The following is a 135,682-nucleotide window of genomic DNA, read 5'->3' on the forward strand; positions in this document are numbered from 1 at the left end:
TATACATATATAGTATAGATATTTCCACATTGGTGCATTAACGACATCCCAAAAAGAAATGAAAAAGTCTTGAGAGAACAGTTCAAACTTCATGGCGAAACATGTAAACTATATATTTTTTTATAAACGTTGAACGATGATCTACACATTTATATATTATAGATGAGCATACTAAGAAATCCCATCCCACGAATAATCAAAATCGAAAATCAATCGCAGATAAGCAATGAGAATTTGCTCTTATTGCCGCTTCCTGTTTCCACCTAAAAAAAAGGGGTAAAGATATAAAACTGAGGTCGCTGAAATCAAACATAGATACAAAAACATACACACACACACACACGCATACTGCTGGCCAGGTTGAGGTTGTGGACATAGAAGATTGAACATTTTATATAACAAATGATAGAAAGAATGGAGGTTTTGCGAAAGGAGAGAGGAGAAACAAGCATACAAATATTTTTTATACGTGCAACAGTCGTCTTCACTTTGTGTTTCGATTTTCAACAACAAATTTTTAGCCAGCTAAGTCTACGGATATGATTTCGCTTATATATATATAGAGATATACACACAGCATATAGATACGCAAATTGGCAGACCATTTACTTAAAACCTATATCTAAATATATGAGTATATATATCTATGTTTATGTGGGCATCTTATCCCGATGTTCATTTCATGTCGTCGCATGTTTTTCCCCTTAGTTAATCGAAAATCAAGCAAACAACAAAAAAAACCTAAAAGCCTAAGAAAAAAATCACAAAAAAATCTATCTTTTTTAATTCATTTGTATAACCGAAAGTGTCATAGAATTCATTTGAGGAATTGATTCTAGAATTGATTCCACCATATAATATAATAAATGCATAAACTAAAAAACTCAACGAATTTCGTTTTTCTCTGCAAGGGTTTTAAGTATTACGAATACTACGATATTCACATATCTAATCTTATGTATGAACTGAAATCCAATATGTTTTTCAATTGATTTATTTGGTAAAAAAAAGGTATATTAAGAAGTGTATATATCAAAGTCGGTGGGTTGGTTTGGAGGCAAAGGACCTAAGCTTTTAACCACTGCGACGAGTGCGTCGCACTTTCTTGGTGTTCTTGTCCTTCTTGTCCTTTTTGTCCTTCTTGTCCTTCTTGTTTTTCTTGCTACTCTTGTTCTTGTTCTTCTTGTCCTTCCTGAGGCGCCGATTGACGTAGTGCCTCCTGTGCCGGACTTTCTTATCGCTGGACGATGATGAACTGGAAGCCTCCGTGGTGGTGGTGGTCGTGGGAGCAGCTGTCGTGGTAGTGGTAGTGGTGGTGGTCGTGGTGGTGGTGGTTGCAGTCGAATCCCCTGTAGGCGTAGCCGCCGGAGTGGGCGTAGCTGCCGGAGTGGGCGTAGCCGCCGGGGTGGGCGTAGCGGCCGAAGCGATCGCCAGGATGCAGGCGAGGATCAGAACGCAGAGGAATCGCATCGTGTGGCTTTGAGGCAATGGCACTTGGAACTGTGCCTTTCAATCGATTCTTACCAGACTTTTATAGCACCCCTACCATCCAGATCATCTAACTAGCATCCAACCGCCTGAAAATGAAAGTTATATTTGGCCAGGGCAAATAGAGCCCCCCATTTTTCATCTGTCTTGGATCTGCGGTCCTCCGATTCACGGCTTTGTTTCATTTGGCTCGCTATTTGCATGGAACACGCTTAGAATCCCAGTTTGTTTGCACCCGCGGCACATAATTGGCGATATTTGCAAAAATCGAGGGTAAAAGTTCTGTTCGCAATTAAAGCATTGTTGACGTTGTCAGGCAGTTTATTATTATCTTTTGCACATGTGAGTCTGTTTGATGCTTCTGTTTCACTTTAGGAAGTTCTGGCAAATTTTCGGTTCTAGTTTTATGATATAAATCAGTCTTAATCTGATATAAATCTGTTGTAATCTGATATAAATCTGTCTCAATCTGATATAAATCTGTCTTAATCTGATATAAATCTGTTGTAATCTGATATAAATCTGTCTTAATCTGATATAAATCTGTTGTAGTCTGATATAAGTCTGTTGTAATCTGATATGAAGATATCAAAAGGGATCTTCTCATACTTTGCAGAGCCAGCGGAATCATCAGCATCATCATCAAGCTGCCCAAGATCTCTTCACCTGACATTCGCTTTATTTTCGTAGTACCTATGATGAGCTGGAATCCATTAGATGCGGTTTTGTGCCGAGATTCGTCCGGCGAAAGAATGTCAATGCCACTGAGCAGTGGTGTTTTTAAGCCACCTAAATTATGAACAATTTTTAAGCGAATCTTTACGATCTCGACTTGAAAGTATCTGATATTAGCTTGACAGAATATTAGCAAACCTAAGAGGTCATCTTTAGGCATTACTTGTGTGTTTATCTCCCTGTTTTCTGGTATTAGAGCAATGCGTTTACATAATACCATCAATCATGGTACAATCTTCGGTGATTGATGAGGAGTGAGGAAGCGACCGCTGCACAAATCCCCCAATAGAGTCTCGATTTCCCAGTTGATTGATTAGAGCACCAAGCTCACAAACAACCAACCATGTCGAAGTGCATTCGTCACAGTTAAAGTGACACAAAAGATGGCGATTTGAGGGGATTTAACATGGCCAATTGTTTTGGCTAAAGTTTTCGAAAAAAGATGTGGTTTGCCTGAAATGTTTCTCATCCACGAGCCGGGGGTGAATAAATATTTGTGGCCAAATATAGGAATAGAGCAGCTCAACACTCGACAATGGCCTCTTTTGTTGAATTAAGTGTTTCGATCGTCTTGTGACTGTGCTTCGTTCAGGGTTGTCAGGTTGTTGGCAGTGTACTTTCACTACTTCGGCTCCCAACTTTTGTTGCAGTGTGCCAGCTAACGATTCGATTGGTAAGATACATCTATAATCTGAATTTCGGTGCAATTTCCGATTTCAAAAGTTCATTGGTCGACTGGCGAATGCAACTCCCCTTAGTTGTTCTGATATAAGAGCAGTTCGTGGGCTAATTCGATAATGGCAGCCCCCAAGTTCCAGCGACACGCAAGCCCACATAAGATCATTGCAAAATGGGAAAAACTATATTATATATGAAATGGAAGCACGCTAGGGAGGAGATGCCCCATCCCCATCCCCAGACCCAAGGTGCGCGTATCCAATTCAATTTCCTCCACTCAGTTTCGCCTACAACGTCGTCATGTTTGGATCGCTTCTACTGGGCATCGCCACCTTGCTGGGCATCATCTACGCCTTTCTGGTGTCCAACTTTGGCCACTGGCGGCGACGTGGAGTCACCGAACCCAGAGCCCTGCCGCTCTTCGGCTCCTTTCCCAGCATGGTGTGGCCACGCCAGCACTTCACCATGGACATGCGCGATATCTACATGTGGGTACTTGCTAGATCTTATTCAATACCCTAGGTATTTAATGGGTGCACTTGCTCCACTGCAGGCGCTACAGGAACACCCATAGCTATGTGGGCTGCTACCTGTTGCGTGCACCCAAGCTGCTCGTTCTGGAGCCCCGTCTGGTCTACGAGATCTATGTGAGTGCGTTCAGTCACTTTGAGAACAACGATGCCTCCAAGATGGTGGACATCGCCAAGGATCGCCTGGTCGCCCTCAATCCCTTCGTGCTCGAGGGCGAGGAGTGGCGCCACCAGCGGGCGGTCTTCTCCACCCTGCTGACCAACGGTCGCATCCGCACCACCCATGCCATCATGCAGCGCGTCTGTCTGGATCTCTGCGAGTTTATCGCCAAGAAGTCCGCGGGCGGCAAGGAGCTGGACTGCATTGATGTGAGTTAACTTATCACCTATGGTATCACTTCCAACTGAATGGCTTTTTGTGCAGCTGGGTCTGCGATTCACGGGTGAATCCCTGTTTGACTGCGTCCTGGGCATCCAGGCGCGCACCTTCACCGACAATCCCCTGCCGGTGGTGCGGCAGAACCACGAGATGTCCGCCGAGAATCGGGGATTGGCCATTGCCGGTGCCGTCAGCGGACTCTTCCCGAATCTGCCGCGCTGGCTGCGTCCCAAGGTGTTTCCCCGTTCCCACGATCAGTTCTACGGCGAGCTGATCAGCGAGGCACTGCGTCTGCGCCGTGCCAAGCACCAGGAGCGCAACGACTTCATCAACCACCTGCTCGAGATGCAGCGGGAACTGGATCTCAGCGAGGAGGACATGGCCTCGCATGCCATGACCTTCATGTTCGACGGCCTGGACACCACCTCCAATAGCATTGCCCATTGCCTACTCCTGGTAAGGTTCTTCCTCCTATCTGCATATTTATTCTAACCTATCACTTTAGCTTGCTCGTAATCCCGATAGCCGGCGACGTCTGGTCGAGGAACTGCAGCAGGTCAGTGCCGGTGGAGATCTGCCCGATCTGGACGCGCTGATAGACCTGCCCTACCTGAGTGCCTGCTTCAATGGTGGGTAATGCTATGTAGCATTGAAATCCAAAATATTTCACGGATATATACACATTCAGAGAGCTTACGGATATATCCGGCTGGCGGCTGGGCATCGAAGAGCTGCACAAAGGAGTACGAGCTGCGGGGTAGCCACCATGCGGAGCCACTCAAGCTGCGGCCCGGCGACAATGTGATGGTGCCCATTTACGCCCTGCACAACGATCCCGATCTCTATCCGGAACCGGATGTCTTCCGGCCCGAAAGATTCCTGGACGGCGGCCTGAAGACCAGCAAGCAGCAGGGCATCTTTCTGGGATTCGGAAATGGACCGCGCCAGTGTGTGGGCATGCGACTGGGTCTGGCCATGGCCAAAGCCGCCCTGGCGGCCATTGTCCAGCGATTCGAGGTGCTGGTCAGTCCACGGACACTGGGCGGCACGGAAATCGATCCCATGACCTTTGTGGGCGTCCACAAGGGCGGCATCTGGCTGCAGTTCGTCCCACGGCAAAACTGGACTAGCAACCCCATCTAGAAAGTAGTTTCAGCTGTGGAAATCCAAGAAACACAAAAAGGGTTTAGCTCATATACTATATACTAAATCGTTTAATATGTATAATAATATTCATTAAGTAAAATAATATTGTTATACTTCTAATTGTTTATTAGCAACTTGTAAGGTCTACGTTTCAGTCAAGTTTGATCTTCTGCCTTTCAGTTTTGATGGGCTTTCCCATCGAGTTTTCAATGATTTGTATTTTCTTTCTTTTCATCCATGTGTGGCCCATCAATGGAAATTAGAGTGGACCTTCACCTTTGTTGGGCTCAGGGTTTAGCTGCATTCAGCGGGGAATTATGTCATCGGGCGATGTCCAAACACTGGCATTATAATTCATCAAAAGGGCGGAGGAAATAAATGCATTCACACCAAATACACTGAAAGAAATAATGAAGGAATTATGTTGAATATTCATACAAAACCATGTTAATGACCCGAAACAAATCAGGAAAAATGTTAATAAATATCCATAATAATATTCACAATGGTGACCACATTTTCCCAATAACTTGAAATGAGTTATTTGCCAAATCATTTGTTTAGTTTTCAGGGGGAAGGCCTACGATATTGGGTATTGAGTAAGGTGCGAATAATTGTCATGGCATCACACAGAAACCGAAAAATGGAACGTGTAGGCCCCAAATCCGGTCTGGCCTTTCACTATTAGCCGCTTACTAAGAGCGGAAGCAAACAAATAAATAAAACCCGTCGAAAACCCACTGTCCGCAGTCCCAAATGAAAATGAAACCACCAAAACCACGAAGGTCACGCATTGGGGAGAGAGTTTTTGGGCCCCCAAACCAGCAGACACGCCTCTGGGATGAATAACTTGGGATCAGAGACATTGGCTAAATTATAGTGGCAATCATAGAGATGTCACAGCTATAGTCAACTAATTTGTTTATAGGGCTTTTTAAGAATTAATAGAGGATAATATGTAACCAAACTGAAGATTCAACTGAGTTGCTATTATAAGTTAGATCTTCAGCAAACATTCAAGTATTCAAGTGTAGCAATAACATGCGAAGCTCTATTTTGATTGCAATCGATGCCAATGCGAGTCGACTAAAACAGAGTACCCTGTACTGACTGATTCACCTTCTCGGCGACTACAACCCATTTGCTGGCCATTAAAATTCAAGGTCCGCCGTAAAATGCGCAGCCAACTCCGTCCGATTCCCGATTAGCCCCAATCAACGAAATTAAACAGTCAAATTATTTACATATTTTACGTAAGTATAAATTTATTAGGTAAGAAATTCGAATCGGGTGTTATTGCATGCAAATGATTTGATTTCGAATGCGATTGTGTATTGTGGCTTTTTGGGTTTTTGGGATTTTGGGTATTTGAATCCGTTGCTGAAATGCACAGAAATGCATGCGAAATGAGGTGGAAAATCGAAGGAGTTGGAATAAAAACTCAAAAAAAAACGTATGAGATTAAGAACTAATCAGTGCTGGGCATTGCGCTCGGGTGAGTGCCCCAATCCTCTACAGACTGGCCACGGGATGCAGACGCAGTGGCTTCGACGCCTGCCGCACGATACGCGCCCTGGGACGAGCTGGTGGCAAGTAGGCGTTGTGACTCTGTGGCTGCGCCAGTGGCAGCAATCGCAGTGGCTGCTGCACGTCGTCGTAGATCTTGACGGTCTGCACGTGACTCTCCGCACCGCTGTGCGCATTCTGGGTCACCACCCTGACCACCTGATGACGTCCCTGCGGCTGCTCATTGCTCGCGCCCAGGATCTTGATCGTCTTCACGCCAGCCTGATCGAGTTGCTCCAGCACCTTGAACGTGCGTGTGGCATGCGGCTTCACTATCTGCACGGTGCGCACCCGGGAGCTGCCGCGCAGGGCGACGGGTGCCACCACGGGGGCCGTGGCTGCCATGGCCACATTTACCGCCACCTGCACGTCCTTGGGCATGAACTTCTGCAGCGACTGCTGCGCCTTGAAGTTCAGGGTGGGCTGCAGCTTCTGCTGGCTCTGCACCACGCGGTGGTAGTGGTGGTGCAGGTGGTGCTGTGCCTGCTGCAGCTGCTGCGGCTGCTGGCGGGGCACAGCATTGCTCACGTAGGCAGGGGCATAGAAACGGGGACGCTTCGACTGCTCACGGTACATGGGAGCCACCTCGATGACCTGTTGCTGCTGTTGCTGCTGTTGCTGCTGGACATGATGATGCTGCTGCTGGCGTACGGTGACTGGCTGCGCATAGCGGGCGAAGGGCTGCACGGTGTTCATGTAGCTCCTCAGGGAGTGGATGTGCGTCACCTGGGTGGGCGCTGGAGCGGGCAGTGAAATGGCGATGGGAGCGGGGCCACTCACGTGGATGGGAGCGGGCGCGGGAGCGGGAGCGGGAGCGGGAGCTGCAACACGAACTGCAACAGGAGCTGGCGCAGGAGCTGCAACACGGATTGGAGCTGGAGCTGGTGCAGCAACTCGGACGGGAGCAGGAGCAGCCACTGCTGGTGGCAGATAGCCAGAAGCCCTGTATTGCTGCTGGTAGGAGTGACTGCTGGAAGTGGCGGTCGCCTGGACAACGGCCACAGGAGCTGGAGCGGGAACTGGAGCGGGAGCAGGAGCAGGAACTGGAGCAGGAGCAGCCAATGGAGCAGGAGCTGGAATGGAAACGGCAACTGGCGATGGAGCTGGAGCTGAAGCAGTGGCAGTGCCAGTGGGAGGCAGGTAGCCAGGAGCCGTAAACTGTTGCTGGTAGCTGCCGGCGGCAGTGGATGTGGCCAGTGTGCCTTGAGGAGCCAAAGGCTGCTGCTGCTGCGACTTGGGACGACCATAGACGATGTCTGCGCTTTGCTGTTGCTGGGCAACCTGCAACTGAGACTGCACCACGATCTGTTGCTGCTGCTGTTGCTGCTGCTGTTGCTGCTGCTGTTGCTGCTGCTGTTGCTGTTGCTGCTGCTGCTGCTGCTGTTGCTGCTGCTGCAAGAGCAACTGCTGCTCCTGCTGCTGCTTCAGCAACTTGGTTTGGGTTTGCAGGCTGTGCAGCTCGGCAATGGCGGCCTCGGCATTTTCGGGCTTAACGAAGTCATAGCCATCGGGCAGGGCACCAGGATTGCTAACGGTTGCTTCCGTGGGAGCAGCGTACACCTGTTGCTGCTGCTGCTGTGGTTGCTGCTGCAGCAGTTGCTGCTGTGGCTGCTGCAGCTGTTGTTGCTGTTGCTGCTGTGGCTGCGGCTGTGCCTGCTGGTAGGTGATCTGGGTTGGTGCCTGGGGACGTGGCTCATCGTAGCCAGGTGGCAGATAGCCAGGAGCACGATACTCGCCGGCCACCTGCTGCACGGACGCAACACTCTGTGTGGTGGCAACATTCTGCACCGACGACACACTCTGCGCGGTGGCGACACTCTGGCTGAGCGACACGGGCAACTGATCGGGAGACGCGAATTCGTAGCCAGGTGGAAGGTAGCCAGGAGCACGGTACTCCTGACCCTGAGTCTGCACAGAAACCTCCTGCTGTTGCTGAACGGACTGAATCTGCTGCACTTGCTGCTGCTGCAACTGCTGCTGTTGCTGTTGCTGTTGCACCTCTTGAACTTGCTGCACCTGCACCTGCTGCTGCTGCTGTTCCTGCTGCTGTGGTGGCAGATATGTTGGTCCTTGGAAGACCTTCTGTGGCTGCTGGTAGCTGATGGGCGTGGCCTGGTAGTTGGCCACTGGCTGGGCAACTGCCTCTCCGGCAGTGGGTGGCAGATATGCTGGTGCCTCGTAGTTGTTCTGTTGGCTGTACTGCTGTTGCTGCTGCTGCTGCTGCACCACTTGCTGTTGCTGCACCACTTGCTGTTGCTGCTGCGGAATCACTTGCTGTTGCTGCTGCTGCACCACTTGCTGTTGCTGCTGCTGAACATACTCCTGTTGCTGCTGAATCACTTGCTGCTGTTGTTGCTGCTGGACAATGGGTGCGGCAACCGTGGGTGGCAGATAGGCCTGACCGCTGTAACCCACCGGGGATGAAGCCGGAGCTGTGCGCTGGAATTCATGCTGGTAGCTCGAAGGGAAGGGCACGGGAATCGAGGCAGCAGCTGGCGCAGGAGCAGCTGCAGCTGGAGTGGCAACTGGAGTGGCAGCAGGAGCTGCAGCTGGAGCTGGGGCATCGGCAAAGTTGAGGAAGCTCAAGTCCAAGCTATCGTCGTGGGCATGAGCATTTGCACTCTGACCCGAGGGCGGCAGGTAGGCGGGGCCCTTGGCGGCGAAGTGATTGTGCACCTCGAAGATCTGATAGCCGGAGTTGGCGTAGTTACTCTCCTGGAAGCCACCGCCCGTCTTGTAGTACTGCTCCTTGGTGATCAGCTGCGGTTGCTGCTGCTGCAGTTGCTGTTGCTGCAGTTGCTGTTGCTGCTGCTGTTGCTGCTGCTGCTGCTGTTGCTGCTGCTGTCGCAACTTGAGCGATATATCCGCTTGGGTTAATCCGCATAGCGCACAGATGGCGAGCGCAATGAAGGCGCCAAAGAACTTCACCGAGAACGAATCGTAAGGAAACAAACACAAAACAAATACTTTGAGTCACAGAAAAAAAATAGTTATGATTATTATTATCACTGCTATGTGGATGGATGTGGGGGGTGGATGTGTAAATGAATCCTTGGCTGAATGGTAATCCTTAGCCATGGGCCAGTGCACCGCTTACATTCATCTTCACAGTGGTCGTGCTTGAGCCCTCGATGTCCAACCGATCAATGATGCCCCCATTGACCCAGCCACTCGTTTTATACAAGGGCCATCCGAAAACTAGTCGCTAGTCGGCGCATCTTCATCTTCATCTTCATATTCATCTACATCTACATCGATCGACATCGCATCTCCGCCATCGCGCCATCATTTTGCCCCCTTTTCGTTGAACCTTCGTCATCTGCAAACTCCGAGCTGCCCAGTGGTCAATGGTCGGTGGTCAGTGGACAGAAGGGGACCTTTCATTAGTTGGGGTTAGTTGCCATGGGATGCTGCGCAACATTTTCGGATAGTTGCGCTGTGGCGGCTCGTTCGCATTTCGCTCGGATATTCAGATTCCGCTTATTGAGTTATCGCCGCTCAGCTACACTCAAAAAACTCCCTAGTACCATAAATTAAATGGCCAAAAAAACAGGCTTGACTAACTTAATATGTATTATAATAGTTTCACTAACTTCTGATCTTTGTGCATATTTTTCAGATTTTTCCTTTTGAAGACTTGCTAAAGTTTTCTGGCAGTGCATGCCGTGTGCTTTTGGGCGGATGTAACTAATACGCCTGCTAGCTAAATGCCTCGGACATGGGACATCAGTCACCTCAGTCACCGGTGGTCAGTGCGTTCTCCGTCCGGATTGCGCAATCCTCCGGCTCGTTATCGGCTGGCTTGGATTTCCTGTTATTAGCTTTTTAGCGGCGCATTTGCATCGGTTTCGGTTTCGGATACAGATACGGACTCGGATTCGGATTCAGATACGAATTCGGGTACGGATACGGATACGGGTTTCGCAAAATGCTCGCTAAATATCTGGCTGGCATTGCCAAAAATGATTACATCTGTCATTAGCAATGCGTGTCGGCTGATTTCAGATTTCATTTGGTTTTTATTTGTATATTTATTTGTATATTTTGTCGAGGGCCTATGAATTAAACATTAAATATTGATAAGCATGACGCCTCACCTCTGCCTCCTCGTCTGGAGTTGCAAACCACACCACCTGCTAAACGGGAAATATTCGTGAATTCTTGTGCAACATCAGTTGAAGTTTTATGATGGCTTCAACTTTTAAAAGCCACCTTAATTGTTATAAAAGCTATTTTTAGGTAAGGAAAGCGATTCTTATCAGCATTTTTATATTTCACTATTTTTAGACAGTCTGCAATTTAGAAAGTACACATTTTATAATTCTGTAAATGAAATATTTCACTTCTGTGCTCCAAAAACCAAAACTAGGCCCCAGCCAAATGCCAGCCATTCATTCACACATCGCCTATCTATAAAAACGACATAAAACATGACTCTATTCATAGGCTTTTGATACAAATCACAACAAAACAGACGGAGTTGTATAACCATTATAGCGACATATGTATCTTTCATCTGGTTTTCCGCAGAAACGCGTGTAATTTTCCCATGGCGATCGGTGTTCGGGGGGATTTCCCCCTCTCGCCGATAATCGAGAAACCTTGACCCATCTCGACTCAAATATTTTATGCATACTTGGCCCACCGGCTCTGGCCAATGCATACAAAACTTGGCCAACAGACGAAAAAAAGAGGCTGAAAGGGGAAAATATTCGGAGATATAGGAGATGGTCAACAAAGGCGGGACATGCAAATAATTGAATCGAATTGAATTGAATCGAGATATTGGCCAAACAAAAAGCGAAAATATCAAAGGGCCTGGCCCAGAGACACTTATTAACTGATTAAATAAAACAATGTGCGAACGTTTATTTCGGTTCGCATTCAAAGGGCTTTTATGTGTTGGATTGCATAATTATATGGCATTTTAAAAATGTTTTATGACAATATTTTGACATGATATATAGTTTACAGAAAAAAGATAAAAACTTTGGTAGCCAAGGAACTTATTAGATACATATATTTTGTAATATATTCCATAACTTCATATTAAGTTTGATTTTATTGTAAATTTGTGTTTAATAGTTTAATGTACGACCATCTAATTTAAAAACCAAATAATGCGTGTTGCCACAGTAATTACAGCCAGTTAATCAAAACTACTATTCAAAATTGGTTATGAAATGCATTTTATTGTAACTCTATCCTCAATTCTTTCGGGCCATCAATTTGGGCTCAACGTGAATTAGCATTGGATATGCATTATTAATTATTTATGAGTGTTCCCCTGCAGTTTGTTGGCATAACTACAAAATTTGATATGCATATTGCCTGGCTTGTTAATTATTTAATTTCTCGCTTGATTTCCCTCTCCCTCTCTCTCTTTCTCTCTCTCTCTTTCCGGTTCCCTGTGGAAAATGTAAAAATGCCCAGAAATGTGCATATATTCACGTTAACAAACATCGCCACCCATTAGTGGGCCATTGGAGGTCGATTTACATACTTATTGGCTGGAATATCTATTGGTATTAAATTTGTGCCATATTCGAGCTGGAACAGCAACAGGTTGCACAGGAAGAAATTGGGTATTTCTACATACTTAACAGAAATAATTCCCTATATGTATAGTTTATATTTCCTATGTTTTTACAATATTAAGCAAAAGTATTACTTAGGCAGATAGATAGATAACTACCTAAAAATAATCATTTTCATCATATAAACTTTTTAATTTAATCGTTTACTTATTTTTACTACTGTTATTTCTGTCAGTGCATTGGAAATATTTGGCAAAGACGATAAAGATAAACAAACTTACTACTACAAAAAAAAAATCACAACACGAAAAATGAAAACGAAATGAAAAGGGAAACCGAATCGATTTTATAAATATGCGACTGCAAAGAGGGCAGATCAATGGCTTTTCCAATAACTTATTTGATAGATAGATTAATATATATATTCAGCTTGAGAAACAATATTCACTACTGATGTAGTTATTTTTCACATAAATATATTATATTATATAAAATGGATGTGGGGTCAGTGTTAAATATAGAACAACAAAGTATTAAAAATGCATTACCCATACTTTAAAGCAGTATAAGAGAAATCTAGAAAATACTTTGCTTACGTTTAATTATAAAGACTTATCTATTATTTATATTATTAATATTCCCTAGAAAGTATTAAGCAACCCTCGCAGCATCCGCTCCCAGGTCGCCAATTGACGGATGGACCGGTGTCGTCGGATTACTAATTGACACATAAAACCCGGAGAGTCTCCGGCAGTCACGGCGGCGACCTCTTGGCCCAAAAAGTGGGGCTATATTTCAGGGGGGAGTTGGGTATGGATTGAAGCCCGCATATAAAATGGGCGTGGCGCTTTAGGAAGCTCGGGGCGTGTTCGGCTCATTTGTTTTGGGGGCCTCAGCGGCGACGATGCATTGATTGACCATTATCTATTGAGCCACGCCATACAAAACTGATTGGGTTGTGAAATCGCAGTTTTTAATTACCCCTGCTGGCCAAAATAATTGCTGCGCATGAATAATTTATATCAATTAATATTTATATGTACAATAATATCTATAAGGCTGTAAGCTAAGAGTTATGTATACAAGTAGCCCATTATTTTATACCAGGAATTATAGAAAGCTTAGATTGAAAGACACTTGATGAAAGACTAAATTATAATGAAGAGTTCATGTTGGTAACTGGGTCTGCGATTTAACCTCTGACACGCGTGCCACCATAACTCCAGTTATTACTATCATTATATCTGGGTAATTGGCACCCGAGGTGTGATTAACCCCATTTTGGGGCCGATCAATCGATCCGCTGACAATTCATTTACAAAAGTCCTTCGGATTCGATTTCCCTTTCACTTTGGCCATCTGTTGTTGCCAAGTCGCGAATTCAGTTTGGGCCAATATCTTTTACGGCCAGCCAGGTAATTAATTAATGTGTCAAAAAATCAAATAAGAAACTCAAATGTCTTGTTTACTCTCTAGAAAGGAATGTTTATAGTTGGGTATTTAGAACATTAAAAATCTACGAAAGTTATACTTGCTTTTATCAGGCAGAATCAATAACAAACTGATACAAAAAAGGACATACAGGATATATTCGCACAACTTCAAGGTTAAAGTGTAAACCCATGAACAAGAAATATCTTAAAGCATTACAAAGATATGCCATACAAAATTTGTATGCAAGAAATAGAGATAACATTTTTGACAATTTTATGGTTTTTTGTTTTGCTTCAGCATTTTTTCACTGAATGATGTGTCACTGTCATTGTCTTGGACTGATTTAAATACTATTAATTGGCCGGCGGACAAACGGCGATATTTGCATATCATTTATCGTATTTGATATCTGGACATTTGTATATATTTGGCAATGCCATATGCGATTGACAAAAGATCTGCGAATTTCCAAGACTCACTCAATGAAGATCAACAAATAAAAGATGACAGACCGCGCAAAAGGCAGTTAAAAAGATTTATTGCATCTCAATGGCGCATCATCTCAGCGGTGGCAATAATTTGGTTTGCATAATTGTCGTTTAGTAACACGAATCCGTACGGATTTCCAAATATCATATATATCATGATATATCTGGGTGTGAATGCGCAGACAACGCTGTTATCTCTTATCAGTTCCCAAACCAATTTGGATCTCAAAAGTTGACCAAGTTCCCCAAATTATTATCAGACTGATATGGCTGGAAGTATGAACAAGATTAATGCATTCATAGAAATCAATGATAATTTCCCGTGGCTGATAAATGTATCCCTTTATTCCACTTGATAGGTACGTGCTATAAGTTATCATATTCGTGGCTGCTTTATTCATTTTGTATCTTTGTATCTATTCAATTTGATGTCATACCTATATTGATTTCTTTTACAAAGGGTAAAACTTAAAATATGCTTCACAGAGCACAATTAAAGTACATTTTCTAATACCACATACTTCCCCAAGCAGCTAAATTACTTTTCTATTGACTCAGCTGAATTTTGAAAGATATATACGTACAAATCTTAGCTATATCCGTGACGTTTTATACAGGCCACGCCATCTGAACTGGGATATCTTAATAAAACAGAGTCTTATGAAAATTCAGTCGATTTGGTGTTTAGATTAGAATAAATATAGATAGATACTTTTACTGCGCGAAATATTTTATCTTTCAATGTCCGATTTTCTTGCTTCTGGGCGAGATTCACGCCCCAATGACCCCTCCCCTATTGAAACGCTTTGTGAATACCTTTAGCTATCGATTTGTGGTTGCTTTTTTATGTATTTAAAAAAAAAAACATTCTCTGTTTTACCGGGTGGGGTCTTAACGAAAAAATATTACATGTCGTTAGGGGTTTTTTTCCCAAAAAAGAAACGCCCTTGAGGGGGGGAATGAATACGTTGTGGCTAAGACGAGATTGACAACATTTCGTGGGATTTGGACTGTTGGGGATTGTTGTTTGGGGGGACACCCTCTCCTTTCAAGGGCTCTGAACTAAGCTAGATCCCAACATGAAGCCCGATCCTCTAGAGCCGCCCGTAGTGCGCCTGGCTGGGCTTTCGGTCCGTAAAGAAGTTCCTCAGCACCATAATCTGGACGAGACCGATCAGGATGACGGCGGCCGTCTCCAGGGAAGACCAGACCATAACCCGCTGGTTGAGGTCTTCGGCCCGCTTGCGACCTTGCGCCTCCCTCAGACGATGATGCGTCTGGGCGTCCAGGATATCGTTGAGGCCCTTGTGAATCGCCTGCGACGATGTCTCCATTTGTGTGAGCACCGTGGCATGTTCATCCACACCAGGCAGAGCCGGCTCGTCGCCCACTTGGAAGTCCACGTAGACGATCTTGTGCGAGAAAGCCGAGAATTGATTGCCAAAGCAGGCGGTATACACGCCCGTTGTCTCGGCGACAAACTGATGACTGTCAAAGGTGGCCTTTTCCAGTTTGTAGATGACCTTGCCCTGCGGATCCTTCAGGGTGACGTCCACATCCAATTGGCCACCGGCCGACACTTGGAACTCGAAGTAGGCGCTTGAATTCTTCTTGATCTCCTCGTAGAAGCAATCCTCCGCGTTATCGGCCAAATCGAACGTGAATTCCACGGCAGAGATGCAGTGCATCATCAGAGCCACCACAAATACAACGATTTGTGTGTTCATGGTTCCTATTTGCTTTTTGGTATTGCCTGCTGGATTCGATTGATTCCCTGGTTCACCGCCTGCTATTTTTCCAGCTGCAAAAGAAATACGCTGGGTCACTGCCAAGATTCCGGCCAAATGCGATGCCACCTGTCATTTCATGTACTCACCAGCCTCCGTCCGGATTACGTGACGTGTTTTTGTTATTTGTGATATGGTATCGATATGCCCACCAGTCGGCGTTCTTTGTTATCGCCGCACGATAGGTCTGAGGTTCTGACGTGTCAACACTCTTTTTTGGCGCTCGCTGTGCAACACTACATGCCCACGTAGAGGCTATCGGTATTTGATGCGCTACCTATCGATATTGCAGTGTTGCCACCCTTATTGAAAATCTTCGCTTGGCGCCATTATTAAAAGTTGTTAACCATTTCTAATTAAACTTGGTCAAAATAACAAAAATTTTGTATATATACATTTTATTATTAAAAATTTTATTACGTCATCACGTTCTCAAGATTGTTGTAAAACTATTAATCTTCAAAACACGTTTCAATATTGGAATTGTGAGTGGCTAAGTGCATAAATCCAGTTATTGTCCACCGAACCAAAAATTTTTTAAAAGTAAATGGCGAAAAAAGGAAAGGCTTCTTGCCAAGAGCAGCCGATCAGGGTCTACACCTGCAGGCGTAGCAGTGCGTGCTTGGAGAGAACGGTGATCACATTGTTTGCCGTAGTTATGCCCAGAATCTCGTCAACATTGTCGCCCAGTGTGACGAGATTCTGTTTACCCAAGGAGACGGGAGGTCCGTTGCGCCTGCGCAGACCACCAGCGGATTCGTGACTTGGAAAGTAGACGAGCACGTGGCGTACAGGGTCACATATGACCACGTAATCCAAATCCGGACAGCAGGCGGTGAACTTTCGCTGAACCTTGGAGGCCTGCACGTAGCCAAAGGCGTGCAGCTGGCCCTCGTGGCGGACACTCCATTCATCTGGACGACTGGGCTGGTACATCTGCAGCCATATGGAGGCGTCGACGCCCTGGCGGGTAGCAAAGGCGGCCGGAAAGCCAGGACGCAGCGTGGTGGTGAGTACCAGTGGCGTGGAACCAAGAAAAATGGTGTGGGTGATGTTCCCGCTGGACAGATTGAAGCGCACTGAAAGACCGCACCGTTTTAATTAAGTATATACAGAACAATGAAATACTCACCCATCTTAATTTCCTCGTCAGCGGGTCCCAGGTCGCATTCCTCAAGAGGATTCTCCAGATCGGGAATGGGCAGTGGTGTAGCTTCCATGGGAGCTACTTCTTCCGCTACGCCCTCGTCCTCCTGCGCGAGCAGCCGTGGCCAGTTCTGTGTCTCCGCCTTGGTAAGATTTAATTCTAGGCCATTCTCCGCCAACTTAAGGACACCTAAATCTTCTCCCACACTGGCGTATAACTCTTCGGTGAATATAATTTGATCCCGGTGCTTTACAACGATATTGGTGTTAGAGCCGCTCACGTCAAACTCTTCCGCGGATGCAGTCGAAGGAACTTTGAAACGAATGAGCACATTATCAGCTGTCTGGGACCAGCCATAATTAGCTTGGCCACCATTTTGCAGCTGGACTTCCTGATCAACTGGGGGATTTAAGCGGGCAGCGACTGCCGCCGCAGCGGCAGCTTCATCAGCTGCCTGACGCTGCTCAGGTGTCTGAACTTCGCGGTTGCTGGCAATGACTAGGGACTCGGCGCGAGGCTCAAAGGCGCAGTATTGCAAGGAGCCAGTGGTCTCCAGCCGTTGGCAGATGCTATATGACCAATCGTCATTATTGGGCAATTGAGTCCACCGTGCCCAGGTCAAATCCATGTAATAGACGTGCGTCTGGTCCCGGGCAACTGCATCACGGCGTGCCACATGACCGGCCACCAGTGAGATTTGCTTACGTTCCTGCACCACATCCAGCCGGGCATCAAAGAGTTCAAAGCCGCGATGGCCACTGGCATTATTCACCGGCGAGCGTGTAATCCGTTGCCATTCCTGCGCACCGGATCGCGATCTGTCGCCAGTGTCCACCAGATGATATGAGGTCATCCCGTCGCAGATCACACAAAACCTTTCCGAAACGAAAATTATTGTGTAGTTGTAGTCCCCCGGCCTATGTAGCCTCTCATCGCCCTGATCGCTATAGTCCACCGTAAAGACAACGCGCTGGCCACGTGTATGCCCACTCTGTGGATCGGAGGTGCACTGCACCAGCTGGTGGCGCTCGTTGAAGAAGTAGCTGTGGTGACGCAGCCATGGATCGGCTACCAGATGATTGTGCCGGGCAAATAGCTCCACATGCAGCAGCGAGAACTGACTGGCGTGCGGCTCCAGCACGTAGGCATCACATCCAAGATCCTGCCGAAGCACTGGCACCGAATCGAAGGACAACTTGTAGCCATCGAAGTTCGGGCACACCAGATTGCGGTCCACTTTCAATTCCACCACCGGCATGTTGAGTTCCTAGGCCAATCTTGAGTTCGATTTTAGTAGAGATTTGGAAAAAATGGAAATAGAAATTCCAGTAAGTCAAGGCAAAAGGGGCCAAAACAAATCAAATCAAATCGTTTGTCAGCCGGATAGCGATGACAGTTCGGACCGAGTTTGTATCGAGAAGTGGGCGATATCGATAGTGGGGGAGCTTTTTGCTGAACGATATCTCGATATTCTAAAAATCTAATTTTTATTTGTTGGTGTCCATTGTTTTTGCTCGAAAATTATCTGAACAATAAAATAGCTTTAAGCGAAACATTAGTCAGCCACATTTTGTATCATCCCTTGTACGAAATTCTCGATAAATGTCTTATCTATCGAGCCGAAAGCTCCAGCGATATATCGAAACGCCCTACGTTGTATCGGCCATCTCGAGAGCGCCTGTCTATCGGCGTACCGCCATCGCTAGTTGCGTGCCGTGCGAAAAACATAACGGGAGCGGAGCAGCTGTTGCCTGTTAATTGAAAAATTAAACACAAAAACACAAAATTGTGAGTTTCGTGTGGAGTTTCGCCAAGTGAAAAGCGTTGGCGGGAGGCAACTACTCCAACACAACAAATCAGTAGCAGCTGCAATACGACACACTCGGCTCCAAAGTTAATTTAGTGACACAATTCGGTACGGGCAATAGGGCGAGGGGCAACTCAAAAGTTCAAAATCTCAAGTTATCAAATTCTCAAGTAATTCCGTAACGTCGTATTCCGCCCATCAAAATAATGCACATTGAGGATGCCAAGTGACGAGAAAGAAGCAGCGACAATGTCCACGGTGCGCCTGCCCATTGTGGGCATGACTTGCCAGTCGTGTGTGCGCAATATCACAGAGCACATTGGCCAGAAATCGGGAATCCTTGGCGTGCGCGTCATTCTCGAGGAGAATGCGGGCTATTTCGACTACGATCCCCGACAGACGGATCCCGCCCGGATAGCCAGCGATATCGACGACATGGGCTTCGAGTGCAGCTATCCAGGGGAAGCACCAAATCCTCCCACAATTCCCTCCAGCGCTTGGACCAACATCCGGGTGGTGGGCATGACCTGCCAGTCGTGCGTGCGCAACATTGAGGGCAACATCGGCACCAAGCCGGGCATCCATTCCATTGAGGTGCAACTGGCGGCCAAGAATGCCCGCGTGCAGTACGATCCCGCCAAGTATGATCCCGCCCAGATAGCCGAGCTCATCGATGACATGGGCTTTGAGGCTAGCGTGCAGGAACCGCGTTCCCCATCCCACTCGCCGTCACCCGCTCCCGCCTCATCACCCAAAAAGAGAGCTACTCCTACTCATCAAAATGGTGCAGCAGTGGCCATACCCGTCGAACAGGAGCTACTGACCAAGTGCTTCCTCCACATCCGGGGCATGACGTGCGCCAGCTGTGTGGCCGCCATCGAGAAGCACTGCAAGAAGATCTACGGACTGGACAGCATCCTGGTTGCCCTGCTGGCCGCCAAGGCGGAGGTCAAGTTCAATGCCAATGTTGTGACGGCCGAGAATATTGCGAAATCCATCACAGAGCTGGGCTTCCCCACAGAACTCATCGATGAGCCGGACAATGGCGAGGCCGAGGTGGAGCTGGAGATCATGGGCATGACTTGCGCCTCCTGTGTCAACAAGATCGAGAGTCATGTGCTCAAAATAAAGGGCGTGACCACCGCCTCCGTCACACTGCTAACAAAAAGGGGTGAGTGCTGCACCAAGTAATTTAAGTAAATGGCATTTTGGGAATCATTTAGTTTACCAGGAGGGCAATAGTCATTGTAGAATTTAAAATCACGTTCTGGGTCATGCACTCGAATCGCGAGTCTAGCATTCCACAAGTGGTGGTGCCAAGTGTTACACAATATTTATAACAAACACCTGGAGCCGGGCCATCAACCGAAATGCACCTGTTGCGGTTTACTCTGGCCCAACGCCCACAAGTGTGTTGGGATATTCAGCTTACGTTTGATCGGATATCTTGTTTATCTCCGAACTTAAGGGATCGAATAATGCCATGGTTCTGGAAATCGGAGTAATGAGGTTTAAGAGAAACAAACTATTTGTGAAACTTGCTGATGCCAATAAATGGGAATAACAAATGATTTATATCCCATTAAAGGGTATTTCGAAGTGTGCCCTTATGCGCTTTTATTCGGCGGAAAGCAACAGCTGTTCCTTTATTAACCTCCTAGCATGTGGAGACCGTCTGGAATCGGTGCAAATGTTTTTGTTCGCTTTTCACAATTGAAAACTGGCCCAGCAATTGTTTATTGCAACTGATATACTCGATTCACTCTATGCTCCAGGGCTGGGGGCCTATAATTTCGGGAGGGTGCGCGGCGGGTTGATAAGAAAGTGCGAGGAGCACTACTAGATGTACATTCATACGTATATACACATACTTTATAAGCCATACACTATGCTTTCAGCAAACAATGCCACTGGCAACTAGATTAAAGTGCTGAAATCCGCGCTCGTGTGCGTGGGCAAGTAAAGTTATCTGGAACACTCGGGGAATTCAATGGCGAACCGAGGGGCGGGAAAGCGATTAGGGATTCTGCTAAAATATTTGAAGTATTAGCACTGCCTTTGGGATATTCTCTAGAAAAGCAGATATATGTCACATGTAGGGAGTTTTATATGCTAAACTAGACTATGGAGTATTTTTTGCGAGTGTTCAGGAAGAAGCATATAAGATTAGCTGACAACAAGGGAGCACAATTAAAATGCGAAATGTGATTGTTCGAGCTGAGCTCTCTTTGTTTTCATAAACTTGGACTGCCAGGGCTTAAACAACTCGCATTTAAGCCTTGAAACGGAAAGTCCGCCTGCTCGAGAAACAAACTCAAAACAAAAGTGAAAGAGCTCCAACACGCCCCGAAATAAAAGTACATATGTACATAAATTTGTGTGTACGTATGTATAGTAATATACGAGTATATGTCCACGATCGGGTGGCAAACAACTGAGGAACTAATCTCGCTTTTGTCTGGAAAGAGGGAGACCTCTCTCTTTTCCAGCTTTGGACTCTTTGTGCTCCGCATGCGTGACCACGAACTCCAATCCACTCCACTTCCACGTTGTACACAGCGAACAATTGGGCTGGCTATGATATATCATATTGTATAAAGAAGTTGGCAAAATCTCTAGCTGGAACTAGTTATATGTAACAGACTTTGGTATATAAGCCCGATTCAATGAGTTAATAGTGTAGTAATATTAAAAGCACCCCCTTTTCCCCAGTGCATTTCCAGTTTCATTCACCTTCACTTTGATTTAGAGCTGCGCTCTTTTATTTTACCTTCACTCATTGGGGTTTGCTCTTGTCCCGCGTAACTTGATTTGAAATTAGTGGCGAATTATGCAATGACTTCGCTCTGATCACCATATTGGTATTGCTATTGGATTCTGGCTGATTCACGAATATCGCTTTGCATACCTGGATTCACCGGGCGTACGTGCGCCGTTTGAAAAGCTAAACTGCAAAGCTAAATTGCGAAAAAATTAAATAAAGAAAATGCATAAATGGGAGCTTCGTAATTATGATTGCAATGGAACTGGTTTTCGGTTTCAGTTCACTTGCCTTTCGCGATTTTCTGCGCTTTCGACATGGATATGCACACGGCGGAGAAAAGCGAAACTATTTCGATTATATGACACTGAAAATCATTTTAGACCTTCGAGAGTAGCATGAAAACGTTGTACTAACATGAATATCAATCGGTGGCAGCTGTATGAGACGATATATGGTGCTATATTGCATGCATTTTAATATATAATTTTGTATTTGAATATTTTGCATTTGACACAAGTATTCATTGGGATAAGGCTTATAGCTTATTTACATATTCAAGTGTATAGTCATCATTCCCAAGAACAAAAAAGTGCACTACTCGCTTCTAAAAAGTTTTGGGTTCTGAAGTTGGATGTCTGCCATATGGATTGGTGGTACTGCTTATCTTTCAATTAATTAGCACTTAAACTTAAACTTCGGAACGCATTAACTCCATCTGATTAGTTCAACTTGTAGTTACTTGTTACCAATTGTTACTTGGAAATTTGCTTGTTCGTTTGTTCGCTTGTTTCCATTTTGTTTGCCCCAAGTCGGTAGTCGAAATTGGGAGTGTAAACTGTTGAGCAAAACATATGTTTTCCTCCGATTCTTATCGTCCGGCGATAAGTGAACGACAGCGAACAAACGACAGCCAATCTCAATTCAAATTGAAAATGTTCTAAAATGGTAACAACGAAGCGCGAGCGATAAGATGCAACAGGCGAGCAAATAAAGACAAAATGAATGGTGACTCTATTAGAGAGTCCTAGGAAATATATTTCGACTGCAGTAGGACTTGCACAACTCAAAAACGGTCTAAACGATAGATAGACTAATGTACCTCTACTATAAATACATGCCATTTAGTAGAACTAAGAAGAACTAACTACTCTATAGAAAATGAAGTTGCAAAGCGAATTTCTGCTGGTATTTCGAGTGTACACACGACCCGCACTTATCAATTGAAAAGCGGGCGAAGATCGATCGGCGGCACTGATAATTAGCGGCAATTGTCACTTTTGGTGCGATCAACCTAATCCTTCCTCAATTTTGCACACGACCCGTGGCCTGGTGTCCACTTGATGACCCTCTAATTGAACGATAAATAATCATATCATGGGTTCTGTCGCTCTGTCCACTATTTCATTCTGTCTTATTCATTTTGGAGTATATTTACGGGTGACAAATTGCTCATAATGGTTTGTTTATATAAGAAGCGGGTGAAGATATTCACAGAAACTCACACTGACATCATTTAAGGGACTTTACATGGATAAAAGGTTTTTCTTTTGAATAATCATTGCATTTGGCGTTACAACACAGAAGCCTAGTAAATTGTTTAATAAACAAACCGTTGCTCTAATCTAAAAGTAAATTTGCCTAGTTACAGCTTGCGAGATTTCAAATGAAACAGAATGATCTTTTGTTATATTTTGATATGTATGTTTAATAGGGATTGCAATGAGTAGACAAAAGTGCAGGCACACAAATATTGATAGACTCAAATGTAATATATGTAAGTAATACTAAGCAGCTGATAAATGCTTCCAGTTTTCTTGGCCTCTATAAGCAAATGCCTATGTATCTTTAAAGATTATTCTGGGCTGGAGGAGTAAATGAGTAAGCACTGATTATTAAAAACTGTATGCGGAATCATATATGGTATAAAAATGTATAAAAATGCAAATCCCGAGAGTTGTGATGGTTATGCCATATGCACAACTTATAAGGCGATTACTCGCGTATCAATGAACCCAAATGAAGCTTGTAATGCTTGTGGCGGGGATGCCCTTTCAAATAAAGATCGGAAATGTGGAAAACTAATAACACGCTGAATGGGGGAACCTTCTGGGGGAATAACATGCTCAACAGATGGCAGTAATATCGAGACATTCCAGTTGCGGGCCAAATGGGCGACATGCTAATCATGTAGAACGGCAGCGATTCAGTTTACACATTCGACACACATAGTTAAAAAGTTATCTTATCTACTGGGACTGCTGGCAAGGCAATGAACCTCAGCTGCGATATTTTGTCCACAAGATTCCGGGAGCTTCTGAGCCCCACGGGATTTCCTCTAATTCGGCTGCATGCGATAGTTTTGGCCACATGCCTGATATATGGGCAACTAAGACGGCCTAATTAAGCGGTGATATGTGGCAAAAGTACGTTGTACCTCACATAGCCAAAACTATCAGCCACTGCAATCGAAGCCAGTCAAATCTGTCGCCATCGAACCGGTTGTACGCTCCAATTTCAATACCAGAACAACCGGCATTATTTCCAGTCACAAACAATTTCATTTGATGCCAACATAAAAAAGGCCTCTGTCTACCGATGTATACTTATGTATACTATATGGAAATGCTATATGTCTGCCCTTCTGCCACAGAGTTTGCACTGGGCTCTTGGCAAAACACAGGAGTGGCCATAAAAGTGATAGCAAGCTCCAGAAACTGTGATGAAATTGATATGGCATTCAGATATGCACAGTCAGATTCCAGTACACATGCCCACGGAAATGTGAATAGCATTGTGGTAGTAATTTTTAAATTCCTTAGATATATGCATCTCAGTTTGTATGGGTTCATTGGTTTAGATCTATTTGTGGCCATTTTCAGTCAGTTACTTACTATTATAGATCAGCAGTTTGTACATTGCTTTCTCGTCAATCAACTGGAATGAGCGCCAGTGCAGCCTGAATCTGTGATGAATATCCTATGTGAATATTCACTGGCCATTCAAAGCGGCTTTCTCTATTTTTACGACTGGTTCTGTAATCGTCGAACATGGAGCAAGTCCGGTTTTGCAGTGTACCAATTTAAATTAACTAGGCCGGAATGGGGGGGAATAATTAAGAAAACTTACAGAGCTACGTCACTGTAATTAACTTATTCCACTGATTAGGATAGATGATATTGAGTTAAGTCTTACTTAGTTTATCACAAAGGTTAACTCAATTTAGATGAATTCCTTAACCCATTTGTAAGAAAACAGCTCTTAATTGCGTCCATCTTCATTCGAACAGGGAAATTCCGGTACATCACGGAGGAGACGGGTCCGCGGAGCATCTGCGAGGCGATCGAGGGGCTGGGATTCGAGGCCAAGCTGATGACCGGCCGGGACAAGATGGCCCACAATTACCTGGAGCACAAGGAGGAGATCCGGAAGTGGCGCAACGCCTTCCTGGTCTCGCTAATCTTCGGCGGACCCTGCATGGTGGCCATGATCTATTTCATGCTGGAGATGAACCACCGGGGACACGCCAACATGTGCTGCCTCGTGCCCGGCCTGTCGATGGAGAACCTGGTGATGTTCCTGCTGTCAACGCCGGTGCAGTTCTTCGGTGGCTTCCACTTCTATGTGCAATCGTATCGTGCGATCAAACACGGCACCACGAACATGGATGTACTGATCTCGATGGTCACGACCATCTCGTATGTGTACTCCGTGGCCGTGGTGATCGCAGCCGTATTGCTGGAGCAGAACAGCTCGCCATTGACCTTCTTCGACACGCCGCCCATGCTGCTGATCTTCATATCGCTGGGTCGCTGGCTGGAGCACATAGCCAAGGGCAAGACATCGGAGGCGTTGTCCAAGCTGCTCTCCCTCAAGGCGGCAGATGCCATGCTGGTCGAGATATCACCGGACTTCGATATCATCAGCGAGAAGGTCATATCTGTGGATTATGTGCAGCGTGGCGATATCCTAAAGGTGATACCGGGCGCCAAAGTTCCTGTGGACGGCAAGGTCTTGTACGGTCACTCCAGTTGCGACGAGTCCCTGATCACCGGTGAGTCCATGCCAGTGGCCAAGCGAAAGGGATCCGTGGTGATCGGCGGTTCCATTAACCAGAACGGAGTGCTCCTGGTGGAGGCCACGCACACGGGTGAGAATACGACGCTCGCGCAGATTGTGCGATTAGTGGAGGAGGCGCAGACCAGCAAGGCGCCCATCCAGCAGCTGGCCGATCGGATCGCCGGCTACTTTGTGCCCTTCGTTGTTGTGGTGTCCAGCATCACGCTGGTGGCTTGGATCATCATTGGCTTCTCCAATCCGAACCTGGTGCCCGTGGCCATGGAGCATAAGGACCACATGGACCAAAACACCATTATTGTTAGCTATGCATTTAAATGTGCCTTGAGCGTGCTGGCCATTGCGTGTCCATGTGCACTGGGCTTGGCCACGCCCACCGCCGTAATGGTGGCCACTGGAACGGGTGCGATCAATGGCGTGCTGGTGAAAGGAGCCACTGCCCTAGAGAATGCCCACAAGGTGAGCGATCGATTTCTCATGCTAACATTCATCCCACTTATACACAATTCCTAAACATTCCAGGTAAAGACTGTGGTCTTTGACAAGACCGGCACCATAACCCATGGCACACCGATGACCAGCAAGGTTACCCTCTTCGTCACGGCCCAGGTCTGCAGCCTGGCTCGGGCTCTGACGATCGTGGGAGCCGCCGAGCAGAACAGCGAGCATCCGATCGCCTCCGCCATTGTGCACTTCGCCAAGGATATGCTGAACGTGGGCGCGACACCTCAGGTGGGCAACTTTGGCAAGAGCAGTCACTTCCAGGCCGTGCCCGGCTGCGGCATCCGCGTCACCGTGTCCAACTACGAGCAAACCCTGCGACAGGCGTGCAACGCCGAACGGATCATTAACTACGAGAACCTGCATCGCACTCATCCACAGGGATCGGTGCCGGTGGACAATGGAGCCAGTATCGAACACTTGCTGCCGCAGTGCAGCGTACACAAGTCCATGGAACTGAACAATCAGCAGTTGCTATCCGACTTGGTCTTGGATCAGGAGGAACAGCTCCCCGCCGACCAGAAAATCATCGATGGCCCCGAGATTCTGGTGCTGATCGGCAATCGGGAGTGGATGGAACGCAATGCCATCGAGGTGCCGCTGGAGATCAGCGATTGTATGACGCATGAAGAACGAAAGGGACACACCGCGGTGCTATGCGCCCTCAACGGGCAGCTGGTGTGCATGTTTGCGGTGTCCGATATGGTCAAGCCGGAGGCCCATCTCGCCGTGTATACACTGAAGCGAATGGGCATCGATGTGGTGCTGCTCACGGGGGATAACAAGAACACGGCTGCCAGCATAGCCCGAGAGGTGAGTGACCAGGATGCTAACAGCAATACTGTTCCTAGGCTTATAAACCTTATTTTCATTAGGTTGGCATCCGAACCGTGTACGCGGAAGTTCTGCCCTCGCACAAGGTGGCCAAGATCCAGCGTATACAGGCCAACGGTATCCGCGTGGCCATGGTGGGCGATGGAGTCAACGACAGTCCGGCGCTGGCGCAGGCGGACGTGGGAATTACGATTGCAGCGGGCACCGATGTGGCCGCCGAGGCATCGGACATTGTGCTGATGCGCAACGATCTGCTGGACGTGGTGGCCTGCCTGGACTTGTCCCGCTGTACGGTGCGTCGCATTCGCTACAACTTCTTCTTTGCCAGCATGTACAATCTGCTTGGCATCCCGCTGGCCAGTGGCTTGTTCGCACCCTACGGCTTCACTCTGCTGCCATGGATGGCGTCCGTGGCCATGGCCGCCAGTTCGGTGAGCGTTGTCTGCTCCTCGCTGCTGCTTAAGATGTATCGCAAGCCGACGGCAAAGACGCTGCGCACGGCAGAGTACGAGGCGCAGCTGGCGGCGGAACGAGCCGGTGGCTCCGAATACGAGCTGGACAAGCTATCCCTCCATCGTGGCCTTGACGATCTGCCCGAAAAGGGCAGAATGGCATTTAAGCGGTCCAGCACATCGCTAATTTCGCGCATTTTCATGCACGGAAACGGCGGCATCACGTCGCCGAATGCCAAGCACGAGGAGGGACTGCTGGATCCCGAGGAGCAGTATGATGGCCGCACCAAGATCGTGAGGAGTCGCTTTCATGCCAATGATAGCACCGAACTGCAGAAGCTGTAAGCTTAACGATGGCAACTATCCAGCAACCACAATCCAACCGAAGACCTCAAAACGACAAATTTTCAGTGAAATTGTTAGCGGACTTTAAATTGAACCAGTAAGAGAGCGAATTATAAAACCTATGTACATATTTGCAGATTGTTTTGACAAAGGATAAGCAGTAGGATCCTAGAGCTAGCCTTGTTCTACGTGCAGCTTAATATGAGTTTGTGTGCCTCACATAAGGAAAAGATATAGGTTTTTTTTGAAAGAGTATTCTTGGTATGTAAATATAGCTCAAACACAAAGTCGTTCACTTTTATTTTAAGTATACTTTTTTTGAACAACTGAGGTGCCTTCTTATCTTTTCGTACTTTGAGAACTACAAACATTATATTAAGGATTGAAGCAAACAAAGACGACATTTCGCTACCACTGATTCTGGAGATCTTTTGTTGTTTTCCATTTCTAAGACCCGCACCCACACCGTCCCTATTTTCTATACAATTGTTATTTCCCTATTTTTTATTAAGAAACCCTAAACAGCTATAAGTTTTTTGTTTGATACGACAGTCTTTTCTTTCCCGCTTGATTATGATTATGATTATTATTATTGTATACACATCTTTTTTTTTTTGTTATAATCGTAAGTAAAATATTATTATTAAGTTCAACTGAACAAAGGCAAAGGAGTCACAGACCAGGAGACGAGACCCAGACATCAATCATCATTGAACTATTGTTACTCATTGTTAATTCACATTATCATATATGCACATATACAAAGGTAAAATAAATCAAAAGACGAAAATCGAACAACTTTAAGACTATTTGACCCCATTTCGGCTTGAATCCTTATTTGAGCAATCCGAGGACGACGAACACTTGTAAAACAATTGGGCACAAGTATAAGACGAACATTCTTTCTATGTAAATTTAATGTTTATATACATATAAATAAAACGAGAGTTACGGAAAGGAGAATCCCCATACCAGCAAATTGCATCGGAAGTTTTATTACTTGTTACACTTCACAGGATGCCCATATATGCAACGCAACTTGATTACTTTAAATTTTGATTTTTATTCGTGTATTTGTATTAAATCAGTACGAAGGTCAGTGCGATCGAACATATACGGTGTTTCCATACTCCAAAATGCATTTGTCATTAGCTGCGTGTGTGCTGCGTTACTAATTTATAATGGATGAGCGTATTACAACATAAGAGCAAATTCCTGACTTGGTCAGAAGGTTATCGTAAAAAAAAAGCTTGCATTCTGTGTAACTAATCTTCTACCTTTGGCTAGTGAAACGAATTGAACTGGCGGAGATGGTTTGTTGGGTGGGTGGGTGTGTTGGCCGCAAATCTCACGCCTGGCCGAGTGCATCCTCAATGCGAGCGGTAAGCAGATCCTCGTCCTGCTGGCTCTTTTGCTTGGGATAAACGTCTAGGCCCTTTTTGAACTCGTTAATATCCATTATGGTGTTTTGATTGGGAGCACCGGGCAGGAAGACGACACTCAACTTGTTTTCTAGAGCAGCAAATAGATCCTCGTCGTCCTCCTCTTCCGAAGATTCCTCCTCATCCTCCTGATCGTCTTTTTCAGAGCCACTCTCATCATCCGTTTTGTTTGCGTCCTTGATGTCTTCCTCGTCGCGAACGATGTCGGTGCCACACAATGGTTCCGGCACACCTGGTGGCCGATGGCCAATCACCTGCACGGATAGTTTCCTCATGTTATCGGCGTCAATTCCCAGAAGAAAATCAATGATCTCATCTTTTTGCAGCGTGCGCAATATTTCAATCTGGCGTCGACGACGATCGAAGAGGTAGTCTTCGTTGAGGATCTCATCCCAGTTGCGACCCATTTCCGTGCTCAATGCCATGTCCGCCACGAGCTTCAGCTTGATCAGCGAGTCGCGAGTGTGTTCATATTCATCTGCAGGCAGGTGGCGCAGAATTTGCAGCATTTTAGCGCGGAACACCTCAATGCGGGTCTCCACATAGTTGGCCGTTGTCTTTGTCTCCTGTGAGTTAACCATAATGGAATACCCAGCAATGCCGTAGTTGATTCTAACAGCGGCGCCTACATGGTAGCCTAGCTGCTCTTTGGTCCTCAATTGGTCAAACAAGGGTTCGTCCACGAACATCATCATCAGATCGAGAATGCTTTCCACACGAACTGTATTTGGTCCGATTTGATAGAAGTTTGTTATCACCGTGTTTGTATCCTGCTCGTTGAGGGCATGGCATCGGATAATATTAGTTCCCAGCGGCAGCATTATGGTCCTATCCTCCACGTAGCGACGCTCCTTGATCGCCTTGCAATCGAGGCGACTCAGCACCGAGTTCAGTACATTGTGAGCGGACTCCTCCGTGTAGTTGCCCTGGATGAGGGACTGGATGTATAGCTCCTTCGGGAACTGGCGGGCAAACTCGCGCAGATCGTCCAAAGTAATATCGTTGAGGCACTTGTACTTATCGATCATCAGCCAGCGGATTTGCTCCAGCACACAAAGACGAACGTCCCTGAAAAAGAGCGAGAAAGATATATACATAGTTTAGTATCAGCATTGCTTAAATTCAGAGATTTCTCACCTGTTGAGTGCCTTTGGCTTGATCAAGGTGTTGAAGAAGTTTTTACGCTGGTTCTTGCGGAAGGCGGCAAGCATATTTTCGTCGAGGGTTTCTGCCACATGGAGCATGCCTTCGGCAATGGCTTCCACGATGAGATGCAGTTTTTCATTGTAGCCGCTCACCTTGAGGAGCAAACCCTTTTCGATGGCGTTAAAGGTGTAAGAAAGTCCGGCGCTAATGGCTGGATAAAGTTCCTCGCACACATGGAACTTAACCAGTTCCTCGTAAAGTGTGCACATGGCATCGCTGAATGAAAATTAAGGGTAAATATATGTATAAGAGGACCTTAGGAAACTACGTGTATGTACTTACTTCTTGGCACTTTGCCGCTGCAGCGGCGAGATGAAATAGAAAGCCATGTGGGCTTCAGGTAAATCGAACTTATCGTCCTGGCGGAACCAGAGCTCGCAGGTGTCCGTCTTGAGCAGCTTCTTCGGTGCATCGGGCACTTCTGGCTTTCCCATCGAGTGCCAAAACAGTGTAAAGTCCTCCGTGACAAACTTATTCGGCTCGGGCAAGAACAATTCCGGAAGGGGCTTTGAGTCCTCCCACAGCTTGCGCCACTTCTCTGGCATCGGAATGGTGGCGTACTCAGTGCCGAACCACTCCTCTGTCTGATCGTAGGCGGAGACGCCATCATACTTGTTGCGTGAGGTAACCATCAGATTAAACTTCATCTCATTCAGGTGGCTAATCAGTTCTTTGAGATGCTCCTCATTGTACTCATAATACAGCTCCTTGCCGGTGAGAATATCTTTCGGTGGGAAGTACTTTGAGTTCAACACCAGCTCCTGTACATTGTCGAAGGCTGGACGCTGAGCCTGGAACCGGAAACCTGTTTCCTCGATGCGCTGTTGCTCCTCGTAAACTTCCTTCATGGAACCGCAGTTGGAGAAGAGCTTGACGTAGGCAAACGTTGCTGCCAGGACTTCGTCCAGATTCTTAAAACCCTCGTCGGTGAGATAAATGCAAACGTTGAACAGAGCATACATGGAGTTCAAATCGAAGCCATTCTCTTCGATGCCCGCAATCAGATGGAGAGCCCACAGGCGGCGTCGCAAGTAGGCGCAAAGGCTGCCACGGCCTTCGTAACCCAGCAAATACGACAGAAACTGGTCGGGCTTACTGCGGTAATACTGACGCACATTGGGCAGCACCCAGGTCAGCTCCAGTTTGCACTCGTTCTCCACCGGCTTTACAAAGAACACCTGCTCGTGGAACTCGGGCTTAAAGGCGTTCCTATAGTTGAAGCTGCTCAAGTCGGGAGCCTTCACCTCATTGTGGGGAACATCAGAAAAGTGACGCACCACCAGTGATTCCAGCTCATCGATGGGCAAACGAGCCTGCAGGCAAACATACATGCGATTGGCGCCATAGTGTTCCTTGCGGATCTCGTGTAGAATCTTGTGCAGCTCAGTGTCGTCAACGTTCTCCTTCAGCGATTTCATATTGCCCCAGGCAAAGGTGCCATGGGGGAAACCTTTGGTGGCCAAACTGGCCAGCAGCTGATCACGCCTGGTCTCATCATCCTGAAGAATCTGCTGGAACTCTGAGTCCACGGCGCTGCGCTCGCGTTGCATAGCCTCCTGCTTCATCAGTGGCGCCTTCATCAGGGCCGTAAAATAGTCCAAACTGGAGTCCAGGTGCTTCTCGGCTACCTCGAAATAGAAAAGTGTCTCCTCGCAGTCAGTGTTGGCGTTGCTAAAGCCGCCGCATTTCTTAATGTGTGCATCAAAAATGTTCTCCTCTGGATACTTTTCCGAGCCCATGAAGATCATGTGCTCGAGAAAGTGTGCCAGTCCCTGATATTTTGTGGGCTCAGCAAAGGATCCGTAATCAATCAAGAGGGCGCAGGCGGCCAGTTTTTCGTCGCCTTCCTCGCTGCCAGATTCCACGCTGCTGCCAGTATCGGAGGAGGTAGATGAGCTGGAATCGCTGCTTGAGGTCACGGAACTGCTGGTCGACTCGCACTCGCACGACTTATCCGAGGACGACTCGGATGTGGTGAAGCCATCGTGCGGCATGGGACTGGGATCGGAGACAATCAGCGCATGCAATCCATTGCCCAAGAGCAGCGTCCTAAGGGAAAAGCAACCATTGAATCAGGTCCAACTGGGTAAATAGCCCGCTACTCACTTGTAAAGCTTCTTGTCCGTCTCCGACTTGTCCGGCGTGTCCAGATACTTGACCTGGTCTGTCATTTTGCACAGCGAGCCGTGTGTGATAGTCCGTACGCCGGTTAATTGAGTAATTGGGCTCCGGCGTTTCGTCCGGACGTGAAACTCGATTTGTCTGAGCAAATGTGCGCTGTATCGCTGCCAGCACATGCAACTCTCGAATGGGAATAAAGCGGATGACGATCCGGATCGACTGGGATCGGATCGATGGGAAATCCTGGGGAAACAACGTCACAGGCTGCCAAACTCCCGAAGCAAAGGCAAATAATTAATATTTTAACGATAAAAACTATTAATCGAAAGACGTGGGCTTAGTGATGGACCTGGTGCTTGGGTGTCGCCTTATCGATAACGCCGTAGAATTGGTTTGTGTGGCGGTATTTTTACATGTGGTGAAATGAAAGTTTAAATATACTTCGAAATGTATGACAGTATTCTTTGTAGTAAATTGATAACTGATCAGTGATTCAGTCTGAGCTCAATCATAAAAGCTACGCACAACATTAAATCAAATCAACAGTTATGAAGAAAATATGTAATAAAAAATACCTAAAGCTTAGCACCGATAGCCGCGGACAAATATCGGGAACCGATAGATAAGTTCGGTAAGTTCCGATAAGTTCGGACAAATTTCGTCTGGTATCGAAAGGAAGTTGTGTTTATTCCAAATAAGTCCGATTCCAGCGGAGATGCAGTCACGCAGCAAGTCCGATATGAAGCCCATTCGAAAGGAGATTCTTAATCCGGGCAACGCTTACATCGAGCTAACCCCGGGCACCAGGGTGAGTACCCAAAGCAGCTCGGCAGGTTGTTTAGTTCCATCTGCGACAGATGCAGCAGGAGCAAAACAGTGGGAAACTGGGCCAAGGCCACAGTTAGTGGGTGGTGCACCTAACACAGCCTCATTCATCTTGATATTGCCGTTTTTCAGGTGAAGTTCCACTTCCAAACGCGAAGGGCCGGAGACAGTCGCATCATCGATGACAGCCGCAAGATGGAGAAGCCCATGGAACTGGTCCTGGGGAAGAAGTTTAAGCTGGAGGTCTGGGAGCTGATTGTGCAGCAGATGTCCCTTAACGAAGTGGCCAAGTTCACGGTGCATAAATCGGTAAGGGAGTGTGATGTACAGAACATGGACAACCTAATACCCACTGATTTAATTTTCCTCCAAACTCAGCTCTGCTCTCAATATCCGTTCATATCGAAGACCCTGCGGGACATTGGCAAGAAACCAGAGGAGAGACGTCACTGCTGCGGAATGACGTTGCAGAACGAGGGCATTGGGTACACCGACCTGGACGAGTTGCTGCAAAATCCTGCCGAACTAGAGTTTATCATTGAACTGATCTCCATTGAGCTGCCCGAGCAGTACGAAAAGGAGCGCTGGCAGATGTCCGACGATGAGAAGATGCTGGCCACCAGTACACTCCGCGAACGGGGAAACAACTTCTACAAGGCCAGCCGGTTCACTGAGGCAGAGACCTGCTACCGCGAGGCCGTCGGCATTGTGGAGCAGCTGATGCTGAAGGAGAAGCCGCACGACGAGGAGTGGCAGGAGCTGGCGGCCATCAAGACACCGCTGTTGTTAAACTACGCGCAATGCCGGTTGATCGCCGGTGACTTCTACGCTGTGATTGAGCACTGCAACGAGGTGCTCACCCTGGATCCGCGCAATGTGAAGGCACTTTTTCGGCGTGCCAAGGCCCATGCGGGTGCCTGGAATCCAGCTCAGGCACGTCGCGACTTCCTCGACGCTTTGGCCCTGGACGCCAGTCTGAAGTCGACTGTTTCTAAAGAGCTTAAGTCCATCGAGGACCAGCAGCAGGCCCGTAACGTCCAGGATCGCATTCACATGCAGAAGCTCTTCTAGAACATAAGTTGCGTCAACGTGCTGCTCATGCTGCTTGTCTATTGGAGCAGCTACCTGCAGCGCTAGCAGTTCTTGTCACTACCTTCTTTTCTTTCGCTGGCCGTCAGCTTCGCCCACTGTCTCGTGCTGCTTTGTTCGATGGCGAACCTATTCCTCTGCTGCTGGACCCTCACGAAGCTACTGCGAGCACTGCAGGGGATCAGCTGGTGATTTTGCGACAACATAACACAATCAACTACGGTACCATACCACCTCATTTTGTGAGAACTGCATTTCAGAGCACTATTTGCCATACTCATCCTTCGCCTCGACTCACATTCAACGGTGTAGGCTAAAGGGTTTAAATATAATGTAAATGTACCATCCACATGCTTGAATGGAATTGTAATCGTGTGTATATGGAATGCAACATGTTGTTTGCGTAGCGTTACCAAAAATAGTAATCAAATGTTTCACATTTGTTGTCCATAGTCGTATATGTATGTTTGTATTTGTATATCCCTATATGCGATATTTATTCGTAGCTAGAATCTATCCTAAATCTAGACAAATTGTATAAGATGTAATAAATGTGCTTTTGATGCTGTCTAATTGTTAATTGTAGTTGGAGACTTTATTGTTTGTATATATGCTGCTTCAAGCATACGTAGTAATATGCATTTGCATAAGAGAATACATTGTATTAAATAAATATCCAATCCTTTAAATGGACTAGTAACAATTTGTTTTCACAATTTCTATGGTTTTCAATATCACTACTAAGCTGAGATATCTTTTGTGGTTAGCTGACCGAAATAAAATTATCGCATTCGCTCGTACACCAAACAAAATAACTTATTGACATCAAAATAATGAAAAACAAGAAGCTCGTTCTTTTCCCCGATAAAAACACAAATATAAACAAACTGCAACCAAATGAGGTTCAAGAAATAAAATATCAAATTTGGTTTTAATATTAAGTTTGATTTACTAATTAAAAATTACGATTAAGCGGCATCGTTAACGAGTAATATACACAGTAAATACACGAATATTATGAGCTAGGAAAATCTTTGGAGACCAATAAGAGTGTGGATTCAGTGGGGATCCTACAGCCGCCACAGACGACTGCTGTTGCCCCCGGTGGCGCCCTCAGCCTCACCGCGCAGCTTGTTGTCATCGGTGCGCCAGACGAAGGGCTCCAGTCGGTCATCGTCGTCCAGGAAGTTATTGATCGCCTCCAGGCTGGCAATGTTCTCGTGCAGCAGCGAATTGCACCTGCTCAGCTGATGGGATATGCTCCGGATCTTGGCGAATTGCTCGGCGTACGAGGCGTACGTCTTTTGCATGTCCACGAATCCGGCAAAGAGGGTGGTGATGGAGTTGCTCACCACCTTGGTGCGTTCAACGAGGTGATTCTGTTCGCTGGCCACATAGCTGGCGCACAGATTCAGATGTGTTTGCATGCGGGCACATATGTTGACCAGATGCTGTGAATTCAGCCGCTCCAGAATCTCCGCATCTCGTGTATTGGTCGCCGACGTGATGGACTCACGGAGCACGGGCAGAAACTGCGGTATATTGCGCAGGCGTGCCAGGTCTAGGTCCACATCCTCGCCAGCATCGATGGCACCGGGACGCACAATCACAATATTATGACTGGATGCCGTGGACTGGGGTCGCTTTGGTTTCACGGCGCTGGTGAGTCCGCTCGGATGTGACTTTCTGGCCGCCGCCCGGCTGGCGCTGCTCTGCTGGAGCATGTGCGCCGGCTTGCTGCGTATTTTGGGCGAATCGCCGATAGGCCGATCCGTATAGGACACATATGGAAGGTCGGAGCAGACGCTCAGCGGCGGCGAAGGCGGTCTGCTCAGTTCGGAGCCGCCGGGCGAAGCGGCCTCGGCTATGATCTGCTTGCTAGCTATCACAATGCTAGCTGGACCCACTCCAGCTCCTGGTCCCACCAATGTGCCGCCTGCTCCTCCAGTCGTCTGCTGGCGGTGACCAACACCACGTCGTTTGTTGGCCGCCGCCGTGGCCGCCAGCATCATGGAGCTTCCATCGCCGAGGGCTCCAGTGGCCGCTCCTGGTGGCTGGCGTCCGTCGAAGATCTCGTGGCCATCGGCCTCAGCCCGCTGCTGCGAATGCTCGGCGCCCATTTATCGATCCGATTCCTGGCAACTCCGACTCCAAGTTCCGCGTACTCCTTGGCTGAAGTTCGTGGTTAGCTGGCGCTGTCACTGATGCCGTGCTGGGCCCACCTGCTGCGTCATTTCCAGTGCTCAAAGCCTGGGGATTCACTCCCAAAAACAAATCGATGTTAATTCCTTAGAACGAATCCCAACAAAGTCCCAATCAGGTCCTAAAAATTTCCCAGCTGCCAGTTTGAATGCGCTAGTGCGTTTTGCGGTATTAAAATACAAATAACGAGCTGTTTCCACTGCTCGCATGATTGCAGCTTTCAAATACGGGGGTTTCCATTTTTATGTGAATTTGTCTTTTCCCAAAAATATCATTCAAATAAAAGTTAAACTATATCATTTATGATGAAACTATAAGGAATTTTCACATTGAATAGTTTTAAAAGGAGTTCTTCTGGTCAAATCTGTTAAACACAGAAATACTGCTTTTATAGTTTTAGAATCTAGACATACGCGCCGGTCTTTCAGAAGTTTAAATTTGAAGTCGTAGTTACACTTTCTAACTTCTAATTTCTTATGGTTTAATAGACTTTTCAGGTAGCTGCTGATAGTGTAAAATATAAATAACTTTTGTATACAAGCTCTTCTATTTTCGCAGTCTTCGGTTTTGCGATCGAGCTCTAGTTGGACTGTATAAATAGGGGGATGTCATAGAGGTTCAGATAAGCATGGGCGATAAGTGGAAAGCCTTCTCTCCCATTGCTTCCGTATAAGTTCGCCAGTGTTTCTGTGGCCGTCGTCGTTCTAACCGGCATTTTCGACGCGTCGTGTCTTTTGAGGTGCTAATTCTCAGCATCGGATATAGACTCGGTTTTGCTTTTGGTTTTGGTTTTGGTTTTGGTTTCGTTTTCGGTTTCAGTTTCGGTTTCAGCTTGAGCAATATTCAGCAAAGTCAGTTGGCTGACGACCGTGATCGCGATAACAACACTTTCACCCACCAGAACGGATTGCAATGGTGAGCAGGGATTGGTGCTTCCGTAGAATAATCTTATCGAGGTGTTCCATCGATCTACGCACATGTAGCTCTCCAGTCTACCCATATATTATTATTACTACTTTTTGGGCCAGCTAATTTAATTTTTAAAGCCTAACTAATGTTGGTCTAGGTCATACATTTTTTATTCAAGATTTCTTGTCAGTTTGAATTGAACTTGTTTTTTAAATAATAGAAGTTTTTGAAAACTGAATCATAATATTTTATTACTCAGTTTTATGTAATTTCTCGTATCGTTTAATGTTTTTTAAATTTCCTTTTATCGCCTTAGGCCAAACCGCAGCACATTTTGCAGCTGAGTGAGGAGCAGCGGAGCAGCTTCGTCGACTCCTTCGACCGGGTGCTCAGCGACATCGATGGCGTCCTGTGGACCTTGGAGCACAGTGTGCCGCGTGCCGCCGACGGATACACTGCCCTCCAGCGGATCGGCAAGCAGCTGACCTTCGTGACCAACAACAGTGTGCGCACGGTGGAGCAGTGCGTCCAGAAGTTCGCCAAGATCGGCTTGCAGGTGCAGCCGGAGAAGATTTGGCATCCGGCCCAGTCCGTCGTCAGCTATCTGCAGAGCATCCAGTTCCAGGGCCTCATCTACATCATCGCCAGCCAGCAGTTCAAGGCGGTGTTGCGCGAGGCGGGATTCCAGCTCCTGGACGGGGTGAGTGGTAACTAGATGGGTGGAAGGAAGGTGATGCTGGATCTCAGGGTTCCTGGGCACTTGCCAAAGATTAAGGTTAAAAAAGGGTTTCGAAATATATTAACTATCATTTTCTGGATATGATATCATATATTCCAACATACCCTAAACCTATCTGTTCGATGTACCAACTTTTCCTGCAGCCCAACGAATTCATCGAGGAGAGCTACGCGAGCCTGGCCCAGCACATCTTTGGCAGGGAGCCGGTGCGCGCCGTCATCATCGACGTGGACTTCAACCTGACCTCCCCCAAGCTGCTGCGCGCCCATCTGTACCTGCGCCATCCGGACTGCCTGCTCATCGAAGGCGCCACCGATCGCCTGCTGCCGGTGGCCAAGGGGGTGAACATCATCGGTCCGGGTGCATTCGCCTCCATCCTGGTGGAGGCCAGTGGCAAGCCGGCCATTACGCTGGGCAAACCTGGCCGCGAGTTGGGTGAGCTGATTGTGGAGCAGTGCAAGATCGATCAGCCCAGTCGGGTGCTCATGATCGGCGACATGCTGGCCCAGGATGTGGGCTTTGGGCGGCAGTGCGGCTTCCAAACGCTGCTGGTGCTTAGCGGCGGATGCACCAAGGAGCAGCTGCTGGCGGAAACGGATCCGCAGCTCATACCGGACTACTATGCGGACTCCGTGGCCGACGTGGCCCAGCTGCTGGGTGAGGCGCCCAAGTCGCGTGTCTAGACGGCGTCCGGCGGCGGAGATCGAACAAAGATATATCCATTAGCCGTAGCTGTATTATGGGACCTGGTTAACTGATATACACACGTAGTTTATTATTGCTAACGAGATCGTATTCTGTCCCTTAGCGAAATTTGAATCATAGTAAGCTTGGAGTTCCAGGAAAATGAAGCCACTCCATGGATGCAACCATTTGGTCGTAAAAGATTCATAGATGTGCAGTGAATGTATACATATATATTACGTAGTCTAGTTGAAACAATCCACGATATATATTATCTGAAATATACACAAATTACTAAGAAATTTAGGGAAACCTGAATGTAAAGAGATTTCAGTTTGTAAAATAAAAAGAGTTTAAAACATTACTCGCATCTATTATTTTATATTTCGTAGATCATCTTGATCAGATATTCAATATATATGCAAAACAACAATATCTCATGATATATCAACTTTTTAGTATCTATGTATATTCCAAATAGATAGCTTCGCTATTTTCCAAATAATAGGGTATCCCTCACTTCCGCAGTCGAGGAACACTGTGCAGTGAGTAATCGTAGATACTTCGGGTGTCTGCCCCTTACCAACGAACAAACTTGATTGCAAACTGAAATCCGCCGATAAGTTTGACAAACACTTGAACACTATCATCAAACTGAATGCGCCGAGTCAGGGTTACTCGACTCCGGATTATTGGGTGCTATCTGACCCAGGCAATCGGCCAGGTAATCGGGCATCTGGGGATGGTCTTTGGGCAGTCGCTGGACGTCCTCCAGCTTCGTGCCGCCGGTGAGGACGAGGAGCGTCTGGTAGCCACTGGCGCGCGCGAATCCAATGTCGCTGGCCAGGCTGTCGCCCACGAAGAGCACGCGGCTGGGCGGGATTGCCCGATGGCGATCCAGCAGTAGCTTGCGCAGATCCTCTCCTGGCTTGCCCAAAGCTATGGGCCGACGACCCACCGCCTGGGTCACCACATCGATAAAGGCCCCGGGTCCTGTTTGATCGGAAAAACAAACAGAAAACTATGACATGGATATACTTTCTAAAGGCCAGGCTCACCTATGATTTCACCCTTGCCAAACGGAATCAAAGCATCGGCAGCTCCGGCGAGGAAGAGGCACTGTGGATTCTGGAGCTGAACATGGGCGCGCATCAGCTTGGCCGCCGACAGGTTGAAGTCCACATCGATAATGACCGCATCCACCGCTTCGCCGGAGAAGATGGCCTCGTGCAGATCCTTCAGGCTCGTAATGATCCCCGGACCACTCTATTCAAATTCCACCTAGAGATTGTGAAGCCTTCGCCACGATTTCCACTACCTACCTCTTCGGTCAAACGAAAGCCGGCATTCACGAGGACTTCCTTGAACGGAGGAGTGGCCATGCAGTAGATGAGTCCCTCGAAGTTAATGGAGCTCAGGTGATCGCAGATGGTTTGCGCAGGATGTACGACTTGATGCTGGTTAGGAAGATATAATAGTATAGTTTCCAATTATATCATTCCTGCTCACCTCATCAATCTTAAGATGGCCCTGTTTCTCGAACTTCTCGATGTGCTCCCTCAGCGAACTGATGCTATTGTTGGTCACGAAGGTCACATCCTTGCCAAGTTGGGCCAAATGGGCCAATGCGTCGGCGGAACCGGGTATGAAATCCCTCAGCGGATACCAAACAACTCCTGGAGAGGAATAGAGCCAGTCATGACTATACCGAGCAGGTGGAATCTAAAGCAAACTTGCCATCGCAATCGCAGAAAACCAAATCGAATGAGTCAATGAACTCCTCGCGTTCCTTCTTCGTCATATTCTTTAGATATTTAATCTAGGGGAGAGATATTTTTAAACAGTCTGTAAGTATTCGAATTGAAAGCTTATCCCTTTGGATCCGCCACAAGTGTATCTATACATATATCACAAAATCCGCTTATCCAACCAGATCATTGTGCTATTATTTCGCCTGCCACTCTACCCACCGAACTCATTCCGATCGAGTGATAGAAACCACGACACAAATCCGGATTTGGAGAGGTGTTAGCACGGGATTCCAATTTCAATTCAAATTCCAAATCCAATTCCGATCCAGATTCAGATTCAGATACAGATACAGATACAGATTCAGAAACAGATACAGATTCAGGCTCGGATTGCGATGCCAATTCCGATTCCTCGCTAGCTTCCAGCTCAGAGTTCCAGTCCAGCGATGCGACTCAACCGAAGTGCCAGAGACAGATTTGTAACTAAGTCCAGCGAGACGAGCACGCCAATCTGGAAGACCCAGCCCGAAGAGCACTGTCTGGTTGTGGAAAGGGGGCGATTGCATTACACATTTCAAATTGCATTAGCCCAGCCAGCAGGCAGCCCAGTGCATGCAGATTGGGGCGAGGTAAGTGGCGCACACTGCACACAATGTTCATACTATATCCAAATAGATGAGGATATAGAGGAGTTGGTACTCAAAGTATTACGATTGGGTAGCGAATCTAGTTCTCAAACTCTTCTGAAAAGCCTTCTGTGTTCCTCGTTGAGATCGCAGAGCCACAGCAGACTTTCTTCGTATATATACGAGTGGTATAGAACTATCCATTTCACATTTGCGCGTTTCTCCAAGTGTAGTTACACCTCAATCGCTCGTAATCCACGGGCTGCTGGACTGCGAACTAGGTGGTAAGGGGTGGTGTAGGTGGTGTCTCTGTCAATTGAATGTTGTCCAGCCAAGTCGCCGGGTAGCTGGCGTTCCAATTGATTTGCTTTCATCGCCTCTCAATTGAGCAATTTCGATGGCAGCTTATCCAGTGCATCCGGTTTACTTTCCTACGAAAATTTGTACCTTTGCTTGCATATGCAAATCGATCAACATATACAAGTAGAATGTAGTATGTAGTAGGATAAACCCATGGCAATCACCGTTCACAGGAATGGAGTTAAACCCATTTCGTTTATTTGTTATTTCTCTTCCGGCACACAACACAATTGGTTTCTGGCTTAATCTCTATCGTAATCGTAGCTGCTATGATTAGTTTTAGTTCGTATCGTATAAATATGTTTATCAAAACAACAATTCACTATAGGTGTACGCACTGGTAAGTAGCATTTAGAGTTCTACAAAATATTAATATTGCGAAATGTGCAATGCTCTCGCTTGGCAATAATCAACAATAAAAACAATGGTTTCTTGTGGGGGGAGGATGAACCGCACATATGTACATGGATACCTATCTACATAGCTACCTATGTACATAGATACAAATGTACATATGCCTGAGTTCGCTTCTCGGTTTGTGGGCAACATTGTAAGGTACATTGGATTGTTTCTTAGTGTCTGGATGGATGCCAGCTTATTCAGCTCGCACACATTTTGTGGTGTATAATTCGTAATCGTTTTGCTCATGACCGATCCAACATGGGTAAGCGGGAGTTGGCGGGAGCTACCAGGAGTTCCGCCGCTTCTAAATTATAAATACTCGTTGTTAATGCACTTTGGACGTGTGGTGTCTGTGTGTATGATGTGTTAGTGTGTATATAATTTAAAAATATTCAAATACATATCCCTAGAACTGTATATCTGTGTGTGCTGCTAAAGCGACTTGGCCTCACTGTGATCCAACCGGGTGATGATTCAGTATACTCGACTCCTGGCGACGAGTGCCACGAGTCCATCAAGTAACAATATAAAATCCTATTCTTGTATGTATGTATATAAAAATGCAATTGCTTGACTCGCGGGGCTCCGATTCCCCATATTCGTTGAGCATTTCCAATGCAAACACAGTACAAAAATCATCATAAGTACGAAGCACTGCATCCATGCGATAGCAGTCGACAATCCCTAGATATTCGCGTGTCGGTATATACAAAAGTTTAGCTAACTACGTGTCACGGGGGTGGGGTGGAAACCAAGGAATGATCTGGCGAACATGCAGCTCCCATTCGCCGCTCCCTACACAAAGGAGGTGGCATCATCGCGGCTCCGGATCACCGTTTCGTTGTTGCGCTGACGCAGTTCACCATCCGACTTTTGCTGGCCATTGAGTTCCGTCTGCACCAATTTCATGGCGTGCCGTTTCTCGTACTCGATGATGTGCTCCCGCAGCAGGAAGTTCTCCCGCTTGATGCGCTTCAGCAGGCGACCCGAGACATCCGGCACGGCCCAGCGCAGGATGCCCTGCAGCATGGTGATGATGTTCTGTGGGTGAACACGATCAGCGTTAGCTCGAAATGAATGTGGTGAAATGCACTGGCTTTGCTCACCTGGTAGATGACGATGAAGGCCAGCCTACCCGTCAATATCTTCCAATATATCATGGGCCGTTTGTAGGGATGCGGATCGTCCGGTGAGTTGCGGAACTCGGTGTAGCGACACACCGTCTCGTTTACATGCTGACTGCCCCCGAGCAGTGGCTGCACCTGGAAGTCCTTGGTGTTGAACACGGCCAGCGTGAAGTTCAGATAGTTGTTCAGCTCGGGATCACCCATTGAGGCGGCATACACGATTTTCGGTATGAGGTTCGTGCTAAATGCGATTATCATTGCCTGCAAAGCGGATTTGCATGAGGAATTATTAAGCAATTGGAGCAATTGGAGACATGTTTATCAGACTCACACTCGAGGCCACGGCAATCCGCGTGACGACGGTCATGATGTTGTGCCAAACTCCAATGTCGCGGGCTCGCATTCCCACGGGCCGCCGCAGGAAGCGCAGCATCTTGATGGCGTCCAGGCGCACCTCAATCACGTTGTTCAGCAGGGCCAGCAGCGGCGCCAATGGGAAGGCCAAACTAAACAGTGTGATGAAACCGAATTGCACAACTGCGCAGGAAATGGTTCGTTAATAAAGGGACCTTTTGAGCTACAAGTTATGGTTATAGAAGTTCGTACCCATTTCGAGGTACTCCACGTAGAGCGAGTTGTTCTGGGCAGGCAGTAGGTTGTAGTCCTCGGTGAACTGGTTGTAGGGCACCAGACGCTGGTCCTGGTGGCTCTTATACCAGCCGTGGCGGTAGCTTAGCTCCTTGAAGGTGCGCATCAGATAGGGGATAAGCATCTCCACGATGGCGTTGACCGCCTGCTTGCCAGCCATAATAATCACCAACTGCATGCAGAGCTCCATAAGGCAGCCGCCGGGATTGCACTCCTCCTGGCGAAAGCCCAGCACGCGATTGTACTTCGCCGGATAGCCGACGAACTTGCCCTTGAGGAAGGCGATGTAGAAGAGCGAGGAGTAGTAATTGACGAACTGGAACACATAGTTTTTGATAGTTAGGCTCTCATCGTACTCCGTCTGGGTGCGACAGTACTCGTAGTTGGTTAGCTTCACTGCCAAACTGGAGTACACCATGTCCAGCAGCGAGATCACTATGAGGTCAATGATGCCCGCCGTCATGGGCAATATCATAACCTTGAAGGTCATGGAATTCTCACTGCCCAGAATGCTGTGCGAGGCTCGCTGTGCCATCCTATAGATGATTATGCCCGCTATGGCAATGACTGATATGCAAATCTATATGCAAATAGAAAACATTATAATGTGGCTCCAATAGCAGCAGATTTACTCAGCAGTGTTACTCACAAACAATATCATGATGCTGTAACTGGTGAAGTTGGGCAGGAACTTGATACTCCAGAAGGGCACATCCGGATCCAAGACGGTCCGCTTGCCAGCCTGGTCCTGCTCATAGGCTTTTCCGGCCAGCCTTTTGGTGCGCGATATTTTGGCCAGGTACTGCGGACGCGGGTGCTCCACGTGGTGGGTGAAACCAGTCAGTCCCCAGCGGTGCACCAGACCCGCCGAGTAGCGCTTCCAGAACTCCAGATACACCACGGCCCAAATGGCCATCGAGAAGGCGAACACCACCGTCATATTGTTGTCTATCAGATAGTTGAACTTGGAAGAGGTACACGTCTCGTTCAGTCGCCAGTAGTCACAGCTGCGGTCGCACTGTGGACACATGATCGTCCCATTGTCGTTGCAAATGTCCCGGCTAATCGGATCGCTGCTCCACGTGATGAAGCCGTACAGGAAGCAGAGCACTCCGAACACGCTAATGGGTATCAGCATCTGCGTGTAGAATCCCAGCCAGGCAAAGTAGAGTGCCACCTTTGCGCCGAAATAGTCTTTGATTTGGTCCAGTGGCTGCAGGCTGCAATTAAATGATTGTTGTGTTTAACTTCTAGTCCAACCAAGTGCCAATCCTATGATAGCTTCATTCTAGAGCTCCATGGCTTTACCAGGAATAGTATATTCTTTCTACTAATATAATCTTCATACACAACACCTGCTTTCCTTCACAATATTCTCATTAACCAGCATAGCTTGTTTATCCAGACCAAGCTTGCTTCTAAAGAATCAGCTTTCTCGCCTTGAGTAGCCTTTCCAAGAACTTAAACTATTGCTTAAACTGAAAGTGCATGTTTGTCTTACTTCTTCCACTTGGATATGTTGGCCCACTCCTTGAGCAGCCGATCGCGATCGTCTTTCTGCAATGAAATATGGATATGAGTGAGAAATTCGAGCTAAAATGGAGTTGGGAGTTTGAAACCCACATCGTGCAAGGTGTAGGCGCAGGTGTATACGCCATCCTGGACGAGCTTCTCGATGCCCAGATTGTCGGCCGTCTCCTCGCCCTCCACGAAATGCTGGCGCTGCAGAATGAAATTGATGATGGAGTAGCGGGTGCTGGCGTCGAGAAAGTTCGGATGCTCCGTGTCGTACAGCTCCAGGTAGTTGCGGGAGAACTCGAGATGGATGCGCGGTTCGCGTTCCGGGAAGAGGGCCGTATTCAGCTGCACGGAGCTGAAGAGACTCTTGCACATGCGACTCAAGCAGGTCTTGAACTCGTGCGCCGATTCGTCGAAGATTTGATCCTGGCCGGGAATCGGCTTGAGCGGCACCTTGATCTTAAGTATTTCCGCATAGCGATACAGCACCTCCGTCGGCGCATGGATCTTGATGAAGTGAACGCGCTGCACCTTGTTGTGCTCCAGCTGCAAGCCCTCCCGCTGCAGATTCGCCTCGAAGATCTCGCACTTGCGCCGGTGCTCCTCCAGCTGCGTCTCTCCATTGTACGCCAGCACAAAGTCCACGCTCCGCTTGCCATCGTCGAAGCGTCTGTATGTCTGCAGAATCCCAGAGTTCCGGAGATGAGCGTGTGCCAGTGGAAAGAGAACGACAGAGAAGGGAGAGCATTAGTATAAATCAGTGTCACGGTGAGTCACGCGAGTGTGATCTTAAAAGTAAAAATACATTTGCTTATCAACTAGACGAGACGGAAACAAAGCGTGTGGGTGCGTGTGCCTACACCTTCCCCCCTGGTCACCACCCTATCACCGTGGCGGACTCCTCCCGCCGATCTCCGGAGCGCAGGCCGCGCGGGAGGCAGCAGTTCAGCATGATGACAGCCCGGAGGAACCGAATCGAAACACAACCGTCGTGGTCGAGACACTGCTGGCAAGTAGTCGGTAGCAGGCTCTACTGAGCTCGACAGCCCACAGCTGTTTGCTGCAATCAGTATCTGCTCCAAAGTACCAAAACGCCCGACTTAGACATTAAATAAGAGTATACAAAAATTCGCATTAAGTGTTCATACCCAATCCCGCAAGCAAACTATAGGAAATAGAGAAATATAAACAAACAAAGGAGAGCGTGAAAGAAGGCGGCAAGAACTTGATCAAGTGCAGAATATGTGTATATATCTATATATGTATATATCGTTACAGAAAACAGGGGAATCATATACGTGACTGGTGTGGGTACAGTGGTCGCTCCTTAGCGGGAAGTCCTCTTCGAAATTCGAAGGAGAGTCTAAGTTTTTAGCTCTATTCTTCTATTTGCTGAGTGCTACAAACATAAACATCTGATAATAAATTCACAGATTCTATATTTAGAAGAGTACACTATCTCCGAAGATCTTTTATAGATTTCTTAATATTCCAGTTCAAAATATAGTTGAGTACTTGTTAGATTGGCACTCAATTATTTTTGAGACTTATTAAATGAGTAATTCAAATTTTCTAATAATTGTTTTAAATTTCGATGTGTAATAGTGCAATATATTCTTAAAAAATGTTTAGATTTCTAAGTAGAAAATTATTAAATTAGTATGACTTCGAAAAGTAGCTACTAAAGAAAGTAAAAGTTCCCTAGTGATGTTAATTTTAAAGGACCTCTCGTAAAGGCAACCACTGCACCGCGTTCCATTGAAATTCGTGTCTAAAAGCTTGAATGAGCAGATGATCCAGCAGATTGGCAGTGATTGGCGGATGGCGAATGGTGAATGGCGGATGAGATGGACTGGGCATCAGCAACTAACTGCAAGACAAACATGGAGGTGAGATCGATGGACGTGCGATAGGGATAAAGACATCGGCGGCAGTGCAAAAGCGAAGGCTTTCAACCGGAGCCATGTGCTTAAACGTTGTGGAACGCATTTGGTTTTTGAATGTTGAATTGCAATTGGAATTGGAATTGAAATTGGAATCGTATCGTATGCTACTGTCGTTGTTTACCCTTGATTTCCACTGGGAGTATGTTATTGGCAATTTCTTATCTTTATTAGAAATGTTGCTACTAGTTCTTAACAGACGTCTAGAGACCTCATCGTCACCACCTCCTTGTCCTCCATCTCCGGTCACACCAATCCCGGTGGGCAGGTGGTTTCGTCCGTTTTGCAGGGCAATCATTTGGGCGGCGATGGCGGCATCCGTGTGATCACCACTACCACCACCACCGCCGTTGAGGTGCTCCAGTGCCGTCGACTGGCGATATCCGGGCTGCCAGGCCAGCGCCGCGTGCTCGGCGTTTGCTCCGCCGCCCAGACGCAGCCTTCCTCCTACTCCACCTGCTCCTCCTCCTCCTTCATCGCCCGCCAGATCGACCGCCGAGTGGTAGATGGTGTTGCGCGACTGCGAGATCGATTTGCGATGCGCCGCCGCAGCAGCCGCCGCCTCCGATTCCGCCAGCGATATGGTGTCGAAGTACAGACTCTCCCGCTCGTCCATTTCCGATTCGGGATAGTCGTAGTCGTGGGTGCGGACTGCAACGAAGTTTGAGATTAGTCGGATGTTCTGGCACTCGCATTGCAAGTAGGTGAGATTCAGATGATATGAGATGAGTTGAGTGGAGTTGAGTTGAGTTGAGAGGTGAGGCGGTGGTGCTGATGAGTTAGTGGTTACATTGCCACACTCCAATTACGTAAAAGAGTGTTTGACTACGATTCATTTGTAAGCTTGTAAGTTTAGCAAGAAAAGTAACAACACTTGGGTTTTGCAGGTATATGACATGATATATGATCTCTTCGATGTGTTAGCTCAATAAATGAAAGCTGATGGTTCTGATTTACGCTTAACAAATTGATTCAATAAAATAACTTTGAACTGACGAAAGAAAGACAAAAGTGCTTGATATAATAACAAATTGAGCATCATGACACAATGCCAACTTCAACAAATTATTAGTTATTAAAGAGCGACATATTTTGCTTGTATTGTCATAATATGGAGAGCAAATAATACTTCAAAAATTAATAATACTTGAAAAATTCCAACACAATAAGTGCTATAAATTCAATAAATGATATACTAAAAGAGAAAACACAAAGTTGTCTATACCAAAATAGATTATGTGCCCACTGTTATTAATTGAGATTAATCGAAATATCAGACCCGCTAATATTAATTACTGATAAGCCCCGAAAATCCCGATAGTGAGTCTGTGGCCATGATAATGGGGATGATGGAATTTGATGGCCTTTCAGGCGGACCCAATTTGGAAGCCAACTTATCGGGTTCCAGCTCCAGCTGTCGCTGATACCGCCCCGCCTGACTCATTTAAATGCGGTCAATTACATAAGTGGCCCGCAAGTGCGTTTCCATGTCCATTCCATGGAATGCGTGTGAGAACTTCGATGAATGAATGGATCGAGGGTTGGATGAATGGATGGATGAATGGGGTGGCCACTGCTGCTGACGATGATGATCAGTTTCCGGAGCAGGAAACCCCCATCCCAGTTCTATTTCCAAACTAAGAACGAAACAGAACCAACTCAAGCTTGAAACAAAAACCAAACAATGACAATGCTCCAAAGATCAATATTATATTGAACGAAATGAAACAAGTATGACGATCCGACATACATATGTATGTATATATGGTATGTGTACATAAGAGCAGAGAACAAACAAATTTGCATGCCAACGGGTGCGATGTTTACTTAGTTAACTTAAATAATTTACCCGCCGAATACATGATTGGTGGCTAGGGAAGAGCTAGGTGAATGTCTTGGCGGCAGTTTGGTTTTATGGGAAGTCGATCGATCGCTGATCCCTCCAGCGGTCTGTTACCAGCGATCCAGCTGATCCAGCTGATCCTGCTGATCCTTCTGATCCTTCTCAAATCCTGAATCTTTCGGCACTTTCTCGGCGGCTGCGCAGCGGCACCGACTTCCACGCATTACGATTCTCGGACTGCCGGCAGTGGAAGAAGAGCAATTGGTGCAGGGAATAAGCTCGTGGCTCCACAAAACCAAAAAAAAAAGTAGAACCAAAAACTGGAAATTTCTAAGCAACAAGTGCAAACTAAAACCGAAAGCGAAACACTCAGAGATTCGGCCGCGAATGATGTCAGACGGAAAAATTAAATGTTGAGCCAGTGGGAAAGAAATGTGCGTACACTCGCGTTGTTTGGCGATTACTGAAAACAGAGTACGAAAAGAATAATAGAGGCAGAAATATATACAAATTCGGTTCGGGTTTGCCAGCCAGCCAGCCAACCAGCCAGTCAGCTAACCAACCTCACAAATCGCCGACCGCCACAATAAACTGATTGCCCAAATAGGCGTGCAGCTAGATGTGACGACGCACAGTGGCCGAAAATCGGTCGAAATGGGTGCCAAAAAGCCAGTGCCCCCAAGAATGTTTTCCCAACTTCAGGACCATTCAGAAAGATAGATGGAATGTTCAAACAATTATTCAGGCATCGCAGAGATCTTGCAGTTCTATAAAGTACGTTACTTTCAATTCAGTATTTAAAAAAATGGTTCATGTGGATCATACATGATTTTATATTAAATATTAAAGGATGCATAGAAATCATAACCATTTAATGGCTGAATATAAGTCGTAAAAATGATTTATTTATGACATATAGCTGCCTATCTATTATTGGCTGACTATATAAACCCACTGTAGTCATATGCACATTGATACAGAAAAACCTCCATTTGCGTCGAAAGTTTCGCGAGAGAACCACTTTTTGTGTCCATCTTAAATAGTAAATAAATCCAAACAGTCGATTGTGGTTTAGATTCAATTTCGTCTGTGCAATTCTACAATTCTCACATATATACCTTTTACTTCTCTCATTTTCCAGAAAACTGATAGTCGTTCGACTTTAATAGGTGGTGCTTATTTTAATGTTAATTTATGGATCATTAAAAATTGAGAATACAAAAAGATGGAAACGCACAACATTAAGATTCTAAATAACGCTGTTGTTTTCAAATGCTTGTTTTAATATAATACAGTGCCATTGACTGCTTATAAAAAGAGACCACAGCAATTTTGATTGATGTCAAGTGATTGACCCGTCTGGATTGAATATGTTAACAACGGCAGGATTTTTATGTAAAATATTTGAGTTTCGACATCATTTTCCTGGGAAAGTGTGGTGTGGGAAAGCCAAAATACGATGGTCACCGGCCAGAATCATTAACCTTGACGGAATATAGGCAATCCCTGGGTGCAGACGAATGTTTGAATTTGACGGGCGAGAACGGGTTAACATGTTGGCGGCAAAGGTAAAGGTCAAGTTGCTACCGCAGATTGTTGACAAACCAAAGTGCGAACAGAATGCTCGCATAGAAGTCTCTCTATAGGAACGAAACCAGTTTTGGCATATGTATAATGGAACACCCATAAAATAAAGGTGGGAGGAACTAGTCCAAGACACGCGAATCGGTTGAAAGAACATAGAAGCACGCCGGAGAGAGCTCTAGTCCCCAAAATTCAGAATACCGGATGACGACCGGGTGAAGGTGATGACGATGATGGCGTTTCTGATAATGATGATGATGATGATGCACTACACCTTCGATTCTGTCTATGTGGACATTTCTATTTTTAGCGAACTGCAGTGGCCGAAAATAAACGGAAGGCCTGCCGGCGGAGCATTGAATACTATAGCTATGGAATATCGAGATTTTGGTTAGGAACAAGGTGTTAGTAAAGCTGTCAATGTCCTGCCAACGTGATAATTCCAATCCCATTTAACTTTTGTGCTCTCACCTGGGTTTGTTGTCGTTGACTTCAGCTAGTGTTCACCGTAGTTGTCATATCCACTGGCCCTCGCAAATAACTGCCGCTTTCCGCGCACTCCACTCGATTCGCACAGGCGACAAACAATTATTGTGATGGAAGAGACCGCCAGCAAGGCTTGTTTTTAATTAATTTATTTTTTAACGCCACAAACGAACCGTCCGCGGCCAGTGTTGCCAGATGCATAACATTATTCAATCAGCTGTTGATTTGGTTATTCATTTCGCGCTTACCAACACCACTTCATATATCGATAGGCATACAGATGGTTTTTGCATATCGGTGATACGATACCAGTGACTTGACATTGCAGCAGGTCCATCACTAATAGTATTTTGATATTTTGGATGAACGTGGAACATCTGTAAGATACTTAACTCCGTAAAATTGTGCATTAAGTTTACGGTGGCTGGAGCATCCGGGAGGATAGCGAGGCGCCATGGTGTACATCGACCATAGTAAGTGCAAAAGACTGGAGTACACGCTGGAATTCCCATCACATATTGCATTGTCTTGATTCCACAGATGGGCGCGTGTGGGAGAAGCGTCCGTGGGACTGGCGACGGATTGTGGAGCTATTTGTGGGGATATGGTTTGCCATCAAGCAGCTGTGAGTTCACCCCTGGATTGCATGTCGTGCAAAACAGCTAATGCAGCATGATTTCCCCCGCAGATTCCTTACATTCCTCGCTCCCTTTACAAGCAACGATAACCAGGCCAATCCGCGACGTGGAAATGGATGGGGAAGCGGTGGAGGATGGGGAGGCGGCGGTGGCGGCGGAGGAGGCGGCGGCGGTGGAGGTGGCGGAAGACCTGGATCTGGATCAGGAGGACTAAGACCAAACCGCCGGATCGGACGCATTCAGCCGACTATGAGCTGCAATATGCCCGCTGGAGGCGGATGAGGATAGTAGCGACATCCGGTACCCAAGATTCCAGCACTCTTGGGAGGATGTCGCGCCGACAGAAGGCTGGCCGCGTCAAGCAGCATCCCAAATGGCCCAGAAATCACGGTTTATCCCGCCCATGTGACGCATATGACGCAGTTGTCTTAAACTCGGACTCGAGCGGACAACTGCTGAATACGATTAATCACTGATTCCTGGGTCGCTGCTTACGTGGCCGTCGTCGGTTCCATTTATCAACTAGCTCCAATACAAAGCTACAGGTTTTTTTCTATCGGTCTGCGGGTTTACATTGTTAAATTTACAAGTTCAAAGTCACAGTACCCAAATACACATAGTTACTCTATGTGAAATACATAAATAAATACCAACCATAACTTTTGCAAACACGCTGTTTTAATATGTTCCCAAACAAAGTGTTTTTTAAATTCAAATATTTATCCATATATATGAATATTAATTAACATTTTTCAGTGACTATCGAATGACATCAGCGCAGGCTTTGCGATATTTGTTGCTTTATCAGCTGCTTTGTTTGTCCATCTCTAAACACCACGTCAATTTTTGTTTTGTACACAATCAGATCAAAAAATTCAGCTTTGGCCCAGATTTGGAAATATTTGAAAGAATTATTGCATGCTAGTTTCACATTAAAATGGCGTACGTCGATCAAAGTGAGTGGAATTTGATGAGCATGTGATGTGCAGAGTGATCAGCCCTTTGTTTTGCAGATGGTCGCCTATGGGAGAAACGTCCTTGGGACTTGAGACGGATTTTGGCCATATTCGTGGGTATATGGTTCGCCGTCAAGCAGTTGTAAGTGATAAATGAAGGTTCTAGGTCCAGGATGCTTTAACCCATAACCTTCTTTTCAGATTTGCATCGTTCCTGTCTCCATTCACTGGAAATGATAACAGCGGAGACAACTCCCGTCGAGGAAGTGGATGGGGAAGTAGCAGCTGGGGCGGAGGCGGAGGAGGAGGTGGCGGTGGCGGAGGCGGTGGAGGAGGAGGAGGAGGCGGTGGATATGGCGGCGGAGGCTTAAGGCCCAACCGACGAATTGGGCGCATACCGCCGCCCTCCCAATCCTGCAGTGCTGGAGGATGCTGCGGTTAATCCAATAGTTCGTGCGTTTTGGCCCCCAGAACTGCTTAACCAAAATGCTCCAATATCTAATCCATCTCACTTCGTGATGCGGCAATTAAAGTATATGCTTGTGTTTCAAATATGTTATAGCTCTATTTTAGTTATATGGTTTTGGATTAATTGAGCAAATTCAAAATATGCATTCATAAGTATATGTACACACACAGATGTATGTGCACATTACATAATAATAAACTTTGTAATTTCCTAACGTACAATGAATCGTACTTTTTGTGGAATTTTGATTGACTTATTTCATTACGAGCTCATAATTGGACATATTTTCCATATATGGGCAAAAATCGGACTGTTTTTTAACAAAAAATCAGAAAAAGTATTCAGCAAATATTTAATATTTACAGGAGGTAAAGTTTTCTTAAGTAGGCTAAAAATTAACTTACAAGCTTTTGAATCTTCCGCCAAGAATGATTTCCGAATAATCGAGAATACCCCAAATGCAGCCACTCTGTGACAGACTGAGCGCGATCTGGTAGCGCCGCTCGGAACATATGTTCAGTTGACTGGTGGATAGAAGAAGCACAAATGCGGCGCCTGGTGCGAAATTGGAATTGCCGATTGTTATTCAACGCCAAATCCGGCCAAGAAATTGTGAGACATGCCGGAACTCAGCAGGAGGCCAAGATCAGTGCAGATCCCAAGGATAAGAACGCGGTTGAGGTGGACAAGAATGGATACGGGGCCAAACATTGCATGAGTCTAGTGGAGTAAGTAGCATAAACTTAAACTTAAACGTTATCCGTATAATTGAATATGAATCTATTGCGGATAACCAGGAAATACGACTATGAGAACTACCTGTGCACCCTGCTTCTGCCGCAGGAACTGCGACGAGCTGCCTTCGCCCTGCGGGCATTCAATGTGGAGGTCTCCAGATCGGTCAGCGGCCATGTGAGTGGGGCATCAGAAACCATTGGGACTTACTTAATAAGTTAGAATAGCGTGGCGCTTCAGTTGCAAAAGGAGCTTTAACTCCTTGTCCGTATTATCTATAGCATAAGTGGATTTTGTCTGCATCCCATGAATAGTTCTGGCACAAGGCTTTACGAAGCATTTACCGAATATATTAGTCGTATTTTGATATAGTCATTGAAGGAGTTGAATTTTTCTCCTCCTCAAATAGTAAAAGTTCGTAGAACTAGCCACACTGCGATTTAGTTTAATGTTCCCTATTTCATACCATCGCACATAATAGTTTATATAATTATATTTACTTTTTCTTACAATGCCTTTGCCATTCCATATCCTTGCAGCAAATTGAGCCGCAAATAGCGAAAATGCGCCTCAAGTTCTGGCACGACTCCATAGATAAGTGCTTTGAGCCGGATTCCCAACGATCCTACGTGGAGGACCAGCCTGTCCTGCGAGAACTGAAACACACGGTGGGCAGTCGCAAGCTTAATAAGGTCTATTTGCGTCGTCTGGTCACAGCACGTGAACGTCCGCCCACCCATGCATTTGAGTCGATACGCGAGCTGGAGGAGTACACGGAACAGACCTTCTCCTCGCTACTGCTCCTGCTGTTGGAGGTGGGCGGAGTACGTGACCTAAATGCTGATCATGCCGCCTCCCACTTGGGCAAAGCCCAGGGCATCGCCACCCTGCTGCGATCCATACCGCTGGCGGGACGTCAGCAGGCGCCCTGCATCCCGCTCGAGGTGCTTGTGTTGCATGGCGTCAGTCAGGAGCGCATCATTCGCTCCAAGAGCGACGACAAGGGTGTCGAAGACTGCATATTCGATGTTGCCAGTGCCGCTAACACGCACCTGAAGCTCGCCAGGCAGCTCCACGATAAGGTGCCGCCGCAGGTGCGCAAGATCTTCCTCTCCGCCGTGGCCACAGATGCATATTTGGAGCGCCTGCGCCGTGCTAATTTCCTGTGAGTTCCTTTGTTTACTATTCCTTTGTTTTATATTACAACAAACAAGAGAGGCAGCTAGCTCCCCTTTGTAGTTAGGATGTTATCAGTTATAAGTCCTACTTCTTTAGTTCAAATGCTAGCCTTCTTATGATTAAACCCCATGTTCATCATGTGATTTTCCCATCTTATAGGCTGACCCACAAGAGCTGCGTAGGCCGCGACACCTTACTGCCAGCACGTTTATTCTGGAAGTCGCTGTTTAATCGGTTCTGAGAGCGGTTATGTTAGTAGTAGTACAAAAAAATGCTTAATTGTTGACTTCTTTAATAAAAACCACTATAAAATATAGGCTTTCACTTTTTTGGGATCAATAGAAGAGGGTTTTTAAAGTTTTAAACTAAACTATGAACTCTGATCGGAATCTTTTGAATGCAAAGGGTTAAGACGTTGCAGGAATATCGTTATCTCGCTTCGAATCGGGAGGCGAATACTATCGATCACAGGTGGACCAAAGGTTCGTCCCGCGGAAGGTATCGATGGATACGATGCAAGCCCCGATTGGTACAGTAGTTGCTAGATGATTTCAGAGCGTTGCAGGCGCAGTTTTAGTTTTTTATGAATGTTAGAATTGATGTGGAAAGTGTGTGTTGGATACTATTGAGAACGGAGCAGTGCGACAATCGCTCAACAAGATAAGCACCGTTTGTTTTTGGTCCCGTTTCCGGTTTCCCGTTGCCGGTTCCGGTAAAATTGCAACGCCCCCGAATATTTGGCAATGGTGAGTTTTTGGCGCGCTTTTTTCCCCACTTCTAAATTAAACTTTATAAACGCTTATTTTCCGCTTATATTCTCTTGCAGTTGCCGGGCTTTATTGCCTTTTTTTATTTTGCCCACTTTGCGTTGCAATTTCGGTTCTCCTTGCATGTAACGGTTCTTTTTGGACCCCCCTATCACACACAACGAAACGAGAAGAAAAGAAAAGAGAGGAGAGGCAAGGAGACCGCAATTTACGAAAATTAAAAGAGTGTGTGTGTGAAAATACGGTACTTTTACACTGGTGGCCGTTGAAAGTGAGTCAAAGTCAATATTTAAAATCCTGAAATGAAATAAAGTGTATATGACTAAAGCTTCAAAATACAAAAAGAAAAACCTAAAAAATTCAAAAACATAAAAATACACAAAAATTTATAATATATATATATATCAAAACAAAAAAAAAAGAATAAAAAAATCTAAAAAAGTTTTTGAACTCGAAAAAGAATCTAAAAAAATTACAAATAATTTTATCCTAACTTAAAACTAGTTTTAAGCAAGTGAGCGCACGTGCCGAGCAATTTTTTATACCCAAAACTCGAGCCACGACAGCCACATACCCTAGATTTCCCAATACCTGGGCTATGTTCACCACCCGCATATCCGGCGACATGAAGATCTTTGCCGCAGATGTTGCCGAGAGCAGCGCCACAGGAACATGCAACACGACCATGCAGCAGCAACAGCAGCAGCATCAGCAGTCGCAGCAACTCGAGTTCCGGCCACTAATGTCCGCCGGATCGCCGAGTTCCAAGCCGGGACAATGTCATCTGAAGTTTGGGAAGTACAACAATAAGACGGCCAATCTGATGCGCCAGGTGAATGGTTGCCACAGCAGTAACAGCAACAGCAACACCAGCAGCAACAACGAGGCCAACAAGGGACAACATCAACTGCACTACTGCAACAACAGCAGCAGCAACAACAACAATAATAATAATAGTCATTCGTGGGCCCGAAAGAAATACTTTGGCAATGGCAACAACAGTCTGCAGCAGCAGCAACAGCATCCATCTTCGTACTTCCAGCGGCAGCAGCAGCAACAACAGCAACAACAGCAAATGCAGCTGCAACAAGAGCAGCAGGCAATGAACAACAACGATGTGCTGATGAAGAATCAAAATATTGTTAACGCACAGGTGTCTGATTGCAAGTCTAGCGACAGCAACAACAATAACAGCAGCAGCAGTAACAACAACACTAGCAGCAGCAGCAGCATCAGCAGCAGCAGTTGCAGCAACAGAACAAAGCCAGCCAAATGGCTTAATGAGAACAGTAGCAGCAGCAGCAACAACAACATTAATAACAATAATATCAGCTGCAGAAATAACAACACCAATAGCATTGTAACCAAGCGGCGCAACTCCTCATCGGCGGACGCAACAGCCGCCTACTATCGCAAATCGGAGTCGGAATCTGGATGCTCAGAAACTGCAGCAGAATCGGCGGAAACGGAGGTAACCGGTACAGGTCCCTGCAACAACAAGAGGTACACAGGAAACGCGTCGAGCGCGGGCAGTGGTACTGAAGCAAGCATGGGTAAGAGCCAGGATCAGGAGCAGGATCAGTCGGCTAAGCAGCGGCCGCGACAGCAACCTTTAAGTTTCTGGAAAACCAATTACCCACAGACAAGCGCCAGTCAGCTCAAAGATGTGAGTGGTTCCTTAGCTATGCCTCCAACTCAAGGCTTAATACATGATTTCTTTCAGAAGGAAACGGTTGCAGCAGTTGTGTCGGCGGCCGCAGTAGCAGCAGCAGCTGCAGCATCGGAGCAGCAGCAGCAACAGCAGTCGCTGTCCCTCGAGCACAGGCGCAACTCGGGCTATCAGCAGCATCAGCAGCACAACTACTATCCATATTACTATTCGCAGCCCAAGCAGTTGACCATCGCCTCGTTCCTGCAGAAGGAAATGCTGCCGGATAGCACTGAGAAGTCCAGTCAGCACAGCAGCAGCAATACGGGCAGCAGCAGTAACAACAACAACAGCAGCAGCAACATGATTGGTAGCAGCAGCAACGGGAATAGAAACTATTCACGGAACCAATATGGACATCAGTCGGCGGGGTCGAGCTACCAGCAGCAGCAGCAGCGGTACCGCAATGCCCAGAATGTCTATCAGCAATACCAGCATCAGCAGCAGCAGCAACATCATGCTAACCAGCAGCAGCAGCACACGCATCCGCACTTCCGCCGGAAGCACAGCGACAACGGCAGTGGCATTAACAAGAAGATGCACTACAGTCCACCGGGAAAGAGTGGGGATCAAGCGGACAGATCTGCATCTGGACAGCAACAGCACCACCATCCACATCAGCAACAACAGACAATCGAGATCTTGGCCAGCAGCCACTTCAACGCCATGCACCGCCGGATGCAGGGTGGGAATAATAAGAACGGCTACTACCAGCACAGCTATAACCCAATGACGGGCGAGGTTGGTTCCACGCCCACGCGCTCCGAGCACCAAAATATCTATAATCTTACTTATATTCATGTGGACACGGAGGCAACCAGCGAAGCCGCCTCAGCAGCAGGAACAACGCCGGTGGTCAAGCCATCGCTGCTCAACAAGCCGAACATTTCTATAACGCCAGCTTCAAGCACAACGCCGACCACTGTGGACAGAGCACTGCCGCCGGCGGTTCGCTCCGCATCTGCCCCGGTGTCCGGTTCTGTTTTACCTGCGCCAACGAACCACGTACGAAACATGTTTCCACCGCCACCGCTGGCTTTGCTTGGTGGCCACGGATTGCTGTCGCCGGTGACCACAACCACGCCCACCAAAATGATAAGCTGCGCCCAGCTGGATGAGGCCATAACTGCGGCGGCCGCCAGTGTTGACAAGTTGTCCACGAGCCCAAGTTATAATCAGGCGGGGCATTACATTATTCCGCCCCATCAGCAGCAGCAGCAGCCATCGTCGCACCCAATCCCGACTGGGACGAGTTCACATCCTCCGCCGCCGCCACCGCCACACATGTTCTTTCACTTTGCCGACAGGTACTGCAATCCGGGCAATCAGGGTCACCAGGCGCCTCCAGCTACCGTGTGGCCGCACTCCAGTTCGCCCTGCTACCCGGCCTCCTACGGTTCCAGCTGCGGAAGTGGAACTGGCGGCGGAACATCGCCGCACAACAAGGATGGGAATGCCGTTGCACTACGACCCACATCGCCAGCGCTTTCCTCATCCTCACTTGGCAGTGAGTCGCACTGGAGCGGAACAAGCAATCGCAGTCGGTAAGTCCGGTACGGGCTTAGGCCAGATGAAGCCAAGTTGATCTATTAACTGATTCATTTCCAGCTTGGGCCATAGTGGCCATCTCTCTGTTTCGCCAACTCCTAGCGCACTGGGATCTGCTCAGTTATCTCCGCACCTGGCCGAGATGCGTGTGCAGCATCCGTTGCACCAGCAACATCCCGCATCGCATGCCAGTAATCGTCCACATGGGCAGATGGGCGGACATGCAATGAGCTCCTATGTCCCGCACCGTCCACCGCCACCACCACCTCCTCCACATCCAACCATCTCATCGCCGAACCCAACTCCAGTTGCTGCTGGAGCCGGAGGGCCGTGGTACGAGATGCTCCTGCCTCCCGATCGCTACTTGGCCCAAGCGCGAAATATTGAGGTCGCCGTGCAGCCGGAGAAGCTCATCTGCATGTGCAAGTACGACAATCTGTCGGCGGAAATCTGGAAGAGATTTAGGGGAGCCCAGCAAACGCACAAGAAGTTTAAGCTTAAAATGCGCCTCTGGCGGTACTTGTACCTATGGATGCACGTAAGTTAAGCTAATAAATGTATGAGCATTATTTAATGTAATGTAAAATACAGCAACCGATGTTTGAGAGGTATCGCATCTGCCTAGTTGGATCCACCATCACGGGCTTCGGGACGGACTCATCCGATATCGACATGTGTCTGCTGCCCGAGCAGGGGGTACATCCCCACCAGCATCAGTACCACCAGCACCAGCACCAACACTTCCACAATGAGAAGCGAACGGAGGCACTGATCATTCTCACTTTGTTTAACGCGGTTTTGAAGGACACGGGTAAGGACAACGAATTCCGTATACTGATTCCGGAGCAGAGTGACTGTCGTTTGCAGAGGTTTTCCAGGACTTCAATCTGATCGAGGCGAGAGTGCCGATCCTGCGCTTCAAGGACATCACCAACGGAATCGAGGTCGATCTAAACTTCAACAACTGCGTGGGTATCAAAAACACCTATCTGCTACAACTTTACGCCCAAAGTAAGATGTTTTTCAGAGTCTTTTGGTATTTAAATTCAATGTGTATTGAAAATTCTTCATGTTCTTGTCAATGACTCTATTAGAATTTGGTGTGCGTTTGACTGAGTACCTGTCCTAAATGTTTTAAAAAGCTAGCAATCCTTTCAGAGGATAATGTTACAAGTAAGTTTAAAATCTATAGTTGTCGTGTGAATCAAATGAATATGTTTATTGTCAATTGTGTGCCCCACTTATGAATACTTTATTATAAGAAATGTAACTCAAACTATATCCTTGTAGTGGATTGGCGAACACGACCATTGGTGGTGATTGTGAAGCTCTGGGCCCAGTATCACGACATCAACGATGCCAAGCGCATGACCATTTCCAGCTACTCACTAGTGCTAATGGTGCTGCATTACCTGCAGCACGCCTGCGTGCCCCACGTCCTGCCCTGCCTGCACTCCCTGTACCCGGAGAAGTTCCAGCTGGGACAACAGGACTGCCTGGACCTGGATCTCATCGAACCGATCGAGCCCTACCAGGCGCTAAACACCCAGACGCTTGGGGAGCACCTTCTGGGTTTCTTCAAGTACTACAGCAGCTTTGAGTAAGTCCCGATCTGATTTTGCATCCATTGCATGTAATTCGCCATTGTTCATTTGCATACAGTTTCCGGAACCTTGCCATCTCCATTCGAACTGGTGGTGTCCTGCCGGTTTCCACATGTCGAATGGCGAAAAGCCCCAAGAACGATGTCTACCAGTGGAAGGAGCTGAACATCGAGGAGCCCTTCGATCTGTCCAACACGGCGCGATCCGTCTATGATGCGCCCACATTTGAGCGCGTGAAGGCCGTCTTTCTGATCTCGGCACGACGCCTCGATCATACCCTCGACCTGGCCACCATCTTCCGGCCCATTCACCACGTGCCCGAGCACTTTCCCCAGCAGCAGCAGTTTGAGCAGCAGCTACACCATCCGATTGCCGGTCAGCAGCGGAGTGCCGGAGGAGGAGGTGCCAATCCAGTGTCCAGCAAATTGAACCCAGATGCAGCCTCGACCTTTGCCGAAGCGACTGCAGCGCATGTCGCCTAATTGGAGCCGATTGAATGGCAACGTAAAAGAAACTTACTTACAAAAATGAAGAAATTAAATAGATAAGTAATATGTGCAGCAATGTTAAATCAAAACAGAAAACCTTGTAAATTGAAATTCAAAAAAAAAATCCGAACAATCCGTACGGAAATTTACGTGAAAGCCCGACTGGAATCGAATTTCAATACATTTTTTAATGCATTATCTTGTTAAATGTTATTATATTCACCTATTTATACCTTTATAAACTCAAATTGTTTGCTCGCATTCCATTAATGATTGTAAACAGCCACGGGACGTGTGCGATGTCCGTCACTCCAGTGGTGTGTATGTATCTTTTTGAAAAACAATATGTCATCCGAAAATGTAAAATTGCAAGTTCTGTAAAATAAAAAGCAACAAAACAGCCAAATGCCTTGGCATTTAAATTCATTTTTCACATGCCCCAAATAGAAAATACTTAGCGCACTTATTGGTTTTTTCGCAAGGGAAAACTTAAATTCTTTATTTTGAATTTCAAAAAAAAAGTTCCATTTTCTTGAAACAAAGAGTCGCATGGAGGAAGAATTAACTCACAATATATAGAAAAAATATACCATTTTCATGTCGTTTTAAAAACAATGAACCGGCATCTGTAACTGCATTAATATTATTAATTATTAACCTTTTCTGATCTTGACCCTTTACTCCGTTGGTTCGGTGTGTAAATGTTTGTAGTGTACCTAGATTGAAATATCGCAATGCGTTTCCTAATCAATCATTCGATTACCGAACTGCGCTGGAAGCCTGCATCCGCTTTGGGGGATCGGCCAGCGTTCCCGTGCGATTGAAAATGGTGTATCCATGTTTTTTGAATTTGATTTTGTTTCGTCTTGTTTTTTTGTTTGTTTTGTTTGATTTTATATCGTGTTTGTTAGGATAACAAATGCATACAGTAATCAAAAAAGAGTCCAAAAAATGTACAACAGTGGGCATACATATATGGGGATCGGTGTGAGTAAACCGCTTTGGGTGGGAAAAATGTTAGAACAGGAGCTAAAGATTGGCTGCTGCACTGGAGGCCAGAATAAGGTTAGAAGGTAAGCCACTTGGTGAATACGTGTCCTGGGCGGGAGTGATTGCGTCTTTGCGTGTTAGGCTCCGGCTGCGAATCCTGGCTGGCAAAACAGAAATGAAACGTGTCGAGAAGTTGTCCATCGTCGTTTCAAGGGCATCTTGTGTGGCGCCTTGCTGGCAGGTTGACTCATCCATGGGCGAACTCCGCCTAAGGAGCGCACTCCTGACCAATGGCCAATGGCCGGTGGCCAGTGGCAAGTCGCCTGGCTATGACTCCATGGCCCGCGGCGTTTCGGGAACAGCGGCTGCAGCAGTGCATCCTGGCAGCCTACAGTGATTTGCTCTCGACTTTTCGATCTTCTGACATCCCTCCTCCGTCTCAGTCTTCTTCTTAACTCCACTCAGTCCACATCTTGCCATCTCCGTCTCCATCTGTCACACTGTTTCGTCTCGATTTGCCGTCTTTAATGTCCCGCTTTGTCCTCATGTTCCTAGGTCGCATTGTCGCATTGTTTCCCGCATCTGTCGTTGTTCCCGTGATAGTTCTCTTTGCTTTGTTCCTGCTGCCTACTGATGCTACTCCTTGATGATGACTTCAAAGTTGAGTTTGTTGTTGTTTCGTTTGGGTTGCTTGTTATCGTTTGTAGTTGGTGCACCTCCGGCCGCATTCTCAATAAGGCTGTGAGAACTGATTCAAACTGCGCTCGCCCGACTGCAACACACAAATAATTCAATTACGATGGGCGTTACCTAGCATTATTCATTTAGAAACCATCAATTCCACACTTACCACGTTGAAGGCGACATCCTGGGATAGCAAACCGTCCATCTGCGATATTTGCCCAAAGTCCTGCGAAAGTTCCGGCTGCTGGGAAAGAGCAAATCCGCTAGGCTGGGTCATCTGCAGCGACAAAGGCACCGGCTGCTGACTGAACGGAGTAGCACTGCATACCGAGCCCGTCTGCCCGCCTGGTCCTCCAGTTGCCGGTGCTCCACCAATCACGCCACCCGCTGCGCGCGATTTTCCCAGTTTCTGGGTCTTCTTATTGCCGGCTAGAGAGACGCCTGCTCCGGCTCCAGTGATTCCAACTCCCGAATTAGACGGAGAGAAGTTACCCGACTGCTGTTGAATGGCGCGATTCTGCTTGGCCGCCATGATCGCCTGCTGGTGCTGGTTGTAGAACCGCGGCGGAAGATTGCTCATGTTCATGAACATGCCAACCGGGACTGGCATGTTGCCCAGCGCTGCTGCTCCGTGCTCGTTGGATATGTAGCCAATGGAGTCGTGGTGCAGGTGGGCAGCGGCCCAACTGGGTCCAGCCCCGCCAGCGCTTCCGAAGTTGTTGTTGCCACCGGCACCACTATTGCCTCCGCTGCCCAGGCCAAAGCCCATCATGGAATTGGAGCTGGGAGCACCGTAACCAAGGGGTGAGTTTCCGTAGGGACCACCACCTCCACTACCGCCGTACTGCCCGCCATTCATGGTCTGACCCGGCATTTGGCGACCTTGGCCGTAACCGCCACTGCGATCGTAAATGGAGCCCGGCACCATTACTTCCTTGGCATCGGCAATCATGGTGGACATAAAGTGTGCCCCAATGTTCATGCTGTTGACGAGCTTCTTGGGTTTCTGGAAGTGGATGAGCGACTCCTTGAGGTTGTTCAGCGATCCCTCCACGAGCACCTTACGGTCCTTGTAGAAGTTGAGCAGATGGTTCCACAGCTGCTGCTTGGCTAGCACTTTGGGATTGCCCACAATGATGATGCCGTACTTGGCTCGAGTAAGGGCCACGTTAAGGCGACGTGGATCGTTCAAGAAGCCAATTCCCTGACGCTCGTTAGATCGCACGCACGACATGATAATGATGTCCTTCTCACGTCCCTGGAACGCGTCCACGCTGGCGATCTCGATCTCCTGGTAGAGGCGAGAGTGCAGGCTGCCCTGGTATTGCATGTACTGCACCAGGTACGCGCGCTGACCTTCGTAAGGCGTAATGATTCCAATTTGTTCAGGCTTGATGCCTGCCTTGAGGAATCTGGTCGTGATCTTTTCCACGTTGGCCGCCTCTGTGCGGTTGAGGAACGACGTACCGGAGCCGGCAATCTCCTCCTGTCCCTGGGTCACCAGGAAAAACATCGGCCTCTCTGGCTGTGGCCAGGGGAAATCCAGCTTAAGGCGACGATCCTCCGCGCAGACGCCGTTCTGCAGCGATCCCTCGTAGAAGAAGTTGGACGGGAACTGGGACAGCTCGGGGTGCATACGATATTGCACCTCCAGCCGGAACGGACGGATGCCCAGAACCACCAGGCGCTCGAACAGACTTTGCGAGAGGCCGGCACGAGCTGCTTTCTTGCACATAACAACCGGTCCCAACTGGCAGTGATCGCCCACGAGGATCAGCTGCTTGGCGCCCAGCACCACTGGCACCATGCACTCCGGCTCCGTCGACTGCATAGACTCATCAATCAGGATCGAGGTAAACTTGATGCGCGATAGACGTCCATCGCCGGCGCCCACGCATGTGCAGCAGATGACGTCGGCAGCCTCCAGCAATTGGTTCTCGGAGGCGCGTTTCAGGCTGCGGTAGCGCTTTTCGTCCGCTGAGCTCAGCTCGCCGGTCTCGTCTTTTAGCTGCTGCAGCTTCTTCAGCTCCGAATTGGTCTCCATATTGCGGATTTGGTTGTGCAGCGCCAGGAAGCTGACTGGGCTATCGATGGCCTCGCGACTCTTGGCGCAAACACGCACCACTTTCAGGTTTGTGCGGTGAATCTTCTCCGTTAGCTGGTCCACGGCCGTGTTGCTGGGAGCGCATACCAGCACTGTGCCACCATGCAGCTTGACCAGCTGGTAAACGATGGTGGCCGATGTCACTGTTTTGCCGGTGCCGGGCGGCCCTTGGATCAGCGAAAGCGGACGCTGAAGCGCGTGTTTTACGGCGTACACCTGACTGCGATTCAAATCGGGCAGATGCGGGGCACTATACAGCTTGGGCTGGGCGCCGCGGAACAGCACCTCGTCGTTTGAGTCCGGACGACCGTGACCCAACAGGCGCGAATAGATGTAGTTCGACACCGAGTTGCGATCTATGGCGAATTTGCGCAAGGCACGTGTCATGCGATCAAAAGAAGTGCACTTCCATATGAAGTCCACGGTGAAGTTGCTGGTGCACTTAACCGGGGCATTCGATGAGGTTTTCAGCTCCAGGCCGACATCGTCGCCGAAATTGTCCGGCACCTTGATAACGTGGCCGATCTCGCTCCACGGAATGTACAGCTCGCCCACGTAGCGCAGGCGAAGCTCGTCGCCATGCATGAGCTTCATGTCTGAGTCGGTCTTCGCCAGTGTAAAGTAGGCAATGGTCTTCTTGTTGAGGCCCACGTCCCAGCGTACCTCGATGTTCTCCTGGGTGGCCGACTCTTTCAGCTTCTTGTCGTAGTCGGCCTCAAGGCGGACCAGCGGCCCAAAGGTTTTCTCGTACTGATAGCCATCCTCGTAGCGAAGCAGCACCTGTGCTGGCTCCGAGTCGATGCCTGGCTTCTCCAGATCTTGGAACGTGGCCTCAATATTGTCCTTCCATAGCTCCTCCAGCTTGTTGATCTGGGCGGCTGAGATTTGGCGCGCTCGCAGTTGTCCCTGTTCGCTGGGTTGCTTTACCAGCCAAGGCAAAAAGCAGCGGTCTGCAATCAGAGGTTTCCACTGTTCCTGGTCCCAGTTCATGTCCTTTAGCGAATTCTGGGCGGCACACGGCTGGCGGCAGAGCAGCACGACCACAGAATCAGCCTTGGCCGGAATGAAGCCCAGCACAAAGACGTTGCGCACACCACAGGAGTAGCACTCCAGGATAGTCTCGCCCAGGGGACCTTCCCCATGGAGCGTCACCTCGCGATGCTTGGCCCTCACCAAATGATTGATGATGTGCGAACCGGAGGTGCTGCCACGACCGTTGCAAAACCATTTGCGGCAATTGTTGCACATGACCACCGTGGCTGGATCATGGATGCCGCAGTACTTGCACGCATGCGCCGGCAGCTCCTTCACATACGAGCTGCCCCCCTCGTCGTCCTCCTCTTCGAACTGCAGATCGGCCAGATCGTTGGTGATGCTGGCCAATCGCGGATGCGAGTCCCCGCCAGAGCGGCGTGGCTGTAAATTGAAAAGGGAAAATGCAATTTGGGTTTTATGAACAGTTTGAGGGCCAACTCACGTGCAGCTCCAGCTGATCGTTCTGCGTCTGGCTCTGCGAGGTCGAGGGCATAGTAAAGTCGCGGTAATCGTACTGCGTGGGCTGCGTGTCCGCTCCCGGGAGCAGCTCATTGTCGTCCATGTCCAGGAACGAGAGCGCCGAGCTGGGCGCGTACGTGTCCACGCTCATGGCGCCTGTTGTTTCTTCTCACCCAAGGTTGTTAATTTTGCTGCGTTTCTGCGGGGATCGCGGTGAGATCTCGTTAGCAATGTGCCCTGGCGGATGGGTATGGCGCCCGGATGGGACTAACGCTCACCTGCAGTACCCGTTGCAAGAGCACAGATCGCTTGTTCCGGGTTTCCGGAATAGGCAAATTCCTAAGCTTGGAGCGTGGCCGCGATGATTATGGTATGGTGATGGTATCGTGTGTGCGTTTGGCGCTTTCCGATTTCGTTAGCCGGTTGTTCGGCGCTTTTTCGAAACTGTGGCTGTTGTGTGTTCTGAAGCAAGTCCGTTCGAGATTTCCACGCTCGTTAGGGGCACGTAGGATTAAAAAAAGGCAACGAATTCTCGCTTGTTCAACAAATTTGCCCGGCCTGCTTTGCCAGTGTTAAAAATACGTCAGTTTGCATTTGACTCACGAGGGGCTTATCGATAATCGTGTGTGGCAATGGTCCGAGGACTATCGATAGCACATAATCGCTAGTGATGAGCAAGGTGACTGCCAGGCGAAATAAAATATCGTTAAAGTATTTGGTTATTAAGTATTCGTAAAATAGTTTTAATATCTCCTGCATGCTAAAGTAAATTACCGTTTGCCAAATTATTCCCAAAAATAAAATAAATTGAATCAACAAGCATAGGATTCGTGCATTGCGTATTTATTTCAAAGTGCTTACATGAGAAACTTTATAAAAAAAATTTTAAAAACAGCATTTAACCATTAAGTTTAACAAGAAAATAAGCCCTATAACGTTGGAATTACACAATCTTTTGGATTATAGTGTAGGAAAACGAAACCTTAAAACATTCTTTACAGTCCAACTGGTTAAATTAAATTAAAAAACAAATAAATGCTAGAGCAGCGAAAAAAAGAAAACCATTTAAGTGTGAACAAATAAACAAACTGCTAATTACACCTCTCACAAAGTTATCATTAATTAGCTTTTAAAATATACATATATCGAAATACATATGGCCAGAAAAATCAAAAATATGAATACATAGAAGCCTACTGCAGTCCAGAAAAACAATTGCAGCTTATAGCCCATAAATAAATTTTTGGAATAGCTTGGGCAATCCGCCGCATTAACTTTGCCTGTAATATTTCTTCTGAAGTATTGTTCCTGGTTTGAATTGCTGTTCATTATCATTTTAGAATTAAGTGCGCGATTAAGTTTGATTTCAACAAGGTCCACCTATAACACATAAAATTGGTTTTAAATGTTCCAACTTCAATTATATTTTCAACTTACTCTCTAAACAGGACATTCCAGCATAAAGCTATGTGATTTTACTACAAAAATAAATTATTACTTAACATCCAAGCATTTTATCATTTGGCATCACTCACTTTAATTGTCTGCAGGGATAGACAAAAATTATAATAAAATCGTTTTCGTACGGAAAGCTATTTACTAAACAATTCTTTGGAGGATCGGTAGTTTACGTGTGTCCCGATCGAGACTCGGAAGCGGTTTGAATTCAGAAAAGGGTTTTTTTACTTGAATTGAGCGAGGGCTTCATAAATTTACATTCATTCATAGGTAGGCATGTGCATATGTTTTCCTCAAACTGCGACAGCGAAGCAACCGAAAAATGCGCATACAGCATTTAAAACCTACACTTGGAAAAATAGTTTCATAATTCTGAAAGCAGAGACGCTTTTTTATTTATTTAATTTTTATTTTTGACTTTTTAATTATTTATCTTTTTAAAAACGTGTTCACACTCAGTTTTTACCTTAATTAAACGGTTAATTTTAAAGTGATTTGTATATCCAACTTTACACTGCAATGCAGATGATATTATATATATCATCTTACAAAACCAGAAGTGTAAATATATTTCAACCTGAAAATGCCCAGTTTGCTCTTCGAAGCCAGAAGCTTCAGATTTAAGAAGCACTTCGAATTGAAATGAAACCAAGGCCAACTTTGTTAGTGGGTATATTTATTTATTTATAATTTATTTCAAATTGTTTTAGAGTATACACATTTTGCAAGGCTTGCCTAGCCAAAAAGCGAATTAAATATGTAAGTTTGTTGTTTATAAGCATGTCGCTTTCGCTGATTGCGACAATTAATCAATTATTTATCAATTTATCAATTAAACTTATAGTAAATGTCTTGGACGGATTAGTACTATGTTACGAGAAAATTGATTATCATGAGAAAGTATATCGTGTGGATTTGCAATCTGCTTGTGTCGTTTGTTCAATTAGGAAACCCGAACATTAAGTCTACTCGTATTCAATTCCAATATGTAGTGTATCGAGGAGAATACTATGCAGTAGTAATACTTTTATTTCAAACCTGTGTATCTATCCCATCTACCGGAGTAACGTATATATGTAACATATATTTGTAAAGACTGAAGATCCTCGAATCTGTAATCTGCAATCTGTTCAAAATCAACTGTGTGCATGTGGCAGTTTGAACTTTATATATAGTAAGTACATATATACATTTGCAACTAGAAAGTAGTAGCTAAGCATAAACAATTGGACTTGCAAACAACTAATTTCGACAATTGTTGAGGAGTTGTGAAGCTGAGAAGTATTATCATTTGGACAGGATTTTGTGACTGCTCATACAACTTTCCCATCAAACGGCAGCGTAACATTTAAAGAACACTTTTAGCTAAATTATAACACTCACATACCATCTGGTTAATTAACTACCCTTTACTACTCTTTTCCCTTCAGAACATCTTTGATTAAATGCGAAATCTCAGGTGGGAGTGCAGAACACACGAATCGAATGGAGTTGATACCACTGGGAAACAAAATTTCAAAATTTCAATACAAATTAAAATTACGAATTAAAAAAAAAACAGAAAACTAAGTCATCATCATCATACGCTTCGAACTGACAGTCAAGTGTTTCTTTATAGTGGCTACTTTGTCAGGCAATTGTAATTGGCACGTTTGTTAATTATTGTAAGGTTATTGAGTACTCGTACATATGTGACCCATTAATTGGAATTACATGTAGGGGGTGTTCGTGAAACTGTCTGATTTGCCCTCCATTATTCGGTCCTAATCCGGTCCAAGGTGGCTCATCTGGAGTTTCCAATCGATTGTTAGTTTCAATGGGAGTGGGGTTCCGTTTCGATCCCTTTACCACTTGCGTGGCGGCAAGGGCATCTCCTTCTCGGCGTGGTAGACCCTCCGATGGGTCTCCACGTATTCACTCTGCGTTTGGGTCTGGGACAGCACACGCTCGCCGCTCCTTCCGCTGGCTAGGGCCACTTGGTTGGACGACAGGGGCTGGAAGAATTGGATGTAGAATGTACATATAGGATGGATATTGGAAATAGTGGGATAATGGTTTCCATTTGGAGGGCGAACTCACCTGTCGGGCGCGGCGAGTGTGCGGAGTGCCCTCCGGCGAGGAGACCTCCATCTCGTCGGGCGCTGTCCAGTGCTCGGTGAACTCGCTGGCGGAGCGGGCCAGCGAGGGATGGCTGAGGGAGCGGTGGAAGGAGCGCCGGTCGTCGTCGTCGTAGTACTGCATCGGGTAGTAGCTGCTGGCGTCGCTCACGTTGTCCGGATGGTCCACCTGGTGCGGGCGCCCAAAGTCGACGGTCACCTCGGACATGGATCGGAAGTCGTTGTGGTCGGTCTGGTAGGAGGTGCGGGAGCTGCGACGCGATCGCTGCAGATTGAAGGGTCCGCCAGGACCGACGCCAGGTCCTGCTCCTGTCATGAGCATGCCGGTCATGCCCGGATCGTTGCGGATGGTGCGCACACTCGATCCGCCATCGCTGTCGTACTCGTAGAGCGTGGGCAGCGAGCTGCGACGGGACCGGGTGTCCCATGGCTGCGGCGATGCCTTCTTGCCGCGCCTAGGTGTGCGCATCTCCACGTCGGGATCATCGTCGCCGGGCGGAGCCAGGATGCGTATGATCACGTCCCAGGTCTGTGGCTCGAACATGCGCTCGTAGCGGGTGTCCTGGCGAATCCGCTCGAAGTCCTCGCGCACCACCGCCTCGGTGAGCATGGTGCGCAGCGAGGACTGGGTGGTGATGATCTCCTTCCACTTGGCCCGATCGTCGTAGCTCAGATTGTGCACGGAACTCACGTCGTCCTGGCCAACCTCCGACATTTCCGGCTCCTCCAGGATACGGATGAGCACGTCCCAGTTGGGCACATCCTTGTCCTGTGGCGGCACCTCGATCGGCTTCATGTTGCCCACCAGCTCCGGGCTGGTCAGCTTCAGCTTGTTGTCGTGGATCTGGGCCGGTAGCTCCGCCGGCGGCAGGCTCAGCTCGCTGCGTTCCATCTTGGGCGTGAGGGTCAGTCCGGAGGCGCTGGAAATGTCCGAGAAGTTCTCCCACAGCTGCTGCTCCCGGTCGCCAGGGTAGTTGCGCACCCGCACATCGAACTTGGGATCCACTTGCGGTGGCGGTGGTGGCGGCGGCAACGGTGCCCTCGGCTTGCTCTTGTACTCGGTGACCCTGCGCTTGTGGCTCTCGATGTCCTCGATGGTCTTCTTCTCGGTCACCGTGCGCAGATAGACATCATCCACGGTGTGCGAGGTCACCGGTGGCTCCACCGCCGGCATGAACTCATCCTCATAGTAGTGCATCGTTTCCACCGTCATGTCAGGCGCCTCGGAGGACAAGTCCGTGATCTCACTGGGTGCCGGGCCGTCGGTGTAATCCGACCAGGTCTCTGGGCGACCGTCCACGACCTCGTGATGGGTTCGTGTGTAAACGGAGAACTTGGGCTCGGCGACAGCCGGCGGCGGTAGGGGAATGGACTGGGGCACTTGCGGCGCCGGATGGAGTTCGGGCACGTAGGTGAACTGCGAGTGCATCGTCTCCACCTGCGGTGGCAGGGAGTCCATGGTGAGCACGCTCTCGCGATCCTCGTAGGCCTCCATGATGGTCGACAGATTGTTGCGATCCGGACGCAAAGTGGCCACACTCTCCGTATCCGAGGTTACAGGGGAAGGCGGTGGCGGTGGGGACTTCTTCACGCGCACCTGTACATCGAACTTGGGCGAACCGACGGCGGCCACCGCCTCCTGCATGGGAATCGAGTGGCGGGTCACCGAGGTGGTGGTCATCACCGCATTCGCGGACGGCATCTCCTGTGCCGGAGCATAGTGATCGCTGTAGATGCTCGAGGTTTCGTGGACGAAGGCGCGATTCTCGAAGCTTCCCGCCGAGCTGAAGGGCAGCGATCTCGTATCGATCTCCTCGATCTCCGAGTGCGATTCACTGGGATAGTCGGAGGGTATCAGTGCACCCTCGCTGCCCGATGAGCTGTAGACCGCCTGGAGAGCGGCATGGGCTCTGGGTATCTTGACGCCCTCGAAGGCACTGATGTTGCCCACACTGCTGCCACTCAGCTTGGTGATCTCCGATCCGCTGCCCATGCTCATCGGCAGGCGACGCACCACCGGAATGGAGCGACTGCGCAGGCAGTAGTAGGAAACGGCGAGTCCCAGGAGCAGCAGCGTGAGGAACATGATGGCGCAGATGATCATCAGGATCTGGATGCTCTTCAGCGGCGGCTGCAGCACAGAACTGGTGGCGATCGGGTTCAGGCTGTGCAGGAGGAGGGAGCATAGGGATTGGTCGTCATATATTGGGTGGGAGTTCCTGAGAACTAGACTGGACTTACATGGGCGCCGGCAGAGCAGGTGGCAGCGAGGGCACGGGCGGTGGATAGCGGCAGACTATCGTGATGATCTCGTCGCCGTCCATTTCCAGATTGGCGTGGAATCGCACAATAATGTTGTTGGTGAACACACGGGTGGGGTTCTGTGGCGCAGAATGGGATAACCCAGGCTTAGATCCCTCTGCAAGGCAGCTGTCACCCCAAGGATACTCACCTGGATGGTACCGCATCCCTTGAGCGGCAGCTCGAGTCGATAGCTGAGCGCTCCCTTTCCACTAACGCGGCACGCACTACTGCGATCGTAGTCAGCCTGGATAATGCCATGGAACGGATCGTTGAACTTGAGATCAACCTGTTGGGGGCAGAGCCTCGTTAATTGCGGTGTTGGGTTGGGGTTGGGGTTGGGGTAATCCTCGAAAGGAAAGCCAATTACCTGCATGGAGCCGGCGGCGCAGTTCAGAGCGGCCTTCGTTCGGTTGAGGAAAATCAGCGGACTGATGTCGTCCAGCTTGGTGACCTTCAAGAAAGCATACAAGTCATTAAATCCATTTCAAGAATATATAATTGCTTCATCACTTTTTAATCACTGTAACTTTTTGAATCTAAGACAATCGCTTTAGGAATTCCATATACCTTCTGCAGAGCCCCAATAATAATTCCCATATAAACCTATAGCCTAGACATTCCACAGCAAACTAACTAGGTGGCTGGGTTCATGCATATTTAATAGGCACTTTCTGCCATGCTCCATCGTGCTCCATTTCGAGCCAAGACAATGGGCCTGCGATTTTCCCTAGGATCTGTGCAACTGTTTCTGTGCAAGATCGAGCATCCATTGTGAATGTGGAGCCACTTCCAACGGAAGTGCAGTTGAATATGGAGCCCGAGTTGCTGATATAACATACTAGCTTATAAAACGAAAAGATGCAAATGATGTCTTTAATTTGTGGTTGCAGTTGCATTTCCTCATTACAATTAAGATGGAGCAGTGTTCTCTACCCAATAACAATGTACATTTATATTCTTTCCAGCCTGTTCTCGCAGATTGAGCCCATCTTAGATGCTGTTTTCGACATTGACGACCGTTTAAGTGGATAAACTAGCGAAGCTTGATGGATGGCTCAGCCATGACTCCCCCCACCAACTGGCCATTGCAAGGGCGTTAAACCGAGTAAACCGAGTAAACGGAGTGTGGCTGGAGTGGTTGGAGATGCTGGATCACTCACCTTGCCGTCCAGTGTCGCCTCCTCGGGCAATCCGTTGGTGGTGTAGTTGCCGCTGTCTCCATGCTGCACGTAATTGGACTGGGCCGCCGTCTGGCCGGCGAGGGAAATCAGCAGGAGAGCGGCCAGCAAGCCACGCCGTCCTCTTTTGGCCAAGAGTGGCCCTTGGTCCGAGCTCATTGCGGTTGGCAGTTCCACGCGGGGCTCTCCAGAGCCAGAAAAACACAGAAAATGCAGTCGGGCTGTGACAAAGAGAGCTCAATTAGGAAATGGATAAAAAGGTGTAGATAGTACAGAAATAAGAAGTAGTATTTCCTACCTAATTACCCTAAATAATAATGCAGTACATTTTAAATAGTTACATATACCATATGGCATGCCTATGAATCGAACCACACTGCGTATGCGTAATAAATACTTCATACGACCTGTGTACTGAGCATCATAAGAGGTTGCTTGCTTTAAATCGTATCTTTTTCCTAGACGTGCAAAGAAAGTTCCAAGTACCTTTGTTAAATAACTGAGCATAAATCAGGTAGTTAAAGTGCATAATTTATTGCTAACCCGAAAGGTACCGTTCAGTTGAACCATCAAAGACTCAGTTTGAATAAACTACCTCCACCTCGCCCATTGTATTTCTCTTGCTTGTGGTTTTCGGCGGCCTTCTGTCAACGACCTTCGCCCCAAATATCGCGATGCGAAGATACATAGATACATGGATACATGGATACCTAGGCACAGATACATATGTGATTCATGTGGAGCTCGGCTTAGCCATAAAGTCCAGAACCCATTTTTGAAGCGGCATTTGCTGGGATCTGAGCTCTTATGTATCTCTTTTCACTTTGCCTTCAATTTTGGCTCTGATGGACAGGCGTGGACCGCCGCTGATGAACAGATGAACAGATGTTCGATGCGAAGATTGATAGGTCAGCCAACTTGGGATTTGAAGAGATCTGAGACTGGCATACGCAAATTACACTAGCTAACACAAAAAACACAATGATACGAATGCACTTTTGATACGGAAAGTCATATTTTCTGTTTGAAGTTAAGTTGGGTGTTTATGACTTTGATTTTGTCATCCAGTTTAGTTACTTATGCCCGCCATTCCATCCACTTACACTTATTGCATAAAAGCGTCTGCGCTCACGCAACACTGAAAGACAAGAGATTCGATGTAGAAGTTGAGGCAATTGGTAGACCAATATAGACAGACACCTACGACAATTTAGCCATATTTGTCACAGGCACTCGCCTTGAAGCGGATCTCCATCCATCTGCCGACTGCATTGCGACAAGCCACAGCAGAGCAAAGCAGAAGCAGAGCAAAAGCAGTGAAAAAGCAAAGCAAAAGCAGATCCAGTTCGAGTCGAGTCGATCCAAGACAAAAGTGTAGCGAAAAACCAGCACTGGCAGTGGCTTAGACTCTACTCCTCCGATATAAGCTTACCATTTTTTGCAAGAACGGGTTTTTCACTCAGCCAACCAACACAAAGCACACAGTTTCAGCAGACAGATTCAGATACGTAGCTCAGCTACAGCTACGGCTACGGCTACAGATACAGATACATTGGCAGGGAAAAAAGCTGGGCACGTAGGAGCGGATTTTAGCCACAGCCCTGGCAAGGTAACTTAATGGTACACCTGGGCCAAAATCCTGTTCCAGCCGCTCGATTTAAGCCATGCAGCACAGCACTCGAACTGCACTGCAAATATATATGTACTTGTCAAGGTTGCTGTCGCGTTTCAATAGACAAACTTTGTTATCATTCGAGTGAGTCACGAATCTGGCTTAAATATGCGAAAAGAACTTGTTTCTGGTTCCACCGGAAACCCGCTATTTCGCTGCCCATTTCAAACGGATCTTGAATATATAGTATATCTCCAAACTCTGAACTTTAAAATCTGGCGTTTTCCAATTTCGCTTGCACCGCTGAGCTTTCAAGCTGAGTTATTTTATATATATATATATTATGTATATAGATACAATGGGGCTTGTAAATGCAGTCAAGCGAAAAAGTTCTAAGGTCCTATGAGATAAGATGTTGAGTCAGTCACTAAAAATGCAATGAGTCAGGCTTTTCCTATTTATTTACACAAACGTAAAAGTGTTATGAGTACATATATTCGAAAACATAGAAATAAAGTACATATTTCCAAAAACATAGAAATAAAGTACATATATCAAAAAACATAGAACTTTGTATGTTTTTTTAAAATAGGGACGAGAATATATTTTAGGCTGATTTCAAATTTGAAAGAAGTTAAATATTGCTTTCGAAAAACAAGATTTCATTAACTAAGAGTTTATTTTTGAATATTATAAAATTTCCTAAACTTGGGAAATAAAATACGACTGAACATGGACTGACTTAAAACTTAAAATTCTTTCCGCTAAGAAACTGTTTTTTTATGTTACCATCCTAATTGCACCGGAAAATCATAAAGTGTTCTCTAGTTTTATTTTCGTGTACGTGAGGCCGCGCAAAAAATCGCAATTAATTGGATTAGTGTTCTTTCTCATGTAAAAATTCGGCACACACATCGCCACACACATGTGTGTGTATGTACTAGCACACCTTTAGCCATGTAAGTGGGTACATATGTATGTATTTATGCACAGGTAGGTGAGTATCTTTTGTATGCAGCCTCACACACAAACACAGAAAATCACACACACACCAACACTGAGAGACCAGAAGGTATCTATAGATAGGTTCGCATTGTCGCTCAGTTGGAAAAAACTGGTATTTTGACTGGTCGCTCGCTCGCTCCGAGTCTCAAATACCCCCCTGGTAGCTCCACCATGCTCCACTGTACTCCGCACCCGCACCTCCAGATCCGAGCTATGGTTTAATGATTACGCGACGACCGAGAGTTGGCAAGGCATGAGTACCAGTCGAAATACAAGTGCACCGCGAGAAACAGGTACGCATATTCTGGAAGTTCCTAACTCCAACCACAAACTCCTCTCGTAGATGAAACATTAAGTTCTATATTGTAAATCGATTGTAAAATGAGCTTAGCATTTTTCAATGTTTTGATATCATATCATATTTGATAATTTAATATAATAATATTAATAATTTCGACAGAATTCTCTAGAATTAGAAGTATTTACACCTTAATCCCTTAGTACCCCTTCTTGGATAGATGTGCAGCTCAGATGCACCACACCGTTTCTCTCGGTGCACGTCAGGTATGTATCGCAAACTCGGGCTGCGCATGCGCTGTGCGCTTATTGAGCCGTCTCCCTCGCTCCCCACCGCCCCGCATCGCCGCCTCTCGCTCGCGCCCCCGGAGACGAGCTTGCCTCATCGAAATGCGTAAGCATCGGAGACACTGCTCGGTGTTTTGTGTTCAAGCGCTGGAAAACAACAGCTTCTACGGCGGCGTTTCGACGGCATTCCAACTGGGCGATACCCACGCATTAGCCATGAATACCTTCTGAAGTACAATCGGCACTGGAAATCTGCTGGCTGGTACTTAGATTCTGGTTTGGCACACGTTTTACCTTCCCAAGTGGTGCGGTGGCCAAAACTGGATTATGATATACTTGCAATTCATTTGCTTGCAGCCTTCTCATACAATGCGTAACAAACTCACTTAAGCTGACTTTACTGTAGCCAGGTATTCTAAGCAGTGCCTGTATATTGCCTGTATATTCGTTTTAATTGTTAACCATTCACTATTTCGATGCTTCTTCCCTTCAAAGAAGTACCAAACTAGCTTAGGAACTCTGCCACAGTCATAATTGGCTTATAAAGCAATTACTAGATGACTTGTAGGATATGTAATACGAGACGAAAGTCGAATCACTGCAGAATCTAACTGGCAAAGTGCATTTCAAGCCACTCCAGGTAATCTATTCAAATTCGGCCAAGAGCCAACTGAAGTGCAGCCGCCTAAGAGCCCCATAAGCCCAGTGGCATCCGTCCACGAAAAGGCAGTCGTCACGATGGAGATAACAATTAAGTTTGATGAAATCATCAAATCAAATCATCAAGGCGCTGAGAACTCTCCATTCTGCCACACTTCCGCACACGATCAGATACAATTGAGTGGAGTGGAATGGAGTGAGGTGAAACTTTCTCGGATCAGAATCAAAGGCAATTTATTCTGCCAGGGGATTACTGTACCTCAGTGGCGATCTTTCCTTTTCATTTGTCTGGGAGGGAAAGCCCAAGATTGGTTCTTTTGTGAGTGGGCCTGCCTATTGGAAACAGGGCGCCATTGTCCACTTGACCGCACTGCCCATTCAAAGTGCTTAGCTTTTCTATTGGCCAACGAGAACGAGAATGCAATTCCACTGGGTTAGTGATAGATTAGTAATGCGAATTCCTGGAAGACCGACGATGATTTATATTCTGTACCCCGAAGGCATCACTTGGAAAAGTGTCACACCTAACTCAACTCAACTCAACGCAACGCAACTGAATTGAGTTGCAGCACACATCTCGATGTTTGTTTTTACGTGTTAGCACAGTTTGCATTATTGGATACTTAAACAATGATATTGTATCTTTCAGAAGGTTGTATATAGGCGATTAGCTCGTAGTTTTAATGGGTCATCATGTCACATTTGAGTTTAAGCCTTCTTGTTTACCCGCTTACTAGTTTATAGCACTACTCTTGGGCCATTATAGTTTTTCCAGCTACCAACTTTAAAACTTTAAAACCGTAAGCCACTCAAAAAAAATGGTAGTTTCACTGACGAATGTTATGCACCAACGTTGTTTGTGCTAGGCCATTTCAAATGTTGTTTGCTCGTTGGGGTATTCAAATTAGCCACGAAGAGAGGATGAGCTTTCGCAAGTGTATTACGGGAAATAGATATGCAAATAACTAAAAAAAAAATACTCGTGCAACTTAAACGAACAAAAAATATGAAACAAAACAAAAAACGTAGGTAAGTATATACTTTTTCCGTTTGAGTCGCGCTTCGACGTCTGGTTGTTTTTGGATTTACTAAATGCCGATTTGTATCTCTTCTTTCGTTTCTCACAATATTTATTTGAATTTTTTCTTTTTGGAATTTTGTGTGATCTGAGACCAGACTTGTCTCTAACACTTGTCCGTGCCCGAACGCGCTCTAGTGGATTACTGGCTGGCGACTGACTGTTTGGTTTGCTTTGGGCCCAGACTGGTCGGATCGGCCTTCTCGGCCCACAGCTTTTGAGCCAGCCAGCCAGCTTGCCAAGTTCCCAAACTCCCCAGTTGCCAGTTTGCCGAGCTGAGGCTGGGTCTCTGTGCACTTATCATTCGCTGTCTCCCCTTCTACCAACTGGCTCTCTGGCTCGACGGAGTTGGTAATCTGGCTATAACGACGAATAATCCGAATATTCCAACCAGGGAACTGGCATTCTTTGCCACCCTACTGACACTCAACAAGTTTGAGTGTTGGGTGCCACTCACACCGGTTATCGCGGGTACTTACAAACAACGAAATAGATTATGCCCAAAATCTGTAGATAGCCTCCTTTTTGCTTTAAGTTTACAAAAATTTAAACAACACGAAATATACATTTCTTTTTTATACATTATATTATTTGCTTTGTTAACATTTTTAATATTTGCTTCCCATATTTAACTTTTTAAATGTATAATTTTTCGCGTCCCTCTCCATTTTCCCCCGGGTACTCACCCCTTTCCTCGAGCTCTTTCCACGTCAGAGCTGGCAGCTGGTTGTAGCTCCTGGAAAATAGCTAGCTCAGGCACTTCCTCCAGTAGGTCGAAATCCCATTATTGATATCCTCTGCTGCCATATATCACATATCACTGCACCACTCACTCACAATTAGTATTTAAAAAAAAACATCGAAAAAGTGGTTTGCTTACGTAGGACTTTTGAGAAGCGCAGAGAAGGGCACCTATATTTTGGTATTATTTAGTATTAAGTATTTAGTATTATTTAGTATTTAGTATTATTTGGTATTTAGTACTTAGTATTATTTAGTATTTAGTACTTAGTATTATTTAGTATTTAGTTTTATTTAGTATTATTCATTATTTCCTTTTAATGTAACGTAATACTTTCAGCTCTTATAAAATTGCCAGTGTTTTGCAATAAACTAATTGTTTTTGGACGGGAAATATTTTCCAGACTTTTGTTAGCTGTAATTTGGCTACTAATGCTATACTTGGCTCATCACTGGCTAATTACTTTTGGCCGTCTCTCTCTTTCTCGTGCTAACGTAATTCGAGCTCGGGTTTCGGCCTAAGCCTCGTTCACCTTTGCTGGCTCAGCGATGCACGACCAACCCGATTATTTGGCAGTGGGTTCCGAACCCCAAATGAGAGCCCTTTTTGGCCACCTCTCGCTTGTTTGTCAGAAACCTGTTGCGTACAGAGAGAAAAGCCATACTTCTAATGGCTAATCATTGGGTGATAGTTAGGAGGCCTAAAGATAAACTAATTTCGATAAATCAAACAGAATTTTCAGAGTCACTAGAAAATAAGCGAATATAACAAACAAAAATATAAAATAATATCATTAAATATTTTTTAATATAGGTCTATACATATGTGCTATGATTTTGCCAAGTGTACCTTTTATGGAGCTAACGATCTGCTCTCTCTCTCTCTCAGGCTCCAAATGTCTCTCCCCATCTGAAACCTAGAGCTTTTGGATCCCAAGCTTATGCTGCCAGTAAAAAGCTCCACATTTAACCAATTTCTGATGGTTTTGACCAAAAAGTACAGCCCACAACCATCAGATCAAACTCGCTAACCAAATAAGTTCATCTCACTAAACTTTTCTGTGGGAACTTAACTGTGATCCATAACTCCTATAAAATTCTATCCAAATATCTTTACAAATATTCTTAGACATTATAACAATATATAATATATTATAAGAGTGTCATTCCCCAGAGCGTTTTGCCATCGAATTTCATAAGTAGTGTGTGTGGTTTTTGATAAATATATATATATAAATTTATAAACAGAATAAATAAGTTGAAGGAGGGCCGTTCAGGGCGCCCTCTTTCGAGATAACGAGAGATTTGTTTGTGGTGTTGTTGTTGTTTTGTGGAAAATGAGTGGACAGGACATCCAGCCGGTTACCAGTCATCGTCGACCTCCTTGGAGATCTCAAGGAGGAAGGGCGTCTTGAAGTTCTGCAGCTTTCGTCGGCAGTTTCTGCTCAGCGGATTGTTGCGTAGATCAACGAGGGCCAAATTGTCGCTGGTAATTGCCTCCTCGGTATCAATTTCTAATGGATAAAATGCACTTGGATTATTAAGTAATGCGTTATGAGGCTTCTGTTTGGACTTACCCAATATGGCATTGTTCTGGGCATCCAGACTGGCGAGACTCTGAAGCTTAAAGACTACTTGTGGCAAAACGATGAACGAGTTGTTGGAGATGTTCAGCTTGGTCAGCGCAGACAAGCTGGCGAACTCTTCTGGCAGCCTCGACAGTTTGTTGTGTGACAGATTGAGATCTGGAAAAAATCGTTAATTTAAATTAAATATACATAAGTATATGATATATCATTGTTGGGCAATCCCCACCTGTGATGGTGCTGAACTTTTGCGAAAACTTGGGCGAAACGCTTTTGAGCACATTGCCGCTGAGATTGCAGGTGACCAGCTCTGTGTTACGCATAAGATGGTAGACGGCATCTGGTATCTGCATCAGTTCACAGCTCGAAAGATCTGAAAGAGCGGAAATGTATATAAAGTTAATATGTAACCTTAGGATATGGACAGCTGGAACCAAACCACTGGCTTCAAGAACAGAACGCGCGCAAAAATAGCTTTTGCCATTGAAAAGCTATCCAACATATGTTCCTTTAGTATTTGGTGCAATTGAGTTTATAACTAGGGAACTCCTACCTAAGTGAGCACTTTCGTTGGCATCCTCACAACGCTCAATCACCTTGACCACCAAGTGCGCCATCGCCAAGTTTCCATGCGCTCCCCTGCAGTATCGGCGATCGTAACCAGCCTTATCAATATACCTATATGTATATAGATATATATGTATATATATATAACTTCCCGATTCGCCTTATGTTCGCTCACAGCCGAAGTGGTCAACACTGAGCACGTGAATGGAACTGCCTAAATATAAATACGACATTTCCCCATCTGCGCACGCAACTTATTATGCGAAAAGAGCGCCGATATCGGGCGACTCTCTATATGCTCTATATGCTCCATATGGCTTATAGTTATAGTGAGTCATGATCGCGAAAGCTTTTCGCCGATTTTGAGTATAAGAGCGGGGAGAAAGAAAGACTCTGTTTGTTTCGCGGAAATTGCGTCTGTCTACACTGCGAAACTGCGATGTGTTTTCTTTTTGGGGAAAACCAATGAAATAAAACTGATTTACAACATTTTATGAAAAGTGTGTGCATGAATTTGTATTTGTATGTATGTTTTTAGAGCAGGGGCACTAGTAAACATATTAATATTTAATTTAATATTTATTATTTAGTTTTCAGTTCATGGTAAACAGGAAGTAAATGAATAATAATAAATATGTGCACTATTTAAAAAAAGCTTTAACACTCAAAATAAACATTTAAGTTTTGAAAAGTTGCTTGGATTTTAATGCATATATTTTATAGCATCGTAAATAAAATTGTAGCAAATTGCTCAAATCTAGAAACCTAACTTACTAGATACACTTTAAACAAAAAGTTTTAAAAGTGTAGTTAAATTTCGTATTTCAGCTCTGCTCATAAAGACGAGTGTGATGAAAGCTATCTATTAGCGCAGTCACTCATTTGGAAAGAAATCTTTAGATTTGCAAAACAATTTGTAAATAACAATAAAAATTTGTAAATATTTCCAATCGCAGGACTCATTCATCATAACAAATAACACCCCCACTGAAGGCAAATCTGCGTATCGAAGAATGAAATCATATGGGGGCCAATGTCTTGGCAATTAGTACCACCCCCACTGCCACTTCCACTTCCCCTTTCATTGCCACTTATCGCGCCCATTGATAATTTACCTTTCTTTGTTAACCGATCGTGATTCGAGGCAGCAATCTGGGAAAACAATGCAGTGTAGGCAGAGACGCACTTTCCTCGTCAATTTGTTCTTTTCGGATTGGTAGGGCACTCAATTATAAACAAATTGTTGGCTTTTGTATGGGGAAGTCGGTGCGCAATAACTGAAATTGGCCATTGGCCAATTGTCCATACTACGACCTATATACGAATGTTTGCATATATGGATGGAATAAACACAAACCGTCTAGTTGCAACTGCGCCTCAAGCGCAAATGAGTGGGTCACATGTACATATATACCTAGTATACCCAGTATACATACATATACATATGTACCATCTATGACCTACCCAGCTTGTGGTTCTCCTTGGCGTCCTCGCACCGCTGCACCACCCGGATGACTCCTTGTCCGGCGATCGGGGGACAGGTGACGATGCCGCCGATCCTCGCTATATGCGGCGGAATACTCGGATCGTCCGAAAGGCCGGACTCCTCGCTGGGATCCTCACTGGAGATGTTGGTGCCATCGTTGGGATCGTTGTTGCCGTTGTTGCCACCATTATTACCACCATTGTTACCACCATTGCTGCCACCGTTCGGGATGTTTGTTATGTCGTTGCCAAAAGGCCGCATCTTTGGTTTTGTTTTTTTGGTTTTGGTTTTAATAGCCTTCGGTGGGGTTATATGAAGTTGGCGTAGTCTCACTGGGTAATCAATCACTCGAAAAAAATATGTGCGTTTTTGTGTGTTCAAATCACTGTTGCAAGTGTATGATGATTGGTTCAAGATATATGTTTCCTATTATTTGGACTGTTTAAAACGCGAGCTACTTCGCAACCAACTGAACGTGACTATCTTCCGCATTGAAATATTGAAAATGCTTTTTACTTTCGGTTTTTATAGCACGAAGAAGAAAGAAAAGCTGCGCATAACAAAACAAATGAAAAATAAAATGGCAAGAAAAACAACAAATAATAGCACAATTTGGCAGCTTCAAGCGCACACCGAACTCGAGATACTCTTTCTTTGGCTCTGAGAGACTCATTAGTTCTATCACAAGAACTTACTCTGCATTAAATCTCTCCAAGTCCTAATTGTGTGTATGTTTTAAGGAAATGATTGTGATAATGCATATAAAGTACCTCTCAGTTTATTGAATTTGAGCTAAAAAACGAATATATTAAAAATAAATTTATAATTCTGGGATATATAGACCTCTTTGGGTGAGAACTGAAGTATAAAGCGACTTCTTAGGTGAAGCCCTGCTTATAATATATTTAAAATCTCTAATATTCTAATAAAGGGGTATAGTGCAGTCGATTAACCCCCACTAAAGGGTATAGCTGCAGCGTAACAAAATGTCTTGTCATCTTAAGAGCAATAGCCTCTGATATAAACAGTCCTTCTTTCTCTTGCCAATAAAATGAGCTTGTTCTATCTGCGGAAAAGTGTAAAAGTTCAATGCGAAAATAGAGAGTAGATGTTTGAGAGAGAGAAAGAGAGAGGATCGCACCGTACACTAGTCAGCAAAATAATTTAAATATTGAGATTTATTAACAAAGTGTAATTACGATACATAAGAACCAAGATTAGCAGCCACACTTTCCATGTATGCAATTCATTTAGAACGAATAACTTGTTAACCAGTGTAAATTGGCCAACATACTTATAGAATCGACTTTTACGCATCAGCCGTTCGCTGTTTTCCTCCAGTCAAAAACGCGTCGTACTGAACACCTCATTTCCATGTAAGATATGTAATTATAAAATAATACGCAAACATTTGTGCACTTACTCAAGATAATGGCCATTTTCAAGGTTGCCAAGGCTATTCTACCCATTATCTCGAATGCACTGAGAATAAAGATACTGATAATTCCAGTCGATCAAAGAGAGCTGTCGAAAGGCAAAAGGCCAATTTCAAGTTCTGCTCCCCAAAGCTCCGCATTGCACTTTCTTTAAAGTGGGGAAAAGCTTTCGCCACAAAACATTGAGCAATGTCCATTTGGAACTTCGAAATACCCTGTAGTAACGCTGAGACATGAAAAATGCACTTTATTTTCTAAGAATTAGGATCTATTCCTTTTCAAATCCAAAGATCCTTTACTGTGCTTCTCTTTCAGTTCGGAAATTTTCCAACCTCAAGCAGAGTAAGGCTGCATCGAGAACAAAGTGTCTGGTCATCTCAAGAGCAATAGCCCCTGGTATAAACACTCATGCCTGCTGCCGCGGAAAAGCTTGTTAATTCTGCGGAAAAGTAGAAAAGTGGAAAAGTGGAAAAGTTCAATACGAACGGAGAAAGTGCGTCGTATATAAAGCGTACTTATAGAACCGATCTTCTACGCATCCGTCATATGATTTTTCCCTGTTCCGGAATCTCTCAAGTCTCTAGTCTTCAGTCTCATTAGATCACTTGGCATTCTGAACTTGACATTTCCACGTTCGCATATCTCATACTACATACTATACAACACACAGAATGATATGATAAAAAAAACCCATTTTGAAAAATGAATGACTACGTTACTAAAGGAAATCAATGCCAAAATATTAAAATCAACGTCAAAAATATTTAATTTAATTTGCACACACGTTCTCCTTACGTACTCTCTTACATACCGATATACAAACATTTTGCTATAAAATATTGGATAAATATCATACGAAATGTGATGGAACTCGGTTAAAAATGTTTATTTGCCAAAACAAGTTGGAACTCTATGGATACCATTGATACTATATCCATTAGGTTTGGGTTAATCCCATTGTTGTATTATGTATTATGTATGTACAAATCTCTGTTTTAAAACTGACAAATAAGCGTATTTCGATCGAAACAAATGGCTAAAATTGAAATACTTCTAGTTAAGTATGCCACAACACGAATTAAAAATGCCCATTAGTTCACTAACACATTTCCAGTCTACTACTTAAGATTATGTACGAGTTCACGCGAATACACAAGTATCTAACCATTGACATAGCGAAGATCATTGAGGTTCTTGCATCCCAGGATTCCAGGATCCCAGAATCCCAGGATCCCAGAATCCCAGGATCCCAGGATCATCTACTGCAGCACCACACCCTGGGCATGCTGCAAGCCCGTGCACAAGTACAGCATGATGATGCTCAGCGCCTGGACCCGCTCATCCGACCTGTCCGACTTCCAGGGCGAGGACTCCGTCGCCTTCTCCGCGTCGTTCATCTGCGTGTAGCCCTCGGTCTCCGCGTCCAGGGCCACCTTCAGCTTCGTTAGCTGCAAGTATCGTATTATAAGTATATACACATATATATATTGCAGATTCCAGACGCACCAGCTCGTTTATCTTGGCCACACGCTCGTCGGGCGGCAGGGCCACGTATAAATGTTTGCTGGTGCTCTTGGCCAGGTTCATCAGATCCTCGTTGCGCGTGTGCCGGATGATGGGCTCCGTGATGACGATCACCTGCTCGAAGCTGAGCTCCGGACAGTCCAAGGGCAGGGCCTCCAGATGCTGGGTGACGCTCTCGAAGGGATTCTGCTGCAGCGCCGGTGTCGCCTCTTCCACAATCGACGATTTTCTGCCAGTTAGGGTTATTCAATAAGTGTGCCCACATAAGCTGGTGCAGCAGGTGGACTTACCGGGATGGCGTGTGCTGTGGACTGGGAGGCAGACTCTTGGAGTTCATCTGCTGGCCACTGCCAGTTAGCGAGGACACGATGCCGGGAATGTCCAGGTTGCTCGCCTGCCGCTTGATGCCCTGGGCCAGCATTCCGGTGAGGCTGGGTCGATGGACATCCAGACCGGCGGGCGTCGGCGATTGAATCTGTCCCTGATCTCCGCCAGCTGCAGCGGACGTCTCTTCCAACGGAGTCACGCCAGTGCTGGCATCTAGGATCTGCGGATTGTCGGCCTGTGTAATGGTGAACTCCGGCCGGCTGGCCATCGAGGGAGTGGAGGAGGAGGAGGAGGAGGTGCCCGGCATGGTGCCAGTACAGTCCACCGGACCGCAGACGGTGGCCATCTGGCACTTGACTATGCACTTCTTGTGGCAGCACATGGAGCACTCCTGACACTGCATGGCGTCCTTCAGCCAGATCTTCTTGCCGCAGAAGTCGCACTGCGTCGCCCGATGGAAGTGGGTCCTCACAAAGTCGTGTGCCCTTGGAGCGGCTGCTGTGGCACCCGAGGATTCGCCGGATGTGCCGCTGTCCGCCAAGGAGCTCGTCAGCTTTAGGAACTGCGACTGATCTTCTGAAGCCACTCGATCGCCAGCTAATGGATTTCTGCAAAGCAAAAACCAAGAATAAGTTCGGTCTTTACATCCAGAACTTTGGCGCTTACCTGGCCGGAGACTGGGACTTGGAGGTGCTCTTGATGGGAACATCGCCCACCGTCAAATTGGGATTGCCCATCCAGGAGAAACCGAACAGAATGTCGCCGAAGCAGAAGTGCGGATTGAAGCCGGACTGATTGGACAGCGGATGCGTCTTCCTGCGGCACAGTAAATACATATTAAATCAATGGTGGCTCCTGGGGGATTCATTCACAGGCTAACTTACACGGCCTGCAGTGACGCGGGATTGAGACTGATCTGCTTGAGGCACTGGTTCAGACTGGTTTCGGAGCACTCCACGAGGATTTGGCCGATCTGGACATTGTTGTAGCCCAAGAGCACACTCTCGCCGGCGGACTTGCCAAAGACGCAGACGTTGAGGAAGCGACTGGAGTTGTCCAACTGGAAGCTGCACACGTCGTCCATGTGGATGAGTGGACTGAACGGACAGTCGATGGTGGAGTGCTGGTAGAAGTAGTTGACCGCCTCCTCCACTTCCTCCTTGCCTTTGTCCTTGTCCTTGTCTCGATCCTTGTCCTTGTCCTTATCCTTGTCTTTATCTTTGTCCTTGTCCTTGTCCTTGTCCTTGTCCCGATCCTTGTCCCCGCTCTCCCGACTCATTGTCTTCTTGATAGCCTTGGCAATGAGGTTGGACTTCTTGGGCGAATTGGTTGGTGTTCCGCCCAGGCTGGGCTTCACCACCAGGTGCTTGGGTGCCGGATCAGCGGGCGCTGCAGCAGGAGGAGCAGGCTCCTCCGCTTCCGCCTTCTGCTGGCAGGGATACGAACTGGGCAGATCGCCGATATCCTCGTACTTGTCAAAGTCCTCCAGTATGGCATCGTTGCGAATAATGCCGGGAATGATGCGCTCGATGCGCAGACTAAAGACGGTGGCCTGCAGCGTCTTGACCACCTTGGCAATCTGCTGAATGGTGGTCACCGGTCTGCCCTCGATGGCCACCAGTACGTCGCCGGCCAGCAGATTGGACTTGCAGGCCGGTGTGTTGGGGAGCACGGACTCGATGCGGACCACCTGGCTGCCGCTCTGCTTGAAGACGATGCCAATCTGCTGGTTCTTCGCCTTGTGAATGAACACGTCCAGCGAGATGAGCACATTGCGGCTATCCCGCTGACTGGCCTCGATGAAGGGCACCGGCGCCAGTGTGATGGTGCAGTACGTCTCACTGGCGCCCGGATAGCCCATCAGCCGGGACAGCTCCGCCAGCTTAACGGTGAGCAGGCCGTTCGGCTGGATGTCACAGTCGCCGGCGTCCTCCTCCGCCGTCCAGTGGAAGAAGGGCTTGTAGCGCAGCTTGTAGTTGGGCAGCGTGTGTTTCCGGCGCACCGCCTTCCGGATCTGGTTCGAGATCAGGTTGGTTATGTTCGACTGCATCTGGCGGCCCTGGTACTTCGACTCGATGTCCAGGATCAGCTCCGGGTCGCCCAGGAAGCTAATGGACCAGTGCGTGTAGGGCTTCCTCGTGAACTGCAGTCGCGCCATTCCCGAAAGCTGTTTCACTGCAATGGAAGATGTGTTCATTGGTAATTGGTAGGGATTAGTAAAATATATATGTCTAAGATGCAAATTAAGGACAAAATGTAATACCCAAATTATTCCTATTTCATAAAATGATATATTAAAAACATACATTCATAAAATTTCTTTTGTATGTATGTATTTCCAGAAGCGTTCATGGATTCGTGCAAGGCTGGTTGGCTGTTGGCATGAACAATTAAGTTCCATTCCCAGTGGGCAACTCACTCACCCCTAAGCGTTATCGATCCCTTCTTGCCCAGCACCATGTCCGCGTCGATGGAAGTGGTGAAATTGCCCACGTAGTTGATGTCCAGCAGCAGGTCGAGATTCTCGATGCGCTGCTCATCCTTGTCCAGCTCCACGTTGTGCACTGATAGCGACTTGACGTCTGGAAACTGGTCGCCCAACTCGAGCTCTTTAATCTGAAATATTATAATAAATATTGATGATTTTGTTGGTACACCAATCAATTGCGAAACTAATAAAAGGGTTCAAGAACAGGGACAACCTGTTACGCACTCTGCGCCTCTTTTTGTACAACTTTTTGAACAACTAAGTACATCTCACCGTGAGCTTATCCAGCAGTTTTCCGGTGGTAGTCTTTGAAATCAGTTCGTCCAGCTCGATGGACAGCTTGCGGTAGAACCACTTCCGCACCCGGTTGGAGTTCTTGAACTCGTGGAAGAGAAACTGCATGACAAAGTTGAGGGAGACCAGGGCGGAGGCTCGCCGCAGGCTCTCCTGGTGGTTCTCGCATCCATTCCCAGCGCCACCGCCCACTCCAGAGTTGGATAGTCTCTTCAGGTTCCTGGCCGTCTGCTTGATGTTCTTCAATTGGGGTAAATGGTTAGTGCAACAAGGGCTTGTACAGCGATGATGTACTTACCAATGGCAGGGTGTATTTGGCGTTCGCCTGCTTCTGCTCCTCGCTTTCATCGGGCAGATTGGAGAACTTGATGAAGATGAGGTACTGCAGCAGGATCATCACCACTCCGCCGATCAGCAGGAAGATCAGGCAGAGCAGTAGAATGTTCGAAATGGGTATCTCCATGCTGGCGGCGCTTCCAAGTCCCTTTCCTCTCTCTCCCGCGAGTTTGTCTGTCTGTTCGTCCGGATTTCTGGATTGCTGGATTGCTGGAGGAGCTGCGAGGTCTGCGATTGGACCAGCTATGGATTCCCAAGCTGGATTACTGATGTCAGTCTTTTCAATTACGTTCTGGGTGTGCTCGCATCGTATCGTATCGCCCCCAGTATCGTTCGCAGTTCACACGCAGTTCGATTGCAGCCGAACTCTTGACCCATCCATTTGGCTGCTATCCAAGCCGATTTGGCCAATATGAGGCTGTCTCCAGCTATCGGTGGCTGCGAACGTACAACTATATATGGTTACAACTGCTGAATGGGCGACACAAAATCAATATGTATCCGCAGCACTGGCTGCGCCTTTTTTGTGCCCTGTGCCCTGTGCTCTGTGCCTGCTGCAGTGCGCCTGCGCCCGGATCAGCTGGTAGCCTTCCTGGGGGTGGATTCGCAGCCAATCCGGAGGCCAGTCGTCAGCCGGACACCTTGTCGTCAGCTGTTCGGAGCGGTGGACTGGGGAACTGGCAGGGAAGCCACTAGTTCAACAGGAAGCTCTAATTGCATGGGGTAGATACTTGCTCCAGGATGCTGGAATCCTTGACTACTTTGGTCGATGGAAACTTAAGTACTTGGATATTCCTTCAATAAAACATGAGAGATGTGCCATTTTTGTGTTATTTTTTTGACATTTATTTTCTTCTTGTTTTTTTTATTATGGTATTCCTTTACTTTATGTAAAATAAGAAAGTATTAATAGTTTTATTAACAAATTTGTTGAAGGCAGGTATTTATGTTATTATATGTTTATGTATGTATATCTTGTATATAAATTACGAGTCATCTTTATAATTACATAATTATTAAATGTAGTTTAATTATCTCTAGCGTATCTTAGTAATTAATTTAACTGCTTTATTCACTTAGTATATTAAATTAAGATATTTATATTTATATTCATGTTTTCTGTTTTGCTTTCATATATTTATGTATATGTATTATCATTACAATTTAGCCGTAACAGTTACATTCTTCTAATTTTAAACTAATTTCATTATTATTAATTTTGTTTCCTTTCCTATTCGCATATCATCCCCACTCACCTCCTATATTTTATATTTCTTGTTGCTTTGTAAAAAAAAGTCAGATCTACTTACATATATGTATTTCCATTTTACTTTTGCTTGTTTCCGTTCTTTTTTTGCTTTTTGCTTTTTCTTTTTAAGTTTAGTTTTTTGGTTTTTTTGTTTTTCATGTAACCGCTCACACCAGACAGTAAACAAATAACAAAATATACAGTCGAATCGTTGAGTTGGGGTTAAATGTGGTTAAATGTGGTTAAATGTGGTTAAATGGTTGCTGTTTTGAAAGAAGTAAGCCAGTAAGAAGTACGACATGAGTTGGGGAACACAGGAACCTCAATTTCTGGATTGGAATTCACGTTCTCGAATTGAGGATTGGCTCGGCAGCAGCACTTCATCATGGATCAGGATCTGTATCTGTATCTGTAAATGTATCTGTATCTGTATCTGTATCTGTATCTGTATCTGGATCCAATTGGGGAAGGGAATGCGAGGATCTGGATCTGGAAGAACAATCGATCGCAGCACTGTGTAACTAAATGTTTATTTTACTTGTTTCAAATATTCTGTTAAATGGCGGGACGTGGTGCCCGAATTGTTCTTCCACGGTAAAGTGATGTTGATATTTGATCCCTGCACCTGGCATCTGGCACCTGAACATTTTCGAGTACGAGAGGGAGTACCATGCACTATGTTGTGGGAGTAAAGTTGGGCAGAGTTCGCGGTCGGCCAGCTGGGAGCCTTTTTCGAAGGACGAAGGCGGATTGAATCGAGTGGAATGGAATCGAATTGAAATGGTCAGGAGCTCGCCAATTTATTTGCTAACTAAATATTTGCTCTATAGGCATCATGAACTGGATAAACGTCTGATACTGAATGCATGTCAGTAAACTAACTTCATACTTTGTACTCATTTCTATTCTTTTTTTTGTTTTCTTTGGTTTTTTTCTCTTCTGGTTTTGGTTTCTTCGGTTTTTTCTTGTATTTTTTGTTTTTTTTTTGGTTTTGTATTTTGTGTTTTTAGTATTTATCTATATTTTGTTTAGTTTTGGCATCGGGGCAATGATTCAGTAGTAGTAATTGAGCTAATGAGCCCTAAGCTGCCCTTCCAAGAACTCTACTGGTGTGGGGATATCGCTAGTTATAATTCGAATGTTAATGTTAAGCAAGCGGTGCAAAATGAAGGTAAAAAATCGGATCTTAGCCTAGGACTGAGGACTTGAAACAGTTGCCGCGCGGACAAACTTTTACTGGAAGTAGTCAAAAGTGAACCTCGGAAATACAACGTGCAACGTGTATACAATTAATTAATTAATTAATTCATTGGAGAGTGATTCATTCTATATCGGCGATCTTTGTTTTTTTTTGCTTTTTTTCGTAGCGATGGAGTTCCCATTTTATTTGATACTAGTTATAAACTATTGTATATTTATCTATGTAGGCGTGTATATATATCTTCAATGTATGTTTTCTCAGCATCCGTAATTAAGATAATTATAGAAGAATACGCTTGTCGGTTACCTTTCTCACACTCCCCTCTCCTTGTCTAGACTTTAGAAAATCGCCATGAAATCAACAATTGAAATGTTTTAAAAAACACACAGGAAATGTAACGAGAAATTTGGTTTAAAAACGATATTAACAAGACTTTTGATCTTACTTCTGATCTGTAAAATAAAGCATCGTAATCACACAATGATAAACGAATAGCTAACGAAACCAGCAAATTCGAAATAAAAAAGGTAACAGAAAATTGAGTTTGGGAAACTTACGGCTCACAGCCAAAGACATTTTAAAATGGCGAGTTTCTAAGTTAAATGGCGATCTTGACCGTTTTTTTGAGTGTATATTTGGGTTAATCGATTCTAGGTTAGTCGTTTTCCCTATTCAGTATTGCTCAGTTAATATTTAAGTATCGTACACAGCTAAAGTCAGCTCAGTTAAGTTAGTTTAGGGCAAGTGTTTCTGTTTGCTAAATGTTTTTCATTTCATTTCATTTCATTTGATTTTGTTAATTTTCTTTACTTCCGTATGCACGCTACGCTAGTCATCGACATATTCGTAATGGTAAGTTCATTTGCTGTGTAAATTCGCATTACTGCTCAGCTGCTATAATTATTTACTTAAGTTATGGATTCTTCTCGTTAAATTACAATTATTGTGCGCTCTTCGATATCCCGTCGTCCAACATGTACGATTCGTCTATCTATACACATGATGACTGCATTTTCTGGTAGTGAGTTGGAGGGGCTGTGTGCATGGCTATATACTTGAATACATTACGTTTGGTGTGCCATGAGCTCTGCATTTTTACACATTACATTTTTACACATTCAATTCGAGTATGAGGAGTCGGAGGTGTATATATTATATCTACACATGTGTATGTTTGCGTTGAGGATGCTCGATTGTGGAAACAATGCCCTGCTCGTTATATATAAATACATATGTATGGACATCGAGTTCTTTCAACTGATCGGAAAGTTTGCGAGGAGCTAATTTCAGCATACGAAATACATTAACAGAAGCATAAACCTTTCTTCGCAGATTCTTGCAGATTACAGAGTAACTATGAAAACTATGAAAACTATGAATACAACGTTCCATTTGCTAAGGGAAATATTATGATAAATAAGCTATTGTAAATCGCAAATTGCTAAAGTCTGTATACACAAATGGCACTGAACGATGCTTACTTTACAGATACTTGCTTTGGTCATAATTGAGTTATTTGGATTTAGTTTCGGATTTAGTTTATGATGGATTTGCCATATAGTGTGTGTCTAATCATCGACAAAAAGTATCCGCTCGAGTATAAATACAGAACTGAATATGAAAATCGTAGGGGATTAAATTGCGCTAATATTCGCTATCGGGTTTCGTTTTGATGAAAGTATTTATAACAGTAGTCGTAGGTAAATATATTACATACAAAAAAAAAAAAGAAATATAAGCTATTTGATATCTACAATTATCTGGTATGTACATTGAATAAATAAAATGTCGCATTTAAGTACACATACAATCGAATGACTAACTTTAAATACAAACAAGTCAAAAACGCTTGCAGATTACCGTACCGATTCCTCGAGCTAAATCCTAGATAACTTACAGTGTATGCGAGTACCTACAATCTTTATTTCCTATGTATTTTCGACCTAGATCTATGTGTGTGTGTGTTCTGCTTGAAAGAGTTCTGTTGTCGTTAGCTGCATTTTGATGTGCTCTTCGTCTAGACTTGCCCTTACATTAAAAAAAAGTACCATACACTTGATCATATTCATATCTAAACTTATGTTGTTGTCTACTCCTATTTCTAAGCAAATAGTAGCTCTAATCTGTTTACAATCTCCCCACTCCTACTCCCATTGCGTGGAGTAGAGTCTCTCACACTTTCATTACACCTCGTTTCGGTTTCAGTTTCAGTTTGAGTTTCAATTAAAGTTGCACTTTTAGTGGAGCTGGTTCCTGGTTTCTGGATACTGGATTCTGGATACTAGTCTCTGGATTCTGGATACTGGATACTGGTTTCTGGACTATGAACTGTGGATGATGGATGCTCGTTCTTGATCCTGTCCTCCTTAGAGCGTATGATACGAATACTGCGGATCGTGCTGGTGATGCTGCTGCAGTGGTGGCTCGTGTTGTAGATCTGGTGTGGTTAGTTCTGGCTGGCGATAATGATGAGCTGGTGCATCCTCCACTCGGTCATTATCAGTTCCTCGTTCGGTATTATAATTAATGTCGTTATCTGAATATATCTTTTTAATAGCTAATGGGGACGTTATTGTAATTGGTACGCTTAATATCATTGCTTCAGTTTTAGTTGTCCTTGGTGTTATTGCAGTTGTTCCGGTTTCACTTCTCTTCATATTTCTGATGAATTCGATATCGGAGTGGGGCGATGTTGTTCTGGTCTCCGGCAATGATGCCATCACCGGGGATCCGTATGGAACCGCTTGCCGGTACCATCTGAGCCACCCATCCTGATGCAATTGTTGCTCCTGCTGCTGCTGCTGCTCCTGTTGCTGCTCCTGCTTCTGTTGCGATTGCGGTTGTCGATTTGGGTTTAATTCCTGTAAGCTAACTCCAGCCAATTTGATATCAGATATAGTTGTTCCTAGTTTCGGTGTCGATACGTTCGTGCCATACCTTTGATATAGGTGCTGCTCTTGGTGTGGTCGTTGGTGTAGGTGGTGTAGCTGGTGTAGGTGTTGGTGTAGGTGTTGGTGTTGGTGTCGGTGTTGGTGTACTGGTGGACAAAGGTATGGATGGGTTCGCTGATGGTCGGGTATCTGGTAGCTGTGTCGTATCGTATCAAAATTGTGATCTAAGTTTGGTGCTGACAACGAGGAGCAAATGGCCTGATGCTATACCCAGATCTGATCCTTTCGATTACGCGATCGCAATCAAAGCCTTTGCTAGCACCAATCCTCCTCGTCCGAATCGGAGTGTCGAGGGTTCAGACCACTCTTTGGCTTAAAACCATTTAGAACTGGAGATGGCAGTACACGACCTGTTCGGCCCATAGCCAGCGCTTGTTCGAATGACAGCGGTGCTATATATTCCAGTCTGTGTTGGAGATGGACATGTATTACTTGAGTATATCAATACTATATAGCGCTACTCACCTTTCTCTTTCGACCTCCCGCTCGCGATCTCTTTCGCGCTCGTACAACTCCCGCTCCCGATCCCGGTACTCGTAGCGCAGGTCGTACTCGTGCAGGCGATCGCGATCCCTTTCGCGATCCCGATCCCTAAGGCGTTCGCGATCCCGCTCGCGTTCTCTACTACTGTAGTACATGTCCCTTGGATCTCGCAGCAGGTCGCGGTGGTGTGGTAGCGAGTGAACACTGTGGGGCGTTGAGTGGTGTGTCTGCCACAGAGAAATGTAACATAGTTATGGGGTAAAGGGTATCTGATAGACGAGACATTGACTTACATGTGTGGGACTGGCATTCAGTTTGGGGAAGTTGATATTGGTTGGCTTGAGCTGCAGCGTTGACGGCTTGCTGGGAGTCGGAGGAAGGCGTCTTCCGATGCCGGCTCTTCGGGAGGCCAGTGTAGGGTAACTGTGCTGTACATGCGTTACACCTGCGGAAATTGGAGACATTACTTGCCTGCGGGCTGAACAGGTGCAGTCTAGGGCATTAGTCGTTGCAAAAATACTCTGCTGTTATGATACTGAACAAAGTGTACCTAGGTTGTTCTTCATTAACATTAACATGGACTTAAAACATACATACAAATATATATGAAACATAAGATAGAATGGGACATGTTCATTTCGTTTAGTTTTGCGACTAACTATCTAACAACTGAAGACAATCAGACAGACTTTAGCGTAACCGGGTTTATGTTCAATTTAATTGTGCGACATTTAGTGGGAGTCTCGTTTAGTCTATTGAATTCTGAAAGTACAGGTCAAAATTAGCTCAAAACGTATTAAGTTTATTATTAGTTATGATTATATGTAGTTTCGAAAAATACAAACAATGTTTATTTGACAGGTCCTTTCAAAACTCCTAGTTTATAACTTTTGCACAATTGTGATTTAATTGTTTTTATGACTGGTGATTTTAGATTGACATTGAGGAGAGGATGAACATGTCCCAATGAGAACGTAGTTTACATATTTAACTTGAATGTTGTTTAAAAAAATGTTGCTATGCCAAAAATGCATTCACTGTATCTACGTTCATAAGCGTGTGGAGTTATTTGAGCACCCTACGGAATTATACAACTTAGAAAATTATGGAACAGTAACAGTGCTATATAATGTATTGAGAGAAATATACACAAGTAGTTGGATGATTTGGGGAATGGCCGGTCGGCAGCTAAATTGTTCATGGCAACATGCGTGACTGTTCGATTCGATCTACTCGTATTGAGATACCATTTATGCAAAAACGAAAAGGATGGATTAAGTAATGGTGCAGAATACTATTGACGCACATTCACAGATAGATAAGATAGATAAATATGCACACACGTCTAGATACTGAAACACCCGAAGGCTGCAACCCAAATTATTCCCCTGGTAAATATTACATATATACGAGTACGTAAGTAGCTCAGTCGATTTCACCGCCCACAACTGGTACAAAAAACATTGCCTACATATCTGTGGTAGTAGTAACTGGGTGTTTCTTTTTTTGTTTCGTTTTTTGTTTTGTTTTTGGAACAAGAAGCAAGCTTTAAATAGAGATTCTTGGTCAGTGTCTTATCCTGTGCTGGTCAGGCTGACAGAGGTCAATTTCGAAGCAAAAAAAAATAGGATATGCGGCTATATATGACTATGGCTTACGAACTTCACCTTCTTTGCGGGATTGACTAGGAAATGATGTTCACTTATCTCACCCCTACACATTATGGCTGTTCCTCTTACATCGATGCTGTTTTCAGGTAGTGACCAGTACTGGGTGTTCGCCTCAGAGTCCGTCGAAAGTAGTCCTAACTCAAAAGTGGTATACATATGTGAAACGCTATTGCTCTATTGCTATTTAACAGTTCATTTGCCAGAGACTCAGTGTGGTAGTTTGGTAGTTGATGACGAGGATGGAGTTGAAGTCTGTACATGTCAGCACCATACATACGAGATGTGATTATAATATAGGTGGTGGATGGTACGAGGATGGCATCTAGAGAAATGAAAACAATAAACGCTGCTAGTGTGACAAGAGTACGAGTACAAGTACGAATAGTTTGGGGGCATATAATCATAATCATGAGTACTTTGATCACCGATCTGAATGAACTTGAGCGCTGTGTGGGATGTATGATAGGAGTATTTGAACTATTCGATTTGTTGAAGCTTATGGTTGACTGACTGGTTGACTGATTGATTGACTGTTGGTTTTCTGATTGAACGTCTGGGCATGACAATACATGGTACATGTTAAGCATGGTTGGCAACTATGTACGAATACAAGTTAGTTACGGATTACGAGTTACGAGTTTACGATTTACGAGTAAGCATGTCTGATCTTTGATGTTTGTTAAAGTTGAGATGGTTGAAGTCGAAATTTGTGTAGAAGAAAATACTAGCATATATAGAAAACAAGTTGAGTAGTTGTTTTTTGTTTAAATTGTTTAAAGTTGATTTTGATTGAGCTTGTTGGACTTTAGATAACAAGTGCTAAGGATGTACCCATATCAATCCCATAACCAAGTCTGTCTCGTTCACGCATCTCCTGAAGTCTAGCGGGACTCGGCGATCGTGATCTTTGACATAGACTGGTTGTCCCATATGTGGGATAAGGCAGTTGAGTGCGTTTACTGCGAGACAAATGACCACCATATCGAGAAGGCGAAGGCGAACGGGCCGGACTTGTCGATGCTGACCATGAACCTATATTGTACATATAACAACAATAATAAAAAAAGTAATAATTAAGGATGTCGGGGCACAACATTTTACGTATTTGATCTTAGCAACATATTTTCTTTTTTTCTTTTTCGATTTTCAAATTAATAAACGATAGAGGGGCACCGACTTAACGGAAACGATAAAATTATTATGGGAATATAATATATATTTGTATTAAGAGATTTCGTTAATAGCTATGGAATTGTAGACATATATGTATATATGTATATAACTACGGTTCTACGAAATAGATCAAAAATCCCTGGAGTGTCCAAGTCCCTGGTTCTGTGTGTGCCCCTCTGCAAGCCGATCTCGAATGGATACGAAGTGATTAAGGGCAACATCGGAGGAAGGACAAAGCACGATAGTACAGGATAATGCCGGGAAATCCCTAACCAGATCATTTGGCTTGCAACCAGCGCACACACACACACACGCACGAAAGTCAGTTTAGTTGGAAGTAGTAGTAGTAGTAGTAGTTAATGGTTATAATGCCATGGGTGTCGAGCCAATAAATACCTCTTGGATACCGCGGATGACTGTTGCCATGCCTAGGATGGCGAGTCTCCTTGACCATCTCTACAACATTAGATACGGTATCGGAGAACCCGATATCATGATGTATGTATTGATGGCCACGCCGTCGAGGACTCGGAGATCTGGCCAGTGGAGAGCCGTTGTGCCTGCAGCAAGCAGAAAGCAGAAAGGGTTAAACATTTCATAATTAAGAAGGATATGTACTACTCTTACCTCAAGCTAGGCGATCGCCGATGGCCATTCATGTACGAATGTCCAGGATGTAGATGGCCAGCATCGGCACCGGTTAGCGACTCCTGCGATGGGTGTCTCGATGCGTCCTGCAGCTCCAGCATCTAGTTGGAAGACGATGGTGGAACGTTTTAGTAAGCCAACTGGGTCACCATGAATGCTACCACTCGAAATCAGTCCGAAAAGATTGAGAAGTAGTTCGGGGTTCGGTGTTCGGAGTTAGGGGTTTCAGGTTTGGGGGAAAGCAGGTGGGTGGTTTCGATTGGGGGAAACACTTCCAGATGGTCGAATCGATTCTAATTTGCTCAGCATTTCTAGGTTTTCATATTTTTGGGGGGACTCCTCTAGACCGATTTCTCGTGGATTCATTCATTGCAAGGATACGTAAGTTTAGGTATATCTGTGTATTTATAAATTTAGAACTATAGTTCTATAGTCCAATGCCCCGTAATGGAGCGTTGGCCATAGATATGTTTATATGCTTGTACTTGTATATAATGCTACAAAATAAATATACATAGAGACATGTATGCTTACTTTGTGGGATATATGTAATTGTTAGGGGGGTATACGGTATATAAAAGTAAACAAAAGCAATCATTACTCCACTGCAACAAAATACATATTCAAATGCGTTTTCAATTGTACTAGTTTGTATAGAGGGGTTGTTCTCAAATGCGGGATTATATTGGTTTTGTATTTGATGGTTAACCTATTGGAGGGCATGTAACATTTAAGGAATTCCATACACTACTCGGGAGTATACATATACATATATACTTGGTCACTTTCTCTAGATAATTGTTATCATTGGTTTTGGGTTCTTTTGTAATCGACTGATCTGAAAATGATATGACTGCCATTTTGCGTTTCTTATTACGCCAATTGTTCAACATTCGACTTTGTCTACGTTATTGGTTTTTTCTTTTTTCTTTGGTTTTTTTATCTTTTGGTTTATTGTCCTATATTTACGGTGATATGATGTAGTACAAAAGAAGTGAAACGCAAAATACGAAGAAACAGCAAGTATCAATCGCTCTTTGCATCTGGATAGTGTAGATTTGCCAGATTTCTCTACAAGATATAGTATCTACAAGATTAAAGGATTGCTAGTCATGCAAGTGATTGTGTTTATAGCGTGTAGTTGATAAAGCAGTGATATAATCGCAAGTACAATAAGGCGGAATATTGAAAGCTAGGCAAATGCAAATGCAAATATGTAACTACGGGCATGCACTACTTAGTCAAAATTCGTTGGTTAAATGTGTGGTGTAATGGTGGGTAATGGGTGTTGGTCAGGTCCTGAGTCCTGAGTCCCGAGTCCTTTTCCAATTGCTCCTGTTTCGGGCCGTGGAAAGAGCAGCTGCATCGAGCGCCAATTGATTTGGAATCTCCTCGATTCCGGCCGACGAACTTACTTACCGTTCACAAACCGTTTCGCATTCGTGATTGGACTTTACGAATAACATTCAAATACCAAAACTGTATACTTATTACATTCAAATCGAAATTCGAAAACAATTACTACCTACACATAAAGCCGCCTTTATATGTGTAACTAGAGGGAAAACTCGCTAGAAATCAAGAATCACTTGGGCGAATCAGAGATCTTCGCCTCACTTTAAGTCTAAACCATTACAATACAAGTTACAATTGGTGTGCTAAGTGGCTGGCTTTGACTCTAAGAGAAAAAGCCATTCTCTAGTTATGTATACAGTGTTAGAGTTGCCCTAAGAGTGACTAAAGATTAACCTCCTGACTAACACCTCCAGACACTTCCCACCGAATTGGAAGGTTTTCCTCCGCAAGGCTTTATGTGTACGTAGAAAAGTGTATCGGGTCATTTCCGGTTCTCAGTTCCACTGTCCAACCGGAAGTCGGTAGCCTGGAAAGTGACAACTGGAAGTGACACGATTTTCCTGTCTGATTGAACCCAGGAACCCGAGAACCCAAGATTATCGGACTTTGCACAAAAGGCTGTGAGTGGGAACAGAGTTAGAACCGCCAACTTGTTTCACATGGCTGGCACGCCTCATGCGAATTGGTATCAACGATTGTTGGGTTAATTGTTAATTGTAAATTGTTAATGTGGCAGACTTGATCTGTGAGTGGGAAATTCGCAGTTTCTGGTGTAAGAATGAAGGTGTCTCGATATGTCTAGGTCGCAATTGTACTGGGGGGATTGGTGAGTTAATCATACATTGCTGGCATGTTTGTACGTGAGAACCAAAGATGTTATTGCACTTTTGCCTATGCTTACACTATTTTCCTAAAGGACCTGGCAAACCAGTTGGTGAAACGGTTCATCTCACACTCATTGGAATGGGGAAAAACGATTGCAAGTCCGCTTTTTTCAACTACAAGTCAACTAAGCTGGCTTAAATCATATCAATCAGTTAACTATTTAATGAAGAGACTATTTATCAGAAGAGTGAGACTTCAAAATTCAAACCACATATCTTTCATTAATAAAAGATGCTCTTTTGTACAGTTTCAGAACTGAATGTGGGATCGGACGGCTCAATCGGACTGTGATTTATTTGGGGCTGAGTGGAGCTTTGCCAGAGCCTTTCGGTTTGCTGTTCGTTGCCACTGTTAACTGCTCAACTTGTCCAAAAAACCAACGAACCAAGGATGCCTAAGTACGTGGGAGTACACTTAGTGGTTATAGAAACGATCAAATTACAACATTGAGTACGAGTACGAGTACTAAGCCAAGTTTTGCGTTTCTAATGTTTTTGTTTTGTTTTTTTTTTTGTTGTTAAATTGCTATGCAACATTTAGGTACGAGTATGTATTGCACTATTGAGTAAACGCAAATTAAAGATTTATAGTAGGTTGGATACGCAGTACACACATGTGCGCATGTATATATGATGTATGTATGTATTTATATATTCATATATTCGTATTTATGCATGTGGAGCTAAGCTGAGCACCCGGCAATATCTGGCACATTATATATTATATATTCATATGGTACATAGTCATAGATACGTCGTACATGGGCGCGTACAGCTATACATATACTTATGAGTGAGTATGTATGTAGTTAAAGGTACTAGTTGATTACTTGACTTAATCGGTTTTGTGAACAACATTTATATCGGAAACGGAGTATGGACACAAAGAGTATTCACATAAATTTATATAATACACAATTAATTATTATTTTTGATTAGTAAAATTTGTTGATAATTTCATTTTGGTTTACCGCTTGGAGTTTATCAAACTTATTCACCTTTTTGTTTCTGAAATATTTAAAAATTAGAAGAAAAACAATTTACTTATGTCAATGTTGAAGAATGCACAAAGGCACAAAGATCTTGTAGTTAGTTGCTAATAGTGTTGGTAAGTGTTGTTGTTGTTAGTAGTAGTAGTAGTAGTTGTATTTCGATAGTGTTGTGAAGCGAGAGTTATCTTATGCATGTACATATGTATGTTGGATGTATGCTGAGACTGACATTACTGACTTATCTTCGAAGAAGATATCGAGATTCAGATTAGATCTGAGTTTCGAAGAGCAGCTTTCACTTATTTGGGAACAAGTTAAAGACTCGTACTTCTTACTTTTAATTTAGGGTAATAAGGCTGTTGAAATGTTGGAAATCAATGTGCTGTTAAGATCCTGTAACTTTATAGAGAATGTTTTGCGGAAGCGCTCGTTGACTTGTTCGCTTGTCTGGGGAAAGGAAGTTACGGCAAAATATATTGTAGCATACTTTTTTGCGCAAAGCGGAATAGATATTCCGGGAACGAGCTCAGAGCTTAGATCTATGTCTGCTGCATATGAAGTACGATCGAGTAAGGAAGACCACTCGTCTCGTTTTATGGATGATCGATGGGTGATCGAATGAATGGGCTCAAATGGTTGTAATGGCAATGGCGATGGCGGTGGCAATGACGATGGTTATGATACTTGGCACGTTACGGACTATGGTTAAGATTGAAGCTGGTTTAAATTACCTAACTGATCGCTTTCTGATCGTACTCCGCCGTGCTAGTGTTGCCAAACTGTTGTGTTCGGCATCACCGTTTGCGTGGTGGTGGTGCGTGCTGGCTAACAAATGTGTTTGTGAGTTGGCGGCTCCTTCCCCGTTCGGCTCGAAACTTATGGAGCCCTGTCGCGATCCTCCTTTGTCAAGGGCGGCCATGTCGAGGAGGCAGTTAAAGAATGATTGTTTCTACGGATTGTTCGATTTTCGATTGGCCATTTGCGGTTTTTCGATTGGCCATTGGCAATTGGCAGTTGGCAATTGATTTGGCAGACGGGAAAGTGCAGTGGTTTTGATTGCCATTCCGTTCCGTTTCGGTATTAGTTTGGTTTCGTTCGTTGCAGTTCGTTTTCATGAATATTTTTCGTGTATTTTGTTTATAGATATTTTTTATTTTAGTTGTAGTAGTTGTTTTTAGGTTGTAGAAATACAGATTTCAGATAGTGTTGCAATTCAATTAAATTGTTGTTTATTGTAGACACAGTTGTGGTTAAAGTTGGGTGATTGGTGAATATTTGATGTAGTAACATTGCAACGCATTGGGATTGGTTTTGATTTTGATTTTGTTTTGGTTTTTGTTTTTGGTTTTGTTTTGGTTTTTGTTTTTTGTATAAGCATTGAAAATGGAATGTAAGAATTATTATAGAGTAATTAAAAAGTATAAGTAGATTACAGAACAGAAATGATAATCAAAAGTATCGTTATTATCGCATATACTTGTATGTACATATGCATAGTATATATTGGTTTATACATATGTACGATTGTACGATAATGGAGCGATAGCCCCTGCTTAATATCTTTACATTGAGGTATGGTATAGTATATAGCATTTCGAGATGTGTCAAGCTCTATTCGGGATTGTGTCGGTATCGGTATCGGTATTATGTGGGTTGGTTTTGAGGAGGCAATGTTGTATAAGATATGCTTTCGCTTAAGATTTCATAAATAGCTTAAAAGAGAGGCTTGCTTAATATGGTAAAAGCATGCGCAAACATTTTTACAACTCACTATGATTTAAAGAAAATCTAAGAGGTACCGCTATGAGACAAAATTGTTACGATGTTTTTAATATTGTTGTTATTATTATTATTAAGTGCCGATTTAGAGAAATGGTCAACCAAACATGTGATTACGAGATTTATCAAAGTTTTGTCTATGAGTAACAAAAGAATAAACTATCTTGTGGGAACGTAAAATATAACTTATACTTGTATGGCGTTCAAATGGATGTACCAAATTAGGATTAATCTTACATGCCCATATGACATTGGACCTACATTTTAGACATTTTATTTTACCAACCAGAATGTTTATTTTTTGAATATAATAAACAATATTAATTACCCCTTTGAAAAACACATTTGAGTACTTTGTTATCATCTATTCCTGGTCTCATGTCATATGGGCATATTGGCATACAAAAACTTGACCGATTTCATTCTTCCATGCTTTTGATTTATTAGTTTTTGAATTAGTGTCTTAAATTGATGCGATCGCTCGGTTACCTTAAGCATGCCTATTCAGCAGTAAAGATTACAAGAAATTCAGTGGCAATTCGACTGGTAAATGAAAATATTAAATATAGGACATTTGCCTGATACTATCACAAAAGGCCTAGTTCATAGTTCATATGGAGTGTGGTTCCATTGAATCCACGTGTCTTTCAATCTAATCAAATTCCAATATGTACAGATGGTCTAGAGTTCTTTGTATCAAAGGTTAAGTATATATAGTATATTTGGTCGGTATATCAAAATGCAGACTTGCGATTGAGTGCAGCAGTCCGGATTCATACTTAAAAACAGTGCTTTACTTTTGTAAAGTGTACAATAAACTAAAGGACAATTACAATTACTTCAAATGCATCAACACACAAGGACTTAGACGTTCCACAATGTAAACATACTTATTAATATCGCAGAGCCCTACACAATTATGTTTTCATCGTAAGACTTTTACAATCTTCAATTGGATCCGAATTTCTGCATTTAAGAACGAATTTCGCCATTCAAAACGCACCACTGACCAATATTTCTTCTTATATGAAACTAATACTTATAGTCCTTCGTTTAAAGTAAGAGTCCTCTGAAAATCGTAACAGAAAGCAGAGGACGAAGGACTGGCTTCTATACAAGAACTTGCATCATCACTGGCGCCATTCCAGCTCTAAAGGAGAAGCCTAATAATTAAAGCTTTTGCCAGGACCTTAGGAGGTCCTTTGGGGTATTTAAAAAGCAGGCTGTAGGTCAGAAAACGGGGATTATCCCTGCAAAGTGCACACTCCTCTATGGCTATTAAGGTGTGATTGACTAGTGGGTGTGTTAAGCGAAACATGACCATGGCATTGCAGTTGGGTGTTCATCTACAGCTGGATTATTATTATAGTTATTATATTAGGATATAGGTGTGTTTCGGTTTGGATATTTTAGTTTTTCTTATATACGATGGGTAGGCAGGCTTATGCTGGTTTCCTAGTGATATTGTTGCACTTAGGCGAGTATGCAAAACATGCCTCTAGCCGAGAATGGTGAAACAGTTGGTTGTACAAAAGTAGTAGACGCAAAACATGTGGAAGAGGAGGAGCTTCGTATTTAAAAGGCGAAAGTAAAACCAAGCGAAAGATAGATAGGTATACTCGTATATATGGAAATATATTATATACCGGCTCCTCGACTGCCGTCGGGCTATATTTATGCTCATCGTCGTGCTCCAGCTTCTTCCGCTATCAGAGATCATCGATGTGATTTACGATGGAATCGTACGATGGAATAACATCGTCCAATTATCATTTACGTTCAGTGAACATGGACCAAATGTCAATTATGCATTTTTTCAATTTCAATTTTGAGTTGTCAATTGATCGTTTGTGTGTTGTGCACAAAAACAGGATAACAGATAAAACATTTTGATTAATTATTTCAATACTGGTGTGTTTAACCCACGTGGATCCGCTTTTTTTTTTAGTAACTATATCGAATCAAGTAGATTTTGCACAATTTTGTGTAAAAGCGAATCCGTGAGTGGTGGGATTTAGAGATAAAGTGGATGTGTGTTAATGTTCCTTGACCTTTTAGTGGTCCCACTAGTAATACGACTAATTTGGCGGATATTATATGTTTCCGGATTTTCTCTTGTGTTGACGTTGTGTAAAAACAAATGGCAAACCTCTAGAAATATCTAAGTATCAATACATACAGTTTAGTGTAACGAAGTTAACTCTGTTTTTATTTTGTTTGATTGTCGTATCTACTTGGAACGAACATACAATCGCAAACTGGAGAATCAAAATACGAACTTCGCAACGCTACCGATATATATATGTATATATATGTAGGTATATATATTTGAGTATGTAGTTATAGTACTTAAAGATACTCGACTTCTACTGAACGGTATTCCATGGCTCATTATACGAGTTGAGTTTCACCGTCTTCCCTATTGGGTTGCAATACTTTCTGCTCCCGATTTGGAAACTTTCGAATGGATTCGGATCAAAGGGGAGGAAAATATGCATCCCATGCAGTGGCAGATCCAAGAGTTCTATTCTAATTACAATCGAAATACAAGGATCAGCATCAGAATCAATTTAAACTTCCTCTGGATCCGCCCCTTTTGCTTCCACATGACTGCCCGTAGATAATTTCAAATTTAGACAGTAAAGTATATAGTATACATATGCATTTGAGATCGCATCTGATCGGGCCTGATTAAGCCAATTAGGGGCAGCTGCGAGTACACATACTTTGTAGTATATGTGGTTAATCGCAAGTATGTGGTTTATATATGCGAATGTGTATTTCTAAGATTCGTGTACTTGTCTCACATACAAACGGGCATGTATGTGCGCAATATATAGGGTATTGTATATACAAATGTGATAAACATGAGGTTGCATATAAAATTAATTATATACCTCCTTCCAGTTCTGCATATTTTGCATTATTTTGCATTATTTCGTTTAATTTGTTAACGTTTGTTAGTTTTTTTTTTAATTTTAATTGAGTTCATATTCAGTCGTATGAGAAGAGAAATCATAATATCACATATTTATTCCATGTTATATAGATTTAATAGAATATTTTGTGGTTGGTGTCGTTTAGATTCAAAATGTAAAATTGTTTGTGGTAGAGAAAAAGTTTTAATCAAGCTTTGTTCCTAAGCGGAAAAATCGCCCTAAATAAGTTAAATTCTATGGTAAAATACTTGTTATTGAATAATGCCATATATAAGTAAACCTTATTTGTAGTATATAGTAAGTTTCTGTGTTATATACATAAGCGTTTCCGAAGATAGATTTTCCCGCCTTAAATGCGGATTGTAAAACCTTTCATTCCAAATAAAGTATGTTGTAAACAGCTTAAGCCGAAAAAGCCCGTAGACTTGAGACTTGAGGTATACATAGATGTATTCTTGAAAAGTATAGGTATTTACATAGTTGAGGAAAGTTGAAAGTTGTGTGACGCTTTTCTGTAATTCAGGGCGATTTCTTTACGGTGCAATGTGAACTTAAAGTGCTTTGAACTTTCCAAAAGACTGACAGATAGTTGACTTATATAACTCCCTAATTCTGGCAGGACAGTGGCTAAATGTAAACTTGGACTTAACATAAATCGATGTACTCCGAATAAAACTGCCTATGTTTTGGGGCTTACGGATGCCTAAAGATTCCTTAAAACTGAGTAATATCCTGACTTCAGTCAGTGAGTCAATCCAGGTGGTCTGACCACCGATCAGCGACTCATCTTTGACTCTACGCAACTGGAGTAGTTTGTGTTCAAGGGCTGGGTGGAGGGGTTTGTTGAGTGGCTTACCGGCATTCCCGAATCGAGTTGGCCGAACCGCGTGCTGCGCCAGGACTCCAGGATGAGGAAACCTGCATAGATTTTACCCACTGACAGTTTGCCCTTGTTGAGCTGATCGCTGGGCGGCACCAGCAGGTTCAGCATCTTCTTCGCCTGCAGTGGCCAGATGTTCGTGATGGTCTCCCGCAGCTCCATGTCCGCCTGGTCCATCTCCTCAGCTGATTAGATAGAGATACACATGATTAGTACACAAATCCTACGTTGCTAGACTGATTCCACAACATAAACATAAATCCGGATTGCACAATAGAAGTATTGCATCTCTAAACTATTAATATCGATTTCTGAGCATGCCGTTTTGAAACTAATACTTTAAAATACACATACATTGTAGTTAGTAACTATTGGTGGCAATACATACGCGCTCTCATTTTGATGCTGAGATTCTCGCGAATCAAAGCGAATAACGTCGTGGTGAACTGCACTCTCAGTTCATCGTCCAGTGGCATATTCATTCTGATCAGTTTCTTGTAGGCCAGTCGATTGGGACACTTGTTGCCAAAGCCCAACGGCGGATCCATGTTCTTCAGCATGTCGTACATTTCCGTGTAGTGTATTTTTCCACTAGTTGTCCGGGGAACACAACGAGAGTTAGATGCTTAGTTGGCTAGTACCTCTGCTCGGGCAACTGGCTCCGCAGCAAAGATCATGGGTATAGTCGAGTGTACGGACTATGATTCACCCAGCACTCACATATCGATTTGCCATTTGTGAAATGTGAGTACCGTGCAGTAACAGTGTAGATAGTAGTCTAAGTTGTGTTATATCGGACATGTCGTGCAGCTCACACGGGTTTATCTCATGCGAGGAGAAAAGGAAAGAAAAATTAAGTACTCGGCATTGCATTTTACCCAATCCTTTGTTCATTCGCTATCCTTGGAGAGGACTTAAGCTCAACTTGTGCACAAAGCCGCTCGGGAGCGAGGTCAACCAACGAGTATGAATCAAATACGACCAAATAATAATCGTTTAATATATAGAAGGGCGCCGAGATTGGCTCGAATGGCAGAAGTAGGGGGAAATCAAAGTGAAATCATAGGAGACGAACTCAAAATCACATTTAAGGTTTTAGGGGGGTAAATGTGGTGTTGGTGGTGTGGGTGTGGGTGGTGTTGGTGATTATATTAAACAGATAATTACGTCGCATTTGGATCATATTCCGCCCATATGCGCACAAATTCGTCCAAGTGATGGGCACCCAATATGCTGGAGTCCCTGGTGAGATAATCGAAGTTATCCATGATGACGGCGACGAACAGATTCAGCATCAGGAAGGAGCAGAAGAATATAAACGATACGAAGTAGGCGTAGGCCAGTGTGGATCCGCAGTACTCCCCAGGTGCCTTCTCGGCGTCGTCGTCGCAGGCCTTGCCCTTCAAACATGCCAGCATTATGTTGGGCCAGGCCTCGCCAGTTGCACACCTGTGTGTGTGGGTTGGATGTGGTGTGATGTGTGTTCAGTTCGGTTGCATATGCAATACAATACAAGTTGAGTTAATTAACGCGCCAACTGGGGCCAGACTTACGGCTCTACATGTGTGATTGATTGATTGGGATTGGGATTGGTACGAAAATGCTCTAGATGGCTTTAAAGTATATACTCGTATATTATGTATAATATGTATAATATGGCGCGGTTCGCAACTACTGGGTATTTACAGAGATAGCTGGCACTGTGTGGCAAGTGCCACCAGTGTCAAGTGTTCAAGTGTATATACATACGGGGCACTGCGGGGTATATTTGGGAGTACTGAACGATGTAGTAGGTATAAAGCTTACTCTATATATCTAGATATGATTACGAGGTATACATATGCACTCTCTTCGAGTTCTAGTCGCTATCAAACCTAGCTATCTACGAACGATGGACACATATCGCCATGTATCTCAGGGATCGCAGTGATTGCACAGCACGAGATACACTCGCAATTTACGAGAACCCTGAAATATATGGCTGCTCATGGCTATTCTATGTAATTACCATTAAACTATTATTAAGCTTACAAGTTCTCAGTAACACATTTAATATATGTATGCTCTAAAGTTAGGCCATTTGGTGATATGACAAAACAAAAACAATTTGGAATTGGTATGATATTCTAGATTCCGACTCTGGTTATAAGTTCAGAATCGCTAGGACTATTTTTGCTCAGTATACACTATTGATCTATAAAGTTTGATTTACATACAGACTAAGCTACGATTTAAAATTACTTATGATTGGCAGTCAGCGGAATTTCCGGACAAACGGATATTTATGCCAATGGGAGTTAAGGTTGTTATTTATACAGACTTTTCATACCTAGAGCTATGGTGTTAATAAGTTAGATGAGTGGCTGGTAAAATGGAGTGTGATGATGATGTGAGTTTCATACAGACATATTTCAAAGTTCAATCGAGAGTTCTATTAACTTTGCTATGGACTATAGCGATATATTTATGTAGATATAGAGAAATACAAGTTGGGATGGGCAAATCGTTTTGCGTCGTACAAGTATATAACAGCTATGTATATATGTATATGTATGTTTATATAAGTAGCTATAACGTAAATTACCAGCAATACTGTAAAACTATTGAACTTTCATTGAAATCTCAACTGATTAACTGCAACAACGAAAAGTGCAAACTTTGAAAATCAAGCTGCGCTCAAATGTAGTAATTGTTCAATAATAATATATGTATGTAGAGCTCTACAGGTTTGTAAATACATAGATATTACATATATGTATACGTATATTCCAGTTTTTTTTTTTGGTTGAATCAGTGTCACAAGTCTAGAACTCAATCTACTTACACAGGTATCAAAGAACTTGAATTGTTGTTACGCAAAACGAATGTACGAGTATGTAATGAAATAGGTTCGAGATCTGAGTGGTCTTATATTGTAGTTATGGATTTACCACCGCTTATAAGGTTATAAGGTTGTCACCAATCCGATTTACTCCGCGATCAGCTTGGAGAAGCTCTAGTTCTATTTCATCGTACTAGAAACCATATAAGGGTTACATAAGTATATGCTAAGCGAGTGGTGCTATAATCTAGGATTTTCTATATGGGCTAGAAGTTTGAAGTTGCTTATAGGAGAATCCAAGAATGAGCTAGAACTGGAAGAAAATCCCCTAAAAAGGCTACGAATTTCTAAATATAACTCAAATAACTCACACATATCGTTGTTGCTAGGGTTTGTCACTTTTGGGGTGCTAACCACCTTTTAGATGGACCCTATCGCTAATCTATGACGTACTAGTTAGTTATAAGATATGTTAGATCGCGATAGTGGTAGAGTTAAATTACGCTAACTTGTATTAAATGTATAACTATTGACTTAAGTACTGAGAGTCGAAACTTGTTGTTGGGTTTTGAAACAAATGACTGGAGAGATCTAGGAGTTACGTACCTGAATAGCAACATGACGCCTTGAACAAATGATTGGAAGTTGTTGTGTCTAGTAATGGAATTTTCCACCGTACCTAGTTTGATATTCCCGAACACCTATTCACGATTCAGATATCGGTAAAGAATGCATTGATTATTGGTTCATTTTTTGTTAGTAACTGAAATGGTTAAGTTATATTCGTTATACACATTACACAGAATCGGATTCAAATTCCGTTTCCACCTCAATTATATTCCATATTCTCCACAATGCTGTCTCTACTACCAAAGGAAAAACCTGACAAAAAAACGGCAAATCCATGTGTGAGTGATTCAGGACGATCAGGACTACAATGTGTGCCCCGCCCACTTGCCCCGATTTGCAAAGTCGATGTGGATGTGTGGGTGTGTTTGATTGGAAAGTTGGGAATTGAGTTGCATGGCTAAAACTCTATGACAGTCAAAATGGGAACGGTTAACACTTATTTCATTTACTCAGCAGCTCACGAATCCAATCCAGTAAATATTATAGCAAGCTTCGGGTAGTTAACAAGCTTACTAAACGAGTTTACCGAATTCATAAATTATACTTATAATTGTGCTATTTACTGAGCCCACAAAAACTAAAGCCAAATTATGATAATCGCAAACAATAAGGACTTCTGCTACCATCCACAAAGAAAAGCAGTTCTTCAAAGGTTTTACATCCTTGCATTTGGCATTCATGCCATTTACTTTTTTAGTCAATTTACTTCATGAGTTTACTCTCTTTTTAAGCTGTATAGTTTTTACAAGTATAAGTTATTACTTTCATAATAGGACTATTATTCAATATATAACATATTTTTACAATTGGAAAAAATCAGAGACTCTCTACTAAACAATTATTACGCTGTTATTATTATGATTCTGTTATTGTTTGGTCGATTTTTATGCTAACTCAATTCGATTTGGGAAGTTGGGAAAGTTTTCAGCTCTTCAGATGCACGACTGGCATCCTTGCAAACACACAAATATTAAAGGAACATAAGGGAACTTCATTAACTAGCGCATCTATGTACAACATTAAAATAAAATGTGCTATGGAAAAGCTACATTCACATTCGATTAGTGATAGAAACGAGATCGGGATAATGGAAAGGTATACAAATCAAAGCTACCAATAACCAATAGCATACGAATATGTAGCTCGATTCAAAGTCACAAATCTCAACTGCAACTGCAAACAATACGGATCAAACAACTTGTAAACGCATTAACTGTATCCACGATTTATAGCGAATATGCATAAGCTTTTTAATTGTTTTCTTTTGATTCAAACAGACTATGGATTGATGGTTATACGAGTAGTTTGGCATTTAAGATTTACGAGTAGATTATGAAAAGTCGAGCACAACACAACCACAGCGGATGGATGGATGCCCTCTAGTAAATTTACACCGACCGAATGCACCACAATCACAGTAGCAGTAGGATTACATCGAATTATGGCTCGACATATGACTACGTATTGATGTTGAGTAGAGTAGAGTTAGAGGTCGAGTTTGAGTTAAGAGTTAGAGTTCGAGTATATAGGTGACTGTGGTGCCTTTATCATTTTGGGTAATCGCTATTTAGTTACTATGGCTAACTAGGTTACAGTTCTCGTTTACCGAAAGAGCAGCATGATTCCACCGGAGAACGACTGGAAGTTATTGTGGCGGTTGAGTTGCGTGTCCGGATCATATTTAATGTTGCCGAAAACCTTTTGGTTCGATGTAGACATCATAATTGAATTGGATTGAATTGAATTGAATTCATGTATTTGTATTATTTGCTTTAAACAAAACCAATATCCTCGTCTTTGTCTCTACTCTAGTGGGCTAATTCAAAAGTTAGTAATGCAAAAACCAAACAAGAAAACTAGTTACTTATGCTAAGTGATATTTTTTATTGCACCCGATTATGCATCACCCCAAAAAGCATTTGACAGTGGAGAATGCCTATTTGACCCTAGCTAAACAAAAAAATCCACCATTTTGTTTATCGTTAATCGTTTCGGAATTGCGGAAATCAGGACTTCCGTTTCCGGTTTGCACTTACCTGCATGCCAATGATGGCGTATATGAAAAATAGCATGGCTATGAGCAAACAGACATAGGGAAGTGCCTTAAAGGATTGCACGAATGTCCACAGCAGAATTCGAATCGTGTATCCTTGTCGAAGTAGTTTGATAAGTCGCGCCGCTCGAAATAAACGCAGGAAGCCGACGTTGATTGAGTTCGACTGTAAAATATTATTGGCCAAAGGAAGAGAGTCGAAGAGACAAACAAACGAATAAGAAACGAGAGAGAGAGAAAACAGAACGGATAAGGAAATTGGCATTAGAGACTGCTTGCAAGTTTCCCATCATTACGGTGCGATGATTCGATGAGCTCGGCTCACGGAATCCAGGGAACTCGGGAAACTCGGGGAAACTGGGGGAAACTCGGGGAAACTCAGGGGAACTGAGGGAGGTCAAGGATCTAGAAGGCGTCGCCATCGATCTACGTGATTCGATGCATTCCAATCTAAGCTATCGATTGATAGTAGTAGTAGGTACTAGGTAGTAGGTACTAGGTAGTTAGTAGTTAGTTGCTCGTTCCGTTAGTAGCAGTAGGTGGTAAGTAGTTAGTAAGAGTAGGTTGTATTAGGTGGAGTGCAGTAGTATGTTTTGGTAGGCAGTAAGTAGTAGGTAGAGAGTTACATACATAGAATAGAAGTGGCAGTAGTAGTTTCATTGGTTAGTTGTACGTTACAAACAAAGTAAATAATTGAAGCTATTTTAGTTAGTTGTTTGCTCTATCGCAAATGGAACAGAAACGAAACCAAAGCAAAGACAGACAATCCAATTGGAGTTTACTGATTTACTGATAGTATGTCTATACAGAGGACAAATGCTAAACAAAAGAATTGTCATTTAAACCATTTGTACAGCAATCGTAATTGTAATATACAAATTCGGAAAGTTGATCAGCAAAACGAAAAGTAATCTATTTAATTGGTGTTTTGTGCGCAGTGTCAGTGTTTGTGTTTTTCGGTTACAGTGTCTTGTGTTCAGATTATCACCCAAAAATTAGTAGTAGTGATTTGTGCGTGGCCATCTGCCAAATACTAATTAACAAACTGTACGGAGTGGAAAAATGACACATATTTCTGTGTTCGTCTAAGGAAGAAATTTGGAAAAGCGATGTTTGTGCGTGGGTACTTATTAACGAATTAATTGATTATTAGTTCTTCGTCTAATCTAATCGTCCCAAGGTAGAAAGTGGAACATGCGAGGCGTGTTCTACATATGTACGTAAATTGAATTTGATTGAATTTGAATTGAATTTGAAATGGCCCTAGGCTGGCGAGAAACCAATTGGACAGTACAACAGTTAGGTAAGTTATGTACAATGAAAAGCTCCCTTTTTGTGAGGAGAGTGGACGTTGCAGTACTCTAGTTGGGTTTCATGTTTTGTACAGTGTACAGGGTACATGGTACAAATCGACGGGTCTTTGGCCAAAATATTTTACGCATCAGCTGTTGGAATCGTCGCATGGGCGGCTGCAAACCGGGATTTCATTGAATCCGCTTTGCCACCGATCATGCGCGATGTGAGTGTGGCATTAAGTGGCGGTTAAGGGCTAACCGCCACTTCAACCGCTGATTTTAGGACGCATACCGCCTCACCGTGGGATCTGCATTGATAAATCACGTTCGACTCGACGCTGTAGAACATGGAATTATTTATATGTATATATATATAAAGTATACTATTGGTAGTTATATTAATATTGCGTATGTACACTGAAACAAACAAAGGTGAATTCCATACCGAACGGCATTGGTAACGGGGTAGTCCTGAAAACGCGCTTAATTGCTATCCAAAAAGAGACCAAAGTTCAAAGTTATTCGCATTTGCATTTACATTATCACACTAAGGGGCAAGGTAATCTCCTTCGGATCAATTTAGGCCAATTTCGGGATTACCCCATTGCCAATCGGAGTTCGGATGTGAATTGCGTGTGAGTACTTAACTAATGAGTTGGCTTGCATATACTTAAAGTTAGAGAGTGTACAGAGTATATAGAGACTACGGAGTCTAGAGCGGATGAGGGATATTGGATGTTTTGAGTAGCAGGTGCTGACACTACAGTGTCCTCGTTGCCTGTTGCAAAAGACATACGTCATTGGTGTGGATTACGTGATCGAAAATGGAAAGAGCATCTAACGTCGCAGTGTACATCTCCAAGTCCTCGATCGAGAGTTATATACACGGGATGTAGGATATACGGAATGGCATGAAAGCTAAGCAGAGAGGCGCTATACATCACTACCTGTGATATATATGTACTAGTTGGAATCGCTCTGCGGGTTATGCGGGCTATTATTTGGTTTACAGATTATACAGATTTACGATTTAGATATAGACATAGATTGATATTGAGATTGAGAGAGAGGACAGTTGTTCCTTGCGAAGATGTGAGTCTTGGGAAACTTGGGACGACGCACTTAAAGGTAACTTGGATGGACTAATCTAACCCAAAAATCGAAAATTGGGATGCGGGTAGGTACACACAAGTATACATATATATTGATGATCACAGCCCTGGCTATACTCGCTGATTTATATATATATACAGCCGTGGACGTATAAATAGCACACATCAGAACAGTAACTTTAGATCGATTATTTCAGAAGTATTTGGCTTTCGATTCCAAAAATTTTGATGTGAATTGATTATTGCTCTCTTCTAGATGACGTACAACCCAAAAATTTACCATTATCATTTTTTTCTTCTGCTTTATGCTTAATTTTCGTTCGCGAGCGATTATTTAGCGTGGTCACAGAAATAGCACACTTTAAAGAACTTACAGCAAATTCCGTGTAAAAAGTGGTTTTTCTAAGTTTTTTTTCGTGATTTAAAAAATTTCGTCAACAAATTAATGTAATTTAATACAAAAGTTGAAAAAATGGGTCGAGGAAAGCATTGTTCAGTTGAAGAAAGGAGGATGATATTCAACCTAACTGAATCTGGCAATACACCTGCTGAAATTGCCGAAATAATGAAATGTTCGAGGAAAATGGTATATAATGCACTAAAGGTAGTGAAGGAAAACACAGCATATTTGACCAATAAAAAAAAACACAAACCAAAGCCACGAAAAACTGATCCGCGTACAGATATGCTCATAGTACGGAAGAGCAAGGCGGATCCTTTCAAGTCCTCCCGCGAAATTATGGAGGAAATAAATAAAGAATGTGGCACAAATGTATCGAGGAAATTAGTGGCAAGAAGACTAAATGAAGCTTCCCTCTTTGGACGCATCAGCAGAAAAAAACCGCTCCTGTCAAAACGCAACATATCGCAACGATTAAGTTTCGCACGGGCCCACCGGGATAAGGACCTGAGTTTTTGGAAAAACATCCTTTGGAGCGATGAAACAAAAATTAATAAAGTAGGACCCGATGGGAAAACATTTGTTCGTCGTCCAAAAGGCCAAGCTCTTAACCCCAGGTACACCATGAGGTGTGGGTCCGCTTTACCGGATCAATGGCGTAATGGATCGCTTTATGTATGTGGACATTCTCAAAAATCAAATGGAACCATTTACGTTTGAGAACATGCCTCTGAAATGGATATTCCAGCACGACAACGACCCAAAGCACACATATCGTGTCGTTAAAAAGTGGTTGAAGGACGAATCCATCCAAGTTCTGGAATGGCCGGCTCAAAGCCCTGACATAAATCCAATAGAAAATCTATGGAATGATGTCAAGGTTATGATATCCAAAAAAAAAAATTTCGAATCTTGACGATTTGTGGAAAGGTGTCCAAGAAGCCTGGAACTCCATTCCAAAGGATAGATGTCAGGATCTTGTGGAGAGTATGGGTTGAAGATGTAACGCAGTCATCAAAAATCATGGATACTCAATCAAATATTAAATTTGCTTTACATTAATTACTTTTAAACTTATTTTTTATGATTAATTGAAGATATTTGGAAATTGTGCTATTTCTGTGACCACGCATTTTTCGTTGTTTTTTAGTTTTGAAATTTTCACATCTTTTTTTTTAAACATTTATTCATTTTGATTAATTAATTTATTAGTTTATAAGCTAAGCTATGAAGAACGAAAGCTGTTTTATTTCCAAGAAATTTTTTTTAATTAAAAAAACTATTCAAAAAGATGAACTTCATTTTGTGCTATTTATACGTCCACGGCTGTATATGTGATCTCATATATAAAGGTTAACTAGCTAGGAGTAATTACGTAGAGAGTGGGCGAACAAATAAAAGAAAGTTGAACTTGAATCTACGGATGATTCATCGATGCGATCGATCTACTCGTATTATAAAGAATTGAAGTTCAAAATGGAAATTACGATTCGTGGCAAACATTCTGGTTGAAGTTAAGGTTGGCTAAATTTGCTAATTAGACAAAAGAATTTTGTAGAGTGTTGCGTTGTGTTGTGTTATGGGTTTGTATCATATTGTATTGTTTGGTTTGTCATCGTTGATGTTGGAGTTTTGGTTAGTTTGGTTGAAAGTAGAAAGCTTGTTAGGATAGATTTGTTTACTTACATCCTGTTAGTCAGAAACCATTTTCAATTGAAATTTTTGGATTTGTTTTGAGACAAATCAATGTGCACACAACTCATAAAGCGCACAAGAAACGATTCGTATATATATTTGAATATATATATATTTATATATATGTACATATTTTTTTGACGACTCAGGCAATTGTTCAATCATTGTTGTAGTTGTTGTTGTTAGTTGTAGTAGTAGTAGTAGTAGTAGTGGTTGGTGTTGTTGAATTTATCATTCAGCAGTTTGCAATCGATTGCAATCAGATATTCAGATTTGTAGTTCAGATCGTTGCAATTTACAAGACGAATAACAACAGGGAAATGTTTATGATAGTTTTTTGCATTCAATTGGTTTCGTTTTTTATTGGTTTTAGTTTTTTTTTTCAGTGCAGTTAATATACACTCAGACGTTTGACGATCGATCAATCACAGGTCAAACGAAATTCGTTGGGCGGCGTTCAATTTGTTGATTTTCGTAATGGTTTTAACACAGTTTTTGTGATTTTTTCGTTTCGTTTCGTTTCGTTTTGATATTTTTTTTTTGTTTTTTTGAAAAATACAGAAAACAAATAAAGTAGAGTTGAAAATTAGTAGGACAAGTTTTCTGCAGTTTCTAGCAGGCATACAAAGATAGATCAAGATCAATATCAGTAAGCAGAGAGTTTTCTATGTTGTTGTGTGTAAAACATGTTGTATGTCATTGTACTAGTGTCTCGATTGTTTTCTAATTCATTTGGTTTGGGGAGATTACAGCTCGGCAGGGTCTAAAACTCGACATGTTTCTATTCACGCAGATCGGCTTAGCTATGCTAGGCATTTGTTTCATATTCACTTCTACGAGGGCTGTTAGTTTTGATTAAAAAGGTATTGAAAACAGAAAAGAGAGCAAGGTTGATAGACGAAATGAGTTACGAAAACCGAAAGTTACCTCGCAAATGGATTTTATTTTGTTTTATTTTTTGGTACCTCTCTTACCCAGGACTTTTGTAAGGACTCGCCGGATCTGCGGTGGAACAACCAAGGCAAGCAACTACTTCAGCATTGGAAACTTCTTAAGCAGTTAAAAGAATTTGGGGTTGCGTGTGTTTAGTAAGCGGAAGCCAAAAAACTTATTGGTTAGAAAAACTCCGAGTGAATGGAACGATCAAACCGCAAATGTGTGAGTGACTCGAGTTAATGGTTGGCATCAGAACCAGAATGTGTATCTGAAGGTGCAAAAGGTGTGAAATGTGGAGCATGCAGGAGATGTAACGAAAGCTAATCCAAATCCCTACTAAAAGTTGCAGTCATGGTGGTGAAAGATGTGAGCATAGCAAAACTGAATGTGGCGGTGTTAAACAGAATTCTTCTTACGGGGCATTAATTTACTTTTCTTATTTTTTGATTTTTCGTTTTTGAGGCGGAAGTAAGCATATCTGGAAAGCCATCCTCTGTCTTATGATAGTAAGAAACTACTGGCTGAGCCTGCGAAAAAAATATTACCCAGAGAGAAAACTAGCAGAAGCAGGCGGAAAATGGGCTGGGATTTTCGCAATCAATCACAGACGCAAAAAAAAATATATATATTAAACTAAAGACCAGACAGTAGTATTGGAAATCATGCTTTTGAAGAGTCATTACGATTGTTCAAGATCAACAGAATTCGATAGACGTACTATGCTATATGTTAAAAAGTGAATCCAGTCTGAGCCGCAGTTCTTGCAGTTTCTCATGTAAGTACCTCTTTGGTTGGCCTCAATGCAATTTACTCGCCGACTTCGAATGCGACTACTTACAGTTACAGTGTAACAGATCGACTGTTGGGCAGCTCAACTCAGTTCAGCTCAGAAAATACCTCATCCGATGCACAAGTTCGATGTGATAATGATGGCAATGATGCTGACTTTGATCTGGCTTTGGTTATATATCGGTTTATATATCGAATAGTTTCTCGAAGCATTATCCCATATGGGATATTCTCAGGTTGAAAGGGGGTTTGCGTATATATTTTCGGTGTGTGCATGATGGACAGTGTGAGTGGAGTGAGGCGTTTATTCGCAACGAGTTTTGGGTTGTTGGGTTGTGTGTTCTGGTGGCTTGGTGACGAATGTCGTGAAATTGCAATATCGATTAAACCAAAGAAGTCCATGTGCACTGTTAACCAAACGGAAGCAAGTGGATCAAAACTCGAACAAAGTTGCATAATACTTATGCATATTGTAGGCACTTAAGGTTCAACGCAATCGGTTCAGCAAAGGTCTTACTATTGTAAGACTCGGGTATTACTAACTTATAGGCAGATTACACTGGCTTCCGATCCTTTAGTTGCTCATAATCTCTGGTATTTTTTATTCGATATTTAGACTGAAATTATTTATGAGTACAAACATAAGTTGTACTAACTAAAACCATTTAAAGGTATGAGAGCCCTTTTAGATTCAAAGTATGAGCAACAATAGTATCGCTAAGATAAAGCCATTAATATTTATGTAGAAACTTTGGCCTGCTTATTTAGGATGCTTATTTAAAGTGATGCTTATTTGTAGTTTTTGGTTTTTAAAGCAAATTTGGCAAAGTCTTGAACTTGAGCTTCTAAACTCCCAAGGATTTGACAACACATATATGTATGCATGGGTCACCCCTTCGCTGTACATTCCACCATTATCTTTTGATTATCGCTCGACTATAAGCCTATAAAAGCAACTTTTTACAGGAGACAGAAAAGACAGTTTATAGGTAACCATAAAATACAGATAGATATAGTGACAGACAGAGAGACACAGTAGCAAGTACAAATCGCAATGTAGTGTGCTAGGCAACAAAAAAATCGAAATGCCAAATCAGAAACGGAAACGGAAATGAAAATAGGAAATTTAAGCGAGATGGTTTAACTAAGTGAAATAAGTATATATAGTGTCGCACGGAAAAAATGGAGCTAATTGTGGGTGAGTTAATAATTATTGTAGTAAGAACTAAAATGAAACTAGGCAGATGTTCTTAGGCACAACGAAAATGATATAGAAGTTAATAGTCAATAGTTAATAGTTAATAGTGAATAGTTAATAGAGTTAGAGGATCGTAATTAATAAGCTTTTCTGAAGGTGGAAGGCCATTACTTAGCGTTTTAAGAATCTAGGTTCATCGATTGGTATTGGAATACACATTGAAAACTTTTTGGATAAATGCAAAATCAGTGTAGACAGTGTTTCGTACTTACATCGTGCTGCAGGTTGTGTCGTTTGGTTGTACATGTTGTAATCGATGTTCGGATGTAGTTGTTGTTGATGATGATATATATTGATAGATAGATATAGCCACGTTCACACATACACGGACACCGGCCACCGGAAGCCGGCCACATGTGTGTGTGTGCACGTGCAAGGATGCGATTATGCATGTGTATATGTGCGTGCACGCGGTTGATTTACAGACACAGTAGCAGGACATACACATACACATGCATGGGATTGGTTTTGATTCGATTCGATTCGATTGGTTCAGATGTTCGGATGATGGATCATTTGGAATCATTTGAATTGTTGATCGATTGTTTGATTAATTTGGTCGATTAATTCGATATGTTGATTGATTCGATTTCATTCGATTGGGATTCCATTTCAGATTTCGATTGATTTCATTTGATTTTTGTTCACATTTTGCATATAATAATCGTTTTTGAATTTGAATTTGATTGGTTCAGTGAGTTGATATATAAATATTTTGTTTTTTTTTTCATATACAAATTCGGTGGTGAATTGGTGGCATTGGTGATTGTGGTAGTGGATCGGTGGATCAGTGGATCAGTGGTACAGTGGTTGGTGGTGGTTTTTGGTGATCGAGGGAGACATATATAGAGTTTGTTGCACATTCATTGCATTTGGTATTTGTAATTACATAGATGGTATTGTTGTTATTGGTTGTTTTGTTTTTGTTGTTGTTGTTTGTGTTGAAGTTATTGTTGTTTGAACGTTGATTGAATTCGATTTCAATTCATTCCCGATGTGGCCAATTGCAAAGGACATATAAAACGTGAAGTTCGCATATATAAATTATACATTATATATAAGATAATTGTACACCAGTGTATAGATGTGGAGATTTGCGTGAGTTATATATATGAAATTACACATTTTTTGAGATGTGTGCGTGGGTTTTTTGGATTGTTGTCATTATTGTGTGGATATATATTTATATATATCATTGCGTGAGTGATTATTATATATATTTTATGTAATTTTATATTTTTTTTTATATTTGCATTCATCGAAACATATTTTTGGATTGATTCGGATTGGGTTTTCCCGATTTTGAAACCACATTTGGTTTTTGGTTTTCGTACATAAATAAATATGGAAAAGGAAATCAAAAGAGATATATGATTATTAATTTCTGTAATTTGTGATGTTTTGTTTCGTTGTTGTTTGGATTGGTTATACTGATTGTGTGTATTCCTTATCATATTCATAAAAATAACCAAATCAATTTGGGTATCGGTGTCTGAATGTAAAAGGATAATTGAAAAAATATGTTAAAACAGTGGGTGTAAACTGTACTGTCCTTGCCATCTGTGCATAGTGCCAAATCCTCACTGTTGCGCTGGATAAAAATACGACTTAATGCTAAATGCGGTAAAAGTCCGCAAAAAGTGTATAAGATATATGGTTTAAAAGTCCGCAAATCGGACGAACTCGGCTGATTCCCCCCATTAAAGAAGCAAATCGTTGGAAAGGTTTTCAAGAGCCAGATCCAAAAGCTAGTGACTCTTGGGAGATGCTAACTGGAGCCAGCATTTTTCAATATTTTTCAACATTTTTCATATCTCTACCCCTGATTCTCTGAATGTTTTGAGTAAAATAGTTTTTGGCAAAACAACATTCGTGTGCATGTGCCTAACGTTGATTGCGAAATTATATAGACTTAAAGATACACCCGAGATACATGTATATGCACATACGCATCAGGGTAATCTTATAGATACTTATTAGATATTTTCTTCTTTCTTAGTTGCGTGTTCTTGTTAAGGTGTGCTTGTGTCGAAGTTCAAGTGTGGACATGTATCTTGGCAAAATAATGAAGCTAGATACATTTGTTATTAAGTTTGGCATAACATTGTTTCTTGTCTTGCATAACGGCACAGAAATCGAACACAACAATAATATGTATGCTCTGAGTTGTGTGGTGACAAGCAACTGATAATTACCCCGAATTCCATCCAAAGAGCATCCACAATGCTGCCCAGCACGGTGATCAAATCGAATATGTTCCACGGGTCCTTGAAGAAGTTCTACAACGCGATCAAATTCAGAGTATGTATTAATGTGCAAAGTAACAGTCAGTAATTAGTAATACAAAGAGTCAAAAGGAGATTTCCTATCTAGGGATATACGTAATCAAAAAACACTCACCTTAACACCGAATCCAATGATTTTGAGCACCGTTTCCACACTAAACATGCCGGTGAATCCCATGTTGATGTACTTCAGCGACTTTTCGTACATGTCTCCCTGATTGTGATACTGTGGGATTAACAAATGTGATTAGATACAATATAGATATACATATTGACACGTGATTAAAAGCATATTGCAGGGAGATCAGTAGACTGCCAAAGTGGTTCAAGGTCCAGCAACTTACCTTCATCATCAGCAAAAGGGTGTTGAATACGATCAACATCATGATGAAGTACTCAAACGGCGTCGACACCACAATGCGCCACACTTTATACTTGAAGGTGTTCCGGTTCTTGGGCATGTAGCGTTCGAGGGGACGTGCTCCTATAGTGAAATCGATGCAGGATTTCTAGAGTGAAGAGAAATGTAGTTATGCACATGAATTTCGGAGGTCCTTGCAGTGACGCTCGTGGCTAAATGCATTGCACAATGCAAATACATTTTGTAGCAAACGTTAACTAGGGTGTCTTAACGCCTATATTCTTTAAAAGCACATCAATGCGAATACCAGTTTGTCACACTACAAATGGGTTTTCAATGCTATATACACACATTAATCATCAACATCGATTTAAACCACTACATTTCGACACCAATTTCGACAAACGAATCAAGCCAAACTCAAAATGAAATCGATACGTATATGCAAATGGTTTTGAAGCAAAATAATAAGGTTCTACCCCCATAGTTAAAGGCGAATACATTCATTTAACACATGCCCAATTTGAAATTTATGCTTTTACTTTCGAGGTTCGACTAGCAGGATGTGTCTGTATTTGGAGTGGGATCACCCGTTAAAGTTTAAACTAAAATTACACTTTTCTTACGATGTTTCCTCTACCCGCGGATGTTTGTTGAATGCATACTTACAATCGTCTGTGTTCGCGATTTTGGATGTGATGGACAACGCTTGAACGCTTTGAAAAGCTTTGGCAACTGACTTAACGATACAGATCGTTAAATATTCCAAGACTACGGGGGAATATTTAAGGACTATCGTGTGTGAAATGATACATCTCTATTTTCCGGTAAATGTTCACTATTTATATCAAAAAGGCAACTAGTCGAGGCTTCTAAGCGAATGTTGAATAATATTCATATTTATATGTATATGGTTCTGGGGACTAGGGACTAAGTCGTTTCGATTCCCACCAAAATACACGAGAATCTACGGGCGGATCTATACGCAAATGTATTCAAACATATATGTTAAAGATATATGTATATAGAAAGAGTGTTTTTTTTGTGGGGGGTGTTATTGGGGATCATCCACAACGAAGGGCGAAAAGCAAGGCAAACATTTTGAGTACGTACGAGTACATGTGGAGCTAGACTAGGATTTACGTTCTTGGATTTGGACACATTCGATGTACGAGTAGAGTTTTGGCTCAGTGTACAGTGTGTACTTGTTGTGTTGGAATTGGAGTTGGAGTTCGTTGACTTATAGGTATATATAAGTATATTCTTGAAAAGTAGTAGTAGTTTTGGGGGGTAGTAGTAGTTAGTAGTAGCAGTTGTGGTAATGTCGATAGCGGGCTTTACGAGTTAGTGAAATGTACGTGCAAATCAATCAATCAATTCATTACAAATCAACTTTAACTTTGTTAATGTTTTTTTTTTTTTGTTTTTTTTGGGGCAGGGGGGGCAGGGTGTTTTACATATACGACTAGCAGTACATTACACACACAACACACACATAATTTATAAGCAGAGAGAGAGAGAGAGAGAGACAGACAGAGAGAGGTAGAGACTTGGACTCACATATTACGGGTATTACGGGGCGGATGGGCGTGGCTCACCTGATTTTTGTCAATTTCGCCATCTTGTAACTCAGCTTCGCCTTGCTCTTGAAACGTAATAATAATCAAGGCCACGAATATGTTGACGAAGAAGAACGGAAATACAATAAAATACACAATATAAAATATGGACATTTCGATCCGGAAATTTTGGATTGGACCCCTATCTTCATAAGTGGCAGCCATTGAGTGTTGCAAGACCCTATTAATCGGTATGTTCGCAGTTCAATCGGTATCGGTATAGGTATCGGTATCGGTATCGGTCGAAATCGAGATCGATCGATGTGGAATGCGTGTGGATGGACATTCAGGTGCAGTTGGTATTGTGTTGTGGATTGTTGAAGAAAGAGAGGCAAAAGATATTAGTTAGCTATGTCTTCCATTTCGCGTTGCTCATCCGACAGATAGACAGAGAGTTCGATAGACAGGATACAGATACATATTACAGTTCAAGATTTATAGATTTAGATGTAGATGTAGATATAGATATAGCGGGGGGAAGTATACGTAATCGATCTTATCAGTTAGAACAACAACAAATGGGCTTACTGTGGCCATCCCTCGCCGGTCTGAACGGCGAACAGGGTCAACATCGCAGCGGCCACGTTGTCGTAGTGAAAGGCCCGCGGTTTCCAGACCCTTTGCTCCTGTTTGGGCAGCAGTTCGTCCTCCTCGTACTTGAAGTAGTAGCCCCTTTGGTTGCGTTTTTAAGGGTTTTTTTTTGTTTTCGGTTCATTTGGGGTTTTCATGTTTTCATGTTTCATGTTTATGGTGTGGTTCAGTCAGTTGTGTGGATTTATATTAGTAATTTGATTGAGATTCATTTGAAAAATACCAACATAAGGTTTGCACAATAAAACACTAAGTTCAAAACGGAAAATAGGCAATGAAACTAAAGCATTTGGCAAGCATCTAAAAACTGAACAGAACATCAATTGGGAATCGTTATTTTGTACTATAATTTTTTGCTTTTTTCTTTATGTTTTGTAGCTTTTGAAATCTTAATGGCGTGGTGAAATGATTTTAATGTGAAATATACGAGTATGTGGAAATCGAAGTCTAGTGAACAGAACGACAGTTAGTTTTCTATAGAAACACATACTGGGGTGCCGTAAAAATCGTATTGTGTTATAGGTTTTTGCTAATGACCGCATTTACGTACTACCAATATAGTTAAGGATTTTCGGACACCCCTTGAAGAGTTAGCTTTGAGTCGATGAATGAATTTTGAAATGGCACGATGGTTAGTCAGTGGTGCAAGAAGCTGCTGTCACATCTACAAACTGCATTGACCTGGTACGAGTGGGCAATTTGACTTGGGTTAAGAGAGATCAACCCAAATCAACACTCGATACGGTCTGGAATAGGAAGGCGTACAAATAAAGAAATGCTCGAAAATCACTACATACGAGAAAAAACAAGAGAGAACGCTATAGTCGAGTTCCCCGACTATCTGATACCCGTTACTCAGCTTGTGAAAGTGCGAAGGAGTCTTCAGCACTGACAGCTTTTGGCGGTTTGTGGGCGCTAGAGTGGGCGTGGCAAAATGTTTTTTGGCAAATCGATAGAAATTTAGAAGACTAATACAAAAATGAAAAAATATCAAAACATTTTTCAAAAGTGTGGGCGTAGCAGCTTTGGGCGGTTTGTGGGCGTTAGAGTGGGCGTGGCAAAAAGTTGTTCGGCAAATCGTTAGAAATGTATAAGACTAATACAAAAATGAAAAAATATCAGAACATTTTTCAAAAGTGTGGGCGTGGCAGTTTTGCGCGGTTTGTGGGCGTTAGAGGGGGCGTGGCAACATGAATCGACAAACTTGCGCTGCGTCTATGTCTCAGGAGTCAGTATGCTTAATCTCAACTTTCTACCTTTTGTAGTTCCTGAGATCTCGACGTTCATACGGACGGACAGACGGACAGACGGACAGACGGACAGACGGACGGACAGACGGACATGGCCAGATCGACTCGGCTACTGATCCTGATCAAGAATATATATACTTTATATGGTCGGAAACGCTTCCTTCTGCCTGTTACATACTTTTCAACGAATCTAGTATACCCTTTTACTCTACGAGTAACGGGTATAAAAAGAACAAGTTCTAAGCCCATTACCCGTGGAATGGATGAATGGAATAAAATCTATGGGTCGACTTGGAGCTGTGGATCAAAGTAGAGCTCCCTTTTACTGGCACTACGTGGTTCGTAGTCCGTGGTTCGTGGTTCGAGGTTTTTGGTTTGTGGTTCGTGGTTTTTGGTTCGTAGTTTGTGGTTCGGCACGTTGTCGGTTCGGTGATGTGTAACAAAGCAGCTGCGCTCAAATGAATGGGTTCTCAACTTGAATTGGAAACAAATCAAGCTAAACTACACACCTAGTGTATTATAAAAATGTAAAACGCAAACATTTAGGTGTCAAGGTATATGTACGAGTATTCGAAACTTTAGCTGCTTGTAAAACTATTCGTCCAAATGAGCAGACGCGTTTTCAAAACTGCACAGGCTTTATGTTCCTAAAGTTTTACTCGAACCGATTTGAAATTTTGTAGTTACTCGAAAAAAAAAACAAAAAAATATAAAGTTTCATCGCTGGCGGCGTATAGGCGTGAGTGTAGATGCTAGTGGGCGTTGGGATGTACGTGTACATATGTATTGGGTTTTTTTAAGTAAAATTTTTATTGGTTTTGATTTGGTTGTCAATGGGGTTGACCACAGTTATTGCATACGAAGGCCAAACAGCTAAAACAAACCGATACTCAATGGCTTTTGGTTGTCGTTGAACGTCCCTTTGGTTGCAACGCGAGTATCGGACTTTGTTTTTCACTTCTCAACAGCGGCGAGTGTAGGAAGTACGCGGTGTTACATAATAATAATATAATAGACATAATGATACTCTTTACACACACAAATAACTTGGGAAAGAGCGCTCGTCATCTAGTTGGATATAGTCTACTGCAAAGTGGTTACGATTCCTACGATAGCACTATTCGTACAAACCGAAAACTGTCTCCTTTTTTATATTTATGTTTATGTTTTTATATTTCTGTTTCTGGAATAGATCAAAGACTGGTACTGGAACATACAAATAATGGCGTGTATGCATGGATGATGGCTAGATATTGGGATACACGTACTACGTGGCTTGGAATAAACTTGGCATAACTTGGAGTTGAAAGGAAGCCAGGACCTTGGACAAGAACTTGCATTCGAAGTGTACAGGTGGATAGGTGGACAGGGGGTCTTCTTGAGGTTGAGCTTTGCAACATCCGAACTGAGTTACCCTATCTATGTAGTAATCTAGTCTAAAGCGGTCCGTGGACTGCTATGCGCGTGCTTATTAAGAAATCTTCTGGTAGTAATATGGACTCTTTGGTATTTGGAGAATACCCAATTGCAAGTAAAAATGAAACATTTAAATATTGATATAATTGATATAATTGATAATTATGTGGTTTAAGTACACAAGCTAAACGCGAAGACTCTTGCTAGTTCCATTGGTATTGGTATTGGTATTGGTGTTACCCGAGCTTTGATTTTAGGTTTGTGAAGACAACATATACAAACATACACTGATACGGCTGATAACTGATTAAATATACATATATAAAATAATTATAGAAAATTAGGCGTAACTGGTAAGGTATTTCAGGTGGCAACTAGAAACTGTAGGTTTGCATTTCTATATCACAGATGTTGATTCGAACGCATTTTCTCTCTATTTCATATGCTTTTATCAGTCACTTTTTGATTCGGTTGGTTTTTTTTTTCTTTTTCTTTTCTCTTTCTTTTTTGCCTTTTCTTTTCAATTTTTGTTTATGGTTGATTTTGGTTTTTGTTTTCTTTTTCTTTTTTGCTTTTATTGTGTTGTTTTTGGCCCGTTTAATCGCGTGACTGTTAATTAGACAAGTCAGGCAAGAAAAACATGGCGAGAAACTATAAAATGCTACTCTTACATTCTGTTAAATCAGTGCACCTTTTTTGGTTTCATGAAAACAAACATGATAATAGAACAAACATAAGGGCAATAATAATAAGGCTCAGGTTAACGAAACAATCGTACAACACACATACAAAAACAGGAATGGATCTGGAAACTTATATCCTAAATGCTCTCTATTGGGACCACTTCAAATTTACACAAACGTGGGCACTTTTAGTTATATACACTAGGAGGGCTTGATTATCTAACAAAGATAACGATTAACCTGCTTTTGCTCTGCATCGTTCGTTAATACTGATCCTATTAATTAAAGCTATTTTGAGTCTTAGACTCACAACGAGGGAACATCAGTTATTTGCTAAACATCAATGTATTCGGAGTTTGGAAAGTGTTGTGTAGGCAAAGCACTCCTATGAAATGCAGCTGGCCTGGAAATATTACTCAATTGATAGTATTCAATTCTCCCATCACCTGAAACCACATTGTCTCGGTTTTTCATACAGACCTAGAACAGTTGTGCAATACCTTAAAAGAGTCAACTATGTTGTGTAGAAAGTAAAGGAAGTCCCACCGGGTTTTTAGGAATGTTGTTCGAAGGCTGCCCTTTTAAGTAGGCAACATTTAATAGCACAATCACTAGACCTAACATTTATAGCTAAACACATACACATATGTATAATGATTTGGAAGATTTACTTTTCAAATTACTCACTTTAGTTCTACTGCATACATGGTTTTTAAGAAAACATTCAAGTGAAATTATTCGCTACAGCAGCTAGTTAAGTCTTATAAACTATTGCACAGCCGACCAGTTAAAAGGATGTAAAACAGAGCCAAGGCACTTTTGATGGGTGATGGAAGAGGGTGGTACTATTTTCTTGAACATAGCTATACATGTACGTGTAAGAGCCCGGAAAAATATCGGGAAATGTACGTACGAGTGGATGGCATGTGTGTTTGTTCTTTCTTTTCGTATCTATAAGCTACATATGTTTCGAGGTACTTTCAATCATAATCAGCTAGTTGTATAAATGGACCTTAGACAAGGAAACACACAAAGTTAGCAATTAGCAATTAGCAATTAGCAAGAGAGACAGATAGAAAGATAGTCATAGAGAGCGTGTTTCTTGTGGTAGAAAGTAGGGAGAGCTAGGCTATACGAGATTGTAGAGGATTAAATGATCGAGATGGTAAATCGAAAAGAACCAAAAACAGCGATCACTACGGTGGGACAATGAATTTCAGAGAGGTGGCATCTTGGCCGGGATACCTACGGCAATAGGGATGATTCAATAATAGAACAATAAAACATAATATCGACACAACAGTTGGGAAATCAAGAATAATAAGATTACAAAGAACTTAGGTAAGCGAACGAACAGTTTGGGTAAACTTGAAATTGAATTGAAATGTTACTTACTGGCACTCTGCGGAAGTATGTTTACTTTCGTCCGTACAATGAAAAAATTTTCCATTGAACAATTGTACTCCAATAACAGAAAATATAAATTGAAACAATATGTACACGATTAGAATGTTAACAACATTTTTCAATGAGTTCACGACGCAATCGAACACGGCTTTCAATTTCGGCACCCGCTTAATGGTCTTCAATGGGCGCAGTACACGCAATACCCGTAGCGATTTAATAGTCGATAAATTTTGTCCAGCGCTGCTACCGCTCATATCGAAACCGAAACTAACAGCAGCGCATATAACGACCACAGCATCCATAATATTCCAGAATTCTCTTAAATAGCTGCCAGGGTGCAGGATCACACCCAAGTCTACAATTTTCAGCAACATTTCTATCGTGAATACGCCGGTAAATGCATAATCGAAATAGTTCAATATCTTGTTTCGCCTCGAGTTCTCACGAACGGGGTCTTCGGCTGCTAATGCTATTGATGACATTGAGATGACAACCATAATGAAGAAATCAAAATATGGCAAATTAACCACCCAATGGGCGCCGCGTCGTATGCTGTATAAGTCGTACGTTATCGTTATCGTTATTTTCATTTTCATTTTCATTTTAGATTTTAAATATTTGATTTCAGATTTCAGATTTCAGATTTTGATTTGATCGAATTCATCAGCGGTGGATAGGTTTTTAAATTGGTTTCGTCATTTCATATATATTCCATAAATATATATTGCAGATATAGATAGAGTTTGGTTTAATCATGTAATCAATTAGGATCATGGTCGTATTTTGGCATTCAGGATTGCGTCAAATTCGGTGGCAGTTTTTGTTTTGGTTGATTTCATAGTTTTGATCAGTTTTCATTCGCAATTCGGTTTGGTGTGGGCAGAAAATTTCAAAGATTTTTGTTCAGGTTTCCATATCAGATTCCGATTGTAATTTTCGCATTTTTGTTTTAATTTTTTTTTGGTTTTTTGGATGGTTTTTTTTTTTGGGATAACCGTTCATTTTTATTGAATTTGTTGATGGTTTTTAATTTTTTAATCATCGTTCCAATTCGCATTAAATTTGTTTAGGTTTCGATTAAGTTTATTTTTTGTTTGAATTTTGAGATGAGTTCGTTGTTTATAATGAATTGTTGTTGTTAAGCAGTTTGTTGTTGTTTTGTTCGAAGTGTCGATGATTTTTGAACAAAATTGTTGCGGTTTTTCGAGATGATTTTGTGGTGGTGGTTGATGGTTGATGATGGCGATAATTGTAGTCGGATATTGTGGTTGAATATATTTACAAACACATGTCAATTCATTAATTTGTTTGTTTGTTTGTGTGCAACATAAGATTGTAATCCAAAACAGGAAAACAGGAAAAAAGGTAAAAAGAAAAGAGTATATTGCATCAGTAATTGATTAAGTTGTACTACGGTTATAGTAGTTTATCAGATATTAGAATATGTCATTGGCTATGGATGATACAAGTATACGTAGTAACTAGAATAGGATACTGTACAATATGGATAGGGAATACTTCTATGGAACCCGTAAAAGCTTTTGATAACCTTGAAAACTGGATCATCATTACAAACAGAGAGTGTTCCAGTAGTCATGTTTTCTCCCTAGCAAACGGGATTGGATCCTGGAAGAGACTCGATTAACTTAACTCTAGGATGGAACCCTATCTGATCTGAGCACTACGATTGAATGACCCATGACCCATGACCCATGACCCATTACCCATGACCCATAACCCATGACCCCGACCATGAGCAATGGAGATTGATTGATTGAGTGATGGAATATTTACGGATTAGTTGGTGATAGTATAAACATCGACGAGTAGGGCAGCATCGGCTTGGGACCCTCGGTCACCTCCTCCTCCTCCTTCTTTTCCTCCTCCTTCTTCTTGCCCTTGGACTTGCTGGGGGCGACAGCACCGTCGCCATTCTCCACATGAACTCCATCCGCCTGGAGGGCCTCCATCTCCTTCTCGAGCTCCTGCAGTTGTTTCTCTTTATCCTCTTCGACTTGTTCCTCTTCGGCTGCTGTAAGTTCTTGGGCATTCGCCAAATTATCAACGGCGATAGCCAAGAACACATTCAATAGCGTGTAATTTCCGAAGAGTACCAAAACGATAAAGTATCTGTCGAAAGAGCATCAAGAACACACAAAAAACAATCAGAGTTGAACACACTCAATTGTATCAATCTATTTTTGGGGCATTAGCTCAGGAGAGGAACCTCCTCGATGATATGAAACTCAAAAGATACTTCAAGTCAACGTGTGCTGGGAAATTCTTAAAAAAACGTAATCGGGAATTAATTGTACGGCATTTGTGGGGGCTGTTTGAAAACTGAGGCAACTACGTTTGGTTTGGTTTGGTTTTGTTTGGTTTTGAGAAACTCATTCTTTTTTCTGTTGCATTCCTGTAAATAGAGATGAGATTGAGAATAGACAAAGGTATAGCGTTTAATGGACTGTACAGATTCGTTGTCAAAGACCAAAGGTTCTCTACACTTACGGATTAATGGGTATTCACGATGAATGATATAGTTAGTGGGTGGCTTGATTGGCGGTTTGGTTTTTTCTTTTTTTGTATTTTTGTTAACTTGCGCTTGCAGAATTTTGGTGAGTAAAATTCTTCAAGCTTGTAACTCTGAGGTCGATTGCACACATTAATGGTTCGACGTTCAATGAATTGCGAGTATGCTCGCTTGGTTGGAAGTTTCATTATCATTATCTAGCGCTATCATCTCGATTTGTGATAGATTTTCGATTTTTAGGGATAGAGGGGCGGCAAATAGAATCATAATCCTAACGTTTTTGATCGAGATCAACAGGTTTTCCATAGTGCGTCAACTACATTTACCTTTACATTTACATTTACTGGTACTTGTACTGGTACTGGTATTTGTACTTGTTTGTCTGAGTTTTCGACTGGCATACATACAATGCACATGATAGAATGAAGGGTACACGTAATACAAAACGTAAACTTACATAGAGTAAATCATTCCTTTCTGCGCACCACCCTGAGAAATGATGCCCTGGTACATGACCTCGTTCCAATCCTCGCCAGTGAGGATTTGGAATACAGTCAACAGTGCTATCGGGAAAGTGTTAAAATTCGTTTCGGGCGTGCCTCCGGGCAGATTGAACTGGCCGCCAAACAACTGCATGCCCAGTAAGGCGAATATGAGGATGAACAAGAAGAGCAGGAACAACAACGAGATGATCGATCTCATCGAGTTCAACAGAGAGATGACTAGATTGCGCAGCGACGACCAGTACTTGGTGACTTTGAAGATGCGCAGCAATCGCAGGGCACGCAGCACAGACAGACCGAACGAACCGCCTTTCACCTCGGACCAGATCACTTCGAATATCGAACCACTAATGACAACGCAATCAAATCGGTTGAACGACGACTCAAAGTAGATGCGGGGCCCCAGCGCGTACATCTTGATGAACATCTCCGACATGAACAGTCCCAGGAAGATGAATTCAGCATAGTCTGCAAACAGATCACAAACATTATCCCATGGATTATCGATTATCCATCGTGATACGTACACAGAAACTCCGTGAGGAACGAGGGCTGGCCGTAATGCTCGACGGCAACGCAGACCGTGTTCAGAAAGACGAGGACGATGACGAACCAGTAGAACCACTGCGTCTTCACCGTGTGCCGGATCCAGAAGCGAAACCTCTTCTCCGCCCGCCAGAATCCAGTGCAACTTCCTTGGGGTTTCGAGCGCGTTTTGAGGTAACCTACAGAGAACAGAGATCGACAGCCAATCAGTTGAGAAGCCCTCTAAATGTATGGTTGTATCTCCACCTATGATTACAATCAGGCAAGTGTGACCTTTGTTTAAATACGTGTGCAGTGCACTTCAAAACACTGTAGAGAGCTTTCATACTACTCTGTGTTTTGAAACGCACAACGCACTGTTGGCAACAATTAAAATGTACTCAAATATAATGCGAAAGATGTATGTATGTATGTTGTTGTTGATCGTAACGATAACGAGTATGATTGACTATTTGTTATACAGACGACGTTGTACAAGTGCGAATTGTATAGTTTTGGGTGGGCACTATCTCTATACAGAAGTCACAAGTCACTTTGTCCTTACGATTGTTGTCTAAAAGTCTATGTCTTCTATGTAAGGTGCTCATTTTCACTAACAAAGGTCCCTCAGTTGACTTTCTACCCTCACTACCAGAACTTGGGAAAGTATGCTCTTTAGTTCGCGAAAGCGGGCGATAGTTAATGTTCGTTATGAGTTAATTATATTAATTAGTAGGTTTTAGTTTACTAGTATTTATGGAGAGTGTATACCCCAGATACATATAATACCAACTACTTTCTCATATTTACACAAGTGAGCAGGTTACGTATATAGTATTCTTATAGAGTTGCCGTACGATGAGAACAATGAATTAGTTTGGTTCTAGTTAATTTGTTAGCACATTAAATGGGATTTTAACTATCTGACGCTTGTGCGGATTTTTCACTTGGTGAAAAAAAGAATAATAATTTACTTACACATTTGGATAATGTTCAAGGTAAGAATTACAATTTCGTTTGTTGTAGTAAGTTCAAACATAGAAATAAAAAATGTATTAATTGCATATTGAAGTCCTTAAAATGCAATGCAATAGGAAAACTAAAAACTAAAAAGTTCAATTAAGTTTGCAGCCAATTGTTTTGGTTTCATTTATTTGTTTATTTGCTTTATCCCATTTCATTTCTTGGATTGTCTTTTATGTTTTTATGTTGTTTGTTATGTTTGTCAATTATATAGACCTGAGCTCATCGAAAATATTCATTTAAAATATCTTTCTTACCATCGTCTCCGTAATCTTCCTCCGCTTCCTCTTCCTCTGTATCTGTGGACTTGGATTTTCCCAAGCTTTTCAGCTTTTTCCGCTTGGCCGCGTTCCGTCTTCGAGCTAAAGGGCAGCATTTGGTTATCATAATATATAATTAAAATTTGATAGAACTCACCCTCCATTATGTGCATTTTCTCCTCCTCGGTTGTTCGCTCCTCGGCCAGGATTACCTCCTCTGAAATAGCACCAAAATGCAGTGATTGGTGACGGGTCACAGCAGGGAAATCGATTTGATCAACACATAAGCAGAAGGGATATATGTACATTATAGTCAAAATGGTCAAGATGTGGGTACATGTTTATATATTGGGGCGGCATGAGGGGTATGTGTCCATATTTCCACGAAAACTATTTTAATTCGGAGTATATTGAGGAATTTATTCACTTTCAAATTTGGCAATGTATAGATAGGTTCGAGGGTTTCAACTCTATGAGGAGAGGGATGCTAAGAATGTGCCAAAGGTGCTGGCTATTAAGAAACATCTCAATACAACGTATATTTTATTTTGATATCATCTTAAGTATGTATGAATATATCGTTGGTTTATATGAAAATGATATAAACGATATCCAGTTTATGTATCTTTCAGTGAAGCAATGAAATTGAAGAAGAATCACATGTTGGCCACTTTTTGTTGGAAACATCAAAT

At 43.8% G+C, this 135,682-nt stretch overlaps 22 protein-coding genes across 27 annotated transcripts in view; 8 read left to right on the forward strand and 14 right to left on the reverse strand.

The window, feature by feature from the left end:
- Nucleotides 1-1,074: 1,074 nt before the first annotated feature.
- Nucleotides 1,075-1,470, reverse strand: LOC122623936 (protein new-glue 3). The gene has a single exon (XM_043803334.1). The coding sequence runs from the start codon at nt 1,468-1,470 to the stop codon at nt 1,075-1,077; it is 396 nt and encodes a 131-aa protein (XP_043659269.1).
- A 1,699-nt stretch (nt 1,471-3,169) lies between these two features.
- On the forward strand, nt 3,170-5,076 carry LOC122623933 (probable cytochrome P450 28c1). The gene is made up of 5 exons (XM_043803321.1): nt 3,170-3,389; nt 3,455-3,800; nt 3,856-4,266; nt 4,316-4,439; nt 4,499-5,076. Exons 1-5 carry the CDS (start codon nt 3,202-3,204, stop codon nt 4,951-4,953), a joined length of 1,524 nt encoding a protein of 507 aa, XP_043659256.1. The 5' UTR covers nt 3,170-3,201; the 3' UTR covers nt 4,954-5,076.
- A 1,392-nt stretch (nt 5,077-6,468) lies between these two features.
- On the reverse strand, nt 6,469-9,625 carry LOC122624230 (transcription factor SPT20 homolog). Its single transcript, XM_043803709.1, has 2 exons — nt 9,620-9,625; nt 6,469-9,444 (listed from the first exon to the last, which is right to left on the reverse strand). Exons 1-2 carry the CDS (start codon nt 9,623-9,625, stop codon nt 6,469-6,471), a joined length of 2,982 nt encoding a protein of 993 aa, XP_043659644.1.
- Nucleotides 9,626-14,354: 4,729 nt separating this feature from the next.
- On the reverse strand, nt 14,355-15,990 carry LOC122624052 (transmembrane emp24 domain-containing protein 3). Its single transcript, XM_043803481.1, has 2 exons — nt 15,858-15,990; nt 14,355-15,782 (listed from the first exon to the last, which is right to left on the reverse strand). Exon 2 carries the CDS (start codon nt 15,706-15,708, stop codon nt 15,076-15,078), a length of 633 nt encoding a protein of 210 aa, XP_043659416.1. The 5' UTR covers nt 15,709-15,782; nt 15,858-15,990; the 3' UTR covers nt 14,355-15,075.
- Nucleotides 15,991-16,147: 157 nt separating this feature from the next.
- On the reverse strand, nt 16,148-18,310 carry LOC122623766 (nudC domain-containing protein 1). The gene is made up of 2 exons (XM_043803089.1): nt 16,901-18,310; nt 16,148-16,847 (listed from the first exon to the last, which is right to left on the reverse strand). Exons 1-2 carry the CDS (start codon nt 18,171-18,173, stop codon nt 16,363-16,365), a joined length of 1,758 nt encoding a protein of 585 aa, XP_043659024.1. The 5' UTR covers nt 18,174-18,310; the 3' UTR covers nt 16,148-16,362.
- A 289-nt stretch (nt 18,311-18,599) lies between these two features.
- LOC122625347 (copper-transporting ATPase 1) lies at nt 18,600-28,496 on the forward strand. Of its 2 annotated transcripts, XR_006326547.1 has the most exons (5): nt 18,600-19,893; nt 24,773-26,019; nt 26,083-26,874; nt 26,937-27,765; nt 27,830-28,496. XR_006326547.1 is itself a non-coding variant. In XM_043805463.1 (4 exons), exons 1-4 carry the CDS (start codon nt 18,942-18,944, stop codon nt 27,690-27,692), a joined length of 3,747 nt encoding a protein of 1,248 aa, XP_043661398.1. In that variant the 5' UTR covers nt 18,600-18,941; the 3' UTR covers nt 27,693-28,496. The 2 variants fall into 2 exon arrangements, 1 of the variants encoding a protein (XP_043661398.1); XM_043805463.1 differs by having other exon boundaries at nt 26,937-28,496.
- A 239-nt stretch (nt 28,497-28,735) lies between these two features.
- Nucleotides 28,736-32,875, reverse strand: LOC122625348 (nardilysin). Its single transcript, XM_043805464.1, has 4 exons — nt 32,447-32,875; nt 30,623-32,389; nt 30,272-30,556; nt 28,736-30,202 (listed from the first exon to the last, which is right to left on the reverse strand). The coding sequence occupies exons 1-4, from the start codon at nt 32,635-32,637 to the stop codon at nt 29,041-29,043; spliced, it is 3,405 nt and encodes a 1,134-aa protein (XP_043661399.1). The 5' UTR covers nt 32,638-32,875; the 3' UTR covers nt 28,736-29,040.
- A 249-nt stretch (nt 32,876-33,124) lies between these two features.
- On the forward strand, nt 33,125-34,948 carry LOC122624133 (AH receptor-interacting protein). Its single transcript, XM_043803575.1, has 3 exons — nt 33,125-33,269; nt 33,419-33,595; nt 33,665-34,948. Exons 1-3 carry the CDS (start codon nt 33,177-33,179, stop codon nt 34,355-34,357), a joined length of 963 nt encoding a protein of 320 aa, XP_043659510.1. The 5' UTR covers nt 33,125-33,176; the 3' UTR covers nt 34,358-34,948.
- A 351-nt stretch (nt 34,949-35,299) lies between these two features.
- LOC122624222 (BLOC-1-related complex subunit 5) lies at nt 35,300-36,703 on the reverse strand. The gene has a single exon (XM_043803699.1). The coding sequence runs from the start codon at nt 36,493-36,495 to the stop codon at nt 35,446-35,448; it is 1,050 nt and encodes a 349-aa protein (XP_043659634.1). The 5' UTR covers nt 36,496-36,703; the 3' UTR covers nt 35,300-35,445.
- Nucleotides 36,704-37,255: 552 nt separating this feature from the next.
- LOC122624293 (chronophin) lies at nt 37,256-39,234 on the forward strand. The gene is made up of 3 exons (XM_043803786.1): nt 37,256-37,492; nt 37,803-38,186; nt 38,369-39,234. Exons 1-3 carry the CDS (start codon nt 37,490-37,492, stop codon nt 38,906-38,908), a joined length of 927 nt encoding a protein of 308 aa, XP_043659721.1. The 5' UTR covers nt 37,256-37,489; the 3' UTR covers nt 38,909-39,234.
- A 169-nt stretch (nt 39,235-39,403) lies between these two features.
- LOC122624685 (4-nitrophenylphosphatase) lies at nt 39,404-41,107 on the reverse strand. Its single transcript, XM_043804357.1, has 6 exons — nt 40,880-41,107; nt 40,647-40,728; nt 40,419-40,585; nt 40,232-40,366; nt 39,968-40,175; nt 39,404-39,902 (listed from the first exon to the last, which is right to left on the reverse strand). Exons 1-6 carry the CDS (start codon nt 40,886-40,888, stop codon nt 39,559-39,561), a joined length of 945 nt encoding a protein of 314 aa, XP_043660292.1. The 5' UTR covers nt 40,889-41,107; the 3' UTR covers nt 39,404-39,558.
- A 706-nt stretch (nt 41,108-41,813) lies between these two features.
- Nucleotides 41,814-51,403, reverse strand: LOC122623637 (anoctamin-6). 4 transcript variants are annotated; one of them, XM_043802902.1, is made up of 9 exons: nt 51,183-51,403; nt 47,409-47,935; nt 45,447-46,019; nt 45,325-45,380; nt 44,473-45,043; nt 43,782-44,403; nt 43,507-43,712; nt 43,155-43,436; nt 41,814-43,089 (listed from the first exon to the last, which is right to left on the reverse strand). In XM_043802902.1, exons 2-9 carry the CDS (start codon nt 47,898-47,900, stop codon nt 42,844-42,846), a joined length of 3,048 nt encoding a protein of 1,015 aa, XP_043658837.1. In that variant the 5' UTR covers nt 47,901-47,935; nt 51,183-51,403; the 3' UTR covers nt 41,814-42,843. The 4 variants fall into 4 exon arrangements, with proteins under 4 accessions (XP_043658837.1, XP_043658839.1, XP_043658836.1 ...); XM_043802904.1 differs by lacking the exon at nt 51,183-51,403 and adding an exon at nt 49,134-49,364 and having other exon boundaries at nt 47,496-47,935; XM_043802901.1 differs by lacking the exon at nt 51,183-51,403 and adding an exon at nt 49,134-49,364.
- A 121-nt stretch (nt 51,404-51,524) lies between these two features.
- Nucleotides 51,525-52,504, forward strand: LOC122623638 (glycine-rich selenoprotein). The gene is made up of 3 exons (XM_043802906.1): nt 51,525-51,670; nt 51,738-51,822; nt 51,886-52,504. Exons 1-3 carry the CDS (start codon nt 51,652-51,654, stop codon nt 52,115-52,117), a joined length of 336 nt encoding a protein of 111 aa, XP_043658841.1. The 5' UTR covers nt 51,525-51,651; the 3' UTR covers nt 52,118-52,504.
- Nucleotides 52,505-52,633: 129 nt separating this feature from the next.
- On the forward strand, nt 52,634-53,478 carry LOC122624596 (glycine-rich selenoprotein). Its single transcript, XM_043804233.1, has 3 exons — nt 52,634-52,791; nt 52,849-52,933; nt 52,993-53,478. The coding sequence occupies exons 1-3, from the start codon at nt 52,773-52,775 to the stop codon at nt 53,231-53,233; spliced, it is 345 nt and encodes a 114-aa protein (XP_043660168.1). The 5' UTR covers nt 52,634-52,772; the 3' UTR covers nt 53,234-53,478.
- A 289-nt stretch (nt 53,479-53,767) lies between these two features.
- LOC122624480 (NADH dehydrogenase (ubiquinone) complex I, assembly factor 6 homolog) lies at nt 53,768-55,488 on the forward strand. Its single transcript, XM_043804035.1, has 4 exons — nt 53,768-53,988; nt 54,058-54,172; nt 54,535-55,160; nt 55,334-55,488. The coding sequence occupies exons 1-4, from the start codon at nt 53,807-53,809 to the stop codon at nt 55,413-55,415; spliced, it is 1,005 nt and encodes a 334-aa protein (XP_043659970.1). The 5' UTR covers nt 53,768-53,806; the 3' UTR covers nt 55,416-55,488.
- A 215-nt stretch (nt 55,489-55,703) lies between these two features.
- LOC122624473 (poly(A) RNA polymerase gld-2 homolog B) lies at nt 55,704-61,695 on the forward strand. Its single transcript, XM_043804024.1, has 8 exons — nt 55,704-55,920; nt 56,001-57,607; nt 57,665-59,193; nt 59,258-59,735; nt 59,789-60,008; nt 60,065-60,208; nt 60,488-60,797; nt 60,860-61,695. Exons 2-8 carry the CDS (start codon nt 56,540-56,542, stop codon nt 61,281-61,283), a joined length of 4,173 nt encoding a protein of 1,390 aa, XP_043659959.1. The 5' UTR covers nt 55,704-55,920; nt 56,001-56,539; the 3' UTR covers nt 61,284-61,695.
- Nucleotides 61,696-61,752: 57 nt separating this feature from the next.
- LOC122624363 (regulator of nonsense transcripts 1 homolog) lies at nt 61,753-67,151 on the reverse strand. Its single transcript, XM_043803871.1, has 4 exons — nt 66,840-67,151; nt 66,545-66,760; nt 63,130-66,483; nt 61,753-63,051 (listed from the first exon to the last, which is right to left on the reverse strand). The coding sequence occupies exons 2-4, from the start codon at nt 66,710-66,712 to the stop codon at nt 63,010-63,012; spliced, it is 3,564 nt and encodes a 1,187-aa protein (XP_043659806.1). The 5' UTR covers nt 66,713-66,760; nt 66,840-67,151; the 3' UTR covers nt 61,753-63,009.
- A 505-nt stretch (nt 67,152-67,656) lies between these two features.
- Nucleotides 67,657-68,332, reverse strand: LOC122624769. The gene is made up of 3 exons (XM_043804462.1): nt 68,097-68,332; nt 67,999-68,039; nt 67,657-67,941 (listed from the first exon to the last, which is right to left on the reverse strand). The coding sequence occupies exon 3, from the start codon at nt 67,894-67,896 to the stop codon at nt 67,684-67,686; it is 213 nt and encodes a 70-aa protein (XP_043660397.1). The 5' UTR covers nt 67,897-67,941; nt 67,999-68,039; nt 68,097-68,332; the 3' UTR covers nt 67,657-67,683.
- A 360-nt stretch (nt 68,333-68,692) lies between these two features.
- LOC122623315 lies at nt 68,693-78,700 on the reverse strand. The gene is made up of 7 exons (XM_043802395.1): nt 78,522-78,700; nt 73,601-73,839; nt 72,808-72,891; nt 72,589-72,726; nt 72,378-72,517; nt 70,099-72,301; nt 68,693-70,013 (listed from the first exon to the last, which is right to left on the reverse strand). The coding sequence occupies exons 2-7, from the start codon at nt 73,775-73,777 to the stop codon at nt 69,864-69,866; spliced, it is 2,892 nt and encodes a 963-aa protein (XP_043658330.1). The 5' UTR covers nt 73,778-73,839; nt 78,522-78,700; the 3' UTR covers nt 68,693-69,863.
- Nucleotides 78,701-80,508: 1,808 nt separating this feature from the next.
- On the reverse strand, nt 80,509-83,422 carry LOC122624339 (leucine-rich repeat-containing protein 20). Of its 2 annotated transcripts, none has more exons than XM_043803841.1 (4): nt 82,917-83,422; nt 81,115-81,258; nt 80,877-81,044; nt 80,509-80,813 (listed from the first exon to the last, which is right to left on the reverse strand). In XM_043803841.1, the coding sequence occupies exons 1-4, from the start codon at nt 83,197-83,199 to the stop codon at nt 80,662-80,664; spliced, it is 747 nt and encodes a 248-aa protein (XP_043659776.1). In that variant the 5' UTR covers nt 83,200-83,422; the 3' UTR covers nt 80,509-80,661. The 2 variants fall into 2 exon arrangements, with proteins under 2 accessions (XP_043659776.1, XP_043659777.1); XM_043803842.1 differs by lacking the exon at nt 82,917-83,422 and adding an exon at nt 81,439-81,638.
- Nucleotides 83,423-85,245: 1,823 nt separating this feature from the next.
- LOC122624114 (PDZ domain-containing protein 8) lies at nt 85,246-89,702 on the reverse strand. The gene is made up of 8 exons (XM_043803556.1): nt 89,306-89,702; nt 88,987-89,247; nt 88,649-88,841; nt 87,110-88,400; nt 86,892-87,041; nt 86,189-86,833; nt 85,881-86,127; nt 85,246-85,822 (listed from the first exon to the last, which is right to left on the reverse strand). Exons 1-8 carry the CDS (start codon nt 89,468-89,470, stop codon nt 85,634-85,636), a joined length of 3,141 nt encoding a protein of 1,046 aa, XP_043659491.1. The 5' UTR covers nt 89,471-89,702; the 3' UTR covers nt 85,246-85,633.
- Nucleotides 89,703-94,945: 5,243 nt separating this feature from the next.
- LOC122624752 (voltage-dependent calcium channel type A subunit alpha-1) overlaps nt 94,946-135,682 on the reverse strand; it is a 52,459-nt gene continuing 11,722 nt past the window's right edge. Inside the window, exons 10-34 of the mRNA XM_043804438.1 lie at nt 135,148-135,207; nt 134,988-135,092; nt 133,710-133,907; nt 133,137-133,650; nt 131,944-132,279; nt 130,138-130,701; nt 125,331-125,474; nt 124,782-124,983; nt 123,167-123,331; nt 122,938-123,048; nt 122,733-122,816; nt 120,750-120,755; nt 113,036-113,218; nt 110,976-111,070; nt 108,716-108,997; nt 107,937-108,139; nt 107,525-107,733; nt 102,682-102,899; nt 101,957-101,966; nt 98,698-98,819; nt 98,467-98,630; nt 97,729-97,929; nt 95,521-95,672; nt 95,210-95,454; nt 94,946-95,150 (exon numbers count right to left, since the gene is read on the reverse strand). Coding sequence (XP_043660373.1) covers nt 95,000-95,150; nt 95,210-95,454; nt 95,521-95,672; nt 97,729-97,929; nt 98,467-98,630; nt 98,698-98,819; nt 101,957-101,966; nt 102,682-102,899; nt 107,525-107,733; nt 107,937-108,139; nt 108,716-108,997; nt 110,976-111,070; nt 113,036-113,218; nt 120,750-120,755; nt 122,733-122,816; nt 122,938-123,048; nt 123,167-123,331; nt 124,782-124,983; nt 125,331-125,474; nt 130,138-130,701; nt 131,944-132,279; nt 133,137-133,650; nt 133,710-133,907; nt 134,988-135,092; nt 135,148-135,207 — 4,724 coding nt within the window. The 3' untranslated portion in view covers nt 94,946-94,999. The remainder of the gene's footprint in view (nt 95,151-95,209; nt 95,455-95,520; nt 95,673-97,728; nt 97,930-98,466; nt 98,631-98,697; nt 98,820-101,956; nt 101,967-102,681; nt 102,900-107,524; nt 107,734-107,936; nt 108,140-108,715; nt 108,998-110,975; nt 111,071-113,035; nt 113,219-120,749; nt 120,756-122,732; nt 122,817-122,937; nt 123,049-123,166; nt 123,332-124,781; nt 124,984-125,330; nt 125,475-130,137; nt 130,702-131,943; nt 132,280-133,136; nt 133,651-133,709; nt 133,908-134,987; nt 135,093-135,147; nt 135,208-135,682) is intronic.

The sequence above is a fragment of the Drosophila teissieri genome, chromosome X (genome assembly GCF_016746235.2).
Source record: "Drosophila teissieri strain GT53w chromosome X, Prin_Dtei_1.1, whole genome shotgun sequence".
NCBI lineage: Eukaryota > Metazoa > Arthropoda > Insecta > Diptera > Drosophilidae > Drosophila > Drosophila teissieri.

Excerpts from the sequence above, each read along its gene's own strand:
- LOC122624363 (XM_043803871.1), bottom strand. The coding sequence starts at position 66,712 with ATGAGCGTGGACACGTACGCGCCCAGCTCGGCGCTCTCGTTCCTGGAC. Across the intron at positions 66,484-66,544 it reads ACGATCAGCTGGAGCTGCAC|CCACGCCGCTCTGGCGGGGA; the intron begins GTGAGTTGGCCC and ends TTCAATTTACAG. Across the intron at positions 63,052-63,129 it reads AGGATGTCGCCTTCAACGTG|TCGGGCGAGCGCAGTTTGAA; the intron begins GTAAGTGTGGAA and ends TGTGTGTTGCAG.
- LOC122624480 (XM_043804035.1), top strand. The coding sequence starts at position 53,807 with ATGCGGCGCCTGGTGCGAAATTGGAATTGCCGATTGTTATTCAACGCC. Across the intron at positions 54,173-54,534 it reads CCAGATCGGTCAGCGGCCAT|CAAATTGAGCCGCAAATAGC; the intron begins GTGAGTGGGGCA and ends ATATCCTTGCAG. Across the intron at positions 55,161-55,333 it reads CTGCGCCGTGCTAATTTCCT|GCTGACCCACAAGAGCTGCG; the intron begins GTGAGTTCCTTT and ends CCCATCTTATAG.
- LOC122623936 (XM_043803334.1), bottom strand. The coding sequence starts at position 1,470 with ATGCGATTCCTCTGCGTTCTGATCCTCGCCTGCATCCTGGCGATCGCT.
- LOC122624596 (XM_043804233.1), top strand. Across the intron at positions 52,934-52,992 it reads TGGTTCGCCGTCAAGCAGTT|ATTTGCATCGTTCCTGTCTC; the intron begins GTAAGTGATAAA and ends CCTTCTTTTCAG.
- LOC122624293 (XM_043803786.1), top strand. Across the intron at positions 38,187-38,368 it reads GATTCCAGCTCCTGGACGGG|CCCAACGAATTCATCGAGGA; the intron begins GTGAGTGGTAAC and ends CTTTTCCTGCAG.
- LOC122624052 (XM_043803481.1), bottom strand. The coding sequence starts at position 15,708 with ATGAACACACAAATCGTTGTATTTGTGGTGGCTCTGATGATGCACTGC.
- LOC122624114 (XM_043803556.1), bottom strand. The coding sequence starts at position 89,470 with ATGGAGATACCCATTTCGAACATTCTACTGCTCTGCCTGATCTTCCTG. Across the intron at positions 88,842-88,986 it reads AACTGCTGGATAAGCTCACG|ATTAAAGAGCTCGAGTTGGG; the intron begins GTGAGATGTACT and ends ATAATATTTCAG. Across the intron at positions 86,128-86,188 it reads CCACAGCACACGCCATCCCG|AAAATCGTCGATTGTGGAAG; the intron begins GTAAGTCCACCT and ends CCTAACTGGCAG.
- LOC122625347 (XM_043805463.1), top strand. The coding sequence starts at position 18,942 with ATGCCAAGTGACGAGAAAGAAGCAGCGACAATGTCCACGGTGCGCCTG. Across the intron at positions 26,020-26,082 it reads CCCTAGAGAATGCCCACAAG|GTAAAGACTGTGGTCTTTGA; the intron begins GTGAGCGATCGA and ends TAAACATTCCAG. Across the intron at positions 26,875-26,936 it reads CTGCCAGCATAGCCCGAGAG|GTTGGCATCCGAACCGTGTA; the intron begins GTGAGTGACCAG and ends TATTTTCATTAG.
- LOC122624222 (XM_043803699.1), bottom strand. The coding sequence starts at position 36,495 with ATGGGCGCCGAGCATTCGCAGCAGCGGGCTGAGGCCGATGGCCACGAG.
- LOC122623933 (XM_043803321.1), top strand. The coding sequence starts at position 3,202 with ATGTTTGGATCGCTTCTACTGGGCATCGCCACCTTGCTGGGCATCATC. Across the intron at positions 3,801-3,855 it reads AGGAGCTGGACTGCATTGAT|CTGGGTCTGCGATTCACGGG; the intron begins GTGAGTTAACTT and ends CTTTTTGTGCAG. Across the intron at positions 4,267-4,315 it reads TTGCCCATTGCCTACTCCTG|CTTGCTCGTAATCCCGATAG; the intron begins GTAAGGTTCTTC and ends CTATCACTTTAG.
- LOC122624473 (XM_043804024.1), top strand. The coding sequence starts at position 56,540 with ATGTTCACCACCCGCATATCCGGCGACATGAAGATCTTTGCCGCAGAT. Across the intron at positions 57,608-57,664 it reads GCGCCAGTCAGCTCAAAGAT|AAGGAAACGGTTGCAGCAGT; the intron begins GTGAGTGGTTCC and ends GATTTCTTTCAG. Across the intron at positions 60,209-60,487 it reads GCTACAACTTTACGCCCAAA|TGGATTGGCGAACACGACCA; the intron begins GTAAGATGTTTT and ends ATATCCTTGTAG.
- LOC122624769 (XM_043804462.1), bottom strand. The coding sequence starts at position 67,896 with ATGATAATGAACAGCAATTCAAACCAGGAACAATACTTCAGAAGAAAT.
- LOC122624685 (XM_043804357.1), bottom strand. Across the intron at positions 40,586-40,646 it reads GGTTTTCTGCGATTGCGATG|GAGTTGTTTGGTATCCGCTG; the intron begins GCAAGTTTGCTT and ends ATTCCTCTCCAG. Across the intron at positions 39,903-39,967 it reads TGGCAAGGGTGAAATCATAG|GACCCGGGGCCTTTATCGAT; the intron begins GTGAGCCTGGCC and ends CCGATCAAACAG.
- LOC122625348 (XM_043805464.1), bottom strand. The coding sequence starts at position 32,637 with ATGTGCTGGCAGCGATACAGCGCACATTTGCTCAGACAAATCGAGTTT. Across the intron at positions 32,390-32,446 it reads ACGGACAAGAAGCTTTACAA|GACGCTGCTCTTGGGCAATG; the intron begins GTGAGTAGCGGG and ends CTTTTCCCTTAG. Across the intron at positions 30,203-30,271 it reads AAGCCAAAGGCACTCAACAG|GGACGTTCGTCTTTGTGTGC; the intron begins GTGAGAAATCTC and ends GCTCTTTTTCAG.
- LOC122623637 (XM_043802901.1), bottom strand. Across the intron at positions 45,044-45,324 it reads AACATATCCAAGTGGAAGAA|CCTGCAGCCACTGGACCAAA; the intron begins GTAAGACAAACA and ends ATTTAATTGCAG. Across the intron at positions 43,713-43,781 it reads CGTGGAGTACCTCGAAATGG|TTGTGCAATTCGGTTTCATC; the intron begins GTACGAACTTCT and ends TTTCCTGCGCAG.
- LOC122624339 (XM_043803841.1), bottom strand. The coding sequence starts at position 83,199 with ATGCGGCCTTTTGGCAACGACATAACAAACATCCCGAACGGTGGCAGC. Across the intron at positions 81,259-82,916 it reads CAAGGAGAACCACAAGCTGG|ATCTTTCGAGCTGTGAACTG; the intron begins GTAGGTCATAGA and ends CCGCTCTTTCAG. Across the intron at positions 80,814-80,876 it reads CCAGAACAATGCCATATTGG|AAATTGATACCGAGGAGGCA; the intron begins GTAAGTCCAAAC and ends TTTATCCATTAG.
- LOC122623315 (XM_043802395.1), bottom strand. The coding sequence starts at position 73,777 with ATGAGCTCGGACCAAGGGCCACTCTTGGCCAAAAGAGGACGGCGTGGC. Across the intron at positions 72,727-72,807 it reads GCGCCGCCGGCTCCATGCAG|GTTGATCTCAAGTTCAACGA; the intron begins GTAATTGGCTTT and ends TGCCCCCAACAG. Across the intron at positions 72,302-72,377 it reads CCTGCTCTGCCGGCGCCCAT|CCTGAACCCGATCGCCACCA; the intron begins GTAAGTCCAGTC and ends CCTCCTGCACAG.
- LOC122623638 (XM_043802906.1), top strand. Across the intron at positions 51,823-51,885 it reads TGGTTTGCCATCAAGCAGCT|ATTCCTTACATTCCTCGCTC; the intron begins GTGAGTTCACCC and ends TTTCCCCCGCAG.
- LOC122624133 (XM_043803575.1), top strand. The coding sequence starts at position 33,177 with ATGCAGTCACGCAGCAAGTCCGATATGAAGCCCATTCGAAAGGAGATT. Across the intron at positions 33,270-33,418 it reads AGCTAACCCCGGGCACCAGG|GTGAAGTTCCACTTCCAAAC; the intron begins GTGAGTACCCAA and ends GCCGTTTTTCAG. Across the intron at positions 33,596-33,664 it reads AGTTCACGGTGCATAAATCG|CTCTGCTCTCAATATCCGTT; the intron begins GTAAGGGAGTGT and ends CTCCAAACTCAG.
- LOC122623766 (XM_043803089.1), bottom strand. The coding sequence starts at position 18,173 with ATGCCGGTGGTGGAATTGAAAGTGGACCGCAATCTGGTGTGCCCGAAC. Across the intron at positions 16,848-16,900 it reads TGACGAGGAAATTAAGATGG|TGCGCTTCAATCTGTCCAGC; the intron begins GTGAGTATTTCA and ends GCGGTCTTTCAG.